Source organism: Polypterus senegalus, chromosome 10 (assembly GCF_016835505.1).
Source record: "Polypterus senegalus isolate Bchr_013 chromosome 10, ASM1683550v1, whole genome shotgun sequence".
Taxonomy (NCBI): domain Eukaryota; kingdom Metazoa; phylum Chordata; class Cladistia; order Polypteriformes; family Polypteridae; genus Polypterus; species Polypterus senegalus.
Genome location: NC_053163.1, coordinates 3,160,044 through 3,303,268, shown reverse-complemented (window position 1 = coordinate 3,303,268; position 143,225 = coordinate 3,160,044). Strand labels below are relative to the sequence as shown.

General features: G+C 41.5%; 9 protein-coding genes across 9 annotated transcripts in view; 2 read left to right on the top strand and 7 right to left on the bottom strand.

Annotated features, from left to right (window-relative positions):
• Positions 1 to 134, top strand: part of LOC120536514 (tripartite motif-containing protein 16-like) — an 11,771-nt gene extending 11,637 nt beyond the window's left edge. Inside the window, exon 6 of the mRNA XM_039764908.1 lies at positions 1 to 134. This exon is cut by the window's left edge and continues 1,890 nt beyond it. The gene's annotated coding sequence lies outside the window, so the exon portion shown is untranslated.
• Positions 135 to 5,543: 5,409 nt separating this feature from the next.
• Positions 5,544 to 13,692, top strand: LOC120536513 (tripartite motif-containing protein 16-like). The gene is made up of 6 exons (XM_039764907.1): positions 5,544 to 6,223; positions 8,452 to 8,547; positions 8,941 to 9,174; positions 9,258 to 9,417; positions 9,531 to 9,590; positions 12,165 to 13,692. The coding sequence occupies exons 1-6, from the start codon at positions 5,636 to 5,638 to the stop codon at positions 12,710 to 12,712; spliced, it is 1,686 nt and encodes a 561-aa protein (XP_039620841.1). The 5' UTR covers positions 5,544 to 5,635; the 3' UTR covers positions 12,713 to 13,692.
• A 1,570-nt stretch (positions 13,693 to 15,262) lies between these two features.
• LOC120536512 (tripartite motif-containing protein 16-like) lies at positions 15,263 to 25,996 on the bottom strand. Its single transcript, XM_039764906.1, has 5 exons — positions 25,466 to 25,996; positions 24,312 to 24,401; positions 22,944 to 23,136; positions 22,484 to 22,531; positions 15,263 to 18,330 (listed from the first exon to the last, which is right to left on the bottom strand). Exons 1-5 carry the CDS (start codon positions 25,841 to 25,843, stop codon positions 17,780 to 17,782), a joined length of 1,260 nt encoding a protein of 419 aa, XP_039620840.1. The 5' UTR covers positions 25,844 to 25,996; the 3' UTR covers positions 15,263 to 17,779.
• A 5,160-nt stretch (positions 25,997 to 31,156) lies between these two features.
• LOC120536170 (tripartite motif-containing protein 16-like) lies at positions 31,157 to 39,936 on the bottom strand. The gene is made up of 6 exons (XM_039764498.1): positions 39,243 to 39,936; positions 35,430 to 35,525; positions 34,562 to 34,795; positions 34,321 to 34,480; positions 34,173 to 34,232; positions 31,157 to 32,173 (listed from the first exon to the last, which is right to left on the bottom strand). Exons 1-6 carry the CDS (start codon positions 39,825 to 39,827, stop codon positions 31,632 to 31,634), a joined length of 1,677 nt encoding a protein of 558 aa, XP_039620432.1. The 5' UTR covers positions 39,828 to 39,936; the 3' UTR covers positions 31,157 to 31,631.
• Positions 39,937 to 43,405: 3,469 nt separating this feature from the next.
• Positions 43,406 to 54,057, bottom strand: LOC120536510 (tripartite motif-containing protein 16-like). Its single transcript, XM_039764904.1, has 7 exons — positions 53,641 to 54,057; positions 52,775 to 53,310; positions 49,978 to 50,073; positions 49,190 to 49,423; positions 48,940 to 49,093; positions 48,759 to 48,818; positions 43,406 to 45,141 (listed from the first exon to the last, which is right to left on the bottom strand). Exons 2-7 carry the CDS (start codon positions 53,111 to 53,113, stop codon positions 44,600 to 44,602), a joined length of 1,425 nt encoding a protein of 474 aa, XP_039620838.1. The 5' UTR covers positions 53,114 to 53,310; positions 53,641 to 54,057; the 3' UTR covers positions 43,406 to 44,599.
• Positions 54,058 to 54,085: 28 nt separating this feature from the next.
• LOC120536346 lies at positions 54,086 to 102,247 on the bottom strand. Its single transcript, XM_039764672.1, has 14 exons — positions 101,600 to 102,247; positions 83,912 to 84,007; positions 83,115 to 83,348; positions 82,861 to 83,020; positions 82,673 to 82,732; positions 74,742 to 74,771; positions 73,845 to 74,431; positions 63,029 to 63,125; positions 61,565 to 61,836; positions 60,556 to 60,651; positions 58,792 to 59,025; positions 58,562 to 58,721; positions 58,390 to 58,449; positions 54,086 to 54,635 (listed from the first exon to the last, which is right to left on the bottom strand). The coding sequence occupies exons 1-14, from the start codon at positions 102,185 to 102,187 to the stop codon at positions 54,091 to 54,093; spliced, it is 3,219 nt and encodes a 1,072-aa protein (XP_039620606.1). The 5' UTR covers positions 102,188 to 102,247; the 3' UTR covers positions 54,086 to 54,090.
• LOC120536511 (tripartite motif-containing protein 29-like) lies at positions 58,604 to 62,123 on the bottom strand. Its single transcript, XM_039764905.1, has 3 exons — positions 61,565 to 62,123; positions 60,556 to 60,651; positions 58,604 to 59,025 (listed from the first exon to the last, which is right to left on the bottom strand). The coding sequence occupies exons 1-3, from the start codon at positions 61,934 to 61,936 to the stop codon at positions 58,690 to 58,692; spliced, it is 804 nt and encodes a 267-aa protein (XP_039620839.1). The 5' UTR covers positions 61,937 to 62,123; the 3' UTR covers positions 58,604 to 58,689.
• An 8,470-nt stretch (positions 102,248 to 110,717) lies between the features above and the next one.
• Positions 110,718 to 129,366, bottom strand: LOC120536509 (E3 ubiquitin/ISG15 ligase TRIM25-like). The gene is made up of 5 exons (XM_039764903.1): positions 128,472 to 129,366; positions 125,802 to 125,897; positions 125,174 to 125,407; positions 124,932 to 125,082; positions 110,718 to 112,540 (listed from the first exon to the last, which is right to left on the bottom strand). The coding sequence occupies exons 1-5, from the start codon at positions 129,057 to 129,059 to the stop codon at positions 112,485 to 112,487; spliced, it is 1,125 nt and encodes a 374-aa protein (XP_039620837.1). The 5' UTR covers positions 129,060 to 129,366; the 3' UTR covers positions 110,718 to 112,484.
• Positions 129,367 to 132,650: 3,284 nt separating this feature from the next.
• LOC120536345 (tripartite motif-containing protein 16-like) lies at positions 132,651 to 138,634 on the bottom strand. The gene is made up of 7 exons (XM_039764671.1): positions 138,401 to 138,634; positions 135,379 to 135,612; positions 135,136 to 135,286; positions 135,001 to 135,041; positions 134,534 to 134,693; positions 134,372 to 134,431; positions 132,651 to 133,487 (listed from the first exon to the last, which is right to left on the bottom strand). Exons 1-7 carry the CDS (start codon positions 138,632 to 138,634, stop codon positions 132,946 to 132,948), a joined length of 1,422 nt encoding a protein of 473 aa, XP_039620605.1. The 3' UTR covers positions 132,651 to 132,945.
• Positions 138,635 to 143,225: the final 4,591 nt, after the last annotated feature.

The window sequence follows — 143,225 nt, the reverse complement described above, 5'->3', positions numbered from 1 at the left end:
AGGTTGTATTGAGAATTTAGATTTAAGGATCTTATTGTTAGTTTTGGAGTCATGTCAGTCATTCATTGTCCAACCTGCTATATCCTAACACTGGGTCATGAGGGTCTGCTGGAGCCAATCCCAGCCAGCACAGGGTGCAAGGCAGGAACAAATCCCGGGCAGAGTGCCAGCCCACCGCAGGACACACCTACGCACACTGGGGACAATTTAGGATCGCCAATGCACCTAACCTGCATGTCTTTGGACTGTGGGAGGAAACCCACGCAGACACAGGGAGAACATGCAAACCCGGGTCTCCTTACTGCGAGGCAGCAGCCCTACCACTGTGAACTATAAAAGCTTTGTTTAAGAACCCACTCAAAGCATCAGGATGCACCAACATTGATGGACTGAAAGCCAGAAGTCTACGTGACCATCATCATCAGGTCCTTCCATGAAAACCCTAAATACAAAGAGGACTGTTTGACTTACGTTAGGTAGATTGTGAGAGGGGACTGGGCGGTCTCGTGGTCTGGAACCCCTACAGATTTTATTTTTTTTCTCCAGCTTTTAGAGTTTTTTTTTTTGTTTTTTCTGTCCACCCTGGCCATCGGACCTTACTCTTATTCTGTGTTAATTAATGTTGACTTATGTTTATTTTTTATTGTGTCTTCTATTTTTCTATTCATTTTGTAAAGCACTTTGAGCTACATTTTTTTTTTTTGTATGAATATGTGCTATATAAATAAATGTTGATTGACTGATTGAACCTTGAAATGTCACCCTCCGTTTGTAGCTATAAAGGCCCTCGCTCTTTGCTCATAGACAATCCCGTCTGTCTCTTCAGTTGTCACGTTTTAAAGTTCAGTGAGTCGAGGATGTTATGAACTTGAGAGAACTGAAACAGATCTTTGTTTAGGAAATGGAAGAATGAAGACTTTAAGAGGACTAAATAGGCGTTCACATTAGTTACTGCATATATTTTAAATGCCATTCGAGTCTACATTTCAATGCTTCCTCGTGAATCAACATACGAGGGCCGTGCAAATTGTTTCCGCACTTTTATATTTTCGTTGGAAACGGTGAAGGCGGGAGGAGGAGGAGTAAATGGGCATTAAAAAGTTGATACGACGCTGGGAAATGGCATCGCAAACGAAGGTGACGATGGAGAAAAGTGATGCCAATTGTTAGTTTAAAAGTGCGGAAACTTTTTGAACGTCTCTCGTAATAATTGATCAAGTTACAACACAATGCATTCAAGTCGCTGGTTTTAATCTACTGTATGTACGAGTTCATTGTTGAAGGTTTGTATTTCTTTCTTACTTCCAAGCGGGCAGGACGCTCTGTGCTTGTCTCCTCAAGGCCGTCCGTAGCTCAGCTCTTATCAGTGACGCTGCGCCCTCGTTTACCGGCACGGCCGCCTAGGATTTTAGCCTTGAGGATTGCTGGTACAACAAGAAGTTCTTAATCGAGCGGTTCACCTTTCACATGTGGCTCCTCCTGATTCTGATTCAATGGTGAGAACTGATGAACTGGAAGGCCGCCAGTTTGGATTATCTCAGGATCAGCAATGTGTGGAATGTGAGCCAAGTGAAGGACGATTTGGTGATGGTCACCTCCGGGCCAGGCAAGCAGCAAGTGCGACCTTCAAGTCAAAATGAGTTTTATGAAAAGATTTAGGATTATTAGGGGAAAGTCCACAAGGCAAGGGAAGTGTTGTGAAAAAAAAGGTACAGAACGAGGTTCCTGTTATGAGATAACATGGAAGGCGGATGATGAGAGAAAATTACGAAGCGGGGATGTTTTGTGATTAGAACCGAAATAAATATGAGCCATGCCGGACTACACTGAGCCGAGACAGCCTTTCTATGCTTTGTAACAAAATCTGTTCTGTCTGCCTGCCCAGATTCTCCATACAGTAGGCCGGTGGTTCTCAAACTGTGGCGCGAGCCCCCCTAGGGGGGCGCGAAATAACGAAAAGGAGGGGCGAAGATGTGAAAAAAAGAAAACAAGAATCGAAAATATGAAAAATACGTCTCTTGAAAACAAAACAAATTAACTTAAACTATATTCTGATACTAGAAAAATAAATAGAGAGTTAGATAAATGTCCATAAAAGTTAAGTAGGTATAATAAAATATGCATCTATGATATATCATTAATTTAAAAAGAACAAATAGGTATTTCAAAAAAACCTTAGGGGGCGCGATTAAAACTGTTATGAAAACTCGGGTCGCAAATACGTAAAGGCTGAGAAACATTGCAGTAGCCATTAGAAGTTGGCTGGGCTGTGAAAGGATACACGTGGTCAGCGACAACACTCAGATAGGTCGTGCCATTCAAATGATGATTGGGCCCACAGTGTGCCACACCACTACGTCAACAGCTCCAGCATGGACTGCTGGCACAAAGTAGATTGGGTGCGCATGGATTCATGCTGTTGGTGCCCTGCATGCCATCCATCTGTGTACCTCGGCAGAAATCGAAAAGCAAAACTGCCATAAACCAAATGTGTTTACTCGGGTCGTCATGTGTATTGTACTAAATGTGTTTGGGGATCAGAAACAATTTAAAGTGGATACAGCAAAAACAGAGGAAAGTGATGATGGGGCAAAGACGTTTTCTCAGCACTGCAAATAAATTCTATTTTGCATTAGGGATTCTCACGCTTTTTCGTATATACGGTGCCCGCATGGTTCCTTTTCAAGTATGGCGAATTGAAGACACACACACACACACACACACACACACGGCAGCGCATTCTCCACACTGGAGCTGAGCCTTCACTTTACCGTCTCGCCGCGACACGGGGCTGCCGATGTGCTCTGGTGTCTCGTTTTGTTCTTCGGCTGCTGACGGTTAGTTTCAGGTGTCAACAGGCAGGGTGCCAGGCCAAGAGGGCAGCATGGCACAAATGTGACTGTATAGTTGCAGTAAATTGCTGCATGGCTACTAATTGCATTACTTTCACAGTTTTTTTTACTGTATCATATTACTGTGTGTTACAACACAATGGTGGGACTTCACAACATTAATGTGATGCGGCAGGACGCTGCTGTTGAATTTCAGGAATGCCCCGAATTATGACATGTTACCTGTAGCAGTACTGTAACTCAGCAGCATTAACTACAGCGATTTTAGTTCAATGCCCCTGTAAGAAAAAAAAAAGTTTGCCAGTCATCTGCAAGTTTGTATTTCACGCAGCGCAATGGGGTCACCAATAACTGCTGCTGCTAAGGGGTCGTTCATTGTGCAAACATCTGCAAATGTAAAATTCTGTGCCACCGTAACTTTACAGCAATACCGGGTGTCCCAAAAAACGCATACACACCTTCCTCTGATCTCGTAGAAAATGGCGAGTGGCTCATGAGACGGGCATTTTAAAATTAAGCATCCATTGCATTTTGAAAATAGATAGATAGATAGATAGATAGATAGATAGATAGATAGATAGACGTGAAAGGCACTATATGATAGATAGATAGATAGATAGATAGATAGATAGATAGATAGATAGATAGATAGAAAGGCACTATATGATAGATAGATAGATAGATAGAGTGAAAGGCACTATATGATAGATAGATAGATAGATAGATAGATAGAGTGAAAGGCACTATATGATAGATAGATAGATAGATAGATAGATAGATAGATAGATAGATAGATATACAGGGTGGAGTGGGTGGAGAAGAGTGTCAGGAGTGATTGGTGACAGACGGGTATCAGCAAGAGTGAAAGGGAAGGTCTACTGGACAGTATTGAGACCAGTTATGTTATATTGGTTGGTGATGGTGGCACAGGAGACAGAGCTGGAGGTGGCAGAGTTAAAGATGGTAAGATTGGCATTGAGTGTGACGAGGATGGACAGGATTAGAAATGAGGACATTAGAGGTTCAGCTCAGGTGGGACAGTTGGGAGACAAAGTCAGAGAGGCGAGATTTCGTTGGTTTGGAGACGTGCAGAGGAGAGGTGCTGGGTATATTGGGAGAAGAGTGCTAAGGATAGAGCTGCCAGGGAAGAGGAGAAGAAGAAGGCCTAAGAGAAGGTTTATGAATGTGGTGAGAGAGGACATGCAGGTGACAGGGGTGACAGAGCAAGATGATGAGGACAGAAGGATATGGAAGAAGATGATCTTCTGTGGCGACCGCTAATAGGAGCAGCCAAAAGAAGAAGAAGAAAATAAGTAGATTGGTTGACAGATGTGAAAGGCACTATATAATAGATAGATAGATATGAAAGGCACTATATAGTAGATTGACAGGTAGAACTTTATTTGTCCCTATAAACTGGCTTTTTAGAGAAGCTCTTTAAATAAATAAAATAGAATTATTTGTAAATATCCTGCACATTGAAACAATTAAATTAGACTGACAGCTACAATGATGCTTACATACTGTATAAGTTTGCATGCATTCATCTATTTAAAATCATTGTTTTAATCATTTATTGTATTACAGCGTTTTGACTGTGAAAATACAGTTCATGTTTTGTTTTTTCCCCATCAAGTTGAGTTTTTTCCACCCCACTATTTGGTCACTTATTGCTGGTGTTTGTGGTTCTCCGTGTGAATGCAGACTTTGTAATATTCGTAATATTAAACAAGTGACCGTCAGTGTCCCTGTAGTTAGGATTAACTGTCATCTTAGCACAAGTAGAAGAGACGGAATACGACTGCGCACAAACTGAGAGTGTCCCACAATGCAATGCAGTCCAGCTAGAACTCTACAGTCGCTTGCTGTTTTATGACAGATGACGGCTTAGCCTGCTGTGATTACCCGATGCTGCCGTGTTTTATTGTGAAGAATTACAGTTAACTCTGCCTGCCATGCAACATTGAACACTCTTTTTTTATATTAGTCTGTTTTTAATCATGAGAAAACAGCACAATCACAAACTGAAACATCCCATAATATTCCATGTTTCAGAATGTATTATGCAGACTTCCAATACATTCCACGCTTAATAAAAAAAAAATAATTGCAAAGAAAAAAGGACATTAATATTCGTGAAATGCATTACCCTGATAACTTCAACTTTCTAAATACCTCATTTGATATTCATTGTATTGTGTTTGTATCATTTTCTTTTCTTTTTTTTTATCTTTATTGTCGTTCACATCTTTTTATTACAATCTTCGGCTTCAAAACGGCAGTCTGTCAGTGAAGTTAAACGCTCCGCCAACGCCAGAGTTTTAGTTCTACAGCGCCATCTTGTGGAAGAAAATATTTGCAACGTATAAAAGTTTAACCAACGTGAGAATTTGTAAGGAGTTAGAAATTAATTATTATTAATATTATAATTAATTATTTTTGCTGTTTTGAAAATACGCGGAGTCAGTTGATCGTCGCTGTTCTACTCGTTTCTTCTTAATGATTTGCCTGCTTCTCTTGTTTTCTTCTGTTCTCCTTTTTCTGTTACTCGTATCCACTCGTATTTCATCACTTTGCATTTTTAATCATGATGTACAGTACATTGAAATAAAATAAGAATAAAACGCCGGCACAGCTCTCTTACATGCAGAATGCTTGTTTTTAGGTGACAGCCACGTGGTTGCCAAACAAGCTCAGTTGTGCCCCGCCCACCCGGAAGTGATCGACACGTTTTTCACATTCGAATTTTAACGCCGAACTGTGAGTCGGGATCGCCGTTCACGATGGCGGCACCTCAGCTCTCTCTGTCCTGTGATCGGTACTCGTGCTCGGTGTGCCTGGACGTCCTGAAGGAGCCCGTCACCATCCCGTGTGGACACAACTATTGTATGCGCTGTATAAATGACTACTGGGACCAGTCGGACAAAGAGAGAGTCTACAGCTGCCCTCAGTGCAGAAGGACATTTAACGTGAGGCCAGAACTCAGCAAAAACGCAATGTTAAAGGATATCATTGAAAATTTAAAATCCAGGGAAGCCGTTGTGGACCCGTCCCAGAGTTACGCAAGACCTAACGATGTCCCCTGTGATGTTTGTCCAGTTAGAAAACGGAGAGCCGCGAAGACCTGCATGACCTGCATGATCTCGTACTGCGAGACTCACCTGCAGCCACACAAGGAGCATGGCGCCTACAAACGACACAAACTGGATGAGCCGACTGGACACCTCGAAGAGAAACTCTGCACAAAACACCAGGAGGTCCTAAAAATCTTCTGTAGGACCGACGAGACCTGCGTCTGCTTGATGTGTGCGGTGACCGAGCACAAGAGTCACAACACGGTGACACCTGAGGAGGAGAGAGCGGAGAGACAGGTGAGGTGATGGGGTCAGAATCACTGGGTGGAATGGCGCTCTTTACTTTATTATGTGATGTTATCAAAATGTCCAGCAGCTCAATATTCAAAGAAATTAATAAAAAAAAAATACAGAAACTGGGCAAAGATGGTCACGCAGTGACGGTCAGAGCTCCTCTCTCACAATTCTTTAAAAACCTGCTTAAGATGGTGGCCCCATCTGTGTGAGTGTTTGGTATTGTAAAGATGTGGACATTTGGTTCATTGGGTAACCAAGAGTGTTTGTGGGCACCCTGTCTGAGGGAGCGTGGCATCCCACCCAGGACTCGCTCCTGCCAGGGCCGGTTCTACCATTAAGGCACAGTAGTTGGTCGCCTGGGGTGGGGGGTCATTTTTGTAGCCATCACAGACTCATAGACTTGTTTATTCGTATGCGGCTTTCTAAACACTCAAGGACACTGAACAATTGATAAAATACACATTATAAACAAAACTAAAAATACAAAATACGCTTGGACTCAATACAATGCCAGGGAGGGACATTCATACCCCCCATGCCCCCCACTATTTGATGTAATATACGTCTGTCTTTATGTCGGAGACACCAATGGGGAACCTGCAGAAGCCCCGCTGTTTGATTCAATTTACGTGTATCTGTGTGCTCGGAACACCAAGGGGACCCGTCGATATTCAAATATAAAATACGTATCCGTAATCAAATATGAAATACGCATACGTAATTGTGGGGTGGGGGGGTCCTTTCATCGGATTGGCTGTCTCAGCTGTGGAATGGCCAATAGGGGGAGGCAGCTTGAGATCTTAATGTTGGCTCTGGTTTGTAAGGACCTCGGCCATTTAAGGCTTTATACGTTAAAAGGAGGATTTTGAAATCTGCCCTAAACTTAACCGGGAGCAGGTGTAAGGATTTAAGAACTGGAGTTATATGTTCGTATTTTCTTGTTCTTGTTTTACCATTGTGTGTGTTTATTTTGGGTTCTTCCAGTAAGGTGCTTGTGTCACTAGCTATGTATGTGTATTGCAATGTGATATTAGCTTCTTAAAATCAAAGTGTGAAAATGAGCAGGATGACGTCGATCCCCAGGGCACAATGTCCAGCCGCAACACCACAACATACTGAAATGTGATGCCAGTCGTTTCTCCCTGCTGCTATGTCTGTTCTCTTCAAAGTCAAACTCAATACATCATCTGACTGGCCTGTCGAAAAGAATTGTCAGGTCCATATATGCTGTTCATTAATGGAGTATCCTACGGATCTCAGCTGCTGCTCCTCAAACTCGGTCTTCGTCGTCGGTACCTCTGCTTACGGACATCACAGTTCTCTTCGATGGTTTGTTCGATTTGTTGCGCACATGTGTGTGAGTTTTCTTCAGGCTTTTTTGTTTTGGTATCATAAAGATGTGGGTAGCCAGGAGTGTCTGAGTGTAGTAGAATGGCCTCCTATTTAGGACTGGCAAGCTAGGCACAGGCGTTCACATAGAGCAGCAATGTCTGTGAGGGGCGGCGTTTTTGTGACCATGACAGACCCCAATTTACTAACACTTGGACAACACCGTGGCTATGCCCCCAGTTACTTTTAGATGTAGTATACACTCAAAACACAATGGTCCAATTTACATCTATCTGTGCTTGAAACACCAAGGAGACCCATCAGTATTCAAAATTAATGAACGTATACTTGAGCACTCGAAACGCCAAAGGGGGGACCACCAGCCCTCACTCTCACTCTCATGTGGTAACTGTATATCATCTCGCTTAAAACACCGAGGGGATCCATCAGTATTTTGTCACACATGTGCATCGGACATCTCAGTTCTGTTGAATACTTTGTTCAGTTTCTGTTTCTGACATGGCAGAAATTCTTACGATCGTACGACAGCCCAATCGGGCATCACAACCCCCTCATACTGCCCGTAACATGACGGCCGATGAAGCTGAAATTCCGCCCGACACAGGAAATAAGTCAGTGACTGCAAATTTATTGCAAGACTGTAGTGAGAGTTAAATTATTTGACTTTTGCACGCATGCGGGCGATTCAAGCTGTACAAAACACAATTTATGGGTAAGCAGCACAACAAGCGCCATGGAAAGCACATTCAGCTCCAGGCTGCCCAGCTGAGGTCCTTTTGCTCCTCTTTCCTTCTTCATTCCTCCTCTATCCTTTCCAGTGGGACTCCATCTCATCAATTTCTGTTCACTCCTCACTCCTTCACTTTGTCTCCACACAGACTCAGCTGGAAAACAAAATGGCTGAAGTGAAAAGGCAAATGGAGGAGAAAGAGAGGCAAATGGTGGAGATCAAGATGACGGTGGTGGATATTAAGGTGAGTCTTGTGTGCTGCTTATACAGTATGACACGGTGAAACTGAGCAACATACAAGAAGTGTTAAGTGCACAATGGGCGTGTTATTATATCTCTGTGCCTTTATTCAATTTTAATTAGAAACTTGCACTAAAAATCCCAACATGCACAGTAAAAGTGCAGACGTTTAAAGCAGAACATCAGCACTTTGAGAAACGCAAACCCAGCATATCAAGGCAAACCTGCTCCTTGTGCTTTGCTCTCTGCTCATCAAGTCCAAACTGACTGCTGCCAGCTCTCCCTTTACATGTTTCCACTTTGCGATTCCTCTGCGTTTGTGCCGACAGCAGTCCTCCGTGTCTTCATGTTTTGAAGCACGTGGGCCTCAAACTGATTTCTGTCATCTCGTTATCAGCACTCTGCTAAGGAGGAAATTCAGAAACACGACAAGACCTTCAGGGCTGTGCTGGAGTCCATTAAGAGGCTGAGGTCAGAGGTCACCACGGTCATTAGAGAGTATGAGAGGAGGGAAGTGAGGAAGGCCAAAAAGCTAATCAAGCGACTGGAGAAGGAGATCGAAGTGCTGAAGAGGAGAGACGCTGAGCTGGCTGAACTCTCACAGACAGACGACCACATCCACTTCTTAAAGGTGAGAGGGATGACGGGCAGGCCTGTGTGACCCACACCCATTCTTGGCTCTTATGTTTGTCTTCTTTTCCTTTCCTGTTGTAGAAGTTCCTGTCTTTCTGTGACCCTCCTAGAAAGGAAGCTGGTTCTGACATCACCCTTAATATCGATTTTTTTCCGAGGACTCTGAGTACACTTCTGTCTGACATGATGAAGAGTCTGGAGGATGCCAGTGACTGGGAGTTTGTAAAGACCAGTGAGACCGGTGGGTTGGGTGTCCTCATGACACCTCCTTAGTGAACCCAGTGAGATAAAAAGCCGTCCAGCTTGTCACGAGTGCGTGAAGCTCACATTCTGCTTTGCCTTTTCTCTTCTCAGGAGCTGATGATTCAAGTCACATTCTGCAGAATCTGAGATGTAGGAATCACCTTTTAAAGTGTAAGTCTTATTCTAGTTTGTTTGAGTTTCATTTATTAAAATAGATTTTCATGATTTGGTAAACCTGGAAAAGGTCCTGTAGCCGCCGATGTATAAGGCGAAGTCAGGCACGGGTAAGACGCGTGTCAAAGAAATCTCACAGTCCAAAAGTTCGTTTTAAAATATTTAGTGAAAGTTAAAGGCAAATAATCCACACAAGAATAAAAAGAAAAAATAGTTACACACATAGAATAAAGGCAAAAAAAGGAAAAATGTATCTTCTATAAACTTTGCTTTTCTTAAGAAGCTTTGGTTATTTCTGTACTTAAAGGTTCTTAATTTCTTCTTCTGTATGCCTTAAACATACGGTTCAGCACTTAAATCTTTTATTTTACGAGTTACTTCACACTCAAAAAGCCCGTAGGCCGTTGGCACATAGACATTCGCCCAGGCACGAACATGAGCACAAACAAGAACACGATTAAAAAAACGTATGCCTCTGTACCTTACACAAGGCAAGGCTAGACACTAACTGGAGAACATTGTTAACTCAAAACTGTTAAGAAATGACAGGAAAATACCAACTCAATTCTATTCACGGGGTTTATAGGAACCTCCCATATTTTATACATTATCATTTAATAAATATTCATACATTTTATAGAACTAGGAAAATGGCTCTTAACAGGTCCAGCAGTGTAACAGCATCAAGAGGGCCGAATGTGTCCGCAGTGTACCAGTGAAAGAGTCAATGTGTTGTTTGTGGCTTTCGTTAGGCCGTGTGGGCAAGAGGATGAACCAGGAGAGAAACAGGAGTCAAAACAAAGCAAAAAAGTCGTAACCGAATAGACAAGAAATCTAAACAATGAAATAAAATATGTAATCCTAACTCGTAGGCAATATCCCAAGCAAACGTGATCAGAAAACCAGAAATACACAAATGACCTCTGTTAAGATATCCACAGACTCGGACAATTAAAACCGGTAACCCAGACATTAAGTCATTCTTGACTTCTGGCTTCTCACCACAGCGCCTTTTTGCTTAATGGCACTTGGCAAAACCCTTCCATTAAACAGAAAAAGGGAAACGTGGGACAAGTGGGCAGGGTCAGGCATGGAGATGTCAGATGGGACACCGTCCCTCCGCTCTTGACCGTTCAGGCTCAGTAGTAACCCTTCTGCAGGTTCACCGTCAGAAACCTCATTGTGAGTTCATCAATAGCATCAGGGCCGACTTGAAGACCTCACTAAATCAGTCGTAGTGATGAGCGACGTGTACAAAGGGCCAGGACTTAGTCAAGCGTATGACTCATACTTAACTGGGAATTTGCTTCTTTGTGGGTAACAATTGCGAGCCGCACTCCCCATCACAAATGGGGTTCAAATGCTCACCCACTCTTCTCGGCGATGGGTCGAGCCCCAGACATCTAATTGCATCACAAAGCTTTTATTGCTCAATCTCACAAGTTGCTGTTGCACAATAGTCCTGTCGGAATTTATATTGTCTACGGTGTGTGGCCACAAGTAAACGGTGTGTATCGTAAAATGGGTCAGACTTCAATACAAGCTGATAATCAAATCAATGGGAACAAAATCCATGGATAGTGAGAATTAAAAAATGTACTGTATACTAAAACAACTCCAAATGATAAATCTTACCCTTAGAATGGCTATAATGACCTCAAAAACATATACTACAAAATTAATTCCATGAAAAAAAGGAATAGAATAACAACGAACAATATCCAGTCACGACAGCTTTGATTTGACTCCACCAGGTGGCGCTGTTACACATTAACTCTGTGCTGCTTCCTGCTGGCTTGTTGTATCGCCACAAATACAGAAGTGTCAGCAACTGTTTAACAGTTCAGTACCTATATATCAGCTGGGTGGGGGGACGCTCCGTATAGAAAGGCGCTATAAAAGATTTAACCTGTGTTTTTATTTTTTCTAATTTAGTTCCTCAGTCCTACACATGAATTAATTTGCTTTTAATCTTTAGGTATTTCTTCTGAGAGTTTTAAAGGGCTTGAGTGGTAAAGTCACATGGAGAACACTGTCCAAACATAACGTGAAGGATTTTACCCGCACTCTCTCCTTGACCCCTTCTGTCTACTCCTGCTCTCCACGTCACTCGAGCCCTTTGTTCCCACTTCTCAGCTCTTTCCTTATAACCCCTGGCTCACTCTTTTTGCTTTTTGTCCTGCTTTATCCCTCCATGCCAGTCAGTCACTCAGTACACAGTCTCCACAGTCCACTCCATCTATTCTGCATGGTGACCTCATGTAGACAGAACAACTGACAGTGGACCGCTGTAAAGATGGAGATGCTTCTCACTTCTGGTCCTCATGAGCACCACACCTCTGACTCTCAGCACTTTGATGATAAGCCATTTCATTTTATTAATGTCATATGTTTGACTTCAAATTCACTCCTAGAGTCAGTGAAATCACAGCAGTCATGTGATACTTGAGGGTTCATGAAGGTCACAAAGGGCATTTTTTGTGTTTGGTGCTCTGCTCCCCTCACTTCAAGTCTCATGTCTCACCATATCAGCAAATTTCTTCACACGTTTTATTTTTTCTCTCCATTCAGACTCCTGTCCCCTCACCCTGGACCCCAACACGGCAAACAGATACCTCCACCTGTCTGAAGAGAACAGGAAATTGACATGTGAGGAGACAGAGAGCCCGTATCCCGATCACCCTGATAGATTTGACCATTGGAACCAAGTTCTGTGCACAGAGGCGTTGAGTGGGACCCGCTGCTACTGGGAGGTTGAGTGGGATGGAAACGAGACGTCGGTCGGAGTCACATACAAAGGAATTCACAGGAAAGGAGAGTGTACCGAGGGCCTCCTTGGGTACAATGACAAGTCCTGGGTTTTGTGCTATGACAATTCCTTTTATGTTTTCTGGTTTAATAAGATACATACTGAAATTTACGCCCCCTTCAGCTACAGAATAGGCATTTATCTGGACTGTCCAGGTGGCTCTTTGTCCTTTTATGCCATCTCAGAAGACACAGTGACCCTCCTGTACAGGTTCAAGGCATCCTTTGATGAGCCACTCTATGCATCGTTTCATGTTCCTGAACCAGACTCTAGTCTGACAATCTGCTCCCTTCTGACCAGTAGCGAATGACATCTGCAGGTCACCTCACATTTCTGTCACACTGGCTGAATTGTAACTTTAGAGATAAGGAAAATTCCAGAGATCCACCAGCCTTCAATGTGGCAAAGAGAGAGAACAGACAATGTTCAGCTAAGTTCCCTTCCTAGTTCGTCACAGTGAAAGCCCCTCAACCCTTCACCCCCATTTTGTGTTTAATACTCTCAATGACCACATGGTGGCAACCTCTTAATGGTTTAAAATGAAAACTCCGCCTCATGCACAACACAGAGCAAAGCCATGGGGACAGACATGTCACAAGAGTTGAGTCCTTGTCATCTGCAATTTTTAGTTCATTTAATTTGGTGTCTAAATGGGTATAAATGAGGTTAGGGCTGACTGGTCCACTCTTTCTGTTTGTTTTATTGCGGTCCAGTCCTATGGCACAGCTCTGTCCTCGCAGCACCAGGGTTGGTTCAGATCTTGCTTTAGTCAGTCTCAGTGGGGGGTTTCCATGTACCCTCAGTGTTCATTTGTTTCACTGAGTCTTTCAGTTTATCCCCCAAATCTCACAAATCTTACTTTTAGATCCCCAGTTGTGTGAATTCATCCCCTCCTCTGATGGATCGGCATCCTCCTCAAGGTGAACTCCTGCCTTGTTAATAGGAGACCTGGAGACTCCTCACCACTGAACAGTTGGTTTGAGGGGCTTGGATGGATGAATGTGATGTGCTGTACGCGGTGACATTAAGATCACAACAGTAACTTCAAAGTGAAACATCCTATAAGTTCTAATTCTGCTATCCCACTATTGTGTAATTGTATATTAAAAGTGGAAGATGTCCCTAAAGTCACAAGTTGGACTTGAAAAGTGAATTTCTAATGAAACAAGCCCAGATGCCACCTGCTCTTCCACATCTCTGTTATTTTATTGCCCTGTTTAATCGAGTTTGGAGTTGTAAAGTTCAGCATTGTAGCCCAAAAGAGAAAAATAAAAAACAAAGTGACTTGGAGTTGTATTTCAGATGTTACTGTGTGAAAGTAACAATCCTTTAGATGAGGTCAGATTTGCAGTAACCTTAACCCTGATAACAACACATCTTAGGTAACTGAGCTACATAAAATAAAAACGAGAGTGTGTGTGTGTATGTATGTCAGCAAATCCTTGGGACACCCTGTCTTCCTACTTCACTGCTCCTCCTTTTGCTCTCTCAGTCCTTCAAGGCATGAATTCCACAAGATGTTCAAGACATTCCTTTGAGGTTCCTGTCCATGTTGACGTGATGTCATCCCTCAGTTTCTGCTGGCTGCACATTCACGCTTCAAGACTTCTATTCCTCCACATCCCAAAGGTGTTCTGTTGGATTGTGATCTGGTAATCTTTGTCCTGTTCATGAAACCAGTTTGCTTTGTGATATGGTGCATTGTCACGCTGGAGGTAGCCCTTAGAAGATGGGACAATTGTGGTCATTAAGGGATGTACACGGTCAGCAACAATACTCACATCAGCCATGGCATTCCAACAATGATCGATTGGTGTTAAAAGTGTGCCAAGGAAGCATTCCAACACCAGCTTGGACTGTGGACACAAGACCAGTTGGCGCAAAGGATTCAAGTTCTGACCCCACCATCTGGGTTCCTCAGCAGAAGTCAGGATTCATCAGCTTTCCAGTTTTGGTGAGCCGTTCTTGGCTTACAGGAGAGGAGCCTGACATGGTCTTCTGCTGTTGTGGCCCCTCCACCTCAAGGTGTGCCATGCTGTGTGTTCTGGGATGCTTTTCTGCTCGCCACAGTTGTAGAGGGTCCCATTCTGACCTTTTTTGTCTGGTTAGACCAGTCTGGCCATTCTCTTCTGACATCTCTCATCCACAGATTTGCCATTTACTGGATGTTGTTTTGTTTTTGTCTCCATTCTGAGTTAACTGCAGAAACGTCTGTGCGTGGAAACCCCAGGAGATGAGCAGAAGTAGCCAAAGCAGCCATTCTGGCAGCACCAATCATTCCCAGTTGAAGTCACTAAGATCACATTCTGGGATTTAAAGAGAAGATGAAGTGAAGCTCCTCACTCGTCTCTGCAGGATTTTATACGTTGTGTTGCTGCCACATGATCGGCTGATATTGTAATTGCAGTTCTAATAATTTGAGCAGTGAGTGTGTATTCTCTTTATCTGTAGGTGAACGAACACGGCCTCCGATTCAATACCTCATAAATAATTGGGAGATTTTTAACGTGAATTATAATTTGGCCTATATATTACACTTTTTCATTCAATAGTGAAAACACTTCCTCACCTCTTTTGTTATTGGCTATAAACACATATATTTTTTTTAACTACAGCACTTTTTCTGAAGGTAGAAAATTTTAAAGTACAAAGTTTCACTACAAATTTTAAGAGATTTGATAGAAAATCTGCATACGAATATGTTAAGTAGATGCAGGAAGTATTCGGACCCCATCACTCACTGCACACTTTTATTATTTTGCCGATTGTTTTCATTTTAAATGGTGTCATGTGTGTGCATACTGGGGACGGCTTAAATGCTCAGGTGATGGGAATTCCCAAACACAGGGTGGTGCTGCTTACTAGCACCTCATCTCCTCCTCCCTCCTGCAGACCAGAAGATTGACAGCTTTAATGCCCTTGATGTCACTTCCTGTGTCCGCCTCGTCCTGCCAGAAGTCCTTCTCCCTGGAAGTATCAGTTTTTGAGACTCGCATTTTCTTTTCAAGTTCAACACGTTTATAACACACGTTTTCTTCCATTTCTACAGGATTTGCATACTGGTGTTCCAACACTTCACAGCTGGCAGTATTTTCTCTTACGATTCATAAATGTGACATTTTTGCCCATCACTGAGTAACCCAGAATGACAAAGTGAAGACACTTTTGCAGGAAGGTTTGCAGATTTATTGAAAATCAAACACTGAAATCTCTCATACATCTCTAGCTCTAAGCTCCTGTGAACACAACATTTCATTTTTTCCAAGTTTCTTTTTAAACATTAACATATTTACAAAAATGAGGGTTTCAGTGCTTTGAAATATATATACATAAAAAAAAAACAAAATTAAGGTCCCAGAAAATAAAGATTAAGGGTCCAATTTGGTTCTCCCTTTCCACAGAGGGTACACTGAACTCTTTACGCTTGTTATAAAGAATCCTAAACAATTATGTATGTTCAACTATTTTGAAGGTTTAATAAAAATCTACAAATCTATAACTATCACCTTTTATAAGATAACTACATTAAATGAATATTATAATATCTGTCCTTCACAAAACCATTAATCATATCCATTAATAATTGCCTATCAATAACCTTGCGCCATCTTTCTTCAATCATTTTGTAAATATCAAAGTTATTTATTTTGCATCATTTTTCATTAATAATATTAATACAGATAATACATTTTGTTTATAATGCGCCGTACAGAGCCCAAGGACGAGGTATAAAACATAACAAAAATAGTTAAAAATACATCAAAAGGTACCAGTAAAGGATAACAAAACAGAATCATAAAAAGGAGGAACACGAAGGGAGACGTTTGAGGTCTACTTTCAAACCCTGGTGGTTAGCATTCCAGAAGGTTGGAGCTTCGGCACTGAAGGCTCCATCACTTGTTGTCCTCTTCCTAGTCCTGGGAATGGCAGGCAGAGGATCGACTGGAGATGATCGGAGCTGGCGGGCAGGTTTAGGATGTCAGAGAGATAAGATGGTGCTGATTGTTTAAGGCTTTGTAAGGAAATGGAAGTACATTGTGATGAGTGCCAGATTCAAGCGGGAATCGATGTGATGCCCCCAAAGATGTGTCCCCAGGGCTTGGAACGTTCTGTCGTTTACTTAAAGCAGACTTTGAAAGACCAACCAATGAGATATCACAGCAGTCCAGCATGGATGTAACCAAAGTAATGGCTGAACATTCAGCATCTGGCAAGATGGTCAAAGTTGGACAACATTCCTTAAATGATAAAACTGAGTTTTTACTAAGTTATTAGTGTGTGGAACAAATGGCAGAGAAGAATTGAGAAGTCTGTACAGGGATGTCATCACCTAATGAGGCAAATTGGGCCATTTCAGCAAACTGAGTCTAATTCACAATCAAAAATATTCCAGTTTTTTTTTGTCTTTTCACTATTATAAAAAAAGTAGATGTCAGCCATGACGTACGTAGCAATAAGAGCAGAAGGTGGAAGACATGTGGAGGTTTTTCTGTATGTTTGGGTTTCATCAGCATAGCAGTGATAGCCCAGGTGATGTGCACAGCTGATTTGAAAGGAAGGATATAGTTAAATATGAAATAACAGAGACCCTAAAACTGAGCTTATGGGACACCCTGAGTGACAGGTGCCATCGGTGAGATCCCATCACAACTCACAGCTGCCTGTCCAACCAAAAAGACCTAAACCACGATACACAGAAGCAGGCCTGTATGACAGATGGTGTCAAAAGGAGCTCAAAGGGATTCGGTGAACAAAACTGAAAAAGAGTCAACAAGGTGATAAATGGAAATGACTGGAGGAGTCATCCAACTCTAGATTCAACTTTCCGCTGTAGGAATCCACTTAAATCAATTGTAGGGCATGTAAGAACAAAAGAAATCTGACAAACGAGAGGAGGCCATTCAGTCCATCAAGCCCGTTTGTTTAGCTAAAAGCTAAACTGTCCCAAAAACTAACTGGGAGTTGTCACAACTCTAAATGGGATGTTAGTCTGCGCACACACTTAGAAATTATAGGTTTGGATCTGACATCTTACTAAATACAGTGGACTTCAAGAACTGGAAAAGAAATGTGGTGGAGTAAAAGAAAAACCCATATAGACACCTGAGAGAGCAAGAAAATCGCACAGAGATGGCATCTGAACTCGGTGACAGTGCTAACCTCTGTGCAGCTAGACTGGATTAAATGAAATAAACAGGACTGGACTGCCATTGGGAATACCAAACAGAAACTGGGGGTAAAGCCGGAATGGCACCTAAAGTAGAAGTTCCTCTGATGACGGCCCTCCAGGCTCACTCTTGAACTAGGGAAAGCAGGGCAGCAAGCATGAGACTCCAAGTCAACAAGATGGCCTCTGTGACAGAAGACATAAAGTGACCTACAGGGGACTCTGGACACACTGGTCCGGTGGGCAGATTGTTACGCTGCAGTTTGCTCCAACCTTAAAGGCTGGATAGAGCGGCTCAGCGAAGGTGGCGTTGAATCTGTGCAGGAGGGTCGTGCTGTCTGAGATGCTATAAAAGGACAGGGAGCCCTCAGGACAGTCCAGATAGACGCCTATTCTGTGACCCGGGGGGGAGCTGATGTCGATCTTCGTATTATTATGCCACACACAGTGACTGGAATCAGAGCAGTACAGGCACCAGGACCTGTCATTGTGTCCAAGGAGACAGTCCATGCCCCATCCTTTGCATTGTATCCCTTTATATGTGACTCCAATGTCAACCCCTTCTCCATTCCACTCCACCTCCCAGTAGTAGCGAGCCCCGCTCAGAGCCTCCGTGCACAGAACTTGGGGCCAATTTTCAAATCGGTCAGGATGATCAGGATACGGGAACTCTTTCCTCATGTTTGTGACCTTCTTGTTCCCTTCGGACGGGTGAAGTCTTCTCTGTGCCGTGCTAAAGTGCAGAGTCAGCGGACAGAAGTCTGAAATGGGGAGAAAGTAAAGAAGTTCAAGTGAAGAAGTCAGCTGACACTGAAACACCAGACACTTGGACCTGAGAGGAGCAAAGCGACAAACACAAAGAGTTTCATTAGTGACCCTTCATGAACCTCCGGGTGTCACATGATGGTTGAGATTTAACTGAATAAACGAGTGGAACATCTGAGGTTAATAATGCGAGTCAGAGGTGTGGGGGGACATGTGTAGTGGTCTTGTGGACCAGTGAGGGTAGCACCTCAGTCTGTTACAGTTGTTATGTGCCATCTTCACACATTTTATGGTGGTTTGCCGTTTTTGTTGAATTTGAGTCTTTTTTTGTGACTGCTGGGAGTTTTATTTATTTTTCTGTCACAGGGTACTAAATCATTAAATGGGAGCTTACTTGTTGTGTTCTCTGGGTGGTACCCCTAGAGGTGGGCCCACCCTCATGTCACCTCTCCAGAACCCTCATTTAGCCTATTTAAGGCCCAGAGGTGAAGGACCCAGGCGGTTGTGCATTGACGTTTTTTTTTTATTCTGTGTGTTTTTTCCTTTGATGTTCTTTTTTATTATTTCTACTTTGCCCTTGGATTCTTCTCCATGGATAAATGTACTAAGGTTGGATTGCTTTGTAAGCAACTTGTTTCTGTTCATTTGAATAATTTTGTAATACCTTTCTCTCTTTCTTTTTTTCATTCTTCATTTATGAAGAACCCTTGTTGCCTTTTAGTTACACGACTTTCAACAGTTTTGCTTCCTTGTTGAGAATTTCTAATATTCCTCTGGACTCTTTTGATAATTTTCTCATCATTATAAGCCATCTTCCCACTTTGGGCCTGCTAGGCCAGAAGTCTGCAGGTAACTGTTTGGGATAAACTGGTCAGAGGTGAGGATTTTCCAGGACGCCAAGTGAAGGTCCTGGATTGCTTTTGTGGTTATTTCTGGAGGTCTCAAACCCCTTTAGCATGTCTGAGACAATAACAGTTAGGTGCGATCAGATGAGGTCACTGTCAGGAGGTCAGGGTGCAGGTCTGTGTGGGGAGCAACAGGAAATAAAGGAGTGCCCTGTGGGGACTGTGGACCGAGTGACCAGCTATGATGAAGAAATATATAAAATAGAAACATTAAGGTTGTGATCAAAAGAAGAGAGTTGTGATCAGCAGACAGATGAATAGAGGAACATGAGGAGAGAAGGAGCTGGATGACCACTGACCTTGTGTGACATGGCGGGCAGGGGGAGACACACCGGAGATCAAGGAGAAATGGAAGATGGAATTGATGTGTGAGTACTAAACATTAATAAAGAAAGATGAGGAGCAAGAGAAGGAGGGGAATGAAGATGAACATGGAGATAAGGAGGAGGAAGCGGAGGACAATGACAAGGACAAAGAGAAGAATGAGGAAAGAAGACATACTACTCTATGAAAGAACAGAGGAGAGTAGAAATGGAAGAAATAACATCACATTGAAATGAACAGCCTGTGGTATAAAACAGGCCTTCACCTTGTAATTGAAACCAAAATGTATGAGTGCTCAGAAAAAACGGAATTAAAAAAAATATTTTGGTAGTAAAAATTGCGCCAGCTGGTCTGCCAAACCAAACCAAAAGTGAAGACCCATCAAGTTTCATATTTAGTATCAGATTTGACTTGATAAAACCGTACATGCTAACCACTTTTACCATCCGACAAACCCTCACATCCTCAAAGTCTGAAACTTTTTCAATTTCTTTCTTAATCTCCGTCTCTCAAGTTTGTTGTTTGCTATCGATGTGGAGTGAGAAATCACCATTTTTTTAAATATTTGACTGCGGATATTTTATTTCAAAAACAAAATTAGACTGTTTTCTTCCCTAAGCCTTCTCTTTTCAACCCTAACCCTAATGTTCCTTGTGTGTGACATCAGCTTTATCCCTCTGCACTTTTCACAAACCTTCTCCATCCAGTCTCCAGTCCTACTGTTCCTCCGCTCCTCTGTTGTTCTCTGCTGTTCTTAGATGTTCTGCAGTGGATCCCACCCAGGGCCGTCTTAATGCATGGGCATGCTGGGAAGTTTCCCAGGGGGCCAATGAGCACAGGGGCCCCAAGCTAATCTATGTGTGTTGTGACTTGCTGTCAATAAATCAATACTCTACTATACTAAACTAGAAATATCTGTTATTGTGTTACAAGTGGACATTGTCATTCGCCTCTGATTTCGTATCTCACGTGCCTGTATTTGTGTACGGATCTCATACACGACATAACGTAAAAGTCAAGTCAAAGTCAAAGTGAACTTTATTGTCATCTCAACCATATCCAAGTATACAGATAGACGAAATTGCGAAGCTCAGGATCCACAGTGTAACAACATGACATGCAAATAATAAATAAAAAATAGAATTAAAATTTAAATTTAAAATTAAAACACAAACAAGACAAGACATTGTGCAAAGACAAGACAAAGAAGCAGCAGCAATATTTATGTGTAAGATATGTAGTATAATAATTATAAATAAATAATAAATAATAGATATAGATAATACAGAATTTATCTGTGTATGATAATAATTGTTTAAGACGTGTGTAAACAATGACAGGTCCGAATACGCATGTCTATGTTAACGTGACTTCAACTCAATTCTCTGCAAAGAAATTTCCCAAATGTTTGTGTTGAACACTTGATTAATAATAAATAATTCATAGTAATTTCATACTGTGTTATACATATGTTGAAATGTTTGTGTTTTTCAAGGCTCATGTTATATTGTTCAAATGTTTATACTGATTAATCTTTGCTGTACAGCATGTTTTTTATTGTTTAAACACTGATTTTGTTGGAAGTATAAATACAATAAAGATATGTTTAATTTTATCGACCATTTACATTGTTATTCCTGTGAGTGGTTGAGTAGTTTGGGGCGCCAGTACATTAGACATAGCAGCACTAGAGAAGGTCCAGAGAAGAGCGACTGGGCTGATTCAGGGCTACAGTGGATGAGTGATGAAGAAAGATTAAAAGAGCTGAGCCTTTACAGTTTAAACAAAAGAAGATTAAGAGGAGACCTGATTGAAGTGTTTAAAATTATGAAGGGAATTAGTCCGGTGGATCGAGACGGTGACTTTAAAATGAGTTCATCAAGAACACGGGGACACCGTTGGAAACTTGTGAAGGAGAAATTTGCAAAAAAAAATTAGGAAGTTTTTTTTTACACAAAGAACGATAGACACTTGGAATAAGAGACCAAGTAGTGTGGTGGACAGTAAGACGTTAGGGACTTTCAAAACTCGACTTGATGTTTTTTTGGAAGAAAAAAGTGGAAAGGACTGGCAAGTTTTGTTGGGCTGAACGGCCCGGTCTCGTCCAGATTGTTCTAATGTTCTTTAATGCTGTTAAGATGGCCCTGATCCCACCACACTTCTCTTCTCATGGACTCTTCCACACATCTACTAGAATTTCATCTGGTCCTGTTGCCTTTCTATTTTTTAGTCTTTCAATGCCTACTTTGCTACCTCCCTCCTTTATCTTGGCCCACCGGCCATTGTGCATTGTATAAGCACAGTGCATTGACTAACATATAAAATAAACAGATGGGTTACATTTTATAAAGCACCTTATCATTGTGAGTCCACCCAAAGCTCATTTAGTTGTACGACACCACCACACAATTCTTACCGTTAACATGAAAGCTTTATAACTCGTGGTGGAAACCGTCTGCTTTTGGAAATTTCCTTCAATGCATTAACCACTCGTTAATCACGCTGAAGTGACGAGCACCTTTCACAATGTCCAGGGTGCTGGAGTCGGACCGGTGGTCAATCGATTGACATACTGAAGGCCATAAAGTGAGGTAAAGGTGGGCCTCGCCTAATCTCTCCAAAGAAGAAGATGGCTTTAAACAGACCTGAGTGGCTAATACTGTCAGTGTGTAACAGCGCCACCTGGTGAACTTTAGTCAAAACTATCTAAATGAGTTTCAATAGTAAGTATGGATATAAAACTTAAGATGTTTAACTGCCACTTAGAATTCGTAAATTTGGTATTTTGGTATTTGGTGCACTTTATTAATCCCCAAGGGGAAATTGTCATTTCACACGACCTTTGGAGGTCAGAGTGCAGGTAAATGTAGAACTTATATTTTGATTATTTTTACATGTATGAATACTAGAAGAAACTTACATTTTAAAAGGTCATCTCTGCTTTGTAGGTTCTGCAGACTGTCAGAGCCTGTGGAGGGAAACAGAAAAGAAGAACGTAAGAGCAAGTCTAGAGTCTATGGTGAGCAGGATAGCTTCTTGGTCCTCTTCAGCGTCTGTCTGAATTCACCAAGGAGGACATGTAAAGACACACACAATCCACCAGTCTCACTAGTTTTCACAAACTGCCAGACGCTGATCTCCTCTACAACCATTTTCAGATCAGAAAGGTCTTTCCTCAAAGTCTCTAATAACAATGATGCTGGATGTGTCTCCATCTCCAAGAAGAATATAGAGAGGTAGGACCTTCAATATGTGGAGATCAGAGGTACGGAGAACACGAGACACAAAGACTTGTGTGTCAAAGAGGCCTTCTGGTTTCCTCTCGACTGGCAGGCTCACCTGTAGGAAAGCAGTGTGGTCACCTGTCTTTGAAACCTTACCCAGCTCAATGTCTCTGCTCTTCAGTACCTTGATCTTCTCCTTTATTCTCTCAGTCAGCTCATCATCCTTTCTCACTTCCCTCTTTTTGGTAGCTTCAATCACCTCGGTGAAATGCGACCACAGCCTCTCAATGGACTGGGGCAAAAACTTGAGGGTCTCCTTGAATTCCTGCAGTTTCCTCTCTGCGGAACTCTGAATGGAAAAGAGCAGGACTATATTCATATATAATTTCGAAAAGTAATTAAAAAAAACTAAAAAAAAAAAAGGTATCAGAACAGATATAACACCACAAATTAAAATAAAATTGGCAACACGTTACTGGTTTTATAATTTTTACAAATTATTAATTAATCCAATTCTCCTCCTCTCATGACCCCTCATCACCTTAGTGACTTGTAACCTCAGCCTCTCAATGGACTCAAGTAGAGACCTGAAGGTCTTTGTGCGTTCCTGCACTTCTCCGTATGCAGAGTTCTGATTAGAAGAAGAGAGACGTTCACTTCAGGCCGATGTGCTTTAGAGGATTTGTGGTGTTTGGTGACATGGAGGACAAAAGAGAACTGGAATCATAAAGTTTTAAAATATAAAGGGAAAGCTGCCACCAGTTTTATTAGGATTGATATGAAGGAGGGGAAACATTGGGAGTGGCTGTGGGTCTTTATAAAAGGTAGCCCCTGAAAAAGTGTCCCACCACTAACCAAGACGACTCCTGTCTCGTCTGCCGCCGGATGGACCGCCTGCCTCGTTTCCTTGCTATCTGACCCCTGGAAACCACTTTTGTGGTGGCAGTGTTCTGAAGTAGTCAGTGTGTACTAGTGCGGTCTAAATTAACAACATGCTGTATTCATTGCAAGAAACAATGCATCCCACATATCTAGGGCTACTATTCGGGAGCATTTGCCTGACAAAAGGTTTATTTGCAAGGGTTTATGGCCGTTATGATCGCCTGACTTAACAACGTGCGACTATTTCTTGTCGGGTGACAAATCTGCGGACCGTAAATGAACCAAAGTTGAAAATTGAAAATGTGATACAGAGAATCAACCCCATGACTTCACAAAAAGTGTACGTGAACATACTGATCCGGGCACAGAAATGTATTGACGGACAGGGAGATCACTTTCAACATCTTCTGTAAATGCGAGTACCAAATTTGATCATCTTCTCTTCCCCACGTAATGCAGTCGTCGAGTTGGAGACAGGCCACCCCAGTAGAGGAAAATTTTTAAAAATGTGTGAAATTTACTGTTAATATTGATAATTTGACTCAAAGAATGTGATTTTTTATTTTCAAACTTTTTCAGCAATAAAGGTAAATATTAATGTAAAAAAATGTGTTACATCTGAGCTGAACATGCAGGACTCACCTCAGTTCTCGTTACGGTCTCCAAATCATTCGGTTTTTTCTCTTTATCCTCCAATTTTTTCATTTCTTTGTTTCTCTTTTCCAACTCACTCTGCGTGGAGAAAAAAATGGAGGAGAGACATCTTAAAGCAGACAGGTGTGGAAGAATTGAGTCCATCAGAAGGTTATAAGAAAGAGAAGAACAGAAGGAGAATGAGGAAAAAGAAAGGAGTGGACATCCGTGGAACATCTTGGAGCTGAATGTGTGAGAGACCTGAGGACTGGCCTGGAGGGAGTTTGTGGTCAACGGTAAAAATAGAGGAGAAAAAAGGAGAAATGGACCATCAGAATGAGAGCCTCATTGAGGAATCATGCGTTTCAGGACAAAATGAAGACAACAACAACATTTATTTATATAGCACATCCTCATACAAAAAATGTAGCTCAAAGTGTTTTACATAATGAAGAATAGAAAAATAAAAAACACAGTAAGAAATTAAAATAAGTCACCATTAATTAACATAGAATAAGAGTAAGGTCCGATAGCCAGGGAGGACAGAAAAAACAAACAAAAAAAAAACAAAACTCCAGACGGCTGGAGAAAAAGTAAAATCTGTAGGGATTCCAGACCATGAGACCGCCCAGTCCCCTCTGGGTATTCTACCTCACATAAATGAAACAGTCCTCTTTGGATTTAGGGTTCTCAAGATGGTGGAGTGAAAGCTAGAGTACCACCCATAAAACACATGAAACATAACGCAGGCTTAGATACAGATACATAAAATATAAAGAATACTGCAAATCAAAAGCAAATGAAACAGCAACACATAAAGATTAAGTTAAAATGTACAACAAAGACGCTAAACAAGCATCTGAAGCAGGACCTTGGCTGAGACTGACCACATGTCCACATATTTACTATGCAGAAGAAAGCCAGATCACTGGGATAAAACTGACAAGGACAAGGAAAACCAAACTGAAACCAGCCTGCCAGGGCTGTACGACAGGATCGCTGCTACATATTTGCCATTTCCTTTCTCTAATTTCTCTGACTGATGGCAAACAGACATCATTTTGCTATGCAAGAATTTCATTGTTCTCCATCCTCAGAGAACATGAAGACACCTCTCTGCCCCGACCCCAGTAAACCCTCGCCGTTGCCAGTCCTCCCATTACCTGTCTGCTTGCTGTCCCCTCCTCAGGTGTCACTATGTCATGCCCCTTGTGTTCAGCCACCACGCACATTGAACAGATGAGAGTCTCTTCAGTCCTGCAGAACAATTTCAGAACTTCCTGGTGTTTCTTGCAGAGTTTCTCTTCAAGCTTTCCAGTTGGCTCTTCCAGTTTGTGTCTCTTCAGAGCTTCCGATTGTCTGTGGGGCTGCAGGTGAGTCTCACAGTAGGAGGCCAGGCAGGTCAGGCAGGTCTTCGCAGCTCTCAGTTTTCTCTCGGTACAAACATCACAGGGCACATCGTCAGGTCCAGCGTATAGCTGAAATGGAGCAACCACGGCTATGGGTTTTGAGGCTGTGGTGTTTCCATTAAGTTCTGGCATCCCAGTAAATGTTCTTCTGGATGGATGACAGCTGTAGGCTCCATTTATAACTGACTGATCCCAGCAGTTGTGTCCACATGGGATACTGACTGGGTCATTCAGGATGCCCAAAAACACTGAGCCGGTGCACTGATCTGAGGACAGGGACAGCTGAGCTGCTGCCATTGCGAATGAAGATGTCATCTGAAACATGCCTGCTGAGAGACATCTGAGCAATATGGGTGTTGCTTCTGACATAAACAAAAGTGAAAATACTTTGAATGCCTTAATGGAAAGTTAACGTACCTGACTCCACGTTGCATGCCACTACTCTGACAACAAAGCCTGATAACAAAGTGCGGTTGCATTTTTAAAATGATGCTCCCGTTTTCTCTACATTGAGATGTGGCCAGTAATTCAAATGTTTATTTATTTAATTTTTTTTTTTTTGTGCGAAGTAGCAAATTCCAAATTTATGTTGCAAATGTCTCACTTGTATGACAAAAAAGACAGCTTAAACAGAAAATGTGGACCCCAAAAGCTTATAATAATTTGTAGATGTTAAACGTTTGGCCTAATTTGTAAGTTGGGGTACACTGAAGATGTAAATGAACAAAGTCAGATTTAACAGGGACATTTAATACCAACATTTCATCAGGAAATGATATACAGTACTTTATACCCTTGTCAAAGATAAACGCTAACACCCCAGGACACTAGGGGGCTCAATCGCTAATCACCTTGTCTATTTTTCCACCCACACCTTTGAGAAGATACCCAGTGAGGGCAACTGACCCCGCCACCTCCAGTCCCGTTTTGGAAGTAGGAGATGAGCAACCCACAAGATGGCACTCCCACCCTAACACTTGACTGCTTCTTGCAGCAGCTTTGCATTTTGTTAGTGGGACATCTTGGAGCTGAAGGTGTGAGAGACCCGAGCTCCTGTTAATTTTTTTTGTTTCTGACTTTTTCAAGTAATAATTATAATAATTCTTTGCTTTTATATAGCGCTTTTCTCACTACTCAAAGCGCTCAGCAATTGCAGATTAAGGGCATTGCTCAAGGGTCCAACAGAGCAGAATCCCTTTTGGCATTTATGGGATTCGAACTGGCAACCTTCTGATTGCCAGTGCAGATCCCTAGCCTCAGAGCCACCACTCCGCCATAAATGGACTGGCCTGGTTGGCACCCTAACATTTCATTTTTTACTTTGACAGCAGATGTACCAACATGTATGTTTTGCTTATGTTCATCTTTTTCACCTCAGATAGCTATTACTGATGGCAAACAGATCCCCAATACAAGTTAACCAAACATCAGAAGTCCGCATACACGGATTGAAATTCCAGTCACGAGGTATTTCAGCGCACGTGGGCAGGTAATCCTCTATTGGCACACCGACACCTCTGCTTCAATAAATTGCTTCTGCTTTGTGAAGACTTGTGAAGGCCTGAATACAAGCAGAAGAGAGTCAGCGCATCATCTTGTCACTCTTCGCGATACTTTATGTCATAACAGTTAAGTGAAATGATCTCCTTAACCGTAAAAGTATAAAATGCAAACAAGACTATCTAGATATGAATACACACAGTAAATCAACATGTACTGAGTATTTACCTTCCACTAAACTAAACCGACCTCACAGCTGGGTGATCTGCAGATTATGATGATTCACTATATAACCAACCATCAGTTGTAATCACGTTTGTATTTCATGTCCAACATTCCCATAACTGACCAGCTTGTCCAGTCATTTTTCACGAAAGTTAATACGGCCAGGCATTCTCAAGCTAAGAGGGAATTACAACAGTTTTGTTTTTTAAGTTATGTTAATTAGCACTTAATTAATTAATTAGGACCTGAGTCTGTTGTCGACCTTTTGTCCAGTCCTCGTGAGACAGCCTCAGTAATGGATTGAGAAGGTTCTAGAAATGATCTACTGAATTCAGTCCATTGTGGGCCTGCACAGCCCTCGCACACACCTAAATTTTATGCTATCCATACATTTTCTAACTTGTCTCTTTTCCTGTAATGTATATTAGGAGTGAATTTGTTTTTTGTAAGCAGGAATTAGATGAATTATAGAATACAGTAGTCAGAATTATCAAGGGGAGCTTGGGAGAAGACACAACAGGCATCCCAAATAGCTGCATAGCAGTGGTCGAGAGTATTTCCACCTCTGGTAGAAGATTTAATTTGCTGTTGATATTTAGGAAGCACGTGGTTAAAATTTGTATGGTTAAAATTGCCCAAAATAATAATTTGTGAGCCCAGTATGTCTTTTTCAATCTCTGTGATTACATCTGCAAGTTGGCCCTACACTTGGTGAGCGTTAGGATAAAAGTCAACACAGGCAAGAATTACCGAGGAGAACTCGTATAAGAAATCAAAGCCACAGGTCAAGCAGTAGCTAAGTCTATGTGGGAAAGTGACCAGCTCTGTCAGGACCTCCTTACATACTGAGCAGGTGTATTGATCTGATGAAACTGTGAGAGAAGGTCCATTCTAACCTTTAGGTTTAGTCTCCGAATAATCGAAACTTAAATCAACGTCATTTCCTAAATGGAATGTCGCCACACCGGTCTGCGTGATGTGCGAAAAATCACATCAAGATGCAGACAAAGAATGCGCAAGGATGTCTGATACTAATGCATGCAATGTATGACTAACACTTTACCGTGGCTTTATCTTCATTAATCCAAAATTGGGTCAGGCCTCAGTTGCTGTATATCTGACTTTAGGAAAGTCCAAATTAAAAAAATAATAATATGGAAGAAAAAGTAAGCCTCAATATTAATTAGCAAATGGAGATCTTCATATAAACTTATGAGAGCACATTCCTGAGTCTAGTAGAACAAACCCTAAATGAATCTGCAGATACTGAAGGTTTACCTGGTGAAATTGTGAGGGAAGGTCCAATCTAACCTTTAGGTTTAGTCTCTGAATAATCGAAACTTAAATCAACGTCATTTCCTAAATGGAATGTCACCACACCGGTCTGCGTGATGTGCGAAAAATCACATCAAGATGCAGACAAAGAATGCGCAAGGATGTCTGACACTAATGCATGCAATGTATGACTAACACTTTACCGTGGCTTTATCTTCATTAATCCAAAATTGGGTCAGGCCTCAGTTGCCGTATATCTGACTTTAGGAAAGTCCAAATTAAAAAGTAATAATATGGAAGAAAAAGTAAGCCACAATATTAATTAGCAAATGGAGATCTTCATATAACCTTATGAGAGCGCATTCCTGAGTCTAGTAGAACAAACCCTAAATTGATCTGCAGATACTGAAGGTTTACCTGGTGAAATTGTGAGAGAAGGTCCATTCTAACATTTAGGTTTAGTCTCTAAATAATCAAAACTTAAATGAATGTCATTTCCTCAATGGAATATTCAAGGCTGTATTATAGGAGTCTATGACCACTTAGTTACATGACATGACTTGTGGAAAAACATGTGGAGTCCACATATTCAGTTTCCTGTTCTTTTCAAGAATGTCTCTTGTTTTATATTTTAAGGTGTGTTTGCAAATAATGTAATTAACAAAGTACCCATTGCAAAAGCCCATGTCTGTCCATCTGTCTGACCATTGGTCCAAATGGACCGATTTTGTTTAAGTGAGAAACACTAATTCTTCAAAGAAATGTGTCCAGACAGTTTAGATTTCTCAAACAGATTTTTCAAATTTCATTGAAAACCACTGGTGAATTTACAAATTCGTCCACCTTAAAATGGAGAATCATTATTTGCGACTTCAAATAAGAACTAATTTATTGTTTCAGCTTTACTTTGAGAGCAGTTGCTTGAACTTGTATATTTTGTATATTTTCCTTGTTCATTCATCTGACAGCCACTTGAATGTGAAATGCCAGTGAGTCTGATGCCAGCTGAGCCTGTGGGCACAAAAAGTACAGCAGTACGCTCTTCTGGTGCTTTGGGGAAATTCACTAATAGAGTGTAAAGATAGTCAGTTGTCTGGAAATAAGTGAAAGGGAAAGCAGTCATGTAAGTACACATAAAAGTGAAATGACTGAATAATGTGACCTACAGATTATAATTACAAAGAAGTGACTTCATCAACCTGCAGTTAAATGGTGTTAGAACTCATTAATAACATGAGAAAGATGAAGCTCCCTTAACTGATACAGGCATAGATAGATAGATAGATAGATAGATAGATAGATAGATAGATAGATAGATAGATAGATAGATAGATAGATAGATAGATAGATAGATAGATAGATAGATAGATAGATACTTTATTAATCCCAAGGAGAAATTCACATAATCCAGTAGCAGCATACTGATACAAAAACAATATTAAATTAAAGAGTAATACAAATGCAGGTAAAAACAGACAATAACTTTGAGTAATGTTAACGTTTACCCCCCCAGGTGGAACTGAAGAGTCGCATAGTGTGGGGTCTCCACTACCTCCAGCAGGTCCAGAGGGCTCCCCATGGCTAAGGTTGTCCTTTTTAGTTAGTTTGTTAATTCGGTGGGCCTCTGTTGAAGTGATGTTACTAGCCCAGCATGTCAGGGATCAGAAAATTTGGCAAACAGTGTATGTGAAATTACTTCCATGCTCAGTGCTGCCAGCCTTTTCATGGTGCTGGCTCTACTGGCACTGCAATATTGTCTTGGTGTGTGTGTGTGTGTGTGTGTATCTCTTACCTTGATTTTCCAATTTATCAATAGTGTTTGAGGCTAAAGCCCAACATTTCAATTTCCACTTCAAGTTCTGCTTCCAGACAAGAGGTACGAGAAGTTCACTACCATTTTTTCCCTTGAATGCAGCTGCAGTAATTTAAAAAGGAAGAAGACGCACAACAGGAAGGCACTGGGCATAACCTGTCATGCTGATAGGACTGGGTGGCATCGTGACCTTCTGCCTGATAGGATAGCCCTTCATTTGATCCAGCCACCTTTCATTTGAAGATGTGCTTCTCCCACTTTGTAGATAAGGAGCCAGCAGTCTGTTGCCCCTCTTGGAAAGAAGTGCAGAGTTGTGGTTTAGAAAGCAAAGGGCTGTAGAAAACATTGTTTTTTTTTTCAATGGTCTCTGGTTGCATCTGATCTCATGGTCATCAGTGCTGTCCTGGACTGGAAAGTAAAGTTCATGCTCATAATGTGCATTGATTTGAGTTACCAATTAACTTAAAACACAGGAAAGTGGGACATGGGAGGGAAATGGGAGAACTTTAAGAAAAATCTGTATGGACCCTGGGAGAACATAGAAATACCACACAGACTGGGACCAGGCTAGAACTTGAACTGTGTGTCCTGGAGCTGTGAACTAGCAGTGTTAGCCAGAGTGGAAATTAAAACAAGGATCATCCTGGTTTATTAGATTTAATGTGATCTTTCATTTATACTCGCTATTTGATATTTTCAGACCAAATTAGGATTTCATATTCTGGGCGACAGTGACACAATTCTTACATCTCCTCTACTGTATTTGCTTGGCCGAGCTTAAATTTTAAACCAACAGTGCCACTTTGTGGCCACTGAGAGTACTGAACATAAACAAGGGAGAAGGAGAAAGGTCACTTAATGGTGGCAGTTTTTAGATTGATGTTCACTGCATGAATGTCGGCTCATAGTCTGATCTTCTCTTGGTTTTCCTGTTGAAGACCTCCATGAAGGATGGAGACTCTGCTTACCACTGCTTTCCAGGGTCACACCAGGAGGAGGTTCCAGGAAGAATTCCAGCACGATATGCTGATTTTTATTCTCTTCACTTGAAAATAACAGGACAGTCTGTTTGACAGGAGACATGAAATGAATTGCAGGTGACACCGGTCACTGGTCAGACAAGTTAAGAGGGCAGATTGTCACACTGGAGTCCCATCCAACACCAAACCCTGGATAGAGAGGCTCAGTGAAGGAGGTTTTGAACCTGTGCAGGAGGGTCATTGTGTCTGAGATGCCATAAAAGGCCAGAAAGCCTGCAGGATAGTCCAGATACACACCTATTCTGTGACTTTGGGGGGCTCTGATTTCAGTCCTCATATTATTGTGCCACACAGAAAATGTGAACGTGGAGCAGATTAAACTCCAAGACTTGTCATTCCATCCAAGGAGAGACTCGTGACTCCATCCTTTCCTGCCAATCCCTTTATATGCGACTCCAATCTCGGCCCACTCGCCGCTCCACTCGACTTCCCAGTAAAAGCGAGTCCCACTCAGAGCCTCTCTACATAGAACTTGGTGACAAAAGTCAAATCTGTTTGAGTGATCAGGGTATCGGGTCTCTGTCATGTGGCGCTTTACCTTCCTGTTCCCTTCAGACAGGTCTAGCCATCGGTGTGCTGTGCTGGGGTCCAGGGAGAGTGGACAGGAGTCTGAATGAAGAGAAAAGAAAAGAAACAAAGTGAAGATATCTGCTGACATTGTGACGTAGGACACTGGAACTGAGAGGAGCACAGAGACCAACACAAAGAATTTCTTTTGCGACCTTAAAGGACCCACATAACTGCTGTGATGTCACTCATTAAATGATTAATTTCAAAATCAAACATCTAAAATCATTAAAATGAAGTGATCCATTATTTAAGCGCAGGGAGTCAAAGGTGTGGTGCTTGAGTGGACCAGAAGAGGGCAGCACCTCAGGGGAGTCCTTGTGTGTTATGAGGTAAGGTGAAGGTCATCGTGGGGAACGACAGGACAACTGGAGCAAAACTGGCATCAAGAGTGAAGGCTTGAAGAAGGCGGAATCGACAAATAGTGCAAAGAGTATGGGATGGAAACGAATGTGAGGAAGACTGAAGTAACATTAGGGACCATCACAGATAAATATACAAGTGGAGCGACACTAATTAGAAATACCATAGAAGCTGGGGTGAGGGAAAAAGAAGAAAAGTAGAGTAAAGCAAAGTAGAGCTTCTGGAATTGCAGATTGCACTGACTTAACCTCCTTAGCGTTACATCTAAAAAAACGGGTATTTTTGGGCTCGAAAAATGACATTTTTATTAAATGTCATGTTTCTACTGTGAACCGTACAAAACGCTAAAGTGTAGAAAGTATCATAATGATACAAATAAAAATAATAATGATGATGAGTAATAATAATAATAACAGGAACAGCACACGGCACATGTGCCAGTGATGTGAGTGTCCATTTCAGTTTCACAGATTCACTTTGTCATTGTTGCTTACGAGACGCCATTATGAGGCTAGGAGAACACGCGTCTACACCCTGGCCCAGGTATCGCTCAGGCCGGATGCCCACACAAGAGTGCCTGAGTAACACTGCTGGCACTTTTACTTCCTGAGTAAACCGCAGGTCTTACGAGAGACTCATCTATACCATCGCCCAAGAGACACTCGGGGCTAACACTTTTAGCAGTTTCTACAGCCCAAGTGACGCTTGGGTCAAACACTAAGGAGGTTGAAAAAGAAATATTGTCCGGAGTTAGGTTATGGTAGAGATGTATGGACATATGGGAAAGCAACTGTTAAGGAGATGAAAACTTTTGAGATGTGGTGCTACAGAAGGATCACGAAATTTAGCTGGACAAAGAAGGTGAGAAATGAGTGATAAAGAGGAAGGGTATAGAAAAGCTGATGATGGAGGAGATGATGAGAAGAAAAATGTAATTCACAAGAAAAAGTATTGAGGGGGTAAGGTAGGAAAATGGCACAGTTGATGATATACAGAAAGACCGATGGAACCGAAGACAAAGATGAGCATTGGGTGATTTTTGTAAACAACAGTGAGCCTCAGAAGAATGGACAGAAGCAGAAAAGAAAGGCAGAGGATATGAGGGAGTGGAAAGCTGAGAAGAAGAATGAAACTCGACACACTCTGTAGCATAGAAAGCATAATAATGATACAAATAATAAGAATGATGATGATGAGTAATGATAGTAATAACAGGAACAGCACACTGCACCTGTGCCAGTGATGCGAGTGTCCGTTTGAATTTCACAATTCACTTTGTCATCACTGCTGATGATAGGCGTTTCTTACGAGACACAATTATGAGGCTAGGAGAATGTAACGTAATGCGCTGACTAATCTGCCAGGTTGCTGCCCTGCCCTTAGTCAATTCCCACCCTGTTCCTAAATAGTACAGGGACAGATTTCATCTCCTTACTACCCTAGAACTGGATTACATGAGTCACGAAAACAAAAAAATGAACGAGCTGATGCATCTTTACTGTTTTTGACATCCAATAATGGAGTTAGTGTGTAATCTACAAGTCACCCCCCACACACACTCTCTCAGTGGTCCCATGTGAACACATATTACCGTGTTAGTGGAGAGTCTTTGCCAGCCTTCACTCAAGGATAGTAAATCATGACAACCTTCCCTTGAGATCATGTATACTCAACTTACGTTGTAGAAGTCCATTTCTACTCTTCAGATTCTGCAGGACGTGACTTGCATCATCAGCTCCTTAGGGAAGAAAGAAAAAAAAGCAGAATTTGAGCCACAAGCATTTGTGTCAAGCAGGACAACTTCTCTTCCCACCTCAGGGTCTCACCGGTCTTAATGGTCTTCACCAACTCCCAGCCACTCATCTCCTCCAGATTCTTCTTCAGATTGGAAAATGCCTTCTTCAGTGTCTCAGGAAGAAAATCTCCACTAATGGTGACGTCAGTTGTATCTTCATCTTCAGGAGGGGCACAGAGTGATGAAAACTTCTGCATGAGGAGAGGAGAACATGCTAGATAAATGCTTCTGTATCAAACAGGCTTCCTGATGTCCTTCGATCGCCGCCTCACCTTTAGGAAGTGGATGTGGTCATCGGCCTGTGAGAGTTCTGTCAGCTCTGCGTCTGTCCCCTTCAGCTCCCTGATCTCTCTGTTAAGTCGCTCGACGACGTCTTCGGCCTTTGTCACCTCCCTCCTCTCATAATCTCGAATCAGACTTCCAACCTCCAACCACAGCCTCTCAAGGGCTTGAAAGACAGACTTGAAGGTCTTCTTATGTTTTTGTAATTCTTTTTGTCTCAGGCACTGATAAAGAATACAAAAAGCAGAAAGTCATTTCCATACTCTGTGTGTGTTCATCTTTCTATGTGTGTTAGACCCTGAGCTTCACAATTTCCTCTCTCTGTATACTTGTATATGGTTGAGATGACAATAAAGTTCACTTTGACTTTGACTTTGACTTAAGATTAAGGTGTGAGAGTAGGCCAATCCAATAGTGAACTTGATGAGCTCCACTTGTCCCACAATAATACGATCTCAATGGCTGTCCGATGATGATGATGGCAGGAGAATCCCAAAGATCTAACGCCTGTTGAGACAGACCAGGCACCAGCATCCCATTGCTGATTTGATTGTATGTGACTTTAAAGGAGTGTGAACTTGATTAGTTGGGTGAGTAAATGGTTACGTTAGAGACGTCTGCGCACATTAAGGAATATTCTGGTATGGTCTCATCACTATTGTCACATCACTGGTTTGGACTAAGCAAAATGTTGGGGCAGGTTTGCATTTGTCCATTAAAGCTTTGTATTTTATCCTGGTTATTAGTGTCCTAGAATATAAAAAGCTTATTTTTCTTTATGTCACAGCCCACTATAATTGTCTGTTCTCATCTGTCCCTAAGTTTCGCTGTCTCATGTGAACAGTACGCAAAACTCACCTGAATCCTCATTATGGTCCTCTTCATTTCCTCCAGTTTCTTCTCCTTCTCTTGAATTTGCCTTTTCATTTCAGTCTTTTTCTTTTCCAGCTGACTCTGTGTGTAGACAAAAATGGAGCAGAAATGTCTGAGGCTATTTCCTTTTGAAGAAAAAAGCTCCCTAATTGGATGGGATTAATAAAGTATCTATCTATCTATCTATCTATCTATCTATCTATCTATCTATCTATCTACCTATCTATCTATCTATCTATCTATCTATCTATCTATCTATCTATCTATCTATCTATCTATCTATCTATCTATCTATCTATCTATCTATCTATGCCTGTATCAGTTAAGGGAGCTGTATCTTTCTCATGTTATTAATGAGTTCTAACACCATTTAACTGCAGGTTGATGAAGTCACTTCTTTGTAATTATAATCTGTAGGTCACATTATTCAGTCATTTCACTTTTATGTGTACTTACATGACTGCTTTCCCTTTCACTTATTTCCAGACAACTGACTATCTTTACACTCTATTAGTGAATTTCCCCAAAGCACCAGAAGAGCGTACTGCTGTGCTTTTTGTGCCCGCAGGCTCAGCTGGCATCAGACTCACTGGCATTTCACATTCAAGTGGCTGTCAGATGAGTGAACAAGGAAAATATACAAAATATACAAGTTCAAGCAACTGCTCTCAAAGTAAAGCTGAAACAATAAATTAGTTCTTATTTGAAGTGGCTGTCAGATGAGTGAACAAGGAAAATATACAAAATATACAAGTTCAAGCAACTGCTCTCAAAGTAAAGCTGAAACAATAAATTAGTTCTTATTTGAAGTCGCAAATAATGATTCTCCATTTTAAGGTGGACGAGTTTGTAAATTCACCAGTGGTTTTCAATGAAATTTGAAAAATCTGTTTGAGAAATCTAAACTGTCTGGACACATTTCTTTGAAGAATTAGTGTGTCTCACTTAAACAAAATCGGTCCATTTGGACCAATGGTCAGACAGATGGACAGACATGGGCTTTTGCAATGGGTACTTTGTTAATTACATTATTTGCGAACAACACCTTAAAATATAAAACAAGAGCCATTCTTGAAAAGAACAGGAAACTGAATATGTGGACTCAGCTCGCCTAATTTTTCCACAAGTCATGTCATGTAACTAAGTGGTCATAGACTCCTATAATACAGCCTTGAATATTCCATTGAGGAAATGACATTCATTTAAGTTTTGATTATTCAGAGACTAAACCTAAATGTTAGAATGAAACTTCTCTCACAATTTCACCAGGTAAACCTTCAGTATCTGCAGATCAATTTAGGGTTTGTTCTACTAGACTCAGCAATGCGCTCTCATAAGGTTATATGAAGATCTCCATTTGCTAATTAATATTGTGGCTTACTTTTTCTTCCATATTTTTTTTTTTTTATTTGGACTTTCCTAAAGTCAGATATACGGCAACTGAGGCCTGACCCAATTTTGGATTCTAAATTGCGGCGTTTTAAGTAACCAAAAAATATAGAGATATGATTTTAAAAGGTGATATCCCTCTGTGTTGTTATGGGTCCACAGCTCGTTGAGCAAAGGCCATTCATTTTAAATAAATAATCACCGCACCCGAGGCGGTTTCGTGAGGGGGGGGGCGATGTTGTAGCGAGCCGCGAGGCGGTCGTCAATGTGGGCGTTTCTCACCGTGTGCACAGGTGAGGAACTGCCCACATTCGTGATTGCTCCCGTGGCTAATGCTACAGCTGTGATGGCCCCTCACGTTATAAAAAAGAAGCGCAAGTCGGTTGAGGCGGGGAAAGGAAACGATCGGAGAGAAAAAGGAAAGGAAAGGAAAGGAAAGGAAAGGAAAGGAAAGGAAAGGAAAGGAAAGGAAAGGAAAGGAAAGGAAAGGAAAGAGAGGACGGAGGTTATAAGGAGCGAGTGTGGAAGCAGGCGGTGCCGGAGAGAGAGAGAGAGAGAGAGAGAGACAGAGACAGAGACAGAGACAGACAGACAGACAGACAGACAGACACACACACACACACACACGCGGTGCGTGCATGTGGTGAGCGCGCAATCTAGCGCTCGAGGGCAGCTGTGTGGAAGCTGGGTGTTAGGCCGACACCCAGGTGTTTGAGTTGAGGTTGCTCCCGCTGAGCGACCATGTAGCGGGAGTGACCAGGTGAAAGCGACGAGCCGCGGAAAGGCAGCGGAAGTCGGGAGGCTTGGTGGTGGAGTCCCCAATGTGTGCGTCCTGGTCATTGGTGGACATCAAGTCTCGGGGACTGGGATGAGTGCCATACCGGAGCCAGGGATTGGGAGGTCTCCAGTCTCGCGAAAGTGTAGAGGAGGGCAGCTGCAGAGAGCGTCTTGCCTGCTGCTTGGCCCAAACGGGATAAGCAGGTGAGACGCTAATAGAAACGATGCACTGGATTTGTTATTGTTTTAAAGATTGCTTCCTAAAGAAGATTTTACCTCTCGTTTTAAAGGATTGTTTTTTCTATTGTTATTTTAACCTCCACGTTTTACCTTTTATGGATTTATTTAATGAAGAATTTGAATGGACTGCACTATTTATTTATGAACACTGTTTGTTTTGTTGGATTTTTAATAAAAGCACTTTCGCACTTTTTACCTTCCCCTTGCTGGAATTATTTGCCTCCACTGACTAGCTCACTCAGTTTCATTATCGACGGTGTTGGGTTCAACGGTTCCCAAACAGCCAAGGGAGCGTGGAGCCAGAACCCACATCGTCACACCCTCCCATAGTGATATGGTGGTACAACAAAAATCACATCAGAAAATTATACCTTAGCGTTCTTTAATGATGATTTACACAGTATAACAGACGAAAGGAAACCATAGCAAGACAATATCAAGGTAGGATCTTGATCTATAGAGTCTGCCATTCTTGTCACTGCGCTGAAAGGATTTTCCGGACAGATGATATCATCCATCCATAAGCTTCAAAGGGTTTGGCTGTTGTCCAAGCCTTTTTATAGTGGTCTGCTCCATGTGCAGGCTCTCTCTGGTCTCCAAACAAGGAATTGGAAGGACTCAACCCCACCTCCAAAACTACAAGAATAGCCCAATGCCTACACTCGAGAGTTGTCCCCTTCATTCTTCAAACTGCTAAAGTAATGGTTTTCTAAATGCAGGCAGACTAGCCCCTGTGTCCAGACTTGGCCTGCTCATGTGAATGAATCCATAAAAGTGTTTTATTGAGACAGTGACATTAACCTTAATATTATAACAAACTTATTATAACAGAGGCATAGGCAGGTGTGGAAAAACAGGGAAGATCATAAAGGAAGGAATTGAAGGGAAGATAAGCCAGTGGACATCAGTAGAACATCTTGAAGCCGAATGTGTGAGAGATGTCAGGGACTGCACTGCAGTAGTCCAGATGTGACAAACCCAAAGCCTGGACCAGGAGTTGTGCTGCCTATCACGTTGTGCTCCATGTAGGGCCTGTCCTGGACTGAATGACGGAGTACTCTCATGCATACAAATATGGCCTCCTATAAGGTGAGTTAGTATGTTGACCAAACAGCCTCATCTTTATAATGGAAAACAAAGTAGGAAATCTGGGGAATAAAAAAAGAATCTAACACAATGATCGAGGAAATACACTGAACCCAAGTAGTCGGAGCCGTGAAGCAGGAACACTTTTTCTCACTTTTATATTAATTTCTGCGGCTATTGAAAAGCTAAACATGTGGGTGTATGCAGTGACCATTATTCCAATTCAAATAATTTAATTGACCTCAACCCCAGAAGAACACCGGGACACCTTGTTCTCCGTGTCTCCATTCCCAGTGCTCTCCTTACCTGTCTCCCAGTTCTCTCCACATCAGGTGTCACCGTGTTGTGATTCTTATGCTCAGTCGCCGCACACAATAAGCAGATGAAGCTCTCGTCGGTCCTACAGAAGATTTCCAGAACTTTCTGGTGTTTTGTGCACATTCTGTCCTTGAGATTTCCAGTCGGCTCCTCCAGTTTGTGTCTCTTGAAGGCTCCACATTCCCTGTGTAACTGGAGGTGAGCCTCACAATAGGAGGCCATGCAGGTCAGACAAGTCTTTGAAGATTTCCGTTTTCTTCCAGTGCACACATCACAGGGCACGTCACCAGGTCCAATGTTGCTCTGAGATGGGGCGACATTGGCCCTCACTTCCACTTCTTTTAGATCTGTTGACATGGCCTTTCTGTTAAGCTCTGGTCTCCCATCAAATATCTGTGTGCACTGAGGGCAGAAGTAGACACCCGTTGTGTTGGATTTGTCCCAGTAGTTATTGATACAGTCCACGCAGTAGCTGTGTCCACACGGGATAGTGACCGGCTCCTTCGGGACCTCCAGACACACCAAGCAGGTGTCTTGATCCACAGACACTGAAGGTTCAGCTGCAGCCATCATGAATGGAGACTCAGTCTGGCAGATGGGCGTTATCTGTGAAGAAATAAAACTGAAATTAAATTCAATCCTGCAGAGGAATATCGACACGCCCTTCTGCGTGATGTGTGCAGCCCCCTGAGGCAGACAAAGACTGTACGGTACACTCTGACAGTCACACTTTTAATGTCTTGTTAACGCTGGCATCTTCATTGATCCAAAATTCCACCAGGAGTCACTTGCAGTATGTCTGCCTTATCTGAGTTCAAGTTTAAAATCCTTTTACTATGAAGTGTTATCAGTGATGACTGCCAGCGCTGATCCACAGACACAGAAGGTTTAGCTGAACACGTCTTGTGTTGACAGCCAGTCTGAAGAAATGAAACTGAAAGAATCGGCAGGCACATCTGATTGGATTTCCATGTGCAATCATCTCATGATGGTCCAGTTAAAACAGATTACATTTAATGTCTCACATATTGATTGCACCAATATTTGAATTTGAATTTTGCACTGTCTGACTGAGAGCCAAGGCACAAGATTTAGAGAAAGAGTATGAAAAACTGGAGCGCATTGAGTTGAGAGAGAAGGAGATTTAGAATAGCGAAGGCTAGGAACAGAGCTGGAAAGGATTTCAGTCAGAAAAAGCAAATGGAAGATCAGCAAGGTGTTGAATAAAAAAAAAATCCATGAGTAATATTTGGGGATAATTTATTGGAGGTGGATTTTTGATGGTTTTTTTTAAGCCATTCTGTAGTAGATTTACTTTGATGTTTGGGGTCACTGTCCTGTTGCTGCATCATCTAAATTCTACTGAGCTTCAGCTGGTGGACAGCCACACTAACCTTTGCAATTTATTTTCCATTTGGTGGTGGCAATGTGTCCAGGTCCCGAGGGCAACAATAATGCCTCAAATCACGATGTGCCATTCACTTTACTTCACTATTGGCATGGGGCGCCCTTTTTACACCATACGTACTGCTGAGTATTCTTCCCAAATAATTCAACCTCAGTTTCATCGGTCCACTTTTTATCAAAAGTGTTTTGGAGTGTCTTTGGGAAACGTTATGCGTACAGCGATGTTTTTTGTAGAGAGTTGTGGCCTCCTCCATGGTGTTCTGCCAAGAACTCCATGCCTGTTCGATGTTTTGTGTATAGTGGACTCATAGATAGAAATGTCCACCTATTCCAATGATTCCATCAAGCCTTAAGCTGATACAGTTTGATTTATTTTGACTTCTATTATTGAGTGTTCTGTGTTGTGCCTTTTGAGTCATTTTGGCTGGGCACCCACTTCTAAACAGACTAACCACAGTACTAAATCATCTCCATTTACACAAAATTTGATTGACCGTAGACTGATGAATATCTAAATGAAATGACTTTGTAGTCTTTTCCTGATTCATGGAATTCCTGACTGTACTGTAGATCTTTTCTGCAAGGCATGCTTCACATCAGCAGATGATTCTTGTCATTAACAATCTCAAAATATCTGAGCTTTTGTTTTTATAGTTTAAAGGAGCTCTAAACCACACCCCCAGCCCTATTTCATTGGTTAGATTACAGGATTTGTAACTCCAGACTCCACCAAACTTTTGTTGAAGTCATTACTCGAGGAGTTCACAGACTTTTCCAACCTACGCATGTGAATTTTTGAACGATGTGGTCAATATATTGAAGAACAATACAAGAACTGCTGCAACCTGGATGAAGATCATATTTTAAGATAACTTTATACATAAATGTGGTCATTTTCAAAGGGTTCACATACTTTTTGTTATTGCTGTTGTGGACTATGGCCGGCTGTTCACTCTGGCCAATACCCCGATGCCGCTAGATGGAGTCCTTCCGGCAGCGTGGAGGTGCACTGAATTCCAGCAGGACATCATGGATATTGGAGTTTTCCTTCACAGCCCTGCTGGATACCAAGGGGATGCTGCAGGGAGGCTCAGAGACTTGTATTTGCCCTATAACCTGGAGGTACATCCTGGTCACAGGGACAGAGCAAATGACGTACTTCTGGGATGAAAAAGAAGAGCTTTTGATTTGACCCGGAAGTGCTAGGAAGTCACATGGACCACGTCCGGGTCAACGACTATAAAGGACTCTGTGAAATCCCAGACAAACGAGCTGAGCTGGGTGGCTGGGTGGCAATGCGTCTCGGAGAGTGGAGGATTATTGATTATTGTGTATTGTGTTTATTTATATGAGTATTGTGGAGAGGTGGGTGCTCTGTGCACATTAATATTGTAATAAATTCATAATTTGGACTTTTATCTGGTGTCTGACGTATTGTCCGAGGGTTCAAAGGAGTGATAGCGCCCCCTATCTGTCACACTGTATAAAATGAGTGGCATAGAGATAAAGAGAGCTTTTGGAAAAATAAAACACAATCAGAAGGATGCAGAAGCAGGTCAGCAATGCAGTGGTCTCCTTTCAGCAGACTGAAGGTTGGTTGTTCTTAAACCAGTGCAGGATGGCTTGTGATCAACAGCCTCAAACTTATCTGACCACTAAATCTGGATTGACTTTTAGAATTTCAGTGATGGATGATAAACCTGGTGGCACGGTAGTGCAATGGTAGCGCTGCTGCCTCGCAGTTAGGAGACCCAGGTTTGCTTCCTGGGTTCTCCCCGTGTCTGGGTGGGTTTCCTCCGGTTTCCTCCCACAGTCCAAAGACATACAGGTTAGGTGGATTGGCGATTCTAAATTGGTGTGTGTCCTGCGGTGGGTTGGCACCCTGCCCAGCATTGGTTCCTGCCCTGTGTTGGCTGGGATTGGCTCCAGCAGACCCCCATGACCCTGTGTTCAGATTCAGCGGGTTGGACGATGGATGGATGATAAACCGAAGGAGTGGGCCGCCATTCTTTGTCATACTAACCACCCCTGCTCTACTTCTCCAGAAAGATTTTAAAACTATCATTTATTAGCCTAAGAGAAAACATGCAGCCTTTTAAACTTCAAATAAATCAGCAAAGCACGAACATAATATTGCACATTTTAGCACATGCTGATGAGAGTTGGGAAGTGACAATGTAGTTAAGGGAGTGCCAGAGAAGAAGTTGTATGTGACAGAAATGAGAAAAGATGTGCAGAGTTTCAAGGAAGAACAGAATCAGAAATACAGTAAAAGTAGGATAGCTAAGAATTTACAGGAAAGTAGGATGTAGTGGTGTGGACGTGTGATGAGAAGAGACCATGAATATATGGGCAAAAGAGGGATGGGAATGGACATCCATGGGAAGAGAAAGTGAGGTGGATGGACAAAGTTAAAGAAGATCTGAAGGGGAGGAGGTGCAGGACCAAGCAGTATGGACAAGGTTGATCAAGCACATCGACCCCACAAAGAGGAAGAAGAAGTTTTACTTCTCCTTCTTCCACTTTTGCATGTAACAGTTTTATTCTTTAGAAAAAGAATATCAGCTTAAATCTTAAAACTTGTTACTCGTGCTATTTGGAATTCATTAGATGAGGTGATCAGGTCTCATCTTAATGGCCCTAGATCAATGAAAGAATGTTAGGATGCAAGATGGTCCAAAAAACACAGCAGTTCCTTTGTAATTAGGAAAAACAAGAATTAGTGTGAAGGAGCACAAAAGACATATGGTAGAAAAACTATGCTTTTATTGTGGTCATTTTGGCTTTTGGTGGCTTCATGCACCAAGTTAAAAGAAAGCTAAACTGTTCTCTTTATATTAGGACTGGTAGTGCTGCATGAGCTTGCATGTTCTCCCCTTGTCTGCATGGGTTTTCTCCCACAGTCCAAAGACATGCTGATTAGGTGGACTGATGATATTAAATTGGCAAATGAACTTGCAATAAACTTGTGTCCAATCCAGCTGCTGTTCCTGACTTGTGACAGATGACTACTCTGATAACCTCCACTTGCCCCATGGACCCAGCCCTAAATAACTGGGTTAGGAAAATGGATGGATGGGTTAAGGCATTAGCAGTCAAAAATATTAATAATAGCCCAAAATATTGTCTAATTGTTCCATTCAAAATTGATAAAAGGGTGTAAATGGCAATAATGGATGGACTGGCATCCAGACTGGAATGGAGTATAGTACTTTACTCAGAAGAGAAGCCACTGTGCGGGAATCACATGGATGAAGGTGCCAGGCTGGGTTGGTTTCCAGTCCTAGTCCTAGTCAGGTAGTCGGAATAATGGATGGACTGGGGAAATCTGAATACCGGAGACAATTCATCCCCTAACATGAAAAATGGCAGTGTTCATCTGGCTTGGTCCCAGTTTGGACACCATGGAGTTGCCTGGGATTTGTAGTTCAGAAGGGTGTCCCTGTCGGGGTCCTTGGCTGCCGCCGGGGGGCACAGTTGGTAGAGGACTCTGAGTGTCTCATCATCATGCTTCTGATTGATCCAGTAGTGCTTCCTCGGGGTAGTGTCATGGCACCAGAATTACTTCTTCCAAGTCTAAGATAAAAGAAGGTATCTCACCCCTTTCAGGGAGTCAGAGTTGAGAGGAAGTAGGACAACACTGGCTGGAGGGAGGTGAGAAGGACAAAGAGAGATAAGGGAGAGCTCTTATTGCCTGGTGTGTAGAAGGAGCAGACGTGTAAAAGTACTTAATTCAAGTAAAAGTCACTGAATGGAACCCAGGTCTGTTGTGGTGTCAGTGCTTTGGGATTCTGGGTGCTGTTACGCCTTCTTCTGGTCACACTGGGATTTATCAGCTCTAACTGATTCAGAGAAAACCGAAATCTTTTGTTAGCTTGAAGTTACTGAGGCAATTAAGAATTACAAAAACTCCATTAAGTGACAAATGTGGACACCAGTCACTGGTCAGATGGGTTTAGCTGGCAGATTTTCATGCTGGCATTCCTTCCAACCCAAAATCCCGGATAGAGCGGCCCAGTAAAGGAGACATTGAACTTGTAGAGGAGATTCATTTTGTTTGTGATGCTATAAAATGAAAGGGAGCCACCTGGATAGTCCACGTAGATGCCTATTTTATTGCTGGGGAGGGTGCAAATTGTAATACTTTTTCTATTATGACTCACAGAGCAATGTGAACTAGAGCAGACCAAACACCAGGACTTGTCATTGCATCCAAGGAAAAACTCCTCATTCTTTCCTTTCCTTCCAACTCCTTTATACGTCACTCCAATCCTTCCTCCGTCTCCACTCCATTCGACCTCCCAGTAGCAGCGAGTCCCACTCAGAGGTTCACTGCACAGAACTTGGGGCCAGTAGTCAAATCTGTCAGGATGAGCAGGATACGGGATCTCTGTCTTCTTGTACATCACCTGTTTGTTCCCGTCAGCCAGGTGCAGGCGTTTGTGTGTTGTGTTGGGGTCCAGGGTGAGTGGACAGAAGTCTAAATGGAAAGAAAAAAAAAGAAAACAATTAAAAAAATTGGCTTACATTGTGACGCAGGAAGCTAGAACTGAGGGAAGAAGTGCGTTAAACACAAAGAATACCATTGTGACCTTTAGTGCCACATAACTGCTGTGATGTCACTGACTAAACAAAATATCTGAGATCAATAAAATGAAATGACTTGTCAACAAAGTGCTGAGAGTCAGAGGTGTAGGAAACAACTGCAGTGGTCAAGTGGACACCTCAGTCTTTACAACTTTCAAGGGGTCAGGGTGCAGGTCTGTTCAGGGACATCAGGACAGGAGTGCTCTAAGAGGGATGAGCAGCTGTCAGGAAGGAAGAGAAAAGGAAAAAGACAGTAAGCTTGGGGTCCAAACAAGAAGCTTCATATCTAAGGGGTGTTTCCCAGGCTCTGAGAACACAAGCGATACGACTTCTGAGCAGCTGGGGTGTAGAGGTTAGCTTGTTCTCCCTTTTTGTTCCTAGAGTGGAATACAAACGGCTTCAGGACATCTGATGTCACTTCCTTCCAGGAACCGGATGTCCCTTTTCCTCCAGCTCTGCTATTTGAGAGCACCTCAGAGCAGGACCCAGCATTCATTTGTCAACTAGCATTGGAACACTGAAGTTCTTGCTTGGAAGACTCACAATAAAGATTGATGGTCATTTGTTGTATCTTTTCACACTGATTTTCTTCTCTGTCTTACCAACAACAGGGTTTACCAGGGTGGTACGCCCAAATCTTTTTCTTCCTTAGGAGGTTTTTTATTACAATATTAACAGATAAAGTATCAGAGAAGAAGGAGGGATGAAGATGAATGAGCAGGCGGAATATAAGAGAAGTGGTACCTCAGGACTTGAGAGTTACATGATGAGATAAATGAGATACCAAACGTCAGAGAGGAAATGGAGAGAGAACTGGTGTGTGATAATGAAGAAAGGAAATAAAATGGAAAGAAAATTCATGCCTAAGAGAGGCATAAAAGAAAAGAAGCCACACTGACAAAGGTTTGGGGGGCATCTGTGACCCCGTAAAATGTAAAGCAAACAAAGTAAACAATCTTTTCTGTAGTAAGTCCAAAGAAAGAACTGCCAGCAACGAAGGGGTTTGAAGTCATACAGATTCCGGGCGGGAAGGGGAGGGTCTAGGAGAGTAGACCACGGTGGTGACGTCAGCAGAGGAAAAAGTTGTCACTTCTGCAGGGGGTGGAAGAGAGAAGATGTCAGACTAGAGCACCAACCTCTGGTTTGGTGGAAAGATGGCCATCATCAGAGCCCGTAAGCTGTCTCCCAAATGTATGTGCGTGACACGAGTAATCGTAGAGAAAGAGAGGAATATAGAGGAAGAGCAGGAATGAAGAAAAGAAGGTCAGGAGGGTGAGGATAATAAAGGCAGGAGTAAGGAGATGAATGGGGCAAGGAGATCGGGGTAATGTGGAGGAAGAGCAATGAGAGCGAGAAAGTGTATGAAAGGACCTATTGGGGAAAGTAGGAAAGAAATGGCATAAAGTAGAAAATAATGGCCTATGTCACACAGTCCTTCATCTGGAATTTGAAACAAACTTTATCGGTGATAAATAAACCAAAAGGGAAATTAAACTATCAGAGAGTTTTCATATGGAAGCTATATACTAATGGTGATTCATTTAAATACAAAGTACTTTGAAGTCTTCACTATTCTTGCCGTCCTTGGGTGCCATATGTTGTATATGAATTGCAGTTGGGTTACAAAGTTCTCTGTTTTTCTTGACTTTGCTAAGCGACATATCAAATGCATTCTGACCCTCTGCCAGCCGAGAACTGGATTGAATGGGCTCTGAAAGTATTATAGAAAGATGGAAGAGTTGATGGAGGACTATTAATCAATTGGGGACAACGACAACAATTTGGGGTGCTTGAAGTAAAGTAATCCTCTTGGTGCTTTAATGTCCTGGTAGAGAATCCTAACTGGAAGTACACATGGCAAGAGCATGAGGTCAAAGAAGTCAGCAATGCACAGCTTAGTTAAAGGGGTGATCAGAGTATGCAGAGATCAGTTCATGTGTCTACAGTGATGAATCCACCAGAGTTTCATTTCCTCATTAAAGGACTGTGACCTTTACCATTGGGGACTTTAGGGCAGTGCTGTGATCTACAAACATGGTGGGATTTCTACCAGTAACTGAATATGTAACTTTAATTATACGGCTAAATACCAATATTGCTACTATACAGTAAATTTATATTTAATTAAAACTCACACATTTTTCTTTCTTTCTTTCTTTCTTTCTTTCTTTCTTTCTTTCTTTCTTTCTTTCTTTCTTTCTTTCTTTCTTTCTTTCTTTCTTTTGTTAAATGTTGGGGTCTTCATCTAGCACTTTAGTTCATTTCAAACAAGAGGATCACATTCAGTCACCATAATATATATTTTTTGTATTTACTTTCATTGTTTATCATCCTTGTCATGTTCTCATGCCCAGATGGAAGGACAGGCATCCTGACTGGGATAAAGGAAGGATTCATACCTGGCCAGGAGGCTTTAATGGGAGGATCAGGCAAACGGGCTCACCAGGAGCACCTTTTCCCCCCACACAACAGGTAGCAACGTTCCTCAAGGCTGAACCAGTTTAAGACACCATCATGGGAATTAGAGTCCAGAGACACAGGCCAGTTGGGGTCTCTAAGGACCACCAGATGGCGCTGCCTGGTTTCCACATGTCCTAAAAGTGCTTCTGAGGACTTGGACCGGAAAATGGGAGCAGTTCCCAGGTCAGCCTTAAAGAGAGCCCATTGCCTCACTGGAGTCGAGTCAAAGTCAGGAGGAAGGAGGCGACACTCTTAGTGAAGGAAGGAAAGATTTCTGAAATTATTTATTTGGCTGATATTCTTGTGAAGAAGATGTTTGTGGCAAATACAATCCTTTATTTAAACCTGGATCTTTTTCCAGTATTGCTGTGTCTGTGGTTTGGAGCTCAATGGCGCCTTCTTGTAGTTACACACGATACTATAAGTTTAGACTTTGCACCACATCCATCTCCATAGCCACCTTCCTAGCGCATCACGCCATTCACCGCATCAAAGCAGTTCTCTCCCCTGTGAAGTTGCAATTGCTTCAAAGCAATAAGGTGTGGGGGGTGCACCATAAATTCCTAAACACCCGATCGCACTGCACTTTGCACCACATCATTCTTCATAGCCTTATCTATCTATCTATCTATCTATCTATCTATCTATCTATCTATCTATCTATCTATCTATCTATCTATCTATCTATCTATCTATCTATCTATCTATCTATTATATAGTGCCTTTCATATCTATCTATCTATCTATCTATCTATCTATCTATCTATCTATCTATCTATCTATCTATCTATCTATCTATCTATCTATCTATCTATCTATCTATCTATCTATTTGATTCACATGCAGCTATCCTTTGTTCTTTATATGCCCATCTTGGAACTCTAATTATTACTGCTGTTCTGTTGTGCCAATAAATGCAAGAGTAATGAATAAACGTTCTTGTAGTAATAATATGTATCTTTTAGAATTGGCAAACAAGTGGTACCAGCATTGTCCTCCTCTCAGAGAGGCAAAAACTTTTACTTGTACAAAAAACCAAAGCAGACTTACATTTTAAAAATTGATCTCTCATTCTGAAATTTTGCAGTATGTAGCCTGGAGTGTCGACCCCTGAGGAGAAAAAGACAAAGGCAGATTTTAAGCAAGACAGCCCGTGTTTTTGTTTTTTTTTTCTTCCACACAGACTCTCTCAGGGTTCACTGAGAAGGTCACATGAGGACCTATATCCTACCTTTGATCTTCACAAATTTCCAGCTGCTGATCTCTTCCAGACTCTTCTGCAGATCAGACAAGTCATTCCTTAGAGTCTCAGGCAGCAAACTGTCATCAACTCTGATGTCAGGTGAATCTCCATCTTCAGAAGGGATGTCGGTATTTGGGAATTTCTAGATGAAGAGAGCAGAATGACAACAATAATGGAACAGCTAAATACTTTCTGAGTCAAACAGCCCTGTTGGCATCCATTAGAAGGGCCCTCTTACCTGAAGGAAGTGGATAGGATCGTTTGTCTGTGAAAGCTTGTCTAGTTCAGTGCTTCTTTTCTTCAGCGCCTCAATCTTCCTCTCCAGTAGCTTGATGAATTCCTCAGCTTTACTCACTTCCTTCTGCTCATAGTCTCTAATGAGTTCAGTGACCTCTGACCGCAGCCTCTCAATGGACTCAATCACAGCTTTAAAGGTCTTCTCAGGTTCCTGAAGTTCTGTTTCTGTGGAACTCTGATTAGAAGAATGTGCGGAGACATTTCAGTCCCATGTTCTTTAAGGGAGCATAGAGATGCACTTCCCAAGCAGTACAAAACCACAACCACCATAAAGATGACTTTGTGCTTCTGACTTCATAATCTTATCAACACATTCTTAATTAGCTAAAGCTCTCTTCACTTCAACTTCCATTTATGGGGAGCTATGTTCAAGGAAATACGTACAACCCGGAATTCTGTCCAGAGGGAGGAGGTACCATAGTTTACTGTTGGTGATTTGGAAGAAACCCAAACAGGCACGTGAAAGAGCAAGACTCAGATGATTGTTGAGCTTTAGGGGGGGATACATAATGTGTTTTGGAATTCACAGCCTTGCTTTTGTGTTGAAATTCTTTATTTTGTATTCGTTTCAGACTGAACAACTCTTAGTCTTATTTTAGAAGTTGTTACTAATTGGTTCAAGGTAAATTATTACTAAAAAAACCTCAATTAGTAGCGTAACTGACATTAGTTCAATGATATCTTGCTTCTCAGTAACACTACAACATCAGAAAGTGGCACAAGACTCACCTTAATCCTCACTACCGTCTCCTTCACCTCCTCCAGTTTCTTTTCTTTCTCTTCGATTCTTTCTTTGATTTTCACCCTTCTCTTCTTCAACTGGTTCTGTATGGAAACAAATTGAGGTGGACATATCAGAGGACTGGGAAGAGAGGAAATCATAAATGTGTTTTGGGTCCTCAGTGTGCTTTGAAGACAAATACAACCATCTGGGTCATTATTAGTGGTGTTAATTAAAAAGAAAGGTTAGATTTATTAAGGTTAGGTTGGAATATTCTGGCATTCATTTCATATTAGAGAAAGACCAGGTGAAAAGTTCAGAATGTGAATCCAGTCCACAAGAAGAGCAGACAAAATGAAACCTTGAAATTATTTACCATAAGTGGGGTATTATATCCCATATAAAATTAAGAAACAAAAAAATCAGAGATAGATTAGGGTTAGGGTTAGGCTTAGGGTTAGGGTTAGACCACCTTCAAGAATATAGCATAGTAAATGTATAAAATAATGGGGCCAGGTGATCCAAAACCAAGATATTAGACAGCACTGAGCAGGCAACTACAGGAGTTGCAGCAAAACGTACTTTGACATTGTAAAAGTCTTTTATATAACCAATGATATCAGAGGTAACTGTAGAAAACTGCATTTTAAGCTGGTGAATCAGCCAGAGACAAAGCAAAGACAAAACAAAACAGAGAGAAAAACCAAGAGAGACTCACCATGAACTCTATCAAGAGTAATTTAGGCTAAACCCTAGTGTCTGATTTAAATGCCGAGGGCAATCAGCTTGTGGTAAAATGCATTTAGGGTCCAGGGCAGTGTGTAAGTTTTTTAGTAAAAACAGTGCACTCAATGTCCTGGTGATTTTAGGTGCGTGCAGAAGCGAGGACAAGTGACCCTGGGGTGTTGATGGGGGAAATGGCGGAGCCCACACTCACGTGCACAGTTGAGCCGATTCTCTCATTAGCACGCTGGAGTGCATAATTAGACACCTGTGCTCAGTAAAGCATTGGGGGAGCTTGAGTAGGACAGAGAAGGAGAAGATCAGAAAAAAAGAAAAAGGAAAAAAGATGGAGATGGAGCTAGTGGTTCGTAAGAAGGGAACAAAAAAGAAAAGCGACAGGTTGATGGCTGAGTTGGCCAATAGTGTGGAGGTCTGAGAATTGGGCTCATGAGAAGCGAGCGGGCGGTACTCATGGGGCAGCGTCACACTTGCTGAGTGCCCAAGAAGCAGAAGTGACCAACCGATTAATTATAAAACTAAGTTTGGTAAATTTGCATTAAAAGATACTAAGCAGTTATATGGGGATGATGTAGTTTTGTTGTTTTTTTGTTACTTTTTTTAAGAATACTTTCTTCATGAATTTCATTCTGCTTTTCCAGGTGTTTTGATTATTTCATCCATCCATCCATTATCCAACCCGCTATATCCTAAGGGTCACAGGGGTCTGATGGAGCCAATCCCAGCCAACACAGGGCACAAGGCAGAAAAGAAACTCCAGGCAGGGTGCCAACCCGCCCCAGGACTCACACACACACACACACCCACATACAAAGCACACACTGGGGACAATTTAGAATCGCCAATGCACCTCACCTACATGTCTTTGGATTGTAGGAGGAAACCCACGCAGACACGGGGAGAACATACAAACTCCACGCCGGGAGGACCTGGGAAGCGAACCCACTGCGCCAACATGCCGCCCGTTGTGGTTATTTCATCCATTATTTGCTAATTATGCTGCTTTCGACTGTAACTCAGAACTCATAATCTCTGTTCTCCAATGCACAAACAGGATCTCAATGCACAAACAGGAAGTACAGTAGCACTTTGTAGGTTTAACTTCTTTATTAGAAGAATGCACTTTAATTGAATCACCTCAATCCATTATACCGAATATTGAGAAGGTGTAATGGTTAACATTATTGGAGTAAACAGTAGTGGACTAACTGATGTAAGCTTGATTGCTTGTGCATTGAGCTCAGTGGTTACTTTGTGCACTTTTTTAATTGTATCTTCCACATCTACTTCCACATGTTTGGCATATCACTCTGTTGTTCTTGGAACCATATACAGGTATAACTTTTTTTTTTTTTTCAAAAATGTAAATTCTCTCTGAAGTTCTTCATTAAACAAGCACTCACATGTAGTCATATCGACAGATTAAGCACCTGGCCAACTCAGAACTAAGCAGCTTGATGTCGCACTTCTGCAGTTCACAGATCTTAAACTTCACTTCATAAATACAGAACATGAAATTGATCAGATCTGGCCTGTGTTTAATAGAATTGATAGGAGAAGTGGTGTTTAAAGAACTGAGGGAAGTAAAGCTCTTTCTACAATGACTTACATGCTGTTCCATCAATGAGTTAAGAAATAAGTTGTGTCTAAAATACGGGACACATGAGAATTAAAAAAAAACAAAAAAACAAGAAAGCAAATCGGGCAAGAAATACATCACTGCCCAGGCAAGTACAGGACATCCGGTAACCTCAAGCAAGACCCATTTCAAGAGTGTCTCACACTTGAAAAGGACAAAACTTATAGCAGGTTTAACAGATTTTGTTTTCACGTCCGTTCAGTTTTGTTATTTTCTATTAAATGGGAGATAACACCCTCTAATTTCTGTATCACTTCACATTCCAGACTTTTATTCTGTTAATTTTTTTTTAATTCATGAGTGTCAAATAAGATTCTGCACAAGAGCAGTTAATTCATTGTAAATCATGAAGAACCAACTAGCAGCTCCCTTTTTTTATCTAGTTTTTGCCAGTTAAGCCTTCCCATTCCCAGTCCTATCCTTACCTGTTTCCCATTTTGCTCTTCCTCAGGTGTCACCATGTCATGAGTCTTGTGTTCGGTTGCTGCACAGAGCAAGCAGATGCAGCTCTCATCGGTCCTACAGAAGATTTCCAGAACCCTCTGGTGTTTTGCACAGAGTTTCTCTTCGATGTTTCCAGTCGGCTCCTCCAGTTTGTGTCGTTTGTAGGCGCCATGCTCCTTGTGCGGCTGCAGGTGAGTCTCACAGTAGGAGATCATGCAGGTCATGCAGGTCTTCCCTGCTTTCCTTTTTCTTCCAGTAGTACAAATGTCACAGGACACATTGTCAGGTCCAGTGTAAGTTTGAGGTGAAGAGGCTTCCATGTCTTTCAGTTTCTCTTTAATGTCTGTTCAACTCAAGCACAACTTTATATGCTGAGGACAGCTGTAGATCTCCAGTGTGTCTGACCAGTAGTTGTTTCCACGTGTGAGACTGATCAACTTCTCCCGGGTCTACAGACAGGAAAACATGGGCTGCTGCCTTTATAGTTCACATCCAGTCTGACATGTGGGTGTTGATTCTAAATAAATGAAACTTAAGTTTGATGTGTTTTAATGGAATGCAGACACACCCAGTATCATACTATGAGCTGAGAGTGGTTTATTAAGCAATCTTTACTTTCCGTTTTTCATTCCCCTGATCTATTTTCTGATATTTTCTAAATCACAGAGAGCCAGAGCCTCTATTTTCCCCACTGTCCTGCCAATTATTACTGTAAGATTAATTCCATTTTAATTCATGCTTTGTCTAAATACTCCATAGGATAATATTTGCAATTTTCCATCCTTCGGAATTTCCATAGTACACAGTGTCTTAATAAAAAAATCCATCAGGGGTTTATATTGCTAACCTCTTTAAGAACTTGAGAATAAATATGATCTGGTCCTGGTGATATGTCTGATTTCAGTCTACTCTTCTCCCTCTACAGTTTCTAAATTGCTGAATGCCTCCTCAATAGTCCCTGTTACTACTGGGAGGAAGAGGGAGGAGAACTAGGACAAGGATGATGGCAGACTGAGGAGAAAGATTTGGAAGAAGAGGAAGAAGATCAGGGTGAAGAAAAGAAGAAAGGGGAGATGTTTCTGATGAGATTAGGACTACAGTTATAGATTATCTGATCAACCACAGGTTAACTGTGAAGGAGACTGGACGGAAAATTTCCAGTGGCATCCATAATTGAAAAGTTTAGCAACTGTCTAATGGCTACTATGCCACATTCTAGGAAATTTTACTCTTAACTATAAAATAACACAACAGTCTGTGTGACAGAAGACATGAAGTGACCTGATGATGACACTGGTCACTGGTCAGATGGGTTCAGAGGGCAAATTGTTATGTTAGAATCCAATGCTGGCCCAAATGCTGGATAGAGTGGCTCGGTGAAGGAAGTGTGGAACCTGTGCAGGAGGGTCAAGGTGTCTGAGATGCTATAAAAGGATAGAGAGCCAGCGTTGCCGTCCACATACACGCCTATTTTGTGACCACAGGGGACACTGATGTCAGTCTTCTTCTTATTGTGCCACACAGAACAACTGGAATCAAAGCAGTGCAAACACCAGGACTTTTCATTGAATCCAAGGAGACACTGCCTGCTTTTTCCTTTTCTTTCAATTCCTTCATATGCGACTCCAATTGCTGCCGCTTCTCCACTCCACTCGACCTCCCAGTAGCAGCGAGTCCCACTCAGAGAATCTTTGCATAAAATTTGAGACCAAAAATTAAATCCATCAGGATGCGAGACATGTTGGATGTTCTTGCTCTTCTCATAAGTCACTTTTCTGTTCCCTTCGGACAAGTGGAGGCGTCCATGTGCCGTGTTGGGGTCCAAGATGAGCTGACGTGAAACTGAAATGAGAGAAAAGAAAAAAAAATGAGTCAAAAAACAAGATGGTGAAAAATGAGACTTGAGCGGAGGGGTGCAGAACGTCAGACATAAAGAATGGCAATTTTTCAATTGTTTTGATAGGAATTTCTTCTGAACACTTTAAAATCACTTCAGTTTGCTTTGTCTGGCACCTCCTGACTCGCCAATACAAGAAAAAAACCCACATATAATCTAACATTTGACTTTTCTTGACATCTAGTTATGCAAGATGTCAAAATTTTTGGGATTCCCCCAACTTTGTTGGCCCTATAGATCCAAAACATTCACATTTCGGGCTATTTTGAGACATATTTTGTGCAGGAAATTACTCCTCTATAATAAAGAGTAAACTATTAGATATCTTTAGCAAAAAGGATCAGAAGGAGCTGGAATTGTGACTGACTAATAGGATACGAGTGGTCGATGTTACTCCTTTTCACAAAACTTCATGAAAATCAGGATCAGGAATATCATGTGGAGTATCGTTTTATGCTATTTCAAGGTTACAGATCATATATATGACCCTATTTTTCATATGTGAGTCTTCACTGGTGGTCTTAGACCTCTAATAGCCACTCCCAGAAGGTTAAAAATAACAAATTTCAAACATAAGCATGTAGAGAATCATCTTAGACTATTTCAGGATCACTGATTATGAATATGAATGTATTTTTTTATATTTTTGATAATTTTCTAGGGATCAAGCCCCCTATGGACCTCTATCAGAGGGTAGCAAATGACAAGCATCTATTATAATCAAGAATATTTAGACTTTAAACATTTAAACTGAAGCACACATTTTCATATTTCAAATGTCTGACATACAGTAACTACTCTAGTTTATTAGGTACTTCTTCCTCATGAAGGACATCATGAAACTTACTAGGGGCACCCCGAATTAGGGTGGCTTACAATACTTCAGACTTTTCTTTTCTGTTACACAGAATCCTTCATCTGGAATTTTAAACCTAATGAATCTGTGTAAATGAAGAAAAAGATCTGCCATCAAAGTTATCAGGTCTGAAAAGCTTGATCTTTAATTTCCGATTTGACTTACGACACCATAATATTACTAAACATAACCCTAAATCATTTTTTCACAGCCTCTTCTTCAGATTTTGAACTATTCAATTTCCTTCTTATTTTCCAACTCTGTTGATTGTGGTTAAATGTTGTGACCAGTAGAGGGCAAAGCAGTCCCTTGAACCCATGACACAACTACAAAGACACGATTGCTAAGTTCAAACAGCTCTTTCTACTCAAAGAAATACCTTCTGACCAGTTTCTTTTCAGCACAGAACACACTTATTTTCCTTTTCCTCTATTTCTTCCTCCAAACCTTCCCAGACGAGCTTCATCTTTCTCCTCTCCTGACTCTGCCTCATGCCGAGTGGCCTCCTTCATGCCAGACCTGAGAGCACTTCTGGTGAACCATGTTGCACTTGAGGTCAGGAAGGGCCTCCAGGTGACAGGAAAGCATCCTCCAAACAGCACCCTCTAGTAGACCCCAAGGTCCCCACCAGGGCTACCCCCCCCTGAACTACAACTCCCAGGTGGACCTGTGGGCACTAAAGTGGGAACTATGCAAGAAGATTCTGACATCTGAAAGCTTTGTATCCAAAAATGAAAAGGCTGATTTAATGACTTAGAGATGGACACCAATTAAAGCAGACAAGGCTGCCTTCTTTAAGGGACACGGTCCCATTGGTGGTACATTTCATCCACAGATCCTCATTTTACAAATTCTACCTTAAAATTATTTGACATAATAATTGTTGTGACTTCACTTTGTGACTTACAGTTATAAGAACACATTCTAAAGAAGGTTTTTATTAAACATAGCAAAATACCCGCTCTTCGCAGTGGAGAAGTAGTGTGTTAAAGAAGTTATGAAAAAGAAAAGGAAACACCTTGAAAATAACGTAACATGATCATCAATGTAATTGTTTTGTCACTGTTAGGAGTGTTGCTGTCATCAAAGATTTGATTCTCATTATTTCTTTCAATCAGGTTCGTATTTGTAGGATGTGTTGTGTTCAAGTTACATTCCGTGTTTGTCAACCATTGTAAAGATAACAGGTTTCATTCATCGAAGGTTCACTACCCAAATCGGTACTCGTGAATCTAAGGTGTTTAACAGGCATTCCCAGTATTAAGTTGTGGATTTGCCTACGAATATTCAGCGGCAGCGTGTCTATGAACGTAATTTAAACTTAAGCTTTACACCTTGCTCTCCTATTGATATGTCTACAAAGGTTTGGTCAGCTTCAGAGGGTTGTTCCTTTCTTACTGCATCAATAAGCAGCTCGTCTTCCTCTTTATCTGAGACATCACACACTGCATGCACGGGTTTACCTTTCCCAGTCCTGAAAACTTTAGCGAATTGGTTCAATTTACCACATTTTTTTACACTGTCTTCCTTTAGCTAGACATTGACTTTTTCCACTGTGTGCTTTGTTTCCGCAGTAGCTGCACTTATGAATATGCTTGTATGCGTCGCTCGCTTCATATTCTTTTGCTGCCTTCTCAATTGTGTAATGCGTTTTTTGTTCAGCACTCTTTGAGCTCCTGCTTGTTCTCTGCGTACTGCGTTCACAGTCAGTTCACGTGAGCTGCTCAGAGTACATGCATCGAAGGTTCTCAGCTGTGCTTGTGCTATCTCGTACGATCTTGCGATGTCCACAGCTTTATATAATGTTAGCTCAGACCCGGCACTTAAAAGTTTCTCTCGTACTATCACTGAGTTTGTGCCAAACACTATTCTATCCCTGACCATCGCATCTTCGTTTGCATAAACACAGTCCTTCACCAGCAATTTTAACTCCGTTACAAAGTGATCAAAAGTCTCGTTTATACCCTGCGTCTTCTCACTAAACTTGTATCTCGCGAATATCATATTCGTCTTAGGCATGACAAACACCAGCGGCAGCGTGTCTATTGGATTGCTGCTGACGGACGGCCTTATGTGGGCAGGCACTCAATTACGTGGGAGTCGTAGGTATGGGGAACACAACATAGGCAGGCAGCCACCTATGTGGGAGGCGTGGTGGTGGGCGACGCAACTCCGTCTCACATGGCGACCGAGCTGCAGGCTATGGGCGTATATATGTACGTAAGTAGGTTCCAGTTATGACTGTTACATGTAGAATTTCGAAATGAAACCTGCCTAACTTTTGTGAGGAAGCTGTAAGGAATGAGCCTGCCAAGTTTCAGCCTTCTACCTACATGGGAAGTTGGAGGATTAGTGATGAGTCAGTGAGTGAGTGAGTCAGTCAGTCAGTGAGGGCTTATCAAAATGAATTGATAAAACTGGTAGGAGTGTGAAAGGCACAGCTGATAGAACTGTAAAAATAAGCATGTAAAATTAATGTTTATATAGCGCCTTTCTATAGTGAGTACAATCCCAAGATAAATAACCCACCACACAATTATTATTAATATGGAGTGTAAACCAACAGCCACACAGATTTGAGTTCAGTACCTGAACCGCAGTGAAGAGCCCCTCTGACAAGGAGTCCTGCCCAAGGAGCTGAAAAGTAAGAGTTCTGGCAAGACAACCAACGTCTTAAGAACATCAAGGAAGGCAAAGTGAGAATTAGATAAGAAACCATCATGATTTATATAGAGATTTTTAAGAAGAATACACACACATACATAAGATCCACTTGGGGTAGTAAATTGTGGAAGACTTCCATTTTGATTGTTTCAAGTCAACAAACCTAAGAAAACACTTACATTTTAAAAGTCCATTTCTGGTCCTCAGGTTCTGCAGGATGTGACCAGAATTTTGAACACCTGAGAAGAGAAAAAAGAAAAGAAGAAGGAGAGTCTTTAATACACATAACAAACAGAGCAGCTTTATCTCCTGCCTCTTTGGTCTTCAAATGTGGAAACACGCACAACCCACCGGCCACATCTGTCTTCACAAACTCCCAGCCATTCATCTCCTCCAGGAGCTTATTCAGATCAGACAGGCTTGTCCTCAAAGTCTCAGGCAGTAAATCTTCATTAATTTTGATTTCTGGTGCATCTCCATCACCAAGAGGGACACAGAGAAGTGGTAACTTCTACATGAGGAGAGAAGAAGGATGAAGGACATGAGAAACAAAGAAGTGTTTCAAACAGGCCTACTCTCACCCTGAGAACGTGGATGTGATCTTCTGTCTGTGAAAGCTTGGCCAGCTCAGTGGCTTTCCTCTGCAGCTCCTCGATCTCCTTCTCTAGACACTCGATGAGCTCTTCAGCCTTTCTCAATTCCCTTTGCTCATGATCTTTTATCAGTTTAATGATCTCTGACCTCAGTCTCTCAATGGACTCAAGTACAGACTTGAAGGTCTCCTCGTGTTTCTGTATTTCTTGTTGTGAAGATTCCTGATTAGAAGAGCACAGAAATTCACATCAGCCACATGAGTTTTAGGAGCTACAAAACATGGAGACACTGAGAATGTCTTCCATAATAAAAAATGAAGAGAAATGGAATCACAAAGTATAAATGTCACACACGTGTGTATCGGAGACAGCTAAAGGGCTGAAAAGAAGGTAATTCCACCTCGGGCCAGGGAGTGGCAGGGTGCACTTTCTCTTTTATCCCTGCAGACCAAACACGGGAAATTCCACCTGGGCTCAATAATGCCACTTCTGGTTCCTCGAGGAGACAATCATCCTGTCATCTACGCCAATGTGGAAAAGAAAAACATTGATGCCACAAAAAGGTTTGGGGTAGCCGCCCCATATACTTTTAAAGTTTTGGCTGAATAAGCAAAACAAATGAGCAATGAGTCTTTACAGACAAGAGTGCAAAACAGAACCAACAGACAGGAGGAATATGATGGTTTTTAAAGTGGGACAGGGGAAATGATGTCATTTGTACTGGAACCAGAAGTGATGTCATTGAGCCCCAAACCAAAAGTGATGTCATCGGGCCCAGAACCAGAAGTTGTGTCTTTCAGCCCAGGTGGAATTTCCTGTGTTTGGTCTGCAGGAATAAAAGAGAAAGGATTAGTGCACTCTGCCACCTCCTGGCCGGGCATGGAATTACCTTCTTTTGAGCCCTTTAGTTGCCTCCCACATGCTTGTGTGTGACTCTCTCTCTCTCTCTCTCTCTCCCTCTCTCTCTCTCTTTATATATATATATAGTAAGAAGATCACATAATAGTGCCCGATAAACAGTAAATAAATAATAAATAATAATAACAGTAAATAAACTGTTTATTTTTCTTCAGCTGCAGGGCACGTCTTCCCCATAATCCATCCAGCAACAACACAGTCCCAAGCACAGTACAGTAAATCACCACAAGTCAACACACTCTTCTTCTTTTACCACCACTCCTCCCTGGCAACCTCGTCCTCTTTTTCCCGATTCTGGCGGCTGAGTGGTGGTCGCTGGCTCCCTTTTATTGCATACCCGGAAGTGCTCCAGGTGTTTGATTGCCGACATCCGGCTGCACTTCCGGGTAAGGTGAAACCAGTGCCCCAAAGGGGCCAGCAGCTCCTGTTGCAGCACCCCCTGGTGGCGCCTGTGGAACCCCACAGAGCTGTTCAGAACTTCTGGGGAAGCCCTGGGGGAGTCCAAGGCACCTCTGCAACTCAGGGAGGCTGCCATCTAGCGTCCAGGGGGAGATACTCGGCACATGTGGTGAAGGGGTGTGGAAAGTTGCTGTCAGTTTGTTCAAAATTGCTTAGTAGGAAGAATAATATCAGAGGGAGCTTTGCATTTATACATTAAACTTTATGAAATTGGAATATCCTAAGTTGATATAATTAATCAGCAGGTCTAATTCTAGCATTTTAATGCAATAATAGAAAATCTATGCATATTACCTTCTCTCACAGCACACTCGATGCTTCAATTGTTATTTTTATTCAGTTTCACAGTGTGTGAAGAAGACACATGCGACTCACCTCAATTCTCTTTACTGCCTCCTTCATCTCCTCCAGTTTCTTCTTTTTCTCCTCAATTTTCTTTTTCACTTCATCTTTTTTGCTGTCTAGTTGATTCTGCGTGGAAGCAAAATGCAACAGAGACGTCTAAGGAGTGGGCAGAGGTGGAAAAACATGGAATCCAACAAGAGGATTATTAGAGAGAAAGGGGAAAGGAGGAGGAGGATGAAGTAGAAAAGAAGAGCAAGTGGACATGAGCTGAGCATCTTGGAGCTGAATGTGTGAGGGACCTGAGGGACTGGATGAGACGGGACTGGTGGGAGAATTGTGGTCAACTGGAGAAGATGAGGGAAAGGAGCAACAGACATTCAGAGTGAGGGTCTCGTTGAGAGATCAAGCATTTAGAGTTTACAGTGAAGATGATGGAGTGAAATACAGAAGCAAAAAAGAAAAAAGAGAGATCAGGTAAAAGTGGCTTAGTTTATGGTGGGAAAAAGAATAACAGAAGTCATCTTTGTCATGAAGTATAAAAAAATGCTCTCAGATTGGATTTCAGAATTTGGATGGAGGACATGTTGGTGAAGAAATAAAAGTAACATTTCCTGAAATACAAAGTAAGGAAATAAATCTTTTGAGAGATGTTCTCTCACAGAGGAAATGCTAACAGAAGATCATGGAGAGTAAAAGCTCATACTAATAAATTGTGACACAACATAATAATCAGCCTGAGGCAGGATGACATTTTGTCACTAAACAGGCTCAGCACACACACCCACATGTGCGCTCAACAGCAAAATAAAGAAGAAGACCAGAATTCCTGGCAAAAACTCACAAAGAAAAAACTGGGACAACAAAGACTGAGACTGGAGTACTGACCATGTTGCTTGGCTTTGCTATTGTGTATTGTAAGTCTAAATATACAGTATATGTGTAGTTTATATTCACAGGTCATGAAAGAATATCACTAAACTCAGTCCTGGAAGACAACCATAACACCTCAGTGTCCCAGATGACCCTTCCCATTCCTCACCTGTCTCCCACGTCTCTCTTCACTGGAGGTCACCGTGTCATGACTTTTGTGTTCCGTTGTCGCGCACACTAAGCAGATGCAGAGATCATCAGTCCTACAGAAGAGTTCCAGAAATTCCTGATGTTCTTTGCAGAGTTTCTTTTCAGTGTTTTCAGTCGGCTCCTCCAGTTTATGTCTCGTCAGAGCTTCAGACTCATAGTGGGGTTGAAGGTGAGTTTCGCAGTAGGAGACCATGCAGGTCACGCAGGTCTTTGACGCTTTCTTTCTCTTCCCTGAACAAACATCACAGCAGACATCACCAGGTCCAGCGTAACTCTGAGACAGAGTGGCATCAGTGTTCATTTCCTCTAGGTTCTCTACTTGTTCTTCCATTGCAGTGCTTTGTTAATCTCTACCTTAAATTCTTGTTTGCACTAAGGACAGAGGTGGGCTCCCTCCACAGTTAACTTTTCCCGGTAGTTATTAGGACAGTTGAAGCAGTAGCTGTCCCCACAAGGGAGAGTGACAGGCTCCTTCATACGAGCAAATGCGCTGAAGCTTCTGCTGCTGCTGTTGTGGAAGTAGATCCAGTCTAACAATAAACTATTGTTTTTGAAGAACTGAAAGTGAAATCAACTTCATTTCCTAAGTGGAATGTCAACACACCGGTCTACATGATGTTTAAAACCCTCCGAGGTAAAGAAAGACAGGACGGTGCCACCTGACAATACAAGAGTGACACTCTACTGTGGCTTCAGCTTCATTTATCTGAAGTTGTGTCAAGGCTTAGGAAAAGTTTAAATTTAAAGCATTTGACTGTAGAAGGAAAGTAAGCCACAGTATTAACAAAGAGAGATCTTTATATAAACAGAATAAATAAACTCTAAACTCTATAATAGAAGAATACGAACACTTAATTTCATGACTAGTAGACAAAATAGGTGAGCTAAAGCTGAGTCTGCATATCCCACTTCCAGTTCTTTCACACAATGCATATTGTTTTACATTTTTAGCAGAAGTGAACATGAGAACATAAGAAATAACATAAGAACCAGAAACGTGGTCCTGACCAAGGGGGGCCAATCTCCAAGCTTCCTATGGTTGCAGGTGTGCTCTTCATGAGGCAGCTAGTGAGTCCCTGTGTGGACTACTGAGCAGTAACTGTGAAAGTGCTACTGGAAAGAGGAGCACACTGGATTTGATTATTGTGAGATGTTACAGAACATTGCACTATGAGTATTGCTCACCAAACCTGAACACAGACAGGCACAGAGGCACAAGTCCAAAAGCAGCCCACAGTTTATTTCCTCGTGGGGCAGCTCTATTCCCAGCTGCCCACTTCTGAGCACAGTCTGCATCAAACAATCAACAATACTGCTCAGTCTCTTTTCTTCTTCTTTACTTTTTCCTTTCTCTTTCTCTCTGTCTCTCTCTTTTCTCTTCTCTTCTGCCTCCACTCCTCTCCATTCAAGCTTTGTCCATCACCTGCCAACTGTGGCTCTTCGAACGGAGTGAGGCGGCCTCCTTTATAGTGCACCCGGAAGTGCTCCTGGTACACTTTGATCCTCTGCTGGTAGTACTCCTGGGTGTGGTGGAAGTGCTGTAAGGGTGCCTGGAAGTACTCCATGTGTTCCCGGATCCTCTTACATCAGCACTTCTGGGTGTGGTGGAAGTGCTGCAGACCAGGGCTCTGGAACTTCCCATTCGCCCCCTGGTGGGGGTCACAGGCCCCAGCAGGGTTCAGATTCCAATGCCCCAATGCAATTCAGGGGAGTTGTCCTCTCATGTTCCAGGGGAGGTATTGGTGTGAACCTGTCCTCTCCTTCCATCACAGGGATGTCCTGGCCAGGCAAGGGCACCAGCCATCCGTCACAATATATATACATACATATATATCTATACTAATAAACGGCAAAGCCCTCACTCACTCACTCACTCACTCACTCACTCACTCACTCACTCACTCACTGACTCATCACTAATTCTCCAACTTCCCGTGTAGGTAGAAGGCTGAAATTTGGCAGGTTCATTCCTTACAGCTTCCTTACAAAAGTTGGGCAGGTTTCATTTCAAAATTCTACGCGTAATGATCATAACTGGAAGCAGTTTTTCTCCATTTACTGTAATGGAGATGAGCTTCAACGCCGTGGGGGCGGAGTTTCGTGTGACATCATCACGCCTACCAAGTAATCACGCAGTACATAGAAAACCAGGAAGACCTCCAAAAAGCGCTGAAGAAAACATGCATTATATAATTGAGAAGGCAGCGAAACAATAAGAAGCGAGCGAGTGACATATACAACCATATTGATGAGTTCTGCTACTTCGGAAACAAAGCATGATGTAAACCTACACTTTAAATTAAGTTCATAGACAGGCTGCCGCTGGCGTTTGTAATTTAGTACCTGCCCATATAAGGCGTGGCGGGTGAAGGAATGTGCTTAGCATATTCATAAGTAAGGCTGCTGCGCAACTCAGCACGCCTCCCATGTAATTGACTGCCTGCCCATATAAGGCCATTCTTTGCTTCGTTTCCTTGCTTTGCGAAGGAAGCAGCGTTCTCACAGCTTCTGCACTGTTTTATAAACGAACGAAATATAAGAAAGTCCTTTTTCCTTGCTTCTCCAACGAAGCAGCCTGTAATTGACTGCCTGTCCATATAAGGCCGTTCTTCTCTGTGGTGTGTTCACTCCTTTCCTTTCTTCGCCAAGAAAGCAGCGTTTTCATAGGTTCTCCACTCTTTTAGCATATTCATAAGTGCTGTGGAAATCAGCACGCCTCCGACGCTCCGACGCGGCTACTGTGGAACTCAGCACGCCTCCCACGTAATTGACTACCTGCCCATATAAGGCTATTCTTCCCCGCGGTGTCTTCAGTCGTTTCCTTACTTTGCGAAGGAAGCAGCTTTCTCAAAGCGTCTGCACTGTTTTATAAACGAACGATATATAAGAAAGTCCTTTTCCTTGCTTCGCCAACGAAGCAGTCTTTTTATTTAATCCACGTGTTCTCCGCTGTTTCATTGTTTATTTATTACGATTTTTATAGTTATTGTGTAGGTTTTATTTAATCCACGGGTTCTCTTCTGTGTTCACTGCGGTGTCTTTCGTTTACGAGCTTCGCTAAGGAAGCAGCTTTCTCACAGCTTCTGCACTGTTTTATAAACGAACGATATATAAGAAAGTCCTTTATCCTTGCATCACCAACGAAGCAACCTTTTTATTTAATTCACGGGTTCTCTTCTATTTTATTGTTAATTTGTTACGATTGTTACAGTTATTGTGTAGCTATTTTAGACTTACTTTACTGTTCAAATACCCATTTCCTTTATTTAATCCGCGGACTCTCCGCTATTTTTATAAACAAACGCCATATAAGGAAGTCGTTTTTCTTTGCTTCGTCAATTTAGCAGCCTTTTTAATTAATCCACGGATTCTCCTCAGTTTTATTGTTCGTTTATTACGATTGTTACACTTATTGTATAGGTATTTTATACTTTGTTTACTGATCAAGTAATCATTCCCTTTATTCTTCCAACTATACCCCTATTAAAATGTCTATCGACGTAATTACCATCAATTAAAGAACTATCACTTACCGAGTGGTGTCTATGCCCGGAGATGGCGCCTGCCTTTTCCATTCTCTGTGTTACATATTGCACAGACATATCAGGCTCACTTTTGATATCCGCAAGGACATTGTGTCTTATGTATTAAATGACTGGGAGAGGTTCAAAGTGTGGACTGATGATGGTACAGGAGATAATTATAGTACACAAGAGCACTATAAAACTGAAATGCTTAAGCCCTTCACCCATGGTTCTGCGTGTGAGTTGATGGCTGCCGCTGAATTATTTGGTTGTCGCTTTCAAGTGTACCGAAATGGGCAGATATTTTACACCTTTGGAGAACCGTCAATGCCTCTTAAACATCTTAGATTCACAGGTGACAATTTGAGTAGTGGACACTTTGATGTTTATGAATATTTCAACTCTCAAAAGCTGGATGCGAAGTTATTGATGAAGCCAGTTGTATGCTTACATCGATTAACACATGCTCAATGTCACTTCAACACAAATCCAGCTGATTATTACAGCGGCAATCCAAGCTATGAGAACACAGTAAAAAGGAGGCGTATCAGACGTCGTGGTACATTTTCTGATACAGCTAGACGAAATCAACTTCGTGCGGCTACCGCCAAATACTCGCAGAAAAATCCACAAGTTAATAGGGACGCAGTCGCTAAATACTCGCAAGCACATCCACAAGTTCATAGGGACGCTGTCGCTAAATACTCACAAGCACATCCACAAGTTAATAGAGCTTCAGTTTCTAGATACGATCCCAATAATGAAAAGCGGCTCATACGAAAACAACAAGTTTGGCTCAAAAAAGCCAATTGTGGATTTGCGTACGACCCAAACATACATTATGAGTCTGACAAAACAGTACACATTGGATCCATGGATGTTCACTGTGACTATTGTCAAGCTCAGAAGTGGAAATGCGAGTCTCCTGGTTTGTGCTGTAACGGTGGTAAAGTCTCTCTCACTCCTTTATGTAAGCTTCCTCACCTTCTTGAGGGCCTGTTAAATGGCGAACATCCTCAAAGTGAGCATTTCTTGAACAACATTCGAAAGTACAACAGCGCATTTCAAATGACATCATTTGGTGCTAACCAAATCGTTGAGGGAAATTTTATGCCTTCATTTAAAGTTCAGGGACAAGTGTATCACTTGATTGGCAGTCTTTTACCTATGCCAAGTGAGGAACACAAATTTTGCAAATTTATTTCGTCGGGGATGATGAAAAGGAAGCACAAATCCGCTGTGCTAATTTTTCTGGACTTAACATGCCTCTGGTCAAACAATTACAAAAAATGCTCCATGACTGTAACACTTACATCCAGGACTTCCACTCCACAATGGACAGTATTTCAGATGATGACAAAGACTTCAAAGTTGTCATTCACGCAGACAAAAAACCATTACATGCACACAAAGGCAGATTTAATAAACCCACAGTTCATCAAGTTGGTGTTGTCATCGTTGGGCAAACGTTCAACAATAGAGATATTGTCTTGAAAACCAGAGACAATAAACTGCAATGCATTAAAGAAACCCACAGATCCTATGATGCACTTCAATATCCTCTCATGTTCTGCTATGGTGAAGACGGCTATTCTGTGTCTATACCTCAAGTTCATGCTGCCAGTAAGTTACCTATGAACAAAACTGTCTCTGCAGCAAACTTCTATTCATACCAGCTTATGATCAGACAACATCATGCTAATAATATCCTTTTCTTCCGAACTTTATTAAATCAGTTTTTAGTTGATATGTACGCAAAAATTGAATCCGAAAGACTAAATTATATCAGACTAAATCAAAAAACTTGGGCTGAAAATTATGTTCACTTAAAAGATGCTATTGACAAAACGACACTGATTTAACAGAACTTGGTCAAGCTGTGATATTACCATCTTCCTTCACTGGAGGACCTCGCTATATGCACGAGCGTACACAAGATGCAATGACATATGTTCGTCGTTATGGCCGCCCTGACTTATTCATCACATTTACTTGCAATCCTAAATGGCCTGAGATCACTGAAATTCTCCTTCCACGTCAAAAACCTCACGATCGCCATGACCTTATCAGTCGTGTATTTCATCTCAAGATTCGCAAAATGATAGACTTGCTCACAAAGAGTAACATTTTCGGCTGTACAAATTGCTACATGTACACCATAGAGTGGCAAAAGCGAGGTATTCCCCATGCACACATTCTATTGTGGCTAAAGGATAGGATTAAACCAGCTCTCATCGATCAACTCATCCGTGCAGAAATTCCTGATCCACAGACTGACCCTGCCCTACACAAAATAGTAAAATCCAACATGATTCACGGCCCATGTGGACCTCATAATATCAACTCGCCCTGCATGATCAACAGAATATGCACTAAGAAGTACCCACGTCCGTTCATCTCACAAACTCAAACCGGAGAAGATGGTTACCCTCAGTACCGCGGCGCACCTGCTGATGGAGGTCATACAATTAACATCAAAGGAGTAGATATCGACAACAGATGGGTGGTCCCTTATAGTCCTGTGCTGTCCCGCTTCTTCAATGCTCACATCAATGTCGAATTTTGCAATTCAGTAAAATCAATCAAATACATCTGCAAGTATGTTAACAAAGGAAGTGACCAGGCAGTATTTACAATACAAAATCAAAATGACGAAATATCTCGATACTGAAGCTGGTCGTTACATTAGTAGCTCTGAAGCAGCCTGGCGCATTTTCTGTTTTCCCATTCACGAACGATTCCCTCCGGTCGTTCATCTTGCTGTGCATCTTGAGAACGGACAAAGAATTTATTTCACAGAAGGCAATGTTGCCGATAAAGTACACAATCCACCACAAACGACCCTTTTAGCATTCTTTGACCTTTGCAAACATGATGATTTTGCTAAACAACTTCATTATAATGAAATTCCATCATATTATGTGTGGGCAAACAACATGTTTCGTCGAAGGAAACAGGGCAACCCTGTACCAGGATATTGGCGAGTATAAAAGGATAATGTACTGGGACGGGTCTACACTGTACACCGAATAACTCTGAATGCTACCATCTTCGACTGCTGCTCAACAAAATCACAGGTCCCACATCTTTCAAATGTTTAAGAACAGTTAATGGTGTCCTACATCCGACCTATAAGTCAGCCTGCAGGGCACTCGGTTTATTACATGACGATATCAACTGGGACGAGACACTGCAGGAAGCTGCTCTATCTCGCTCACCTCAAAAGATCCGTGAACTATTTGCTGTCATGTTGGTGTTCTGCCAAATGGAAAACCCCTTAAACCTATGGGAAAAACATAAAGACAGCATAGCAGAAGATGTTAGGAGACAGACTGAAAGAGATCATATACGAACAGAAGTCCACCAGTGGTTAAATTTGATCTATAACAAGTGTCTACAGTTGCTTGAAAACTACGTCATTGCTATTGGAGGTCAATCTCTTCATCATTACGGTTTGCCTTCACCTTTAACAGAACTGGCACAACTTGCATCAAATCCCGAATACTTGAAAGAGACATCTTACAACACCTCGCACTTGGCCAATATAGTCACAAATAACGAACAGTTGCTAAATAGTGACCAAAAGTCAGTTTATGAGCAAATCATGAGCAGCGTTGTCAGCCACTGGCACGGTGTTTTTCCTTGATGCTCCAGGAGGAACTGGTAAGACATTCCTAATAAACCTTCTCCTTGCAAAAATCCGAGCAAAACGTAACATTGCCATAGCTGTGGCTTCTTCTGGCATTGCTGCAACTCTTCTGAGGGTGGCAGAACTGCTCATTCAGCTTTCAAACTGCCTCTGAACCTCAACCATACTGAATCCCCATGTGTAACATATCAAAGCAGAGCAACATGGCTGAAGTGCTGCGACATTGTCACCTTATTGTCTGGGATGAATGCACTATGGCACACAAAGCAGGTATTGAGGCTTTAGACAGGACCCTCCAAGACATCCGAAACACCAACAAACTTATGGGAGGCTTGACAGTGTTGCTGGCTGGAGACTTCCGCAAACCCTTCCAGTCGTGCCCAGAGGAACACGCTGATGAAGTTAAAGCATCTCTGAAATCTTCATACCTATGGCCACAAATCCATGTTGTTACTTTAAAAATAAACATGAGAGTTCATTTGAAAGGCGACAAAAAAGCAGAGGAGTTCTCTACTCTTCTGATGAGTATAGGTGATGGCACCTTCATAGAAGAAAACCGTAAAATAAATATTCCTACAAATCTATCTCTCATCGTCAATACCTTACAAAGCCTTCTTCAAAATGTTTACCCGATCTACAAAATCTACACCAAAATGACGTCTCATGGTTAAGAGAGAGCTATCCTGACACCAAAAATGACATGACTACAACTATAAACCACATTTTACTTCAAGAACTACCTTCACAAACAAAAACATATCAATCTGTTGATTCAGTTGTAGAAGTAGAAGACACCGTTCATTATCCAGTAGAGTTTCTCAACACTCTAAATCCTCCAGGCACTCCTGAGCATAATCTCATCTTGAAGGTTGGGGCACCAATAATGTTACTGAGAAACTTACAACCACCGAAACTTTGTAACGACACAAGACTTCAGGTCACATCTCTACAAAACAACCTAATTGAAGCAACTATTTTTACTGGCAGTGCCTCAGGTGACACAGTTTTTATTCCTCGCATCCCCGTTATACCATCTAATCTCCCATTTCAATTCAAAGCGTTCAATTTCCAGTAAGGCTCTGCTTCGCAATGACAATTAATAAGTCTCAGGGACAAACACTACAAAAGGTTGGCATTGATTTGAGGCAGGATTGCTTTTCACATGGCCAACTGTATGTTGCATGCTCAAGAGTAAGCTCAGCAGACAGCTTAGTCATATTACAACCGGAGGGCCGAACTGACAACGTGGTATACAGAGAGATCCTTAACAATTAATTTTTTAGATATTTTCCCTCAATCTAAAAATGTTTACTTTTTTATTAATAAAAATATTCAGACAATATTTCACCGCTGCGAAGCGCGGGTATTTTGCTATAGTATATATGACAGCAACACTCATAACAGTGACAAAACAATTACACTGACAATCATGTTATGTTATTTTCAAAATGTTTCCTTTTCTTTTTCATTACTTCTTTAACACACTACTTCTCCGCTGCGAAGCGCTTGGTATTTTGCTAGTATATATATATATACATGCACATATATACATATCTGCATATATATATATATATATATATATATATATATATATATATATATACATGCACATATATACATATCTGCATATATATATATATATATTAAATGCATTCGTAGTTTGAATCACAATCTGATTGTATGGGTGGTAACTCTTGTGGTTGGTCAGCAAGTCGGCTAACATCCACCACGGTGCCCTCTTTCAGTTGCGAGAAGCAGATCATAGAATGGTTGAAATAGTTTTACTGTCAAATAATGCAAAGAGTATGCAACACGTGTTTCGCCCTAATTCTGGGCTCATCAGGCATACACACCATACAATCAGATTGTGATTCAGACTACGAATGCATTGAATGTAATTACCCCGATCTACATACTGTCAAATAAACAAACCAAATGCCGTGGCGCAATGTAAGAGGCTTCGCCGCTGACGTTCCGAGGTTTGATTCCCGAGAGGGATGCAGTGAGTGTGTATGCCTGATGAGCCCAGAATTAGGGTGAAACACGTGTTGCGTACTTGTTGCATTATTTGACAGTTAAACTATATATATATATATATATGTGTGTGTGTGTGTATATATTTATATAGCAAAATACCCGCGCTTCGCAGCAGAGAAGTAGTGTGTTAAAAAAGTTATGAAAAAGAAAAGGGAACATTTTAAAATAATGTAACATGATTGTCAATGTAATTGTTTTGTCACTGTTATGAGTGTTGCTGTCATCAAGTATTTGATTCTCATTATTTCTTTCAATCAGTTTCGTATTTGGAGGATGTGTTGTGTTCAAGTTACATTCCGTGTTTGTCAACCATTGTAAAGATAAGAGGTTTCATTCATCGAAGTGTTCACTACCCAAATCGCTACTCTTATTTGAGATATCACACACTGCATGCATGGGTTTTTTTACACTGTCTTCCTTTAGCTGGACATTGACTTTTTCCACCATGTGCTTTGTTTCCGCAGTAGCTGAACTTATGAATATGCTTGTATGCGTCACTCGCTTCATATTCTTTTTCTGCCGTCTCAATTGTGTAATGCGTTTTTTGTTGTTTTTGTGGAGGTCTTGCTTTTTGTCTGCGTACTGCGTTCACAGTCAGTTCATGTGAGCCACTCGGAGTACATGCGTCAAAGGTTCTCAGCTGTGCTTGTGCTGCCTCGTGCGAACTTGCGATGTCCATGGCTTTATTTAATGTTAGCTTAGACCCGGCACTTAAAAGTTTCTCTCGCACTTTTACTGAGTTTGTGCCAAACACTATTCTATCCCTGACCATCTCATCTTCGTTTGCATAAGCAAAGTCTTTCACCAGCAGTTTTAACTCTGTTACAAAGTGATCAAAAGTGTCGTTTATACCCTGTGTCTTTTCATTAAACTCGTATCTCGCGAATATCGTATTCAAAACGAATACGGTCAAAACGGTCATAATAAGTTTTCAGTACCATGGCTTCCTCCTGGGTGAGAGTCCATGTGTTAAAAATGTCTCTTACTTTTCTCCCAGTCCACAGAGCAGGTAGCTGCATTTCTCACTCTCGGCCTTATATGGGCAGGCACTCAATTACGTGGGGGGCGTAACGATGAGGGACGTAACTCCGCCTCACACAGTGACCGAGTTGCGGCTATGGCTGGTATATATGTTGTGACAGATTAGGGCTTTCTCGCACCCTTGTACCCTCAGACACCAGATAAAAGTCCAATAGTAGGATTTATTATAATAATAAAGTGCACAAAGCATGCTCCTCTCCACAATTCTCCAATAAACAATACACAATCCTCCTCTCCCAGACGCTTAGCCACCCTGCCTCCCAACTCAGCTCAGTGTCTGGGCTTTCCTAGAGTCCTTTAATACCCCATGACCAGGAGGTGTTCCTGCCCCACAGTCCACAAGTCCTTACCACTTCTGGGTCAGGGTAAAAGTCTTTCTCTTCAACCTGGAAGTACGTCATTCCTCCCGTTCACATGACCAGGACGCAGTTCCAGGTTATAGGGCACATAAGAGTCTACGAGCCTTGCTACAGTGACTCCTTGTGGTCCCCAAGGTATCCAGCAGGGCTGTGTATAAAAACTACAAAGTCCATGAGGCCCTGCTGGAACTCAGGGCACGTCCATGCTGTCGGGAGAGCTCCTCCTGGCGGCCTGGGGGTGAGGGCCGGCAACTCTTGCCAAACATCCATCACAATGTACATAAGTAGGTTCCAGTTATGACCGTTACACGTAGAATTTCGAAATAAAACCTGCCTAACCTTTGTAAGTAAGCTGTAAGTAATGAGCCTGCCAAATTTCAGCCTTCTACCTACACGGGAAGTTGGAGAATTAGTGATGAGTCAGTCAGTGAGTGAGTGAGTGAGGGCTTTGCCTTTTATTAGTATAGATATATATGCCCACACATTCATATAGAGCTCCAGGTTATTTTATTTTTTCTAAAGTTAAAAGTATTTGAGATAACAGAAATATTCACATGTGGTAGTGTAGTGAAGTACTGGGAGTTGCTGACAAAACTGTACCTTGCTTTACTGTTTGTTACAACTTGTTGATTTTTAAGCCATACTTAGAAAAAAGTAAACCAATTATACAAGCTTTATTTCATTATTACAAAATTAAAATACACAGAGGTGAGAGTGGAGTGCAATCTTTTATTGGTTCAGTTTAAAGTTGACAGATTATTTGCTGATTTTAATAAACAAGGCAAAGTATAACTTGGCAGGTAACATCATTAAATTCAATATTTGCAACATCCATTTCACAAATCATTTGATTTCTTCTGAAAGATAAATCTGGACTTACATTAAGTAGCCACATCACCTGCACGTTAGAACAGTTCACCCACTTGAAGCTGTTGGTGACCTGGCCAGGAATTGGATGGGAGATCATATAGGAAAAGGTTGGGTTGCTACTGGAAGAGGTGTTGGTGAGGCCAACAGGGGGCGCTTACCTTGTGATGCGGACCCAAATACCATAGTGCAGCAATGCCTTAAAAATAGTGCCATCCTTTAGATGAGGCATAAAACTGAGGTCCTGACTCTCTGTGCTCATAAAAGACTCTTAATAAAGAGTAGGGTTTATCCCAATGTCCATGCTAAATTTGCCACCTCACCTAGTCATTCCAATCCCTTAATCATCTCCTGTCTCTAACTGACAATTTATCATACAAAATGTCTGCTATTGCGTCAATCAGGTGGATGCTTCACATTAGTGGTGGTTGAAGTGGCAACACTCACTGTGTAAAGCACTTTGAGCAGTGAGAAATGTGCTATATAAATGTAAATATTAGTAGTAGTAGTAGTATTATACTCTCCCTAATTTTGAACGTTTTTAAGATTTTCATTTTATTGATTGAATTCCTCCTTCGTTTTTTTTTTATTTATCTATTTTTCTGCTATAAACAAGTTCTTTAACTCTGAAAGGAGTTTCTTTGTTTCCATGTCTGATTTAAACTTTACATTTTTTGATAATCTTAAGTTCTTCCTTTATATTTTTCAGTATGGAATGTAATCCCTGAAGCTCTTGAAATCTTCAGTTACTTTCATTTAAACTGTTTTGTGTGGAATATATCTCTTATGGTAACAACCACTATTTTCTTCTTTAAGTCTTTTTATTTTTCTCAGCAGCTCCTTTACTTGTTCACGGTTTTTGATGTCATTATTTGAGAATACTTGATACCTGTTACCACAGCTCTCCAACAGATTCTTCAGGCTTTGATCAGCGTTTTTCAAATAATCTTCAACTGTTTTGTTCTTCAGAAGATCCCCACAAGTGAAAAGAACTATAGTGTATTTCAGTATATCTGGGCCAAAAATTCCTCTGATTATCTCCGCAGTATATCTCTGCTCTTTAGTGAAGCGACCTAATTTCAGTACTAGCAGGAAAACGTCGGGGCCGGGGGCAGACAACTCCATGCATTTCAGTATCTCTGTAACAGTCCCTTCTGACTCATCAAAGAGGTCAGGGGTGTCAACCACACAAACGTTTATGTCATCGACTGTTCCTTCTTTTTTCTCACATCTGTTTGTAATTGATGAACTGCAAATTGATGACACAAATGCATCATCTCCGAGGATGAGATTTCCAGATGCACTCTTTCCAGTTCCCATTTTCCCAAGCAGTACAATTCGATAACATTCTGTGTGAGGAAAAAAAGGCAATTTCTTCTGAGTTTCAATACCATGCATTAAAATGCCACAGTGGCACCTTTAAATGACTCCATAACCTTTTCAGAGTACAACAAATATTTCTAAACTTGCATTCTTATTTCATAGTGTGGGTTTCCCCTGCACTCACATTCAAGATTAATAAATGTAAAATGTATCATTGACTAAAACTACAAAACAACACATGTTTATCATATTCATCATTTATTGGTAAAGTGCAGCTGTGGAAACAAAATGTAATAACACAACCGATGTCAGAAAAGTTTGCTAAAACTGACTTACTTCGATAAATTGCTGGATTAGATTCTGGATCTATAAATATAAAAAGAAATACACACATTTAGACTGATAAAATTATGAAAAAGATTCACAGTTACACAGATGTAAATCCATCAGAAGCCTGGTATTGGCACATCTGTAAAGTGTCCATGAGTGACAGACTAAAAGTAAAGTGGCTCACCAAGCAGGGACTTGGGAACAGGATCTGCATTGTACTAATCTGGAGTTGGGATGGCAGAAAAATGAGAAAATAGCGTTTCCAGCTTCTTTGAACTGAAAATGTTGCTAATTCCCAGTATCAGTTCCTGGGTTTAGTTCTTTTGTTAAATTTTCAAATGTTTAAAATATTTTATGTCAGTGATGCATTGTGGCCTGTAGGGTGTGCCCACTGATTGTGAGGTGACAGGCTCAGATCACAAAGCTGGCTCACCAACTGTCTTAGACATACTGTATTTCTCAAGCAACTAAGACTTGCAGTTTCTAAACACAATTAAACAGTTTGTATGAAATCTACAGGTAGTAATCATCAAATAAAGTGCTCTGTGAAATAGCCTGAAAATTAATAGTAAAAGTGGTTATGACGTTTTTTAAAATCATAATACTTGTGCATCTTTGGCCAAGTAAAACACAAATATACACACAGTGACTGAAACAGAAGGTCACTGAATGTGCTGCCTAATTTTCGGCAGAGGTCTGGACAGGTCTGTTCAATGCATAAATCTGAAAGACCCTCCATGTGGACAAAAGCAGACTTGATTAACTTTTTAAACAATTACACCTATCTTTCTAAAGAAGAACATTGCATAACTCCAATTCATTGGATATTATAAAGACTGAAATAAAAATAATCATAGATAAATTATTAGTCTGATTCTGTAAAATTCCGTAGACATTTTCATTCTGAATGCTGAGTTACAGCATTGATATAAACAAAAGAGTGCTGCCTAAAAACTGTGTGTGCAAGTAATCAGGATAACTGCTTGGACTAATTGTGGTTTTGTATTTTAAAAGGATTTCACAGTCTTGGTTTTGTTTTATGTTTAAGAGATGGTATCCTGCATTATTGTGATTTATGACTGGTGACACCACTTTTTGGATAAATGTTGGATTGCTTAATTTTCATTTTCTTGTGGATGGATTATCAAATATGGTTACACAGATGGAAGTGATGCATTTTCGCTTTATTGTATCAAGTGGACATTGCTGGCCGCTGTTTCCTTATGTTGATCTGTTTTTAAACTGAAATGCACTCTTTTCAGTGGAGGGGTAGATCTGACATTTTAGGGTAGAGAGAAGCAGAGAGCAGACCGAATAAGAAATCACCTGACCTGACCAGAAACAGACGTCTCTATGGAAGGTCAAAAAGTTACAAAAATGCTTTGAATTACTGCTGAGACTTTGAATAAGTAATATGACAAGTGTCAGAATGTATCATGTTTGCCACTGATCAGGGGCCTCATGTATAACGCTGTGCGTAGAACTCGCACTATAACATGGCGTAAGCACAAAAGCCGAAATGTGCTTACGCACAGAAAAATCCAGATGCAGGAATCTGTGCGTACTCCAACCTCCACGTTCTTCTGCTACATAAATCCCGATCAGTGTGAAAACTAACGCTCGTGCACGCGCATTTTGTAACGCCCCAACTCCCCAACGCCCCAACCAGAATTACGCCTCTTTGAATATGCAAATCAATATAAATCGCCCTTAAGCTCAGCCTTCTGTGAAAAGACAATGGGAAAAGCATGGGGGAAAATATAAGAATTTCAGCAAATACCAAGTGGAGGCAAAGGAAAAACATACTATTTGTTCAAATAAACCGTGGTATAATCAACAAAATGAAGTTGATCGAGTGACATAGCGTGTTGGAGAAACTTGAAAGCTCACATTCACAAAATCGCACAGTGCCAGAAATAAAAAAGAAGTCACATATCAAAGTCGCCGTGGAAAGCCGAGTTGTAAGCCCACTGTCTGAGTGTCATATGAAAGCTTATTAGGGTACAGAGAAAAAAGGCACACGGTGGGGAAAAAGCACGAAATGTCAACTTTAATCTCGAATTTTCCACTTTAATCACGTAGTTTATTTTGTCATTTAGTAGAACATTATAAACTTCATCTTAAAATTGTTTAATTGACCAGTTTCTCAAATTACATCGTAATTAAAGTAGCACGTTAAATGCTTTGTTTTGTATTTGATCTTCTACTCGTATGTGATCTGTGTGTGTGAATCACTACTTGCTTCTTAAACCGGCTCTCTTCCTCCAACTGGACACAGAGTCCATGACATTCGTGATATTACAGCTCTCTGAATAACTAAAATACTGAGATGTATACGTGATGTCATTTTCATGATGATTGGAGTTAAAGCACGTTATTAAACATGAGTTTCACTTCGATGAAATAATTTATTGCAGCAGTACTCAGGGGCGGCTCTTGGCTTGTGGTGGCACTGGGCAGAGGAAGAATCGGTGGCTCCTTCACCCGCCCGTCAGTAAGGTAGCTTATGCACGGTGGATGGCCACGTCCGTTGTAGACACTGCACAGCCGCCTCGTGCTCATGACACAAGCATTTATCTTTTGTCGAAATTTGTCGCTGCGTTTTTAGCTGTGTTGTTATTTTCTCTTTCTGTTTTATATTCAATATATATTGGCGTAGCCGTCACTGCAGTCAGTGCTTTTCTTTCCCCAAGTAACCGATCACCATACAATCAGCTCTGTAATAGACGTTAAGCCATCTGTAAGCTTAGCGCCGATTCTTCAAAACGTTTAAAGAACATTGAAATATCTTCGTAGTACATGTTTAATTATTCTATCCTTCCCGACACTCCCAGTGAAGAATATAGATTATTTAAATGAAGTTAAAGTTTTATGTGTATAATTTAACAAACATATTTTGCTGCATTTCACCTTAAAAATGATATCGTCATCATATGTAAATACATTATAATTATAACTATAGTGCAAGTTTACAGTGAGGTGATTGTACTTATAAGTCCTAACAGTTCTACAAGGAGCACTTGATTGGCTGCATTTAAAGTTCTTGGGATTAAACTGTTTTGAACCGCGAGGTCTGTACAGGAAAGGCTTTAAAACATTTTGCAGTGGCTGAGACAGCGTGTCCTTGATGCTGTATACCGATAATTCCCTTTCCGATCATCTGCTGTTGTGAATCACACTCAGATACAGTGATATAAATACTCCGAGTCGTGCAGTGAGAGAAATACGGAAAAAGATGATCCGCTGTGGCAACTCCTAACAGTAGCAGCTGAAAGAAGAAGAAGAAGAAGAAGAAGAAGAAGGTGCAGTGAGAGTAACAACGCTAAAGCAGTTCTGGTATTTAGAATACTATGGCTGTTCCCTGCTCCATTATATTGTTAAGAGTTAATTGCAATCAGATGCATTACACTAATAAACAATATCCGGTTAGTTTCAGTATATTTATAAAGCCGCATCATGAAAATAAGGAGTAACCACACAGGAACAGTAGCACTGCTTTGACGCTGGGTGCCGCCAGTCTGCAAAACCGAGCGGAGAACTTGCGTACGACAAGGTATGAGATACCGTGGAAATGTGCGCGGTTTTCCGCCAAGTGTAGGTTTTATACATCGCGATTTGAACGTGGAAAAGTTCTTATGCAACATTTCTGTGCGTACGCACCGTTTATACATGAGGCCCCAGAGCTGTGAAGTTGTTTGAAAAAGTAGCTGTGAATATACGCCTGACTTTAGACTCGTAAAATGGGGCAAATACTGTATTCAGTTCAAAATATCAGCTGATGCTGCTTTGGGCTTTCTGTGTCAAGGTGTCTAAACTGATAGAGCCGGTGCAGCTCACTGTACCTCACAATGGCTCATTCGCCTTGTGATCATCTTCTCTGATACACCATATGTATCTGCAATCTGTCATACTTTTAAACTACATAAAAGAAAGTGTTCTGTTGACTTAGCTGGAATGCCAAAGGATGGGCGTCCTGGGCAGGTCACTTTGTCACCAGAACTAGGGTATAGCCTAGTCCGTTACCTCAGTCCTTCAGTGTTTTTAAAAATAGAGTTGTCAATATGGTGGTCTAAAAAGGATGCCATTATTATAATTTCTTCTGATAAATCTTCAGTTTTCTCTCTAAAATATGTGATAACATCAGCAGAATCCATTTCATCGGCAGTAATAAGCATTTTTGTAATTAATTCTTATGCTATCACATTTACCTGCATTTCCCACAAAGACATTTTGAATTAGGCATGAGCAATCTATCGAAGAAGATTCACCAATCAAAACTCATTATGTGCTAGAGCCCACCTTCTCAACTTCAATGAGTGAAAGTGACAGTTTTATTTCAACCCATATTTCATGATGCATTTGGAGGAATATTATGGACAAGATAAAATAAATAAATAAGCAACAAAAACATATTTTGTGACACATTTATTTATTTGTGTTCACATTTCACAGTACTTTTATTTATTTATTTAGGGGTGGCACAGTGGTAGCACTGCTTCCTCGCAGTAAGGAGACCTGGGTTCACTTCCCGGGTGCTCCCTGCATGGAGTTTGCATGTTTCCTCCTACAGTCCAAAGACATGCAGGTTAGGTGACTTGGCGATTCTAAATTGTCCCTAGTGTGTGCTTGGTGTGTGCATGTGTGTGTGCCCTGTAGCGGTGCCTGGGGTTTTATTTCCTGCCTTGCGCCCTGTGTTGGCTGTGATTGGCTCCAGCAGACCTCCGTGACCCTATAGTTAGGATATAGCTGGGGCTGGATAATGGATGGATTTATTTATTTATTTTATTTTGTCCGAAATACTCCTTCATAACCAGTCTCCCAGCCTGCCGTGATAAAGGACACTCTGTTCTTCTCCTTTGTGAGGTCATTCTAATCCTCTCCCTAGTTAGATATGTTAAGTTTCTTCCCTGATTCTTTTGCCCTCCACATTGGAAGAATGTCTCCAAACCAACACAGTTAGGCAAAAACCACTAAACTAAGGAATGGGGGCAGGGAGTTTAGGACAGGCAAGGTTTAGAACGGTGTAGAAATAAAAATGCATAGTAATGTAAATTCTAAGCCAACATTTAAATGAGGAATAACACATTAAAAATATCTTAACTTAATGCTAGAAGGATTAAAAATAAGATAAGTGAGTTGGAGTTGTATGTAGCAGAGCATAATTATGATATTATAGTAATAACGGAAGCCTGGCTAAATAACAAAGATGGGGATGAGTGTAACATAGAGGGATACACATTTATTAGGAAGGATAGACAGAAAAGAAAAGGAGGTGGAGTTGCTGTTTATGCCAAACAGAATTTAAATGCAAGACCTCTTCAGTTGGATGATGAGCCCCATCTTAGTGAGGACATCTGGACTCGTCTGGAAAATATTAGGGAAAGAGGTCTTATTGTAGGAGTGTGTTATAGACCACCCAATTCAGACAGTAATTTCAACACACATATTTTTAGTAATATCAAAAAGGCAAGTTTACAGGGTGATGTTATAGTCATGGGGGGCTTTAATTATCCAAATATTAACTGGGATAACCTTGCAGATGGAAGAGTTTTTAGAAATAATCACTGTTTGTTAACACAGCATGTTAAAGCACCAACATGGAGTGAAGCCTATCTGGATTTAGTATTTTGTAACAATCAGGATAGAATTCAGGGTGTAGAGGTGATTGGACCACTCGGGTCACATGACCATAATGTAATACAATTCTCAGTATTTTATAAGAGTGTAGACGCAAAGACTGCAATTGTTAAGTTGAACTGTTGTGGGGCAAATTTTGAGCAAATGTGGCAAAGTCTAAGGAGGATACACTGGGATAAGCGTTTAGGTGTGGAGACAGTCGAGGAGCAGTGGAACAGGTTTGAAAATGTTTTACATGTAATGCAGGACAGATACATACAGTAACTAAAATTGGAATTAATAGGAAACTAAAAAAAACTCCACAGTGGATTAATAAAGATTTAAAAAAGAAGTTACAAAGGAAAAAACTGCTGTATAAGGCATATAAGACTAATGACTGCAAAGTGAATCCTAGAGCGTATGGGAACATGAGGGCAACCATTAAGAAGAATATCAGGGAGGTTAAAAGACAGTTGGAGAGGAATATAGCAGATAAGGCGAAAGAAGTCCCCAAGAGATTCTTTCAGTATTTTAGTAGTAAAAGAACAGTCAAGGAGGAGGTCAAGTTCATCAGGAATAGTAAAGGGGAATTAAAAGACACAGACAGTGAAATAACAGATGCTCTAAACTTACATTTTTCTGAGGTGTTTACAAGTGGGCAAGTGGATAACCTGCCAGAGGTAAACACAACTACTAAGGAGGTACTGAGGGATTTGGAAATTGTAGAGGGAGAAGAGCTGCTCGGATTAAATAAGATGAAATCAAACAAGTCACCAGGACCAGATAATATTTATCCTCAAGTTCTTAAAGACCCTGGCGTGTACAGATATAAACCATTGACACATATTTTTAGGAAGTCATTGCACACTGGAGAGATTCCAAAGGACTGGAAAATTGCAAATATCATCTCATTATATAAAAAGGGTGACAGGGCAGATCCAAGCAACTATAGGCCAGTAAGCTTAACATGCATCACAGGAAAATTAATGGAAGGAATTATTAAGGATAAGATTGAGCAACACCTGGCAAGGACAAGAAAGTCCGTGTAGGGTCAGAAGAGGGAGGTTGTGTTTTACTAACAGGCTGGAAGTGGAGGAGATGATGTTATTGATCTGGACTTTCAGAAAGCATTTGATAAGGTGCCACATGAGAGGTTGGGCATCAGACTAAAAGAAGTGGGAGTTCAGGGTGATGTTTTTAGATGGGTGCAGAATTGGTTCAGACACAGGAAGCAGAGGGTGATGGTGACAGGAACCTCATCAGAACTGACTGCTGTTAAGAGTGGTGACCAGCAGGGGGCAGTGCTGGGACCACTGCTATTTGTAACATCTATACATGATTTAGATTGGAATATAAGGAAGAAGCTGGTTAAGTTTGCAGATGATACCAAGATAGTTGGAATGGCAGATAATTTGGAATCCATTGTATCATTACAGAAGGACTTGGACAGCATACAGGCTTGGGTAGATTTGTGGAAAGTGAAATTTAATGTCAATAAATGTAAAGTATTACACATAGGAAGTAAAAATGTGAGATGTGAATACACAATGAGCTGTTGGATAATCAAGAGTACACCTTATGAGAAGGATTTAGGAGTCATAGTGGACTTTAAGCTATTGAGTTCCCGACAGTGTTCAGAAGCCATTAAGGAGGCTAACAGAATGTCAGGTTATATAGCGCCTTGATGTGTGGAGTACAAGTCACAGGAGGTCCTGCTCAAGCTTTATAACACACTGGTGAGGCCTTATCATGGAGTACTGTGTGTAGTTTTGGTCTCCAGGCTACAAAAAGGACATATCAGCACTAGAAAAGGTCCAGAGAAGAGCAACTAGGCTGATTCAGGGCCACAGGGGATGAGTTGTGAGGAAATATTTAAAGAGCTGAGCCTTTACAGTTTAAGCAAAAGAAGATTAAGAGGTCACCTGATTACTTGTTAAGGGTAAATTTTGCACAATCATTAGGAAGGTTTTCTTTACACAAAGAACGATAGACACTTTAAATAAGCTACCAAGTAGTGTTGTAGACAGTAAGATTTTCAAAACTCAACTTGATGTTTTTAGATGCTTTTGGGAAGCTTTGTTGGGCTGAATGGCCTGTTCTCGTCCAGAGTGTTCTAATGCTCTAGTGTGTAACAGGGCCACCTGGAGAGCTCAATTTAAAGCTACAAGGAACACGTTTACCTTTTAACTGGTCCAATGTAAGCAAGTATGGGTCAATTAACACTGCAACACTTCTAGACTCCACTCAGAGACAGTAGATCAGAATAATCCTATTAAACCTTTACACTCAATAAAGAGATAAATAGAAAAAAGAATACTTACATTTTAAAAGCCAATTTTTATCTCTCAGATTCTGTAGAACATAATCTAATGTATCAACACCTGAGTAGAGAACAAAAAAAAAATAGGGGCTGAATTTTAAACTCTCAGAATGAGGAGGACAACTTCTCCCCCCACCTCCTGGTCTCCCTTGATTTACTGAGGAGGTCACATGTGGACACAAAACCCACCAGCCTCTTGAGACTGCACAAACTTCCAGCTGTTGTTCTCATCCAGATGCTTCTTCAAATAAGAAAGGCTCATCCTCAGAGCCCCAGGCAAAATATCTTCATGAACTGTAATGTTGGGTGTGTTTCCATTGCCTAAAGGGCCAGAAAATTTTGGAAACATCTAGATGAGAGGAACAAAGGGAAAGAGAACATGAGAGATACAGGCTTGTGTGTCAAAACAGGAATGCTGGCGTCCTTCAGATTGACCGCCTCACCTTTAAGAAGTGGATGTGGTCGTCCATCTGTGAAAGCTCAGCCAGCTCAACTTTTTTCCTCTTCAGCTCTTTGATCACCTTCTCCAGGTGATTAATGATCTCCTGGGCCTTTCTCACTTCCCTTCTCTCGTAATCCCTAATCATCTCGGTGACCTCTGACCTCAGCCTCTTAATAGACTCAAGCACAGACTTGAAGTTCTCCTCTTGTTCTTGAACATCTCTGTCTGCAGAGCTCTGAGTCAAAGGAGACAGAAATTAATTTTAGACTGATGAGCTTTAGAGAAGCTACAAAACATGGAGACACTGAGATGTGCTGTCATACAAAAAACAAAACAACAGGCATTTCAAAGCATAAACTTATTAAACTGAGGTGGGCTGGCGCCCTGCCTGGGGATTTGTTCCTGCCTTGTGCCCTGTGCTGGCTGGGATTGGCTCCAGCAGACCCCCGTAACCCTGTGTTTGATTATAGCGGGTTGGAGAATGAATGACTGACTGACTGAAACTTGTAAAAAGAAAGCTGCTCTTAATTTTCTATGGCTTAATGAATAAAAATGGCAATCTTTCTTTACATATTTAAATTGCTTCTTTTTTAATGGCATAAAAATTTACTGTGAATATTAACATCTTTATGTATTGTAAAGGTTCTTAAATTATATTTTTCAAACCGATGAAGGTAAATGAATATATATATATATATTTTTTTTACCTATTTTACCCCTCATTTCACAGCGCACTTCACCCAAATTGAATTCTCGTACTCCTTCCACTATGACATCTGAATGGGACACGAGACTCACCTGAATCCTCACTACCATCTCCTTCATCTCTCTCAGCTTCTTCTCTTTCTCTTCAATTCTTTTTTTCATTTGAGCCTTTCTGTTTTCCAACTGACCCTGTGAGGAGACAAAGTGGATAAGCGATGTCTGAGGAGTCTGTGGAGATAGAAAAACAGAGCCCTGGTGGAGATTATAAGAAGGAAAATGGTACAAGGAGAATGAGGAGGAAAAGAGGAGCAAATGGACATCAAACTTAAAGAAATGGCAGTTCAGGGTGATGTTTGTAGGTGGGTGCAGAATTGGCTCAGACACAGGAAGCAGAGGGTGATGGTGCGAGGAACTGTCTCAGAATTGGCCGATGTTAAGAGTGGTGAGCAGCAGGGGGCAGTGTTAGCTGATATTTATAATATCTATGAATAATTTAGATAGGAATATAAGGAAGAAGCTGGTTAAGTTTGCAGATGATACCAAGATAGTTGGAATTGCAGATAATTTGGAATCCATTGTATCATTACAGAAGGACTTGGACAGCATACAGGCTTGGGTAGATATGTGGAAAATGAAATTTAATGTCAATAAATGTAAAGTATTACACATAGGAAGTAAAAATGTGAGATGTGAATACACAATGAGCTGTTGGAAAATCAAGAATACACCTTATGAGAAAGATTTAGGAGTCATAGTGGACTCTAAGCTATTGAGTTCCCAACAGTGTTCAGAAGCCATTAAGAAGGCTAACAGAATGTCAGGTTATATAGCGCCTTGATGTGTGGAGTACAAGTCACAGGAGGTCCTGCTCAAGCTTTATAACACACTGGTGAGGCCTTATCATGGAGTACTGTGTGTAGTTTTGGTCTCCATAAAGACATAGCAGCACAAGAAAAGGTCCAGAGAAGAGCGACTCGGCTAATTCAGGGCTACAGGGGATGAGTTATGAAGAAAGATGAAAAGAGCTGAGCCTATACAGTTTAAGCAAAAGGAAATTTAATGTCAGTAAATGGCAAGTATTATTAATAAGGAGTAAAAATGTGCGGTCTGAATACACAATGGAAGGTCTGAAAATCGAGACTCCACCTTATGAGAAGGATTTAGGAGTCGTAGTGGACTCTAAGCTATCGACTTCCCAACAGTGTTCAGAAGCTATGAAGAAGGCTAACAGACTGTCAGGTTATATAGCGCCTTGATATTGTGCACTACAAGTCACAGGAGGTTTTGCTCAGGCTTTATAACACACTGCTGAGGCCTCATCTGGAGTCCTTGGTGCAGTTTTGGTCTCCAGGCTACAAAAAGGACATAACAGAACTAGAAAAGGTCCAGAGAAGAGCGACCAGGCTGAGTCCAGGGCTACAGGGGTGAATTATGAGGAAAGATTAAAAGAGCGGAGCCTTTACAGTTTAAGCAAAAGAAGAATAAGAGGTGACATGATTGAAGTTTTAAAATGGTGAAGTGAATTATTCCAGTGGATCGAGACTGTTATTTTAAAATGAGTTCATCAAGAACACGGGGACACAGTTGGGAACTTGTTAAGGGTACATTTTCCTGAAACATTAGGAAGTTTTTCTTTAAACAAACAACGATAGACACTTGGAATAAGCAACCAAGTAGTGTGGTAGACAGTAAGACGTTAGGAACTTTCAGAACTCGACTTGATGTTTTTTTGGAAGAAATAAGTGGAGAGGACTGGTGAGCTTTGTTGGGCCTGTTCTCGTCTGAATTGTTCTAATGTTCTAATGTAATCAACAGAGCTTCTTGAAGATAGGACTGGACATGACTGGTGGGAGGAATGCGGTTGACAGTAAAGAGGAGTGCGAGGAACAAAGGAGACAATTAAAGTGAGGGGCTTAGTGAAATTACAGTAAAAATGGTGAAGTGGAAATTAAAGCGAAAATGAGAGATCAGGAGAAAGCTTTGTATTCATAATGCAGTAATGGATTAAAGCACATAAACAGTGCATCATGTGGAAGACGAATGTTCTCTTCGTTCCCTTGTACTAATTCATGTCTGAGAAGTAAGCTTTACAAAACCATGTAAAAGAATGCTTTGTTTTAGTAAACAGAAAAATGTTTGTGCAAAGGACTCAAGGTCTAAGCATTCCACACATGAGTCTGCCTTATCACGTTGTCCCTTAGCTTACATCTGAACGCCATAACAAAAGGAGCCAAGAAATCAAGTTGCATAAGGGACATTGAAGGGGCTCAAGGATTGTGTATAATAAAGTGTTGACTGTTGCATTTTATAATGATATGAAATCACGCATTCTAGGGGTATAAAACTGGACCCCACCCAACAGACGGGGTTCAGAAGAGCCCTGACGCTGTCATGTATATTTGATTGTCTGCTTTTCTGAAACTCTTCTCACTGTGACTCTGAAAAATAAAGTTGCTTTATACCCACACTTGCTGCCTGGTCTGAGTTTTGGCGCCCAACATGGGGCTGGAGACGGCAGACGACTCCTCGTGCGGGATCGTCCAGAGGACCGTGGTGGAGCCGATTCCGGCCGGATTGGGTCCAGCTTCAGTACAAGTAGGATTGGCCTGCCTTGGGCGTTTCCTGCGTGGGGAGTCCCTGACCTCCTCCTAGCCGATACGAGGCACGACTTGACGGGCATTTCCAGGCAGGTGGACGGAGTCATGGTGAGTAGATTGGGGGATTCCTGTTAGTTTGACTGGTGTGCTGCAAGTAATACGAATATAGAAGGAAAAGGAATAAAAAGCATATGCAAAATAAAGAATAAGAAGGCATACTGTATGGGAAACACATAGGATGGTTCTAGGGGCTCACGGAAAGTGGCTTTGGGACCCTACAGAAAAAGGCACAATGTGAATGTTAGCTAGTCACCCCTGTGGAAAGGATTAGAAAGGGGCGAGTGGCACGCTCCTATAATAATTTGAGGAGTGGGGGTGAAAGGGCGTATTTAGAGAATGTGTGTCTAAATAAACAGGAGGTCAAGTTTTTCATTTGCTGTCTGGTCATACTCTTGTTTCAACGGGTTGCTAAGGTGACGGAGACAATACCCTGGCAGATTGATGCATACAAATCGTCTGATGAAGGGATCGGGTTAAAAACCTCCATATCCTGGACTCCACAGGGCGTATTGATGTAGGATTCTGCTGATGCGAATAAACGGACACGAAGTCACCTGAAGCTGTAATCTGGGAATAGGAGCGGACGGCGGGTGGAACGGGGTTTATCGAGGGCTGAGTCAGTTTCTGCTGAGATCCTGCCACTCACAAAGGGAAAAACAAATAGCAAGCCAGTCAAACAGTCCCCTAAGAGTCCTAAAAAACCTAATGTTGGAGGGTTTGTTTTCGGGGGATTGCCAGGCTCCTAGTGCGCTGTCGGGATAGAAAGGCGGGTCCCCTAGAAAGCTCATTGAAAAGAAGACAGGATTAGAAAGAAAAAAAAAAAGGCATGTAGGAAGTGGAATAAGGACAGTGCAGGTAGATGGCGTAGTGGAAGGAACCAGAGATATGAATGAGATACAGGACATTAGAAAAATACTGTGCAGAAATACACAGGGTTGTTGTAATGGAGGTCCTTATCGGATGGATATGTATGACAGATGGGAATTGGTTATTAAAGACCGTACGTTGGAAGCAGCACAGAAATGGAATGAGCTTTTAGCTGCCGAAGTTAAGACTAGAAAGGAAAAGGAAGAGCTGCTTATAGCTTTACAGAAAGTGCAGGCTGATACGGGACCCCAGTCTGAAGGAAGGAGGAAAAGGAGTGATAAAAAAGACCCTTTATATCCCGTGCTCTCTTCCCCAACACTTTACTCACAACCCCTTCCACCGCAAAAAGCCCTCCATTTCACAATGTACTAGAAGCAAGATTCTCCGTGATAAGTTCCCTGAAAACCTTACCCCATTTAAGTCCCGAAAACCTTTAGTACCCACATTTTCATGCCCTTTAATTGAGGTCCCTAACCCCCAACATGATCCCACACAACCCCTAGGAAATGCTAACCCCACTACTGTAATGATACATCGTAACTGGGATATTCAAGAGCTGAAAGACGTAGTGTCCGAATTGCCTGATCCTAAGATAATCGGTGGGTTGAAGTTTGTGGAACAAGTGCAGCAACTAGACAACATATACAAACCCAGTGCGGCCGAGTGGACCCAGGTGCTATGCAGAAAGATGGGCACTACTTGGGCTACTGTCAATCATGGGCAGCATAATGGAGAACAGTGGCAGTGGAATGAGGCATTGCCTCGTGGACAAAATAATGAGGGTCCTTTCCTTGCCCAATGGGAACACGTGAAAACTGCAATAACTGCAAAATATAAAAAGGGCACCGACTGGTCCCTTATTTCAGCTGCCAAACAAAAGAAAGATGAGACGGTAGATGAATGGGCACACCGCATTCAGGACTTGATGACAAACCCTTCTGGCTTAGACAGCCCAGATGACCGTGCCAAGGCAGCAGTTCCTCCTTTTGTGCCAGGACTCAGAAGTGATAACCAAAATAAGGTACGCACGTCCTGTATTGGATGGGAAAGTGCCACCTTTGATGAAGTTAAAAGACACGCTGAACATGCTGAACGACAGACTAAGCAAAAAGAGTCAGATACTCAGACCAAGTTAATTGCGGCACAAATTAAATATTATGGAGGTGGAGCCGCCTCAGGCATTGGCCAAGGACGTGGAGGACATGGAGGACATGGATTTTTCCAAGGACAGGGGAGAGGTCGTGGATTTTTTCTTCCTAATCCAAATTCTTCATCTGCTCAGCCGCCTCTCCCCTCAGATCAAGCACCTACACCTTATGCCTGTTACATGGGACACTTCTGCCGCAATTGCCCACATCAGCTTCCTCCCCGCCTTCCTTACCTGAACCTGAGGATATTCCTTTCGCAGGGACCCCAGCCATTCTCTTCAGTTGCCTTTGCTCACTTGCCATGTGGGCACAGATCCTTTATTGACTTTGCTGGTGAATGGCACTGAAACTGCTTTTCTAGTCTGCCTCGAAAGATACATTGACTGTGCTTATTGCTTCTGGACAACCTCATGTTTTGCTGGTGTCTAAACCTCTTCGGGTTCAGCTTCATTCCAGTGGTTCCACTTTGATGCACCGTTATTTTTTATATCAGCTCTGCCCTGTTAATCTGTTAGGAAGGGATGATGACTAAGCTCTCCCTCTCTATTTCTCTAACCAACGAGGGTTTTACTGTTCTATTCCTAAATTCCTGTGCCAAACCTCCCCCCACACTAAGCCCTCTTTTGCAGCCTGGACCCTGAACATCTCCTCACACACCATTCTCCTTAAAGCCCTACACTCTTTTCCTTCATGTCTTTTCCCCACTTGCAAATCCCCAACACCCTCCACTGCACTGCCCAGTACTTCCCTGCTGAAGTGGACACACCTTGGTTAGAATCTTCTCTCTCTTCAGGTATTAGCCCAGAGACCCTTCATATCCCTTGCATTTTTTCTCATCCACAAAGCTGCTGCTCAGTGCACCTCACATATTCACAAAGCATTTTCTATTTAGGAGGTTGGTTCCCCATGTTTCTTTAGCCAATTCTAGCATCGTTCACTGAGTTGAAATATGGGGAATGGGTGGGAGAATGTCTCGATAGTACGGACTGGCTGCACGTTGCTCGGGTATTTTGATACTCAGATCATTTGATAACTAAAGTTTGTGCTTCAAAATGATTTTTATCATTCATTATGCCATCCCCCTTTCCTTTTCATTGCAGACTTCATATCCCTCTTGGCTTTCCTCACTTCCCGATGCACTTTGGTCCCAGGGGAAAAATGATTATGGAAGGATAGCGCACTGTGAGCCACTGGTGATTTACCCGAAAATCCTCCTTCCGCCCGCATCGCCCAGTATCCTCTGTCTCCAGCAGCAGAGGCTGGCATCTCCGCCGTACATTCCGATCTCGTGAAACGTGGAGCAATCATTCAAATTAAATACTCTCCAGTCAACTCCCCCGTTTTACCTGTTTAAAAGGCTGACGGTTCATGGTGTTTTGTTCAAGATCTTCGACAAGTTAATTCTGCAGTTTTTCCTAGGGCACCTATTGTTACTAATCCTTCCACTATTCTTTCTACATACCCCTCCCCTGTTATTTCTCTGTTATTGCCTTGCTAACGCTTATTTTTGTATTCCTTTGCACCCCGACTCTCAATTCTGGTTTGCCTTTACTTTCCAAAACCGCCGTTGGACATGGACCGTTATGCCTCAGGGATATACTGAAGCCCTTGTGTATTGGACAAGCTCTTGCTCAAAATTTAAAGGCTTTTGGCGAAAAGACAGTGTATTGATACAGTATGTGGATGATATAATGTTGTGTAGTACTACAGAAGCAGATTGTGCACGGGATACTCAGCAATTGTTATTATTTAGCAGAAAATGGCCACAAAGTTTCTAAAACAAAACTGCAGTTAATTCAAACAACTGTGAAATATTCAGGTCATGACATTTCTTGTGAAACGAGAGCTCTCTCTAGCGACCGTATAAACACCATTCAAAATCTTCCTAGACCTGTTACAAAGCAACAGGTTGTGTCTGTATTAGGCATTATAGGATACTGCCGGCAATGGATTTTAAACTTCACTGAAAGAGCACAGCTTTTGCAAACTTTAGCAGTCACCCCTGATCTCCCCCTTTCTGGTCAGGTGGCATGGAATGATCAAGCTGAGAAGGCTCTATGTGACTTAAAAAAAAAAGTGCCCTACTGTTTGCACATGCGTTGGGACTGTTGACTATCTCGTCCATTCACTCTGTTTGTGGACGAAAAGGGGGGATATATGAATGCAGTTCTTACACAACTCCATGGAGAAAAAACAAAGGCTTAGCCTATTTTTTGAAAAAATTGGATCCGGTGGTGTGCGGCACTTCCAACCTGTCTCAGAGCTGTAGCAGCCACAACAGAGGCCGTGCTAGCCAGTACAGATATAGTGCTCATGAGCCCCCTAGTGGTAAAAGTGCCTCATGCCATACACTCCATTTTAGTACAGGCTAAAACCTCACATCTCACTACTGCTAGGGCAATACACTATCAAAATGTACTCTGTACGTTGTCAAACGTTACCATAGAAAGGTGCTCCACCTTAAATCCAGCTACGCTGCTTCCAACTGAAAATCAAGGGGAGCCCCACAACTGTCATGATGAAATAACTAAGGTTATAAAACCTAGACCAGACCTACAGGAAACACCCTTAGGAACAGGAGAGATAATTTTTGTGGATGGATGTTCTTTATGATTGGAAAATGGAACACCTTCAACCAGCTATGCAGTGGTCAAAGGTGACCACCTGCTGGAAGCAAACCGAATTTCTTCAAGTTTAAGCGCGCAGGCAGCTGAGTTGATAGCTCTCACCCGAGCTTGTCAGTTGTCAGAGGGAAAAATTGTAACTATCTATACTGATTCTAGATATGCTTTTGGAGTCTGCCATGATCATGGGGCATTATGGAAACTCAGGGGATTCAAGACCAGTACTGGCAAGCCCATTCAGCATCAAAAACTAAAAGAATCCCTCTTAGAGGCCATAACGAAACCATCAAAGCTAGCGATGTTAAATGTCAAGCTCACACAGGAAAACAGGATCCTGTCAGCAAAGGAAACAATTAGCTGATCATTTTGCTAAACGGGCTGCGTATAATAACACACCAATCTCTTTATTCCAACAGAGAAATGACCAGGACACTGATAATCAAATTATTTCTTTACAGAGTGCAGCCACGGACACAGAGAAGAGAAAATGGTCCAAAGAAGGGTCCCTCTCTGATGGAGTCTGGACCCATAAGCAAACTAACAAACCTTTCCTCCCAAAGCTTCTTTCCCAGGTATGGCAAAATCGCCCATGGCCTAGACCATGCTGGAAAAGACGCCATGGTTCAAGATGTTGAAAAACATTGGGAAGCTGTAGGTTTCTCTACATATGCAGAGCAGTTCTGCAGGTGCTGTGCATTATGTCAAAAGTTTAATGTAGGAAAGGGCACCCAGGTAAGTCCCGCCATTACACCTAACCTAATGGGTCCATTCAACACCTTCAAATGGACTTCATTGAATTAACACCATCAAAGGGTACCGATACTGTTTAGTAATTGTTGATGTGTTCTCCGATGGGTGGAAGCTTTCCTTCCAAACATGCAGATGCCAAAACTGTGGCAAAAGCTTTGATAAAGGAAATCATTCCTAGATGGGGAATACCACAGAAATTACAAACTGATAATGGCACCCACTTTGTAAATTCCGTTATAAATGAATTAACCACCTGGCTCCAGATAAATGTGCATCATTATTGCAAATACCACCCCAGAGTGGAGGTATTGTGGAAGATGCAATGGTATCTTGCAATCTAAATTGGCTAAAATCTGTGAGCAAACAAATTTAACTTGGCCTGATGCTCTGCCTCTGGCCTTGATGGGATTAAGGGGAAGAACACATCGGCAGTTAGGGCTGTCGCCATTCGAAATTCTGACCGGACGGCCCATGCCAGTCGGCATGGTCATAGGTAATGTTACACTGCATACTGTGGACAATGATCTTCTTTCCAGTCTTACAGGTCTCCGAGCTTCTCTGAAGGAAGTCCACGAGCAGGTGAATCAGGCCTGGAGAACTAGTCCTCCATCAAAGGACTCCCGATTCCGTTAGGAACCTGGATTCTGGTTAGAGATACTTGAAGGAAACATTGGCATCACCCTCGTGGAGAGGACCGTTCCAAGTTCTGCTGTCGACACCACACGCTGTTAAAGTTGAGGGACTGCCTGCTTGGATTCACATCTCACATTGCAAAAGATGACACCCTTGATTGTGGTATCCTTGTTTGCTGCCATATCCTGAAGATGTAAAAACTGGGTTAACTGGATAATTTACTTTTGCTTGGTGTTTCTTATGGACATGTGAATGAGTGTGCCCTGTGATAGGATGGCATCCAGTTCAAGGGTTCCAGTGCCCACAACTTTGATAGGTGCCAGATGACCATGACCCTGAACTGAAGTGGGTTAGAAAATGGATGGACTGATAAATGTATGAAAGACGCTATATAAAGCACAGCTTGAAAGAAAGCTGGATTTTTGTTCTTCCTACAGATTATTTTCTAGAACATAATAGTAAAAATTGTATGCACTTTCAGCTATAAGACCAGCAATATTTGGACATTTTAGGGTGATTTATTTTCAAGTCGCTGGGGACTTCTTGTGTTTTTGTTCCTGTTTGCAGGTTTCTGGTGGGTCATTTAGCTGAGCTGTAGCCACTGTTGTGGGTCCTGAGTCAGAACACACCTCCACTCAACTGATTAAATTGCTTAAGTCAGTTTTCATCTCTCTTACAGTTGCTTTAATCGTTCTCCTGCTTGTAGCTTGCTGTATTCTTCCCTTGATAAGATACATTGTATCCAAGTATTTTACTGCCTCTATGGCAAAGGCTTACTTTTTACACCAAGAAAAATGCTTCAGCTCAGCACAGCCACCCCACACTCCTCCGCCCACTCCACTCCATCTTCCTCTCCTACCCTTTCCCACTCAACTCTTCCTGATGAAATATTTTTTGTTTGCTAAAAAAGGGGGGAATGTGGAAGACGAATGTTCTCTTCGTTCCCTTGTACTAATTCATGTCTGAGAAGTAAGCTTTATGAAACCAAGTAACAGCATGCTTTGTTTTAGCAAACAGAAAAATGTTTGTGCAAAGGACTCAAGGTCTGAGCATTCCACACATGAGTCTGCCTTATCATGTTTTCCCTTAGCTTACATCTGAACGCCATAACAAAAGGGGCCAAGAAATCAAGTTGCACAAGGGGCGTTGAAGGGGCTCAAGGATTGTGTATAATAAATATGGTGACTGTTACATTTTATAATGATATTAAATTACGCATTCTAGGGGTATAAAACTGGACCCCACCCAACAGACGGGGTTCAGAAGAGCCCTGACGCTGTCATGTATATTTGATTGTCTGCTTTTCTGAAACTCTTCTCACCGTGACTCTGAAAAATAAAGCTGCTTTATAACCACACATGCTGTCTGGTCTGAAACTTCGTCCACAATCACAATTATTGCTTTTCCCATTTCTGTTAGTAATTACTTTAGCTAGACAGCAGTTTAATTTGGTTTTATTCATCTGAGAAATACACCTCCAAGTTGTCTATTGGCAGTTATCGTACAATTTATGGAAAATTGCTGCTACAAACAGTGCAACAAGCTAATGGAACATTATTTTAGCAGGTATAGGCAAGGGCAAACCTTTGTGCAGTCTGATGAAAAATGAATTTTGTGATTTTTTTAAATTTTATTTTATAGTGTTCCTCCATTTCGTTGTGACATTTACACAAACATTGACAAAGTTTTCGCACTTTCGATGTGTGATGTGCATGTAGACCAAATCAGTTAAGAGACAGACAGGCCAGACCAGAAGGATCTCTCCTGAGCCTCCTAACAGCCAGCTTGGCCTGTTCAAAACATTTAATGTGTTTATTGTCGATATGTGCTTGTGTGCTGTTCTTCCTCTAGTATGGCTTTTAAGTAAAAGGTCTGCTCCATTGATATTAGTTTGTCTCATAGAGTGTAGGATGTCTGACCATAGTAGCACTGACTTCTTGTCACATACCACCTTCTGAACACATTGCTTAATTGATTACCACCTCAGCATTGCTGCCATTCATTTCATTTTTACATCAGTTCATTATTATTAATAAATGCTTTGGGTTCTTCAATTTGTCTTGTCATTTTCTAACCAACTTAATCCAGACATGAGTCACTGGAAAGGCCAGAGCCCCAGCAAGAATAGGACACAAAGGAGGAACAAACCCTGGCTAGGACTCCAGTCCATTACAAGGCATACACACACACGTCTTTGGGCAGTGGGAGGTAACTCATAGAGACAGGAGGAGAACATACAAACCCCATGCAGGGAGGACATGAGATGCAAACCCTGGTCTCCTTACTGAAAGGCAGAAGTGCTACCACCGCACCTTCTTCAATTTCTACAATTTCTATTGTGGAGATTGGCCCAGACACAGACAGGCAGACATGTTCATGTCACCCACAAACACATTTATTTACAATATTTACAGTCTTAAAGTGCACCACAAAACCCCCAAAGTCCTGGCCACACAATGCCTTTCTCTTCAGACCGCCTCCTTCTCTCTTCTACAGCTCAGTCCACTCCACTCCTGACTCTTGCCTCGAATGAAGGGAGGCAGCCCCTTTTATTATCACCCAGATGTGCTCCAGGTGGTTTCCGGCAATCACCCACCGACACGCCCCTGTGTGGCGGAAGTGCTGGCTGCATCCGGGTGTCCCTGCGGTAATCGGCCCTGCGGGGTCGGCTTTACCTTGTTTTCCTCAGGCGGGGACGATCCGGATCCGCGTCCGTGGCAGGAGCATGCCGGTCCACAGGCTGTCGGCAGCACGAGGGCTGTGAGAGCGGAGCCGCTGCAGCTCGGAAAATCGCAGCAGCTGCGAGGCTGCGAGGACGCATGCCACTGCACCCGCCCACTGACAGGCACGGGATTGGCCGGTGTGTCTTGTGTGCCCGCCAATGATTGGATGGAGGCAGGACCAAGGAATGCCAGTCTCGTGCCCAGGAGAGACCCGATTGGGCCAGAGGGAGTGGCCCAAAGGAGGCAGACGACGAGTGGGGCTGATCGACAGGTAAGCCCACCGCCGTCTGTCATCTCTGTTTTCACCAGCGGCTCGGCACGAGCCGGAGGAGTCCCTTCGGCCCGCCGAGTCGCCTTTATTGCAGTTGCTGGGTGCTCTTGCCGCCCGGTTGGAGCAGCTGAAGGGAAAGGCGGTCACGTCGGAGACGGAGAATTGGCGCGACACTGGAGCCTTTGGCAGGCAAGACACCACGGGGAAGGTAGGTGATGCCGTCCCCGTAAAGCATAAGGGGAAATCTGCCGAACACAGCCGCGACTTTTTTAAGGAGGACTGGCTTCAAGTAAGCGATCCCCCAACAGCGGACGCGGTGGTGCAGACGGCCGATGGGGCGAGGAGAGCGAACACGCAGGGGCTGGTAGGACAGGGGCTGATGAGTGCCCTGGGTCCTACTGCCCTGTGTTTCAAGCCCACGGCAGTCTCCTGTCGCTCTGCAGGGATGCAGACGGGGCTGGATTTGAGCTGTCACCATGCTCAGACCCAGACCGTCAAGGCGTCCAAGAGGAGAAGGAGGAACCGAGGGGTGAATGCCGTTTCCTCCAACAGTAGAGGACGCGACGCTGGGTGCGCGCGTCCGGTGAAGGGCTGTCGTCTGCGGAGGCAGAGGGAAACCCCTGGGCGGGTGGAGGAGCCGCCTGCGAGAGCGGTCCCGCCAGAGATAAATGGACGGGCATGGAACCTGCGGCAGAGGAGCCGGACAGGCAAGTCATGGGCTGTCGGAAGGGGGAGAGAGCACTGCCGGTATGGAGACCGACAGGACGCTCGAGGTGAGTGTCCTGGCAGTGCTTCTGGCCCTCCCTTTTCTCTTGTTTCAGGATCGAAGCCCCGACAAGTGCTGGAGCCGACATCGTTTGGGACCTGCCCTCCTGAAACGGGCCGCTCTGCGAGAGGACTTCCCACCGGAGAGCGGATTGTGCCCCGGCTGGCGGGGACGGTGGACGCGAGCAGCGCAGACCAGAGGGGTGCGTTGGCGTCGGAGGGGTTGCCGAACGGAGATGTCCCAGGGTGCCGTGTTGGACCCTGGGGACATAATAGGACCCACTCTGGGGTCGTGCTGCCCTCTCAGGAAGTGCCGCTCGGACGGACATGTCTTCGCTGGCGGAGGGGCAGTGTGGCATCAGGAGGACCGGAGGAGGGCGTGTGTCTCCTCCAGACCACGAGGGGGCGTCCGCCCTGGTTATGTTGGGGGCCTCGGTTAGAGGGCTTGGAAGCCCAGCCCTGTAGGGACCTGTGGCCACCACCAGGCGGCGCCCCGGTGCCTGCAGCCCCGGCCGGGACGCCCAGGAGGACCGGAGGAGGGCGTGTGTCTCCTCCAAACCGAGAGGAGGCGTCCGTCCTTGTTTGCTGGGGGCCTCGGGTACAGGGCTTGGAAGCCCAGCCCTGTAGGGACCCGCCAGGCGGCGCCCCAGTGCCTAAATATCCTGAGAGCCCAGCACTTCCGCCACAAGTGCTGGGGGGAAGACGACAGGGGACACCCGGACGGTTTCCGGGTGCGCAGCCGGCACTTCCGCCACACTGGGGTGTGGCTATGGGCGAATGCCGGGAAGCAGCTGGAGCCCATCCGGGTTCCTATAAAAGGGGCCGCCTCCCTCCCGTCAGTGGTGGATGTCAGGTGGAAGAGGACAGAGCTGGAGAGAGGACGGGAGGCGGTCAAGAGAGAGAGGCACAAAGACTGTGAGCCCTGGACTTTGGGGAATCGGTGCAAGAGGCACTGGGGTTGTGAGTGCACGTTAAATTGTAAATATTTATTGTAAATAAACAGTGTGTGGGTGAACTTAAGATGTCCGTCTGTGTCTGTCCGGGCCAGCATCCACATCTGTTATGCATATAGTATAACTTACAAGATTACATTGTACTGTAAAGCACACAAGGCGAAGTGTAAGCCTGTGTTTGATAGAGACCTTGTGCTCCTGCAAAGCTTCCAGCCATCTAACTTTTGGCTGTTTAACTCATTTCAGGCTATTCTTTCTTTCTTTCTTTCTTTCTTTCTTTCTTTCTTTCTTTCTTTCTTTCTTTCTTTCTTTCTTTCTTTCTTTCTTTCTTTCTTTCTTTCTTTCTCGTCATAGCTGTAGGCTAAAAAGAATGTCAGTATGAAAACTCAAATACATGATCATTTTGAATTGTACAATAAGGCTCAAAGCAATCAACTTCCTGCCATGCTAAGTCCGTCGCTTTTTCAAAACGAGTTGCGCTCTTATTGTCACTTTCTTCAGACGACTCAAAATCTTCATCTGACAAGGAAGAACCGGAATGATGTCAACACTCAAAACATCTTCTGGTTAGGATTTACTTTGATGACAGCGACAGACGTGGTCTTACCTACCATCTATTGAATTAAATGAAATAATACATGATAATCAACTTTTTTGAATTTACAGCCTGTCTTCACTTTAAATGTTGACTTTTGCTCAGGTTCACTCTTTATGTTGAAACTGTGAAGTGAGTGATTTGTGGCCCATCTTCATGTTAAACTGGTTTCCACTGTGGTAGGGCTGGGAATGGCAGAGACAGGAGACAACCGCTAGTAGTTTGTTCTTGTCAAATAGTAGTTTCAAACTACACTGTAGTAACTGATTACTGTCTCTATCCCTCACTCCAGCTTGGACAGCACTGCGTTGATACCCAGGTTGCTGGTATGTGGCAGATCAACAGAACTTATTTGTACAAGTAAAGATGCGCGCTCCACCCAATGTTCAGAACCTCCCTGCTTGTAGCAACTCTGACTTTCTGTAATCTCTATATCACTTAGAATTTCACTTCTACTCCTAGAACAAACTCACATTAATACAAGGGCATTCATTTATTTTTTTTCTTGTTCTTTTTTTAAGATGCTATGCCTGATCTACATTGTAATTTTAAATCTGCTCCACAAGAGGTCTTTCATCTGCTGTTATTGTTAGATATCCTCTAAAACGAATAAGACTTGGGCTCATTTGTTCCCTACTCCTCTCCCAGATCTTTGCAGTATTGTCAAATTCATTCTTATTTTCAGTTTTGCTATTAGAAATAATGATGTTGATAAATGAATGGTAGCAGCACAGAGGTGCTTTGGTAGCACTACCTCTTCGCAGTAAGCAAACCAGGGTTTGCATTCCAAGTTTGGAGTTTGCATGTTCTGCCCTTTCTGTATGGACTTCCTCCGGGTGCACCGGATTCCATTCACAATCCAAAGCCATGCACCCTAGGTGAATGTGCATTGTTAAATGGGCTCTGGTGAGTGTGTGTAAGCGTTGGACTGGTACCCTGTCCAGGTGTTGTTACTGCTTTATTCTCGATGATTGCTGGAATAGGCTCCACCTTCCCTGTAAGTCCCAGAAGAATAACTGGGTTTGAAAACGGTTGGATAGATATATGGACATTGTTGATGAGGAACTTGTGTAATTCACTCACCGCAAGAACTTCTCACCAAACCACTAAAGGACCAACTTCTCAGCAGACTTAACAACTCTGGTACTTTCATCAGTTTGACTCTGATTTTTATGAATGCCCAAACCAGGGTATTAAGATTAAACAAAGTAAAATAAAATGTACAATATGTAAATTTTGCCAGTTTTATATGTTGCAAGATACTTTTTTAAACATAAAAGTACATTTCTTAATACATTTTAAAATACCAGGAATATTACAATACATATGTATATGATGATTCTTATATTGAGATTTGTTCTAGACCAAATTACACAGGGAAGCAAAATAAATAATATACATATTCTTAACTTAGTACAAGTAATTAATTAGGTTTTTAAATGAAGCCTATATTGGAACCACCAATTTGAATTACTTTTTAGTGAGTTACAGGGAGTTAAAATACATTGGATTTATGGGGAAAACTATCAGTCTTGGGTCTGGACACACAGTCTATTGCATGTTTTATACACAACTAGAAAAATACCCGCACTTCGCAGTGCCGAAGTACTGCTTTTAAATTTTTTTTAAGAAGAAAAGTAAACCTTTTTAAACTGAGGGAAAATATACCAATAACTATCATTTAAGGATCTCTTTGTATACCATGTTGTCAGTTCAGCACTCCGGTTGTAATATGACCAAGCTGTGCACTGAGCTTACTTTTGAGAATGCAACACATAGTTGTCCAGGAGAAAGGCAATCTTGCCTCAAATCAATGGCAACCTTTTGTAGGGTCTGTCCTTTAGACTTATTAATTGTCATCGCGAAGCAGAGCCTTACTGGAAATTGAAGGTATTTGAATTGAAATGGGAGATCAGAGGGTATAACGGGGATGCGAGGAATACAAACTCTCTCCCCTGAGCAACCGCCAGTAAAAATAGCTGCCTCAATTAGGTTCTTTTGCAGACACGTGACCTGAAGTCTCATGCCGTTACAAAGTTTCGGTGGCTGTAAGTTTTTTAGTAACATTATTGGTGTCCAAACCTTCAAAATTAGATTATGCTCAGGAGTGCCTGGAGGATTCAGAGTGGGGAGAAACTCTAGCGACAACGTGTCTATTAGCTTGTGGATTTTTCTGTGAGTATTTGGCGGCAGCGTCACGAAGTTGTTTCCGCAAGACCGCGTTAGCTGTGGAGCTCAGCTCGGAGCGAAGTGAAGTGAATGAAATGAGGTGAATGGGAGGGGAGATGATGACGTGACTCCCCCACCCGCCTTAACTGTCCATCCCTCCACAAACACAGTCTCTCAGCATGACAAATGCCAGCGGCAGTGTGTCTATGAACTTAAAGTTAAGCTTTACACCTTGCTTTCCTATTCATTTGCATAAGCACAGTACTTCACTAGCAATTTTAACTCCATTACAGCAATTTTAACTCTGTCACAAAGTGATCAAAAGTCTCGTTTATACCCTGCGTCTTCTCATTAAACTTGTATCCCGTGAATATCGTATTCGCCTTAGGCATGACAAACGCCAGCGGCAGCCTGTCTATGAACGTAATTTAAACTTAAGCTTTACACCTTGCTTTCCTATTGATATGTCCTCAAAGGCTTGTTCAGATTCAGAGGGCTGTTCCTCTCTTACTGCATCAATAAACAGCTCGTCTTCCTCTTTATCTGAGACATCACACACTGCATGCACGGGTTTACCTTTCCCAGTCCTGCAAACTTTAGCGAATTGGTTTTATTTACCACATTTTTTACACTCTCTTCCTTTAGCTAGACATTGACTTTTTCCACCATGTGCTTCGTTTCCACAGTAGCTGCACTTATGAATATGCTTGTATGCGTCACTCGCTTCATATTCTTTTGCTGCCTTCTCAATTGTGTAATGCGTTTTTTGTTCAGCGCTCTTTGGAGTTCTTGCTTGTTGTCTGCGTACTGCGTTCACAGTCAGTTCACGTGAGCCACTCGGAGAACATGCATCGAAGGTTCTCCGCTGTGATTGTGCTTTCTCGTGCGATCTTGTGATGTCCAAGGCTTTATTTAATGTTTGCTAAGACCCGGCACTTAAAAGTTTCTCTCACACTTTCGCTGAGTTTGTGCCAAACACTATTCTATCCCTGACCATCTCATCTTCGTTTGCATAAGCACAGTCCTTCACCCGCGAATATTTAGCAGCAGAGTGTTTCTATTGGATTGCTGCTGATGGACGGCCTTATATGGGCAGGCACTCAATTACGTGGGAGGCGTGATGATGAGAGACGCAACTTCGCCTCACACGGCGACCGAGCTGCAGGCTATGGATGTATATATGTACATAAGTAGGTTCCAGTTATGACCGTTACGCGTAGAATTTCAAAATGAAACCTGCTTAACTTTTGTAAGGAAGCTGTAAGGAAGGAGCCTGCCAAATTTCAGCTTTCTACCTACACGGGAAGTTGGAGAATTAGTGATGAGTCAGTCAGTCAGTCAGTGAGGGCTTTGCCTTTTATTAGTATAGATATATTTTGGGATCTGTTTGTTACAATATATTATGGAAAACACGTTTCCTTATATGCCAGATATAATCTTCAGTTGTATATTTGAACTATATATGGGTTGCATTACATACTGAAAGATATGTTGTATTCATTTACACAAAGTTCGGACTAATCTAATGACAGCGTTCTGTACAAAAGAAATTGATAGCCTATGGAAACACGGAAACAACAACACACACCTCTCTGTCCATGATATGTTCTCATTCCCATTCCTTACCTGTCTCCCAGCTCGCTCTTCATCTATCGCCACCATGTCGTGACTCCTGTGCTCAGTCACTGCACACATTAAGCAGACACAGCTTTCGTCAGTCCTACAAAAGATTTTCAACACCTCCTGGTGTTTTGTGCAGAGTTTCTGTTTGAATTTTCCAGTCGGTGCCTCCAGTTTGTGTTTTTTAAAGGTTTCAGACTCCCAGTGGGGCTGCAAGTGAAGATCACAATAGGAGGCCATACAGGTCAGGCAAGTCTTCACAGCTTTCAGCTTCGTCCGGGTACAGAAGTCACACGGAACATCGTCAGGTCCAGCATAACTTTGAGACGGACTCATATCTACTCGCACTTCCTTGAGTTTCTCTATTATATCTGCCAATATGGTGTTTCTATTAAGCTCTGGCTTCACTCTGAATGTTCTTCTGCACTGAGGACAGTTATAGGTGCCCTCTTTCTCTGATTGGTCCCAGTACTTATTAATACAGCACCAACAGTAGCTGTGTCCACATGGGATGGTGACGGGCTCCTTCAGGACATCCTGACACACCGAGCACGAGTACCGATCAGGGGACAAATGAAGCTGAGGTGCCGCCATTGTGAATGAAGATTCTGTCTGACACGCATACACTGAAAGTGAAACTTACTTCATTTCGTTAACAAAAGGCTGAAAGAAATATTTAAACCAGTATTTTTTGTTTTTCTTCATTGCATGTAATTATAGACATGATTTACTCACATCACAGTAACAGACTGTTGAAACCCATATAATCACTGGAATTGCAGGTGGAGCAAGCTTTTTATACTGAAAGCTGACAACAAGTTGTTGGTAATTTTAGTTTTGTTTGTTTAATTTCAAAGTATGTTTCTCCTATGAATAGATCAAGTGGAAAGTAAACATATTAGCCAAACAATAATTTTCATTCAAAACAGGGAAGACATTCCTCCGGTACAGTATATCTATGCTCATTGTAAACTTTAGTAAAGCTTAAAAGGAAGAAATTAGATGGCAGCAGGATGCACTATGGGAAGAAGGCAAGCCAGTGAAGGCAGTGTGATGCTGTGGCCAACGTTCTGCTGGAAAACCTTGGGTGCTGGAATTCATGAGGATGTTACTTTGGCACGTGCCACCTACCAAAAGATTGTTTCAGACCACGCACACCCCTTCATGGTAATGATATTTCCTGATGGCAGTGGCCTCTTTCAGAAGTATCTTGTACCCTGCAACACAGCAGAGAATGTTCAGGAATGGTTAGAGGAGCTTGACACAGAGTTCAATGTGTTGACTTGTCCCCCAAATTCCCCTGATCACAATTTGAAAACAATCGGCATTTCTCTTCCATCCACCCCCACCTCCCCACTTTACCTCTAGGGCAGCCTCCACTCTTCCTTTCACAAGATTCTGAAGTGTGGCTGTGGGTATTTGTACCCATACAGCCAAAAGACCATTTGTGAGGTCAGTTATGCTAGCAGTCATACCACCTACCTGAAGCTAAGCATGTTCAAGCCAGTATTTGGATGTGAGGCCATCTTGGAAAAGCTTTAGTTGCTGCTGAAAGAGGTGTTGGTGAGACCAGCAGGGAGTACTCACCCTGTGGGCTATTTGTGGATCCTAATGTCCCAGTGCAGTGGCAGGGACACTGTACTGTAAAAAATGTCATTGTCCCTTAGACATGGACATAAAACCGAGCTCCCAACTGTCTGTGGTCATAGAACACCAGTGGGCATGCCTCGTAAACAGTAGGGTCTATCCCAATGTTCAGGATAAAGTGGCCACCATGGCCTAGTCACTCTGGTCCCCTAATCGCCCCCTGTCTCTAATTAGCTAAATATCTATCACACTACTTCAACACTTAATAACTAGTGTACAGTGTGCATACTAGCACAAAAATGTCTGCTGTCACTTCATCCAGGTGGATGCTGCACATTAGTGGTGGTTCAAGTCTCTCTCCCAATTTCTGTTGCCTGAAGAAGGGGCCTGAGTTGCCTCGAAAGCTTGCATATTGTAATCTTTCTAGTTAGCCAATAAAAGGGGTCATTTTGCTTGATTTTTCTAAGGGTATATAAACTAAAGCTTTGAGCAAATAAAAAATGATTTCATACCATTAACTACAAAACCATTTTCTGATTAACTGCGATAAATAGCGGTTGAATATTTTAATCGCTTGACAGCTTTGAATAGTTTACATACAATGTGTCTCTAATGTCTATTTCCCTTAATCTGTGCAGCTCAGAGAGCTACAGCTACTAACCTGGAGTTAAAATGGAAATGGGCTGCTTGTAAAGACCCAACAGTAAAAGTGAAAAGAGTGTGGCCACACTGCCATAAAGAACTTTAACCTTTTAGCATAATGACTATCTCATAAAGCAAATGGCAGCTTGACTTTACACACTATGCTCACTTTTTAAAGTTGCTCAGTTGTTTCAATGAATGAAGCCTCCACCTTATGCGATTCTTTTCTTTCCTGCTGACTTGAAACGTAGCTACTATTGATTCCTGACCAAACTCCAAATGCATTTTGTGTATGTGATCTTTTACCAGCAAGTTGGCATCCATCGTGTTAAGGGGACACATGTTAATACAGGTTTAAATGGATATAAAGTACTTTCCTTTAGCTACAAATTCTTGCTTTTGTCCTGACTACCGTTCTCATTCAACTTTATGTGCTGATGGAATTTTTTTCACTCTTTGCTGATCTCACTCCTATGGTTGCTGTTAGCTTTTCTAATGCACTGTAATATCCAATAATACAAAAGTAAATAGACATAAAAGAGTTTGAAGGAAGATGGGTGGCAGAACATACAATGGTGATGAACAGAGAGGTACCCTTGTGTCTGGTTTGTAAAGTAAAAGTATTGTTTTGCATTGGGGGGATATAAAGTTATTTTTTGTCCCTCAGTAAAACTGAATTTGACACCCCAGACTTAAATTAATTACTGGGTCACAGAAAGCTGGAGATGGCAGGGTACACATCCATAAAGTGACAGTTTTGAGGTGTAAATTCACCTAACACATGGGAATGTGGGATCTCAGTTGGGAAATTAGAGAAAAACCCAAACAAATACTGGAAGAACAATGAAATACAGCAGAAACAGTAACAAGTCTGGGGTTTGAACCCAGTTGTCTGGAGTGAAACAGCAATTCTAACCGCTGGGCCTGACTAAAATGAAAAATGCATACATGATGTAAGAGTCAGGAACATTTGAGGGCTGTACAGGCACTGTAGCCCTCAATGGACAGAGTTCAGGATGTTGGTCATTTCACTCCATTTCATATTTTCCAGAGGCTATCCCACCAGGATGGGGTAAAAGGCTGAAAACAAGACTTCAGTTTATCACAGAGACCACTCTCACTTACACATGTACACACACACAAAGTATACACAGTTCATCGCTAAATTTGTTACTGATATAATCAAGCACATATCTTTATTATACTAAAGAAAGTCAAAGTTCCTGGGGAAAACTCAAAAGAACAAAGTGAAACTAAGATATCAAGTTGAGAGGCAGAAGCACTGACTTCTCTGTGACTGTACCCAGTTTTCTTTCAGTAATTTCACTGGCTATTGTAAAGCTGAATATTTAGAAAAATATTGGTACAGCAAACAACATTCTCTGTAAAATAATTTTATCGCACTCATTTCTCAAAGAACCCCAGGGCACCTGATTGTCCTCACCTCAGCTCCTTTTCCCAGTTTTCAGTCTCCATTCCTAATTCTCTCCTCATCTGTCATCCTGCTCTTTCCTCTTCAGGTGTCAGTGTGTTGTGACTTTTTTGACCAGTCACCATCCATAGTAAGCAGACACAGGTCCCATTGGTCCTACAGAAAATTTCTAGAACTTTCTGGTGTTTTGAAAAGAGTTTCTCTTTGAGATTTTCGGTCAGATCCTCAGGTTTGTGTCTTTAACAGGCTTCAGACTCCTGGTGAAGCTGGGGATGAACATCTAGTCAGGGAACAGCTGAGACATGATCACCTTACTACGAGGAACAAGAGCTAATGCTGTCCCACCATACCACCCACATGTTTAAATATTAACAGTATAAATTATTTAAATGAACAATTTATCTGTAATATGAAACACATCTGCTTTAAATGCATCATGATATCTATACTAATAAAAGGCAAAGCCCTCACTCACTCACTCACTGACTCACTGACTCACTCACTCACTGACTCATCACTAATTCTCCAACTTCCCGTGTAGGTAGAAGGCTGAAATTTGGCAGGTTCGTTCCTTACAGCTTCCTTACAAAAGTTGGGCAGGTTTTATATCGAAATTCTACGCGTAATGGTCATAACTGGAAGCAGTTTTTCTCCATTTACTGTAATGGAGATGAGCTTCAACGCCGTGGGCGGAGTTTCGTGTGACATCATCACGCCTCCCACGTAATCACGCAGTACATAGAAAACCAGGAAGACCTCAAAAAAGCGCTTAAGAAAACATGCATTATATAATTGAGAAGGCAGCGAAACAATAAGAAGCGAGCGAGTGACATATACAACCATATTCATGAGTTCTGCTACTTCGGAAACAAAGCACGATGTAAACCTACACTTTAAATTAAGTTCATAGACAGGCTGCCGCTGGCGTTTGTAATTTAGTGCCTGCCCATATAAGGCCGTCCGTCAGCAGCAATCCAATAGCAAACTGCCACGGGTAAATATTCATGGGTTAAGGACTGTGCTTATGGAGAGGAAGATGAGATGGTCAGGGTGGTGTTTGACACAAACTCAGCGAAACTGCGAGAGAAAGTTTTAAGTGCCAGGACTAAGGTAACATTAAATACAGCCATGGACATAGCACGAGATGGCACCAGCACAGCTGGGAACCTTCGATGCATGTACACCGAGTGGCTCACGTGAACTGATGCAGTGCACAGATAAAAAGCAACAGTTCCAAAGACCACTGAACAAAAACTGAATTTCACAATTAAGAAGGCAGCAAAAAATATGAAGCGTCTCATACATAGAATCATATTCATAAGTGCAGCTACTGCGGAAACAAAGCACACGTTGGAAAAGTCAATGTCCCGCTAAAGGAAGACAGTGTAAAAAACCCGTGCATGCAGTGTGTCAGGTCTCAGATAAAGAAGAAGACGAGCTGTTTATTGATGCAGTAAGAAACGAATCGATGAATGAAACCTGTCATCTTTACAACGATTGACAAACACGGAATGTAACTTGAACACAACACATCCTACAAATACGAACCTGATTGAAAGAAATAATGATAATCAAATCCTTGATGACAGCAACACTCACAAAACAAATACTGTATATTGACAGTCATGTTACGTTATTTTTAAAATGTTCCCTTTTTCATAACTTCTACTTCTCCACTGCGATACGCGGGTATATATATAAATGTATATATATACCCGATCTACAGTACATACTCGCATAAACAAGCCACACGCTGTGGCTAATTGTAGAGTCTTAAGCCTCTAATGCCGACATTCGAGGTTCGATTCCCGAGAGGGGGTGTACTGACTATGTACGCGTGCTACCCGATTCATTTTACCTTCGCATCTCCTTGGTTTGGGACGTATGAAAAAATATTCGGTTAACGCAGAATCATGTTACGTTATTTTTAAAATGTTTCCCTTTATTAGCACAAGCACAGCTGAGAAGCTTCGATGCATGTACTCCATAACGCGTTAAAAAATAACGATTTAATCACACTTTCAATTCCAAGCAAACGGGAACTTTTGTCAATGCATGATTTCCTGGTACATCCATTACATTGATGCACACATCACAGCTACAAAAATGTTAGAGTCGGAATAAAGCGCGTTCTTACGACTGATCATTTCGACTTCCCGAGCGAAGCCTTGATAAAAGTGTGGTTTTGTGACACTGAAAAGCAAGCAAAATTAGATGCATTACAGAAAGCGGACTTTGTGGCTCTTACTGGGGATCATTGGACTTCCGTGACCGTCAGTAATTATAAATACATCTAATTACAAAATGTTCAATGATCACACTGTTTTAGCCTAATGTACAAAATAATTTTGGCTAATGTTACTCAGAGTTTAAAGAGTAAGCTGGTCAAATTACCTTTTATGTTTCTAACTTATTTTTTTAAGAAGAAAAACTGCACTTTATGTTGAAATTTTGGTTATTATTATTTAAAGACAATACTATTCTGAAAATCTACTTAAAGTACTTAAACTACCACTTTATTTTTAAGTCTGCCCAATTTTAACCAGGGATGATATTTTTGTTTCTGTTTTGAATTCAAATGCAGTTTAAAGGCTTTTTTTCAGAAATTAAAACAGCTTCAGTTTACAATATTCATGTACATGTCTATTATTTGATTCTGTCGCCCACTAAAACACTTTTAAATTAAAAAAAACATTTGCGATTTGGGGCAAATTTACGTGTGCGATTACATACGATTAATCAAGATTAATTCTTACACAGCCTCTAATTAATTGGATTAATTTTTTAATCGAGTCCCACCCCTAATATATATATATATGTGGATATATATATGTAGATTTGTATATGTGTATATACAGTATGTATATATGTGTGTGTATATATATGTATGTGTGTATATGTATATATATATAACTGTATATATATGTGTATAGATGTATATATATATATATATTTATATATGTGTCTGTGTGTGTATATATAACACTCATGAAAATTACAAAACAATTACATTGTCAATCATGTTACGTTATTATTAAAATGTTTCCTTTTCTTTTACTTCTCGCTGCCAATCGCAGGTATTTTGCTATATATATATATATATATATATATATATATATATATATATATATATAGATATATATAAATATATATATGTATATATAAATAGATAGATATGACAACAACACTCATATCAATAACAAAACAATTACATTAACAATCATCTTACGTTATTTTTAAAATGTTTGCTTTTCTTTTTCATAACTTCTTTAACACACTACTTCTCCGCTGCGAAGCGCGGCTATTTTGCTAGTCAGGTATAAATCTTAGGATTCTAAATGTTGAGACATCTCTTATATCATGAAGTTAATGTGCTCTGGGTGATGATTGCTACCTGTGGCTCTTCTCAGCGCAAGAAGAAGTCCATTTAAGAAGCTAGTGAACTCTTAAAAATGAAGGTGCCCGAGTGGTTCTTCAGAGCGATATCATAGGGGAACTAATGTTGGTTCCCAAAAGACCCAAAGATGAAGGTTTCAGAAAGACCCTTTTATTTACAGCGGCATGCAAAAGTTTGGGCACCCTTGCCTTGGGGATGTGCTCATCTTCTACTCACTTAACTATTCACAGTAGCAGACATTTTCAGCAAGGGTGCATGCCACAGATTATAGATTCCATACAGTAAATATTCATAAATAGATGGTAACAGATTTGAACATTAACAATGGTTCAGGATTTTAAAATGACTCTCGCTGCATAATAATTCTTTCTTTGCATTTACAGTATATAGCACCTTTCTCAATACTCAAAGCGCTCAGCAATTACAGGTTAAGGACCTTGCTCAAAGGCCCAACAGAGCAGAGTCCCTTTTTGGCATTTACGGGATTTTAACCGGCAACCTTTTGATTTTCAATGCAGATCCCTATCCTCAGAGCATACAATGACTCAGGCTATGTCAAGGTCTTCTTCATCTGTTAGTGTCATACTGGGAATAGCCTAGCACACATTAAAACTTGTAGTTATTTTCCTATATATCCAGAGGTTTTTCAAATCACAAAGAACCAATGTCATAGAACATTGCAAAGAACTCTTCCCAGAATGGTCAAGCAATGAAGTCTATGAGGAACCACACAACTCAGTAAAGAACCATGAAAGGCCATTAAAGAACCAGGATTTTCAACATGTGTAGTGACTTAGAATACAAAGCTTTTGACATTCTACTTTAGATATAAAAGAGATTTTTTGAGAAATTCTGGTCAATTAAACACTTTAATGATGGAATATACTATGTGATTAAAGTAGAAATTCTGAGATTAAAATTGAAATTTGGTCTTCATGAGTTAACTACGACATTAAAGTGGACAGTCAGTCAGTCAGTGTCCAACACGCTATATCCTAACACAGGGTCACAGGGTCTGCTGGAGCCAGTCCCAGCCAGCACAGGGTGCAAGGCAGCAGCATATCCCGGGCAGGACGCCAATCCACCGCAGGACACACACACGGGACAATTTAGGATCGCCAATGAACCCAACCTGCATGTCTTTGGACTGTAAGAGGAAATCCATGCAGACACTGGGAGAACATGCACAATCCACGTAGGTAGGACCTGTGAAGTGAACCCAGGTCTCCTAACTTCGAGGCAGCAGCGCTACCACTGCACCACCGCACCACCGTGCCACCCACACCTGTTTGTATTTTCATTTACTGCTGATTTCTGATTCTCTTAAACATGTTCAAGTTGAGTAGTTGCTTAGGTCTGATGTGTATTGATAAAACAGTTAGGGATATTGTGGGAAGACATGCTGTGACAGTGAACTACCTAAAAAACCTTAATGTTTAAAGCTAAAAGGAAAGAAAATTGAATGTGCATAAATGTCTGTTGACCTGACAGCATTACAGTAGACATGTTTAGTGTTCACATTCACTCGGCTGGCTACCCTTAGAAAAGGATTCAGCACTAAACCTCTGACATAACCTTAACAATGGCTGAGGCCAAATCCTCTCAGTTTTCTCCACTGCAAGAGCTGAACTTCTGAATACCCTAAAAAAAGGCCAGGAGACCTGCAAGGACCATAAAACACATCCTGCTCCAAGTTCACTACCTCTGAGAGGATTTAACCTGAAAAATACATCTCATTACACTACTGCACATCTGAATACTTTTTTTTTTAACTTGGTTAGATTCCTTGTGTCAATAAACAACAAGATAATTCCATTGAGATAATACCCAAACTTTATTTCAGTCTAAACTTAAGTTTATTTGCAGAACAACCAGACAAATAGCAAAATGTTAGATAAAATAATGAATGAAAATATACATCCTGAACAATTCAAATCAAAGTCACACAGAAGATCATTTGTCTTTATGTTACTGCACTCTTTGTCTTCTTAGGTCAGACGTCATGCTTCTTCTCTCTTCTCCTCTTGTGATTTCTCTGACAATGCTCTTTATAATTTTTCCTTTTATTTAGTGCCATGGTGGCTGATTATGAAAAGATTTCATCAGCTAAACTCAGACAACTGATCATGTCCAATTGTCTTGTTAACTGTCATTTATGCGACTTTTAGCTAACTATGGTAAATAACATGCACCAATTTCATACAAGCATACATCCATGACTTACTTTTTCTCAGCTTAAATCTTGTACAATGTAATTGTAACATTTTTAGTATTTGCTTTTACATATACTAATCTCCCAGCATTCATCAATTTATCTTCATGCATCCCAGTATTCCCAGTCTCTTGAAACACATCTTGTCATTCCTATGATTCGTCATCCCGTGCTGCTTTCTGTCCCACATCATACAATCAGAAACAATTGTTAGCTTTTCCAGTTTATTCATTTAAAATCTGCATCTTATGTAAATAATCTTATTATCCAAACAAATTAATGTACAAGTCTTATTTAACAAACACTAAAAAGCACTTTTTTCTCCCCAATGCAATTTGATAAAATGTTTCATTATCAATTCTTATCATTTAATTAATCCAGGCCATGATCACAAGTCATCTTAGTACAGAATCAGGATGAGTATGAAGTATACAAATCCTGTGCAATCACTCAGTCAGTATTTATTATATAGCTTCTTTAATGTTGAACATCTTTAACCACCACAAAACTTACTCAAACACAATTCCTAAAAATTATTAAATACATTACAGCAAATTTCATATTTCCCATTTTTTAAATCCTAAACATTTCCTTCAAAACCCACCCAAAACTTTTAATGTCCACACCAAGGAGCCTTTGTTTCAGAGCTGCACTTATCCTTCAGCCATTCTTCATTTTCTCTGTTCTTGTTCTTGACTGGATGCTATAAAGTTGTCCTTTAATTTCCCTCCACCACTCTGAGGCTTCTGCTGGTCGCTTCCAGAGCTTCAAAATCCATAAATCCCTGCTGAGTCCACCTAACCTGTGAGCTCCTCTAAAAACCCAGTGTGTGACACCACCTGTCTGTCACTCTGTCACTGAAGTGTCTTCATTCCCCACCATACAGTCATTACTGCAGGTCTCACTGTAGTCTATGTTTTCCTCTTCATTCATTTATCCTTTTGATTTTTATTTCTTTGTGTTTTCCTTTTATTCAAATTACAAGCTTTTCATAGTTAAACTGAAACTTAAACCTTCTGTATATACACCTATATAAACCTATATGGCATAAACATGACTTTAATCAGCTGTGTGTGCTACCACCTAAACTTCTTCCATTTACTCTGGAATGAAATCAGAAATGAAACTCAATGTAACAGCCAGGAATTTTCATCCTCTGTCTAAAACATTAAGACAACCTGTGTGACAGAAGACATGAGGTGACCTGCACACCACACCGGTCACTGGTCAGAAGAGCTTAAAGGGCAGATTGTCACACTGGATTCCCATCCAACAGCAAATGCCAGATAAAGAGTCTCAGTGAAGAAGGTATTAAACTTGTGCAGAAGGGTTATTATATCTTAGATGCTATAAAAGGAGACAGAGCCAGCAGGATAGTCCAGATAGACACCTATTCTGTGACTGGAGGGAGTGCGGATTTGAGCACTGTTGTTATTGTGCCACACACAGAAACTGGAATCACTGTTGTACAAACTCCAGGACTTGCCATTGCATCCAATATTTGTCATCCTTTCCTTTCCTTTTCAGTTCCTTTATATGTCACTCACTTGTCAATCTTGTCTCCACTCCACTCGATCTCCCAGTAACAGTGAGTCCCACTCAGAGCCTCTTGGCACACAGCTTACTCAAAGATGTCAGAACTGTCAGAGTCATAAGATTGTATGGTCTCAAAGTCGTCTTCCATGGTGAATGGCCAGGAGTTTGAATGGAGAGAAAAAAAAGAGTGAAGAAATTATCTGTTTTTGTGACACATGGCACTTGAGAGAAGCAGAGTGTCAAGCATAAAGAATTTAGGACCGCTATAAACATCTGAGTGTTACATGTCTGTTGTGATGTCACTGACCTCATGAGTCAATTTGAAATCAATAAAATGAAATGATCTACCATCAAAGTGCTGAGTGTCAGGGGTGTGGGGGCCATTTATTTTATAAATGAGAGGAAATGTTTATGTCAGTTATTTTCTTTTATTATTTAAATATTTTTAAACACTTAACCTCTGTTTTGTTAATCATGTTGCTAATCTCTTTCTAGTATTTCTTCATGTCTAGCTGTTAGGCTGTAGTAGTAGCCACAGTTGTATTGTCATATCAGTGTACTGAGTCCTTGTGAAATATTCCAAAATAAAGAACTTAATCTGAATTCATTACAAAGCACATATCAGCTCACCTGATGGACTCTCTAGTCCTCTTTCTGTGCTCACATAATGTGAAACCTCAACTCTATTTATACCTGGCAGCAGAAGCACCACTTACCATCAGTCAGACACATGTACAATGACACTTTATTAAATTTAAACAGACTTTACATCAGGTCTTTTTTGCAGTAATTTCTTTTAGCTTATCATTAGATGATAATGATGATGAGGTGCAGGGGCATTTTGAGTCTAACAATAAAGAATGTTGGGCACTTTGATTGACTTCATTGTACAATGAAGAACAATAGAAAAGGTGGTAAAAATATAAATGTGTTAAATGACAACAATTAAAAGAAAAGAGAAGCTGGTAATCAAATACAACCCAAAGAGTATTTAACTATTTGAAAATAAGGTTTGAACTAAAGGGGAACATTAGGAGTGAAAGTTTTCTTTACAGGTACACAGATCTCCTCCACAGACCAGGGCACCCCTGCATGACTGGACCCATTGGACATTGACTGTTAAAGGAAGACAAACATCTACAGCTGTCAAAAAAGGAGACACAGCGACCTCAGTCAGGTCTGCAATATACAGAAAGGTGTCAATAAAGTGATTTGATTAGAATTTCTGAAGGTAAATGTCATGTTAGACATTCGAGGATATGGGTAATGATGAATGTGAAGATAATTTAACATATAAATTCAGTATTTTTCCCCACAATCGTGGTATACATTTATTTGCCACAGTTAACTTGTATAATTAAGTGAAGCCGTTTTGTAATGACAGCAATGGCAAGTGGCAGCACAAGTTCAGAGAGACCACAGAGCTACATGTAATCCAGCATGGGAATGCTTTTCGTGATTTTTTTCTTTTTTTTCCCTCTAAAAACAAAGAGTTAATTTAATTCAAAATTGTCAAATTTTGAATAAGAAATGTTAAAAAGCTACTTTAAGATGTTGAAGAAAGATATTAGAAGACAGACCAGTGTATTTTAGGGTATTTGCCATAGTGAATGACAAACACAATGTTTCACAGATTGTTCCTTAAACTTTTTTTTTCCCACCTAATCATCTTGATGATCTTACTTAGTGGCCCCATGAGTCTTATTTATAAAACATTGCATAGATTCAAGCATGGAAATATACCTACACCAAAAAAACAGTAAAATACATATGCCAAAAAATGTGACACATTTCTATGCAATTTACCTTTAGAAATCACAATCATCTTGGAAATGTGCGTTCGTGAATGCCCCTTGAACCCTAATCGGTTAAAACCCTGAAACACCCCTGTATGGAATATGTTGATGAAACTTGTACATATGCAGTGACAATGCCTGCAGATCCTCATTGGCTAATAAAGCAGCCTTCCATACACTTTCAGACACTGACATCTGCATTAGAGGAAAAGAGTCCCATGGTGTTTTCCACACGTCATTACAGCACCTCTCCTCTGCACTCTGGGAGAAAGGCATAAGGGGCCAGTATTGCAGCGAGTAGCCACAATCACCTGGCACATTTAATGAAATGACTGTGGTTACAATGGTTAGTGCGGGCCACATGAAACACTGAGGGTTCATCCAGTTACCTTACCCAAAATCAGCCACCACATACACCAACTACAGTCAGTCCTCTGCTCACCGATACTCTGCCTCAAAATAAATAAATCACGAGTTAATACAGGCCACCAAATCACAACTTTTGTCAGTCTTGATATCTCTGATAACTTGTGTATTAATGGAACGTTACTGCTCATCGTTAACAAAAGTCATGTCATTCTTGTTGGATGCCCTTATTGCAATATGGGTGTAGTCACATGCTAAAACTACAATAGGAGAACCAGACATGGCTGCAAATGGCTTTTAAGTATTTACATGTGCAACCAAACTATGGAGAAACTCAATGTAGTGCCTCAGTAGTTTATGGATTCCAGTACAGCAGGCACAACAGAGATGGAGCTTGACTGAGATATTCCTGACCTGCTGGTCAGTTATCTCTGCTATATGTCATTAACCAGAAAGCCAACCACTGTTCAAACTTATATAGAAACCTGTGCAGACTGAAACTGGAACCAACTCAGCACACACTGCAGTTCCAACAGTATGGCTGCTGAAAGTCTAAATCCATTCATAAGACATGGGTAAAAAAAAAAAAATCATCTTGTTCCCTTCATATATGACCATTTTCAAAGTTTTCAAGCAGCACCAAATAAGCCATGTTGTGTCGAGCCTTTATACTATGAATAGGCTACAAGACATGAGATTAAGAGGTTTGTGTTTTCAGGGTGTGAATCACATCTGGGTCTGTACTACATTTTGGTTTCTAATCCTAACTGACAAAAAGCCAAAATAGTTTTTTTCAGTGCCAATACATAAACATTGGAACTCTTAAAAGGGAACTAAAGTAGTCAATGCATCATATTCATCACTGTTCATATTTAATATGTTTGTACCATCAATGCGCATTTTAACTCGTATGTAGCTGTTTATGGTGCATTTTCCTATTCAATGAAGGTTTCCTAGTTTCTCAAAAATTTTGCATACTAGGGGTTCAGAGTTGCTGTAAATATACGCAGGCTTTCTCATCAGGGTTCTCTTTATAAATCCAGACTGTGTGTGTAAAGCTGCATAGGCACTTTTCAAGCCCCTTTCTGTGCATATTCAATGTTTGTAAGTCTGAGCCCAGGTTTTTACAATTGTAATAATACATTCTGAAATTCAAAACATTAAAAGGCTTATTAACCAAAGCAGACCAATAGAAGTGTGAAGGACACAGTGACTGAATGACTGAGAAAAACATGTCAGTTAAAGTTTATATAGTACCTTATCTTAATAATCTATCTGGAAAGGGAAGGGTGATCGCCTGGATTGCAGTAACTACAGGGGGTAACACTGCTCTTGGTGCCAGATAAGGTCCTCACTAGGACAATCCTCAATAGGATCCGTGATCACTTGCTCACCTACCAGTGACCGGAACAGTCTGGTTTTACACCTAAGAAGTCGACCATCGACCGCATCCTGGCACTGAGGGTTCTCATAGAGTGCAACTGCAAATATCAGCAGAGTTTCTTTGCAGTCTTTGTCGATTTTCGCAACGCGTTCAACTCAGTTGATCGAGCTGCCCTGTGGGACATCTTGAGGGTTTGCAGGATCCCCCTGAGGTTGCTGGATGTCATGGCTGGTCTTTACACTGGTACTGTGAGTGCTGTGCAGAGTGGAGGCAGACCCTCTGCATTTTTCCCACTTGATTCTGGGGTTTGTCAGCGGGGTGTTCTGCTCCTACTCTGTTCAATGCTTGTATGGACTGGGTATTGGGCAGGGTCGTGCGGTCCAGCGGCTGTGGGGCATCTGTTGGTGATGAGAGATTCACTGATCTTGACTTTGCTGACGATGCTGTGATCTTCACAGAATCAATGGAGGCTCTGATCAGTGTCCTGATAAAAATCAAAGAGCCAGGCCTCAATGACCTCTTGGTCATGGCCATCAGCTGTGTGTCTGTCTGCAGACAGAGTGTCGACCTCTTCGAGAGGTTTACTTACCTCGGCAGTGACATTCATGTCTCTGGTGACTCTTCATATGAAGTCAGTAGTCAGATTGGGAGAGCATAGGGGGTCATGAGGTCACTGGAAAGAGGTGTGTGGCGCTCCTGATATCCATGCAAAAGGACAAAGGTCCAAGTTTTTAGAGTCCTGGTGGTTCCTGTCTTATATGGTTGCGAGACATGGACGCTATCCAGTGACCTGAGATGAAGACTGGACTCCTTTGGTACTGTGTCTCCCCTAGAAAATCCTTGGGTACCGTTGGTCTGACTTCGTGTTGCTCATGGAGTCCCGAATGAGGCATATGACCTGCATATGAGGGAGCGTCAGTTACAGCACTACGGCCATGTGGCGCGTTTCCCAGAGGGTGATCCAGCTTGTAAGATCCTCATTGTTGGGGACCCAAGTGGCTGGACCAGGCCAAGGGGTTGCCCACATAACACCTGCAGTAGACAGAGGGTCATTTCCAGAGGGCGGGACGGGGCAGCATGTCTGCCTGGAGGGTTGCAAACCGGGATCCCGAGTTGTTTTGTCGTGTAGTGGGTGCGGCAATGCAATGTACCAGTGCAGGCTCCCCAACTTGACTTGACTTGACTTATCTTAATGAGTGCCATTGCAAGTTGATCTTTCAGACCCAGAACTGTCACGGAATTTTTAACAAACTAGCAAAATACCCACACTTCGCAGCGGCGAAGTACTGCCTTAAAATTTTTATTAAGAAAAAAAGTAAACCTTTTTAAACTGTGGGAAAATATATCAATAATTATCTGTTAAAGATCTCTTTGTATATCACATTGTCAGTTCGGCCCTCTGGTTGTAATCTGACCAAGCTGTGCGCTGAGCTTACTCTGAGCATGTAACGTACAGTCGGCCATGTGAACAGTAATCTTGTCTCAAATCTCACAGCTTGGATTGCTGCTGTCATAATCGGTTTGAGTTTCATGGTTTGTTTCAATGACGACAGTATTTGTAGGACTTGTGTTGAAGTGACATTCGGCATCTGTCAGGCGTTGTAAGCACACAACCAGTTTTATTGATAACTTCACATCCAGCTTTTGAGAGTTTAAACATTCATAAACATCAAAGTGTCCACTACTGAAATCGTCACCTGTGAGTCTAAGATGTTTAAGAGGCATTGGCGGTTGTCGAAAGGTGTAAAATATTTGGCCATTTCGGTACACTTGAAAGCGACAACCAAACAATTCAGCGGCAGCCATCAACTCACATGCAGATCCATAGGTGAAGGGCTTAAGCATTTCACTCTTCTAGTGCTCCTGTGTAGTCTAATTATCTCCTGTACGTCATCAGTCCACACCTTGAACCTGTCAGTCATTCAATACATAAGACACAATGGATATCAAGAGTGAGCCTGATATGGCCGTGCAATATGTAACACAGAGAATGGAAAAGGCAGGTGCCCTCTCCGGGCATGGAAACCACTCGGTAAGTGACAGTTCTTTGATCGATGGTGATCACCTCGATAGACATGTTAATGGGGGTACAGTTGGAACGATAAAGGAAATGGGGACCTGAACAATGTAAAGTAAGTCTAAAATACTACACAATAACTATAATCGTAATAAACGAACAATAAAACAGCGGAGAAGCCATGGATTAAATAAAAAGGCTGTAGTTATCAGCAGGGAGACGTGAATCCCGTGGCGAAGCAAGGAAGGGAATGGAGAGACCGGAGCGACGGACGGCCTTACATAGGCAGGCAGCAAACAACGTGGGAGGCATTGGGATGGGGGACCCAACGCCACCTCACACGGTGACCAAGCTGCAGGCTATGGACGTATATATGTACCAGAGATGGGGACAAGTCGCATATGATCAAGTCCAAGCAAGTTTCAAGTGTTAACCATCAAGTCTTGAGTCAAGTCTCAAGTCACAGTTAAGACAAATCAAGCAAGTCAAGTCAAGTCAAGGGTTCACCCTAAGCAAGTCAAGTCGAGTCCTGATAAGTTTCAAGCCAAGTCAAGTCAAGTTGCAGTACTAAAACAAAAGGTTAAATTTTCGATACGTTTATTTTTGCACAGAAAATTTTTTACAGAAAAGATGAACTTATATACATATATTATGTATCTTATTTGCATTGCTATATTTAAATTATATGCATATCTGTGCTACATTAATATCTGAAAATAAAATTGTGTTGCTTACACAAAATGTTTAAAACTAAGAAATCCAGTCTAAAATGTATAATGCAATTCAATCTGAAAGGATTAGTTTACTTTGACAACAACAATGTACAGATAATGTGCTCACCCCCTTGTCATCCAATATGTTCATGTCTTTCTTTCCTCAGTCATAAAGAAATTGTTTTGTTTTGTTTTTTGTTTTGAGGAAAACATTTCAGGATTTCTGTCTATATATAATGGATATGTATGGCCCCGAAGTTTGAACTTCCAAAATGCAGTTTAAATGAAGCTTCAGAATGCCCGAAATGATTGGTTATTTTCCAAACAAATTGACAATTTATATACTTTTTAGCCTCAAATGCTGGTCTTGTCTCCTCTCTGTGCAGTCTGTGTGATTCGGGTAAATACAGTTAATAAATGTCAAAAAACAACAATCTCTTTTATATCTTTAATGTCAAAAACATCCTGCAATGCTGTTTTTACCTTTTTTTTGTAAAGGACATTTGAGCTTCTATACATGTTAACTGTGTAAACACTGGGTCTGCACTTTTGCTGCAATCTAAGTCTGTATTTACGCGAATCACACAGACTGCGCAGAGACAACACAAGACCAGCGTTTGAGGTTAAAAAGTATATAAATTGTCCATTTGTTTAGAAAATAACCGATTGTTTCGCTAGATAAGACTCCTCCTCCTCGGCTGGAATCGTTTATAGAGTCTTCTGAAGCTGCATTTAGGAAATTCAAACTTCGGGGTGCCATACATATCCATTATATAGAGAGAAATCCTGAAAAGTTTTCCTCAAAAAAACAATTTCTTAATTATCGAGGAAATGTTTTATATATGATGCTTTAATACTTATGCTGTCCATTATAAGGCACAGTAGGGGATTTATCCACTCTTTTTAATCTAACGTTAGTGATGAATCTCGTTAATTAAAATGAACGGATCTTTTTCATTTCAGCAGAATATAAATATAATGTATGTTAATATAGCCCAGTGATGAAGTTATGAAGCTTAATCGTCATCTCTGCGGTGGACGTGCAATATACACGTTTCATAAATAATATATAATCTGATATATTTGTTTTCTGTTTGAACTGGTTTCATTGTTATACAGCACACAACATTTTGTTGTTATTGTGAGTGTACACAAAAAAATTGTAGACACTTAACGTAACCGATTCGAACGATGAAATTATTCTTGTCTGTATGACCAAAACGTTTTGAACGAGTTATTGAAGGAGAAGTAATTGCATCGACGCTTTCATCTTAGATTTTCATGCAGTATAATGTTACACGAGCTGCCATTCAACTAACCACACGCAGTCAGTCCATACAAACTCTTGAAAATGCGCACATTTAATATAGACATTATAGTTTACATGTAATATCGAGAAGCCCTTTCATTTCAAGTTGCACTCAACATATAAATGTGGCTACGCCACTGGTAACGTTATAGTGTTTTATTTATGAGATGATCATCACATTTCTGATAAAAAAAACATGCAACGAAGGCCAAATTATGACAAACAGAAAAGATTAATTTAATTAATTAGTAATCGTTGTATTAAATTGACTATAAAGAATTCAACTTTTTTTACCTTTCCTTGTGGTTTTTGAAGTGCCGGATGAAATTTGATGTTGTGGTTGTCGTGTCTGATACTCGCGTTGCATTCTCTGCATCTGGCAAATCTTTTTTTGTTAGTACGGTCTAGTTCAAAGTCCTTGTAGCCAAACGTGACTATATGAGGAGCTCGACTATTGTCTGCCATGTTTGGCGCGGTTTGAGTTGTGCAGCGTTCTTCTTCTTCTTGGTAACGTTAAGAGTTGTGCAGCGTTAAGGGCGCAGGCGCCAATTATGGTGCTGCTGAGTCATAATTATTTTATTAAACTATTTTATTTTATTAAACGAATTATATTTAAAAGTTCAAGTCATTGTCGAGTCTTCCACTTTAAGTCAAGTCTTTAAGTCAGAGCTTTAACTAACAAAACGTTTTTTATCAACGATCTTATTAGTGATAAAAAAATAGATCTTATTGCACTAAATGAAACATGGCTGAATTCAGATGCCGCGTCAGTTTTAATCGAATCTGCGCCTCCGGATTACAGTTTTACTCATTCAAACCGCCAGGGAAAAAGGGGGCGGATTGGCTAACATTTACTTGAGCCGATTAAAATGTAAAGATGTCAGTTTTGGTAAGTTCAAGTCCTTTGAGTATCTCGCCGTTGTTATTCATGGAGATTCTCAAGTTCTAGTACTATCCGTGTATAGACCTCCTAAATATAACGCGTCGTTTTTTGAGGAATTCTCTGACTTAATGTCAATTTTAATTACTAATTATGACACACTCCTAATAGTTGGCGACTTTAATTTTCATATAGATAATCAGTGTGATCTAAAAGTAAAAGAATTTATGAACCTCCTGGATTCTTTTGATTTGAGACAACTCATAAATCAGCCTACACATAAAGCAGGTCATACATTAGACTTAGTGATTACTAAAGGACTGAAAGTTGATATAAAACAGATCATTGATATTGGTCTATCAGACCATTTTCTTCTACTTTTTAATATAGAAATAATGATAAAAACACTCATGAGAAGCATATTGTTAAAAACGCTTCTTTGATTCGCAGCAGCTTTAAAACTTACAAACATTTTAAGCAATCAGTCCGTTTATAGTGCCAGCTATAATAGCGAGGACAATGTAAATAGTAAGGTGGAAAGATTTAATTCTAAAGTGAGAGCTGCTGTTGACATAGTTGCACCTGAAAAGACAGTGAAAAAATCTTCTAGCATTGGTATACCATGGAAGACCCAAAGAGTGTCTGATTTAAAGAGAACATGCCGTAGAGCTGAGCGTCAATGGAGGAAGAGTAAACTTACTATCCACCACGAAATATTAAAAGTCAAAATAACAGAATACAATAACACTGTCCGTCTTGAGAGACGCTGCTATTTCTCAAGATTATAAATAACAATGCTAGTAATCCTAGAGTCTTATTTTCAACAATTGATCGCCTACTAAACCCAGGTAGCTCAAAGGAATGCCTCCTAAGTGCTTCCAGTGAAACCTGTGAGGCTGTCGCTGTATTCTTCAATCAAAAATTAATGATATTAGAAATAACATAGTATATCTCCCCAACACTAAGGATCCCCTAAACCCCAACATCCTGTTATAAACAAATTAAACTCTTTCACTAGGATAGATTTACCTGATTTACAAAAATAATATCTCAATTAAAACCCTCCACCTCGCCCTTGACCCGATACCAACAAGGTTTTTCAAAGAAGTATCAGGCGTGCTAATTGATAATGTTCTTGACATAGTAAATTGTCACTAGATACTGGGGTCTTCCCAGACTGTCTTAAGACTGCTGTAGTTAAACCCCTACTTAAGAAACATAATCTTGACCCTCGCTCTTGAAAATTTTAGACCCATCTCTAACTTGCCCTTCTTAAGTAAAGTTCTAGAGAAGGCAGTCATTATGCAGTTAAATGACCACCTAAATAAACATGCTATTCTTGATAAATTTCAGTCAGGTTTTAGAACAAATCACAGCACAGAAACTGCACTCGTTAAAGTAGTAAATGACTTGGGTAAATGCAGACAGAGGCCATTTATCTGTTCTCATCCTCTTAGATCTGAGTGCTGCATTTGACACCATTGATCACAACATTCTTAGAAATCGCCTTAGTCAATGGGTGGGCCTCTCTGGCAGTGTCTTAAATTGGTTTGAATCCTACCTGACAGGGAGAAAATATTTTGTTAGTTGTGGGAATTACAACTCAAGACACATGATATCCAATATGGTGTTCCACAAGGCTCTATCCTGGGTCCGCTGTTATTCTCAATCTACATGCTTCCGTTAGGTCAGATTATCTCAGGGCACAACGTGAGCTACCACAGCTATGCTGATGACACACAGCTGTACTTATCAATAGCACCTGATGACCCTGATTCTATTGATTCACTAACACAATGTCTGACTAGTATCTCAGAATGGATGAATAGTAATTTTCTCAAGTTAAATAAAGAGAAAACTGAAATTTTAGTGATCAGCAATAATGGATACAATGAGGCTATTAGAAATAAACTGGATACATTAGGATTAAAAGTCAAGACGGAGGTAAAAAGCTTAGGGGTGATTGTTGACTGTAATCTGAATTTTAAATCACATATTAATCAGATCATTAGGACAGCATTTTTCACTTAAGAAACATAAGTAAAGTTAGACCTCTTTATCACTGAAAGATGCTGAGAAATTAGTTCACGCGTTTGTTTTCAGTCGACTAGATTACTGTAACGCACTCCTCTCAGGACTACCCAAAAAGATATAAATCGTTTGCAACTAGTGCAGAATGCAGCTGCTAGAATCCTAACTAGGAAAAGAAAATCAGAACACATCACACCAGTTTTGATGTCACTACACTGGTTACCTGTGTCATTCAGAATTGACTTTAAAATTCTGCTTATGGTTTATAAAGCCTTAAATAATCTCCCCATCTTATATATCGGAATGTCTGACACCTTATATTCCAAATCGTAACCTCAGATCCTCAAATGAGTGTCTCCTTAGAATTCCAAGAACAAAACTTAAAAGAAGTGGTGAGGCGGCCTTCTGCTGTTATGCACCTAAAATCTGGAATAGCCTGCCAATAGGAATTCGCCAGGCTGATACAGTAGAGCACTTTAAAACACTGCTGAAAACACATTACTTTAACATGGCCTTTTATAACTTCATTTTAATCGTAATTTAACTTAATCCTGATACTCTGTATGTTCAATTCATCATAACAACTATTCATGGTGGCTCTAAAATCGGTACTGACCCCTACTCTCTTTTCTGTTTCTTTTTCCGGTTTCTTTGTGGTGGTGGCCTGCGCCACCTCCACCTACTCAAAGCTTCATGATGCTCCAACAATGATGGACGGATTAAAAGGAAGAAGTCTACGTGACCATCATCATCATCAAGCCCTTCCGTGAGAACCCTAAATCCAAAGAGGACTGTTTCATTTATGTTAGGTAGAATGCCCAGAGGGGACTGGGCGGTCTCATGGTCTGGAATCCCTACAGATTTTATTTTTCTCCAGCCGTCTGGAGTTTTTTTTTGTTTTTTCTGTCCCCCCTGGCCATTGAACCTTACTCTTATTCGATGTTAATGTTGATTTATTTTTTATAATTATGTCTTTCATTTTTCTATTCTTTAATATGTAAAGCACTTTGAGCTACTGTTTGTATGAAAATGTGCTATATAAATAAATGTTGTTGTTGTTGTTGTTGAAGTCTCAAGTCACTTACTCTCAAGTCAAAGTCAAGTCAAGTCACTTACTCTCAAGTCAAAGTCAAGTCAAGTCATTTTCTTACTTCAATCAAGCAAGTCTCAAGTCCTGAAAATTGTGACTCGAGTCCCCCATCTCTGATATGTACATAAGTAGGATTCAGTTAGCGTTGGGAACCCACGTACCAAATTTCTTGAAGATAGGCCCATAAGTAACAAAGACCGTTGGAAAGTTTAATAAGGCGGCCGACAGTGGCATCATACCACCAAAATAAGTACGTACATTGGTTTCAGTTAGCGCAGGGAAGCCACCTACCAAATTTTGTGAAGATGGGGCCATAAATAAGAAAGTTCAACATGGCGGACGTTGTCGACCGTTATGACCGTTATTCGTAGAATTTCGAAATGAAACTTGCTTAACTTTTGTAAGTAAGCTGTAAGGAATGAGCCTGCCAAATTTCAGCCTTCTACCTACACGGGAAGTTGGAGAATTAGTAGTGAGTGAGTGAGTGAGTGAGTAAGTGAGTGAGTGAGTGAGTGAGGGCTTAGTATAGATTCAAGGCTTCTTCTTCTGCTCATCCCAATGGGAAGGCAGCTTTAAATCAACCCAGCAGGGCACATCATAGGGTTAATGTGTAACAACGCCACCTGGTGAACCTAAACCAAAGCTACACCCTATACAATCAGCCTTGCACTGCTTCTTTGTGATCTCATTTGCTTGTCAAGATTCCGTTAATACTGGAAGACTTTATTCAGGTAAGCTAAAACATAAAACCATACATTTCGATTATGTAAACATTTTAAAAGGTTATTTCTACTCCTTAAATTCTGCAACAGGTAACCTGAATTGTCATACCCTAGGGAAAGATAGAGAACAGGAGAATTTGAGTCTCCAGCACTTGTGATAAGCAGGTTAGCTTCTGCTGTCATGTTAAGAATCACTTAAAAGACCACTTGAGCACCAAACTCACCAGCCTCACAGATCTCCCAGTCCTTGATCACCTCAAGACTCCTCTTCAGAGCAGACAGATTCATGCACAGACTCATAGGAAGAAAATTCTTATTAACAGTGATGTCAGGTGTATCTCCCTCAGTAGGAGGATCACAGAAAGATGGGAACTTCTACAAGAGGAGCAAATACAGAAGAAGAATATGACAGACCAATACATGCATTAAGCAGCCCTGCTGGTGCTCTGTAGATCAGTCCTCTCACCTTCAAGAAGTGGATGTGGTCCTCTGTCTGTGAAAGCTCAAGCAGCTCAGTGTCTCTCTTCTTCAGCTCTTGAATCTCCTTCTCAAGTCGCTCCATGAGCTGTTCAGCCTTTCTCAGTTCCTTACTCTCATAATCTCTAATGACCTCCGTGACTGCTGACCTCAGCTTCAAAGCATACTCAAGTACAGACTTGAAGGTCTCCTCGTGTTCCTGCACTTCTGTGTCTGCAGAGCTCTGATCAGAAGAAAGCAAAAAATTCATTTTAGCCTCAATGTGCTTTAGTGAAGCTATAAAACATGAAGACACTAAAAGCTACTGTTATACAGTATTAACTCAGAAAAGGACTGGGATTGCAAAGTATAAATGTCTAAAGGGAAAACTTATTTGTTCAAGATTAATTAGTGGAAAGGACAATCTCAGGGGCAGCTTTGTTTTACAAAGTGCTTAAAATTGTACAAGAAGAGCCAAAAATGTTATTATGAATATTGATATTTTTATTAAAAGATCTGAAATTAAATTTAAATTTCTTAGTGCTCTATAGGTAGATATATGTTAAAAAAGTGTTTTTATAATTCTTGTCTCTCTCATCCAATTCTACTGCGATGCCTTAACAGGACACAAGACTTACCTTAATTCTCTCTATTGTCTCTTTTATCTCCTCCAATTCCTCTTCCTTCTCCTCAATTTGATTTTTCATTTCTGTCTTTTTATTTTCCAACTGACTCTGTGGGGAAACAAAGTAGAGGAGACACGGAAAATGGAGTCTAGCATGAGTTGTTTAAAAGAAATGGGTAGAAGGAGAATGGGGAAGAAAAAGAGAGCAGGTAAAAGTCACCTGATCACGTCAGACCTGAATGTAAGGTAGACTTGATGGACTGGGCTGTTGTTAAAGGTTTACTTGAGGGTCTTATGTTTTGGTGTATCGAGAACCGTAACAGTCCCAATGTCCTGAATTCACACCCACAGTCTGTTATTCACTAACTACTCAAATTATTCTGTTTGCATCTTTTAGTTTATTCTAAATGAAAGTGTGATGGCCAACACAAACATTTCAAATGTTGACCATATAACTGCTGTTCTTATGTCTTTGGAGCAGTAAAGAGATCAATTTACTACCTAAATATGTAATGCAAAATCAAATTATTAACTCCTAAACTGTCAGACAACTAAGTTCAGAAGATATATGAAGGATATAATAACAGCAATAACATTAAGTGAATCAATTCTGAAAGACAAAGTAGATCAAAATTAAGTTTCTTCACCGGGTTTCTGCCATAAAGCAGATTATCATCATTTCATTAAAGAGATTTGCATGCATAATTGGAAGTCTGAAAATTAAAAGTACTGGTTGTGACAAGGATTTAGTAGTTGTATTGAACATTATCTACGCTTGTTTGGAAGTGATTAGGAAAAGTTTAGGTTATATGGTGCCATAATATGTTGAGTACAAGCCAAGGGAGGTTATGTTGAAGTTAAATAACACACTAGTGAGGCCTCACCTGCAGTATTGTGTACAGTTTGGGTTCCTGGTTACACAAAGCAACAGTACAGAATCTCCAAAGGATAGCAACTACGCTGATTCAGGGCTACAGGTGATGAAAGACTAAAGGAATTAAACATTTTTATTTTAGGCAAACTTAGATTAAGAGTCTGCGGTGTGTTGGCACCCTGCCCAGGGTTTGTTTCCTGCCTTGCACCCTGTGTTGGCTGGGATTGACTCCAGCAGACCCCGTGACCCTGTAGTTAGGATATAGCGGGTGGGATAATGGATGGATGGATTAGATTAAGAGGGGTCATATTTAAAGTATTTAAAATGATGAAGAGAATGAGTGCAGTCAGGGTATTATTAAAATGAAATTGGGCCTGATGCTGCAGCACCAAAAAGGCCTATTTTTTCTCGGCATTGGTGCATGTGCATTCGACACTCACCGTACATGCGCACTCAGACCGACCAAGGAGCCTTAATTGCTTGCGATGCAACCAGCCAGCCTTTATTGAACATGAATAATAATAACGACACAGTATCGTAACAACTCGAGATTAACATTAAACTATGTAACATCAACATTCAATAGCAATTGTCTGAAAAGTGCACTTAATGCAGAACATCTAACAATGAAATACACAAAACTTCGCAATTTCATTTAAATAGCCATCAATTTTTATTGTACAACTATCTTTCAAGGTGAAAAATTTACTATGTGGCACTTACCGAACAATAATAAAGTGGCACGAATCCTCAAGATATTGTAAAAAACGCAGCTACTGTAAATTACTAAGTAAACTGTTAAATGTAAAATTAATAGCATTAACTTGAAATCTTCGGTTAACAATAAACACAACAACGTTATAGTTACATCACAGCACAAAGAACAATAGTAACTGTATAATAAGTAATGCTGTGTCTAGACGTCCGAAAGTCGGACTCCAAATTTCATTCTAAGAATTATTTTGAGGTTAATATAGCAAAGGAAAACTGTTCAACTTCCGGAAAATTCTCGTCTGTTTTCATCTGGGCCTATTTCAGGAGTGGGCCTAATGCTGCAGCATCAATAGCACCCACATTAATCCGGCCCTGAGTACAGTGGATCAAGACGGTGACTTTAAAATGAGTTCGATGACACAGGAACACAGTTGGGAACTCATTAAGGGTAAATTTCACACAAACATTAGGAGGTTTTGCTTCACACTGAGAACCTCCAACACTTGAAATAAGTGACCAAATATATATAGTGTGGTGGACAGGAAGACTTTAGGGACTTTCAAAACTTGATTTGTTGTTATTTTGAGAGAATTGTCAAAATGTTTCTAATGTTCTAAAGTTTCAATTCCCCAGACAGTCACATTGAGCACAATGCAGGACCCCGTCCTGGACAGGATGACATTCTATCACAGATTAGCCTAAACTCACACACACACCCGCACATTACAACACATGTTTACTTCTAAAACAATCTGCTCATCTGACCAAACACTCATCTTAGTAACACAAAAGACTGACAGAAAACCTGGAGAAAAATCAAATGGACGTGAAGAGAACAAAATAGGTCCAAGATATCAAGCTGTGAGGCAGGAGCACGATTGCTCTGTGACTGTGGCCTAGTTTGCTTATTTTCTTTCAGTAATTTCCTAGGCTATTGTAAAGATGGATATTTAAAAGAATCCTGGGACGGCAAACAAAAGTTGTTTTAAACGAATTACATTGCACTCATTCCTCAAGGAACTCCAGGACCCCTCACTGTCCCGACCCCAGCTCCTTATCCCAGTTTTATGTCCCCATTCCTAATTCTCCTCTCACCTCTCTTCCTGCTCTCTCCTCTTCAGGTGTCACCGTGTCGTGACTCTTGTGCTCTGTCGCCACACACAGTAAGCAGACGCAGGTCCCGTCGGTCCTACAGAAGATTTCCAGAACTTTCTGGTGTTTTGCACAGAGTTTTTCTTCCAGATTTTCGGTCGGCTCCTCTAGTTTGTGTCTTTTATAGGCTCCGGACTCCCGGTGGGGTTGGAGATGAATGTCGCAGTAGGACACCAAGCAGGTTATGCAGGTCTTCACGGCTCTCAGTTTTTTAACTGGACAAACATCACAGCACACATCGTCAGGTCCGGCGTAACTCTCGGACAGATTCACATCTGCTCGCACGTCTTTCACTTTCTCTAGCAGATCCGTTAATATGGTGCTTCTGTTGAGCTCCGGTCTCACGTTAAATGCTCTCCTGCACTGAGGACAGTTGTAGGCCCCCTCCTTCTCCGACTTGTCCCAGTAGTCATTAATACAGCCCATGCAGTAGCTGTGTCCACACGGGATGGTGACGGGCTCCTTCATTACCTCCAGACACACCGAACAAGTATACTGATCAGCGGACACGGAAAGCTGAACTACCGCCATGGCAAACGAAGAAACAACGTGGCAGACGGGCGTTACCTTACAAGAAACGAAAGTGAAGGAATCAGCACTCAGTTCCCGAAATGTGACACAATCGTCGGAAACACCAGTTTACATTTGTCATCCAAGTCTCATTCTCAAGCAGGGATCGTTGTTATACTTTTTGTTTTATTCCATGTCTGGCCGATTTAAACCACATGTCGCTCTCAGCACGGTGATCACGACTCACCGAATAAAAGACAAACGGAAGCAGAAGAGAACGGAATAAGAAAGGAAGATAGAAAATAATAATAATAATAATAATAATAATAATATGTGGCAAGAAAAAAGAAAAACTGAATGAATTAACTTTGCACGAATGAGTTCGCTGCTGCGTTAAATCTCTTCATCCAGCAGGTGGCGATGTAGGCGCTTTTACTTTAGCGGTTCTCTGAAGGCGGGCGGCACGGTGGCGCAGTGGTAGCTGCTGCCTCGCAGTTAGGAGACCCGGGTTCGCTTCCCGGGTCCTCCCTGCGTGGAGTTTGCATGTTCTCCCCGTGTCTGCGTGGGTTTCCTCCGGGCGCTCCGGTTTCCTCCCACAGTCCAAAGATTGGCGATTGGCGATTGGCGATTCTAAATTGGCCCTAGTGTGTGCTTGGTGTGTGGGTGTGTTTGTGTGTGTCCTGCGGTGGGTTGGCACCCTGCCCAGGATTGGTTCCTGCCTTGTGCAGGCTGGGATTGGCTCCAGCAGACCCCCGTGACCCTGTATTTAGGATATGGCGGGTTTGAAAATGGATGGATGGATGGTTCTCTGAAGGGTCAAATCAAAGTTAAGGAGGACGGAGATCTTTACTAAAACACACACCATGAAAATACTGGTTGTGTCATTTTGTTTAATAGGATTCCCTTTGATAGTTGTAGGATTTATGTAAAAATTTGATCACGTTTTAGATCCTAATTATGCAGTGATACAGAAAATCCTAAAATGTTCACAGACTAGCACTGCAAGATGGGTGGGGGGCCCACAGGTTTTGTGCTACACAAATGAATAATAATAATAATAATAATAATGCAATAGTAGTAATTCATACTCTGTGTATATGTATATGAAGGTTAACTTCAGGCCCTGAACTTTCTCTTTCCTGAAGAAAGAATAAAGTGTTTTTTTCATCCAAAGTAAGAAGACATGGTGTGAGAGTGGATGGCATAAAACACCTTTGAACTTTAAAACTGAAAAGAAGACGAGAAATGCCTCTGACTTGAGAGCTCTAGAGAATTTAAGGTACTGAAATTAACTCCATAGATATTTGCCACTTTCCATTTCTTAACTTTTATTCATAAAGAAACAAACCATAAGCTACTGTTTTATTTATTGACCCATTCAATAAATCATATTGCTGATCACATGTCATCTCAGTAGAGAATCAGAACGAGTCCAGAGTAGCTTCTGCTCCTGCACACTCATTTATTATATCCCACCTTAAAACACTGCATGACTTTAAGCCATCACATAGCACCATGACTGTATATATCTCTTGTTGTATATAGCACCTTTCAACACCATCTAAAACCATCACACCCCAAAAGAACAACTCAAGTTACTAAGATATAACTACTAAACAATCACTTCATCTAATAACGCACATTATTGCACTTTTCATCTTTCCAGCTTTTAAGTCCTGAACAGCATGACTGGCAATGTCTTTCATCAGAGCTTAGATGTTAACGTCCATATCAAGGAGCCTTTGTTAAACTGTGATGTCTGCCAGTCTGATGCTCTGATTCTTCAGCCATTCTTCATTCCTGCTGCTCTTGTCATTGAACGCTGTATGAACTTTCATCTCCTCTGCTGGTCACTTCCACAGCTCTCCAGTTCTTTGGTCCACACGCCTTATTGAGCTCATCTGAGTTGATGAACTCCTTTAAATTCACAGAATGTCTATTGTTCTGTTCTATTTAAAGTGTCTCCAGGACCCACCTTACAGTTCTTACTGCAGATCTGCCTGACTGTACAGTTTTCTGGACATTGCTCTCTTCATGCTGTGACTCTACTCTTTTTCTCTTTATCTCTTTCTTTTTCTCACTCTCTTTCTTTGGTTTTTCAGGTTACACATTTTTCTTAGTTGCCTCTATGACACTTTCTTATATACAAAGTTGAATTTGTGTTTGTCTAGTATGCAAATCCATGCAACTCTCCACCAAATGTTGCACAAATTCCCCATTTTAGAACATTGGAAAATTTTGATGATAAGAAGCCCATTCTTTTTACCTTCGATTGTCCACAATAACATTGCAACAAAGTTCAGCTCTGAAGGTTCCTAAAGTCCTACAGTCCACCACACTGTTTTCTCAGTTATTCCACCTCTATGTGTTTCTTTGCATGAAGAAATTCTTTCTAACATTTCTGCACCCTTAAGTTTCCAAACATGTGACATATTCTTGTTGCAGAATTTATTTTAAAGTACCAGGTGGGATCCACTCTACAAATCCACCTCACCTCCACCTTGCCAACTCGTAATCTCTATTTTCTTAATCTGAAAGGGTTCAATCTCTCCTCAAACCTCAGACCTTTAAATCCTTTAGTCAGCTTAGTTACTCTTCCCTGGATTTTATCTCACATGGTTACATCTTCTTTATGATATGGAGACCAAAACTACACAGAGTCCTGCAGAGAAGTCCTCACCTCACTAGCGTGTAATACAACTTAAGCATAACCTCCATTGACTGATCCTCCACACACCTAAGGCTTTAAGGATTGCTTGATTTGAACAGGGGGTCTTCCACTCCAAAATTAACTTGTCATCCCCATGCCAGGTCCCCTTCTTAGAGTGTCAAAATGATTGCTGTTCTCTTGTGTGACTCCATCACCATATCCCCTTCTCTCAGGCTCCATCTGTCATTCGAAACTCTTCACTTCAGACTCGTCAATTCACTCTTTTGTTTTTATTCCTCTGTTCAGGTAACTTTGGGGTTTGGTTGACTCTGTCAGGGTCATGATGGGAATTTTCTGGATTCATCACAGTCGAGTAATTTACCTGATCAGACCATCTGCTCAAGTCACTACGTCAAGCCGCTAGTGCAAATGTGGAAAAGCATCAGAGGACTGAGAAGAAGGATGTGACTCGTTCAGTCATCCATCCATTTTAAGAAGCTCCTCAGATCGATTACAGGATTGACTATCCTGTTCATCACAGGCACATCCATAAAGTGCATATTTAAAAATGAAAATGAACCAAAAATACAGGGCTTTGGGACTGGAGAAGGAGATTGGAGAATAGTCAGAAAAATCCACATGAAAGCTGAGGGAACATGAAAATTTCCAACATAATGGTGTGAATGGTGTGGAGCAGAACTTGGAGTGCTGGAGATATGAGTCTGGTGGATGAAATGAAATAAGCGGAAATGAAATCCAGTCAGACCTCTGATTCCCACTCGAGCTTCATTATTTGCAAACTAAATTCAGATTTTAGATTCCAGGTGACAGGGATTCTTCTCTCATGTCACGCCTGTCCCCCCGGCTTTGCATGAAATTCTACTAGAGGCCGAGTTTAAATTTTAGATCTTTAAGGGAGCACCACCATGTAGCCATTGAGAGTACTGGGTATAAACTGGGGGTCAAGGCGGGGGGCACCTAATAGAGAAATGTTTTTAGCCTGATGTCCACTGAATGGAAGTCAGCTCACTGTCATGTCTTCTCACATTCTTATTGATGAAGGATGGGGGGGGTCCTATAACCATATGTTATAGGACCAGTGTCCAGTCCAGTGTCACTCTGGTAGGAGAAATGGCCGGTAGGAATGAGGTGCCAGGAATGAACTTTATCCTGTTGTCTGGAATTTTTCTCTTTTCTCTAAAATGGCAAGAGTGTCTGAGTGAGAGAAGACATGAAGCAGACATCAGATGACACGGGTCACTGGTCAGACGGGTTCAGAGGACAGATTGTTACACTGGAATCCAACCCAACGCCAAACCCCAGGTAGAGCGGCTCAGTGAAGGAGATGTTGAAACTGTGCAAGAGGGTCATGGTGTCTGATATGCTATAAAATGACAGCGAGCCAGTCGGACAGTCCAGATAGACGCCTATTCTGTTACTGGAAGGGGTGCAGATTTGAGTCTCCATTTTATTGTGACGCACAAAGTATCGGGAATGAGAGCAGCACAAACACCAGGATTTGTCATTTTGTCCAAGGTGGCACTCCTCGTTCCATCCTCTCCTTTCTATTCCTTTGTATGCGACTCCAATGTCAGCCCAGATTCCAGTCCACACGACCTCCCAGTAGCAGCGAGTCCCACTCAGAGCCTCTCTGCACAGAACCTGGGGCTGAAATCGAAATCTGTTGGGATGATCACGACGCAGGGTCACTGTCCCCTTGTCTGTCACCTTTTTGTTGTCTTCAGACAAATGGAGGCGCGGGTTTACAGTGTTGGGGTCCAGGGTGAGCGGACAGGAGTCTGAATGGACAGAAAAGAAAAACGAGGGAGGAAGTCAGTAGCACTGGGGAGACGTTACTTTAAAGATTAACTTAGTTAGGTCACTCGTTACTCACTGATAAAGTAACTCAATGTGTGATATAATTACTTATTATAATCAATCAATCAATCAATCAATCAATCAATCAATCAAATGTATTTATAAAGCACATTAAAAAACAACAGAAGTACCAAAGTGCTGTACGAAGAAACAAGTAAAACTACTATAAAGCAACCAGTTTAACAAAGCAGTTAGTAAAAACTATTGAATATCTGTCCTCCACCTCCCACCGACCTCACCCACCATAAAAGGTGGAGGAAGAAAAGGTGGGTTTTTAACTGAGACTTAAACATCTCAATAGAAGGAGAGATCTGATATGGAGTGGCAGATCATCCAAAGTCTTGGAGCAATAAGTGAAAAAGCCCCGTCACCCTTAACCTTCAGCTGGGATCTGGAAACTGCATGGAGTAACGGAGCAGATGACCTCAAAACTCTCAATCCCGAGAGGGGATGAAGGAGACTGCAGATTAAGGGTCTAGGGTATCTGTGACAGGTGTCAGCAGCTGAGAAGTGACATCTTCAATAGGAAGCAGCGTGCTGAGTGGGCACCTGTTTTGGTGATTGGCTCAGGTGGAACTCCGGTCTGAAGACCACCGTTTAGTCTGCTTATGCCAAGCTAGGAAATCTCTTTGCTTGAAGAAGTTGTCCATGTGCAGGTAAAGCTGCACACGTGGGGTGCTATAAAGCTAACGTAAGATAAATTTCCATAATAATACATCGGGACTCCACTTTTGTTAATAATAATAATAATAATAAACTTCCTTTTTAATGATTTAAAAATAAAAAAGTTGAAAATATGACTTACATTTTATTAGCCCATTTCTGGTCTGTAGATTCTGCAAGGTGAGACCTTGAATACCAACCCCTGAGAACAAAAAGTGGACACCAGAGAGTGAACCTCAAGCATTCAACTTCTAATCCCACCTCAGGATTCACTTTAAAGGTCACCTGGGAACACACAACCCACCGGTCTCAATGGTCTCCACAAACTCCCAGCCACGTATCTCCTCTAGGCTCTTCTTCAGATCACAAAGGTCCTTCTTCAGTCTCTCCGGTAGTAATTCTCCATTCAGAGTTGTGTTGAGCAGATCTTCATCTTCGTCAGGGACACAGAGAGATGAGATGTTCTGCATGAGGGAGGGAGAAGGAAGGGGAAAACGAGAGACAAAGACTTGGGTGTCGAACAGGACATGATGACGGTTTGCTAAAGGCATATAGGAAGTTGTGTCACTATGACAACATCGAGGGCAACCAGATTTAAACTGGCATGATAGCAAAGTTTTTAGGAATTTGTGGTAACTATTGAGAGAGAACTTATCAAGCTATACTGTCAAGTTATTGGGTTGGGATTTGCTTTAGTTCAAGTTTTCAATTTGACTGCTGCATGTTTTTTGACCACATTTCTGTTTTTCATCCATTTCTGGTCCTACTCACTTCCTTCAGATGTCTGCTGTGTTTGTCGGTACATTCAGCGCCTGAGGACAGAAACAGAAAAGCAGAATGTGAGCCTGCAGTGCTCGTGATAAGCTGGACAGCCACCTGAAGGTCACTTGAGGACACCTAACCCACCCGCCTCACTACTCTCCACACTCTCCAAGTTGCTGATCTCCTCCAGAGTGTTCTTAAGATCAGACAGATTCACAAAGAGAGTCCCAGGAAGAACCTCTTTTTTAGTAATGGTGATAGGTGCATCTCTCTCTTCAGGAGGAGATTCGAACTTCTAAGAGAGAAGAGAATACAGAAGAAGAAGTTAGAGACAAAGCCCTGTGAGTGAGACAGGCCTCCCGGTGTCCTTTAGATCTGCCTTTTCACCTTTAAGAAGCAGATGTCGTCATCTATTTGTAAAAGTTTGGCCAGCTCGACGTCTCTCTTCTTCAGCTCCCCGATCTCCTTCTCCAGTTGCTCGATGATCTTCTCGGTCTTTCTCACTTTCCGCTGCTCATAATCTTTAATCACCTCAGTGACCTTTGACCTCAACTGCTCAATGGACTCAAGTACAGATCTGAAGGTCTCCTCTTGTTCCTGCAATTCCATCTCAGTATTACTCTGATGAGAAGAAGTCAGAAAATATGTTGAGCCACATGTGCTTCAGTAGGGCTGCAAACCATGGAGATACTGATAACTGTTGCCATTGTAATAGAGAACATAAATGGATTCTGAAAGTATAAAACTATCTGAAGATAAAACAACCCTGTCCCTCCAATTTGTTTGACACTAAGTAGCAAAAATGAAAATGTCAAAAATATCAAAGGGGCGGCCATTTTGCTACATATTAGGGCAGGCAGTGTGGTGTAGTGGTTAAGGCTCTCAACTTCTGACCCTGAGGTTGTAGGTTCAAATTCCACCACTGCCACTGGGTGACCATAAGTGAGTCACTTGATCTGCCTGTGCTCCAATTGGAAAAGCAATTGGCTGTGATATCTCAGAAGTGCGCCTGTCATTGGACGCAACTTTCATCCAGTGTGCAAGACACTTTGGTGTTTGTTATATTTTAATTCATGTCCATTAGATGGCGTTGTATCATAAATGTTGTAAGTTGCCTTAGATAAAGGCATCATCCAAATATGTAAATATTAAACATTTTCAAAGTGCTATAAGTTTTACTTTTAATGTCTACAGATTTACTGTATTTATTCAGAACATCGACATTCAAAGTTTCTAGCCTTTTATTGTGTTAAACGCTAATCTTTACTGAAGACGTGTTTTATTTTTCCTGTTTTCACAGCATTCTTGACAAATCCATTCAAGTCACGTGTTGCTCTCCACAGTTAACAGGCCACGAGACTCACCTGAATCCTCTGTTTTGTTCTCCTCATCTCCTCCAGTTCTTTCTCTTTCTCCTCAATCACTTTTTTCACTTCATCTTTTTTGTTTCCCAGTTGACTCTGTGAGGGAGACAAAATGAAGGAGAGATGTCTGAGGAGCGGATAAAGACAGAGAATGGAGTCCAGTAGACATTATTAGAAAGAAAACAATAGAAGGTGAATGAGGAAGGAGAGAAGACAAGTGGACCTCAATAGAGCATCTTGGAGCCGAATGTGGGAGAGACCCGAGGGTCTGGACTGGATGGAGGATTGAGGCCGATGATAATAGAAGAGATTTAACCATTTTACATTTCCAAGGAAGTTTACCTCCTTTATTTTTATCTGGATCCTATTGTTGAGGAAGTTTATGTGTTGAAAGGGGGCACAAGGCACTGCAACACTCTTAGAGAGTAACATCCTTTGCTTTCCACCCCAAAACCTTGAAAGCTCCTTTAAATGAGTTTTGTGTTTCACCATTGAGAAGTCACATGGACAATAAGTTTAGCATTAATTTCATGAAACTGCATGCAGAACAGATTGTATTGTTTTGGTCATCACTGTTGGAATGGACAGATGGTTGGAAGGATCTGTTCATAGTGGTCACATTGATGGATTAAAGGCCAGAAGTCCGCATGACCATCATCATCAAGTTCTTCCATGACCACCCTGAATACCATGAGGACTGAATGAGGTCATTGATGGTAGGTAGAATGCCTAGAGCGGGCTGGGTGGTCTTGTGGCCTCAGAACTCCTTCAGATTTTATTTTTTTCTCCAGCCGTCTAGACTTTTTTTGTGTTTTCTGTCCTCCCTGGCCATCGGACCTTACTTTTATTCTATGTTAATTAGTGTTCTCTTATTTTAATCCTTATTTATTTTGTCTTTTTTCTCTTTTCTTCATCATGTAAAGCACTTTGAGTTACATTATTTGTATGAAAATGTGCTGTAGAAATGAATGTTGTTGTTGCTGTTGTTGTCACTGACCTCAAACATTTCTAATGCTTGAAACTAGCTGAAGACATTTTCATTCTCTACTTCACACTAAAATGGCTTCATTCGACGACCCATCTTTTGTTATTCACTTTGGACTTTTGTCCACACTGAAACACTTTCAACCACATTCAACGCGTCACTTCAAAAACGTTCTCTGAAGTGAGTACATTTTAAAATGATGAGTTTTACGTTGCTGTTTAGATGGAGAAAACAGAGCTGTCTGAAAATGATGACGTATGATTATTAATGATCAGGCACTGACCGCTTTTTGTTCTAATAATTCCCTTTGTGATCTCATCTTCGCTGCACCGATTGTCCTTTATAACTTCTTTGCATCAGACGACGTTTACTGTATCTTGATAAACTTGAAATTTCCAGACTATTTAATACAGCAGCACTCTCAGTCTATTTTCTCCAAGGAATAGTGAATAGAGTACAGCATTAGAAATGGCACTCCGAGCCGCGGGCTGACCCTGCCGTTTACGCCTTTCCCACTTTTGCCCTCAGACTACCAGAACAGAAGCTCCAGGAAAAATGACGTAACTTCCACATCTGCAGGAACTTCTGCCTCTTCTTCTTCCGTAATCAAATCAGATTGCAGTCACGTTTTAGGGTTCATTGTCACCTGAGTGTTGTAAATTTCCACTGCTTTAAAGTGGATGGATGTTAATTACTTCACAAACGAATATTCGTTTTTTGTTAATTGAGAAGAACCACTGACGCATTTTAAGTACTGAGTGTTAAATCAGGTAATAACAGTTCAACGTGCTCAGTATCAGCGATCAATTCAGAAATACACGGAACGATTTCCTCTTCTCAAAGTTCACTTGCTTCCCTGGCTGTGCACACAGAAAACAAATAGAAGTGGGCTAAGACCTCAGGATGTCCACAGTGTGTGTTCCTCTGCTTTTGCCAGAAAGGACAAGAAGTGCTTAAGAAAGGACACGTCCTAGCGAAGGAATTTCATTCTAAGCAAACCCCGGAGAATGACGATGTTGACCCCTCACAATCCCCTTCCCATTCCTAGTCCTCTTCTTACCTGTTTCTCTGCTCGCTCAGTTTCCAGTGTCACTGTGTCATGATGCTTATGATCAGTCGCTGCACACATTGAGCAGATGCAGGTCCCATCAGTCCTACAGAAGATTTCTAGGACCCTGTGATGTTTTCTGCAGAGTTTGTCTTTAAGGTTTTCACTCAGCACCTCCACTCTGTGTCTCTTCAAGACCTGAGATTCTCGGTGCTGCTGCAGGTGACTCTCGCAGAAGGAGGCCATGCAAGTCAAGCAGGTCTTTGAAGCTTTCCTTTTCCTCCCCACACACACATCACAGGGCACATCATCAGGTCCAGCATAACTGAAGTTCTCTAGTAAATCCATTAATGTGGAGTTTCTTCTAAGCTCTGGCCTGCTGTTAAATGTTCTTCTGCACTGAGGACATCTGTAGACCCCTTCTCTATATGACTTGTCACAGTAGTCATTAATGCACTTCATGCAGTAGCTGTGTCCACACTGGTTGGTGACTGGATTCTCCATGACACAAAGACACACGGCACAGGTGTACCGATCCACAAGCTGAGAAGGTCTAGCTGATGCCATTGTGATTGCAGCTTGAAGATGACACTTGGGTGTTGTCTGTGGAGAAACAAAAATTAAATTTAATTCACTCCTTTAATGGAGTGTCGACACACTAGTCATTAGGATGTGTCCAATCCTCTGAGAGATCTAAAGCTTTGACATTTTCATATGTAATGTATAATTAACACTTCCTGTGATGTTTTATCTTGATTAGTAGTCAGGACATATTTGGAGTATGCGTTGACTCTCACAAGTTCAAATTTTAAATTGTTTTACTGTGCACTCTTAAATATAAAGACACCCAAGTGGTTCTTCAGAGCGACACCATAGGCCAGTGGTTCTCAAAGTGTGGTCCATGAGCATGTGCCTGGAGGTCAGTGGGTTGGCCTCGTCACTCTCTTAGAAGGACTTCTTTACTGATAAAGACCTCATGAAATGACTCTAAGACAGCAACCACAGCGCACTCACTCAGTCTGACATTTTGCAGATGATACCATTGTTAACGTCAACACTATTTTATGCTCCAATCCTGTTCTGTGAGCAAACATGGCTGCTAACTCATAGAACAGCAATACGAGTATTAGCCAGCAATACTGAAACAGACTGAGGAGCAACACAAGTGTCACCAAGTTCTCTTTCTTGTCTTCCTTAGGGTGCCTTTGACAAGTTTCACAGCAGGAGTAACATGGCACTTAAATGAGATCGGCCTCAGCTTCCACACAAAGCTGCTCGTGGATGGCTTTCCATTAACAATACTGTTGAGGCCTGCTAACTCAACGTTTAGGCTTGTGGGCCAACTCTTCTTCTTTGCACCTCAGGCTGCTACCATATTTGTTCACTTGAGTACGTGCAGAAAAAAGGATGTGGTGATTGTAACTTAGAAAATTAAGAGTAAGGAGTGGCCATTGGCCCCAGGGGGTCCTCCATATATTTGACTTTGACAAAAGACACGATAGCCCACAGAGCCAAAGTCATGTGCAAAGAAGTCTTCATGGAATGAAATGGTTTTCTGACAAGCAAGGGTCCAGTGAGGATCCAGTAAAGAACTGCTTAGGAACCAGTAGTGTTAAGAGTGTCCAGTATTTTTACAGATTATTACTGTTTCAGGTCTGAGTCTATCGTAAGCCTTGTAATGCTAAGAGCGTCAAGAAATTCGTCTGACATGTTAAGATTAATCAGTAACTTATGGGTGTTCCTCAGACCCCATCATAAATAAGGCATATCGTTAAATCCTCTTAAAATGTGCTTTCTGACCCCATCATTAGTGGCTAAGTGCTTCTTAAATGGGCCTCCTCTGGAGCCCACCATAGCCTGCCACACATAATATGTTATATTCACATTACGACAGCTCTCTGTACATTTACAATATTAAGATGTATATTGAGATTAAAAGAAATAAAACATTTATAGTACTAGGGGCTTTGTCCCCACCAGCCTGTGCTATGTGCCAGAAACCGTGCATCTATGCCGCTCACGTATATGGATTTCACTTTCACCAAACAACAAATCTTTCAATTCTCGTGGATACGCCTCTTCATTGTGAAGAAACACGACTTCTCCCTGATGGCAACACGAATTAGACGATCTACAAGTCTCTGACATAAAGTTTAAAGCCAAACAATGTCGACATATTTCTGTCATATCACCTCTGTCCATATATTCGATCTCTTTTTTGTTTGCACTAATGCGATCTTTACTATCCTTTTTTGAGACTTTTAAATTTCAGTAGTTTCATTTTCTCTAACCTGCTCTGCATGCGTATCACACCAACATTTTTGAATTCTTTATGACGTTCAATTTTGTCATCTACTCTTTGTCTTTTATTTCCAACCCTGGGTGTGGTTAAATCTCTTGGCAGAAAGTCTTGTCTTGCGGGATGTGAAAGTCTCTCTGAGAAAGTCACGTCTCATCCCATGTTAAAAAATCTTGTCTTCACCTAGGATTTTTTTTATAGTTGACTAACGAACTTTGTGTCTTACAAACCATTCGACTCAACCGCTGCCATGTCTCATGGGTAAATGACAGTTTTCACCACGCCAGCTCTGGATGCCGTGACTCACTCATCTCAGTCACAGTTTATTAACTGCAGCAGTTTCGACTACAGTCAGTTACATTTGTCTTACAATTACAGGAAATATCTCGTCACAAAACTGAAGGTGATCGAGCAGTATGAGGGAGGAAAGAAAGCGAATGCGATCGAATGTGACTTGAAGTTATCCCATTGTAACCGGAGTTCGCTGTACTGCTGCACTCTGGCTTTGGATCTGGTTAACCTCCGAAGCTTCAGCGTTGTGACTCACAATGTGCCGCCATGAAGGGGTAATGAAACCACACTGAACTCCTTTATCTGTTCAGGGTTATTATTATCAGGATGAAATGTGAAAACAGAAAATATAAGAGTACTTAAACTCTGCCGGTACAATCCCTCCTCTCACCGTTAAAACAATGAACACTGGGAGAGCCTGATGATGTGACATAACACAGGCAAAGATATACAGTATATATATGTACATGTATTTTATATATGTATATATACATATATATATACTGAAAAAACAAAAAAAATACAAAAAAATGAAAGGCACCCTTTTGAATCCGAGTATAGCATCAAGTCAATGACACTTGTGGCCATTGATCTGGTCAGTGAAGTAGCAGAGGGGCTCGTTCATCAGTTTCAGCTGCTTTGGTGCACTAGAGGGGCAACACTGAGACGACCCACAAAACAGGAATGAATGGGTTAACAGGTGGAGGGAGGCCACTGACATTTTTCCCTCCTCATCTGTTTTGCCACTCATTTTGCATTTGGCCATGGTCAGTGTCACTACTGGTAGCATGAGGCCATACCCGGACCATACAGAGCTGGTGCAGGTAGTCCAACTTCTCCAGGATGGTACATCAATATCATGGGTCATTGCCAGAAGGTCTGCTGTGTCTCCCAGCACAGTCTCAAGGGCATGGAGGAGATTCCAGGAGACAGACAGACAGGAAGTTACTTCAGCAGAGCCCGGCCCCTCGTAGAAGGTCTTTAACCCATCAGCAGGACCCACCAGTATCTGCTCCTTTGGGCAAGGAGGAACAGGATAAGCACTGCCAGAGCCTTCAAAATGACCTCCAGCAGGCAGGCCACTGGTGTGAATGTCTCTGACCAAACAATCAGAAACAGACTTCTTCAGGGTGGCCTGTGGGCCTGACGTCCTCTAGTGTGCCCTGTGCTGACTGGCCACCTGGCACCATGGAGCCCGAATGACATTTACCATAGAATACCAGAATTGGTGCCCTGTGCTTTCACGGATGAGAGCAGGTTCACCCTGAGCACATGTGACAGATGTGAAAGGGTCTGGAGAAGACGTGGAGAACGTTATGCTGTCTGTGACATCGTTCAGCATGACTGGTTTGGTGGTAGGTCAGTGATGGTCTGGAGAGGCACATCCATGGAGGGGCACACAGACCTCTACAGGCTAGACAACAGTGGGCACCTTGACTGCCATTAGGTATTGAGATGAAATCCTTGGACCCATTGTTAGACCCTACGCTGGTTCCTCCTGGTGCATGACAATGCGCGGCCTCACGTGGCGAGAGGATGAAGGAATTGATACCAAGGACCCCCGATAAAACGCTTACTCACCTGACCTCAAACCAACAGAACACCTCTGGGTGGGACATCATGTTTCGGTCCATCCGATGCCACCAGTTTGCACCTTAGCCTGTCCCAGAGCTCAGTGATGCCCTGGTCTAGATCTGGGAGGAGATCCTCCAGGACACCATCTGTTGTCTCATTAGGACGTTGTCAGGGATGCATACAAGCACATGGGGTTTTGCCATACAAGCTACTGAGTACAATTTGGAGTTGCTGCAATGAAATTTTGGCCAAAAGAACAAGCCTGCTGCATCATTTTGTCACTTTGATTTTCGGGGGGTCTTTGAATTTTGTATATATATATAGGCCAGCAGGGGGCGCTTACCCTGGGGTCTGTGCGTGGATCCCAATGCCCCAGTGCAGTGATGAGGTCACTGTGCAAAATGGCACCGTCCTTTGAATGAAACGTAAACCCAAGGTCCCGACTCTCTGTGGTCATAAAAGATTCCTGGACTTCCTGCGTAAAGATCAGAGTGTATCCTAATGTCCAGGGTAAATTTCCCCCATGGCCTGGTCATTCTGCTATCCTAACCATCCCCCGTCTCTAACTGGTTCTCTCTGTCACCGCCTAACAGCTAGTGAGCATACTGGTATAAAATGGCTGATATTTCAACATCCAGGTGGATGTGCTGCACATTAGTGGTGGCTGAAGAG

Coding starts and splice junctions, on each gene's coding strand:
- LOC120536513 (XM_039764907.1), top strand. CDS start 5,636: ATGGCGGCACCTCAGCTCTCTCTGTCCTGTGATCGGTACTCGTGCTCG. Junction 9,175..9,257: donor ACCACATCCACTTCTTAAAG/GTGAGAGGGATG, acceptor TTCCTGTTGTAG/AAGTTCCTGTCTTTCTGTGA. Junction 9,418..9,530: donor TGTAAAGACCAGTGAGACCG/GTGGGTTGGGTG, acceptor TTCTCTTCTCAG/GAGCTGATGATTCAAGTCAC.
- LOC120536512 (XM_039764906.1), bottom strand. CDS start 25,843: ATGCCAGAACTTAATGGAAACACCACAGCCTCAAAACCCATAGCCGTG. Junction 24,402..25,465: donor AGGGGACAGCAAGCAGACAG/GTAATGGGAGGA, acceptor TTCTCCACGCAG/AGTGAGTTGGAAAAGAGAAA. Junction 23,137..24,311: donor AGACCGTAACGAGAACTGAG/GTGAGTCCTGCA, acceptor TTTTCCATTCAG/AGTTCCGCAGAGAGGAAACT.
- LOC120536170 (XM_039764498.1), bottom strand. CDS start 39,827: ATGATGGCTGCAGCTGAACCTTCAGTGTCTGTGGATCAAGACACCTGC. Junction 34,796..35,429: donor GGACCATAATGAGGATTCAG/GTGAGTTTTGCG, acceptor ATTCTTTATCAG/TGCCTGAGACAAAAAGAATT. Junction 34,481..34,561: donor ACCACATCCACTTCCTAAAG/GTGAGGCGGCGA, acceptor CTCCTCATGCAG/AAGTTTTCATCACTCTGTGC.
- LOC120536510 (XM_039764904.1), bottom strand. CDS start 53,113: ATGGAAGCCTCTTCACCTCAAACTTACACTGGACCTGACAATGTGTCC. Junction 49,094..49,189: donor ATCCTATCCACTTCCTTCAG/GTAAGAGGGCCC, acceptor CTCTTCATCTAG/AAATTCCCAAATACCGACAT. Junction 48,819..48,939: donor GAAATTTGTGAAGATCAAAG/GTAGGATATAGG, acceptor TTTTCTCCTCAG/GGGTCGACACTCCAGGCTAC.
- LOC120536511 (XM_039764905.1), bottom strand. CDS start 61,936: ATGGAAGAACAAGTAGAGAACCTAGAGGAAATGAACACTGATGCCACT. Junction 60,652..61,564: donor AAGAGAGACGTGGGAGACAG/GTGAGGAATGGG, acceptor GCTTCCACGCAG/AATCAACTAGACAGCAAAAA. Junction 59,026..60,555: donor AGGCAGTAAAGAGAATTGAG/GTGAGTCGCATG, acceptor TCTTCTAATCAG/GAATCTTCACAACAAGAAAT.
- LOC120536346 (XM_039764672.1), bottom strand. CDS start 102,187: ATGGCGGCACCTCAGCTTCATTTGTCCCCTGATCGGTACTCGTGCTCG. Junction 58,722..58,791: donor ATCACATCCACGTTCTCAGG/GTGAGAGTAGGC, acceptor CTCCTCATGTAG/AAGTTACCACTTCTCTGTGT. Junction 58,450..58,561: donor TGTGAAGACAGATGTGGCCG/GTGGGTTGTGCG, acceptor TTCTCTTCTCAG/GTGTTCAAAATTCTGGTCAC.
- LOC120536509 (XM_039764903.1), bottom strand. CDS start 129,059: ATGGCGGTAGTTCAGCTTTCCGTGTCCGCTGATCAGTATACTTGTTCG. Junction 125,898..128,471: donor AGGAGAGAGCAGGAAGAGAG/GTGAGAGGAGAA, acceptor GTTTCCCCACAG/AGTCAGTTGGAAAATAAAAA. Junction 125,083..125,173: donor ACCACATCCACTTCTTGAAG/GTGAGAGGACTG, acceptor CTCCTCTTGTAG/AAGTTCCCATCTTTCTGTGA.
- LOC120536345 (XM_039764671.1), bottom strand. CDS start 138,634: ATGGCCTCCTTCTGCGAGAGTCACCTGCAGCAGCACCGAGAATCTCAG. Junction 134,694..135,000: donor ACAGCAGACATCTGAAGGAA/GTGAGTAGGACC, acceptor TCCCTCATGCAG/AACATCTCATCTCTCTGTGT. Junction 134,432..134,533: donor TGTGGAGACCATTGAGACCG/GTGGGTTGTGTG, acceptor TTTTGTTCTCAG/GGGTTGGTATTCAAGGTCTC.